This window comes from Apus apus, chromosome Z, assembly GCF_020740795.1.
Source record: "Apus apus isolate bApuApu2 chromosome Z, bApuApu2.pri.cur, whole genome shotgun sequence".
NCBI classification, from domain to species: Eukaryota; Metazoa; Chordata; class Aves; order Apodiformes; family Apodidae; genus Apus; species Apus apus.
This window is the reverse complement of record NC_067312.1, coordinates 60868624-61006289: the sequence shown is the minus strand read 5'-3', so window position 1 is coordinate 61006289 and position 137666 is coordinate 60868624. Positions and strand designations below refer to the sequence as shown.

Below are 137666 nucleotides of genomic sequence, written 5' to 3'. Positions count from 1 at the left end.
ATTAGCCAAAGACTATCTGCAGGACATAGCCCCGGCACCATAACCACCACCCCCACCCCCTCTCCCCATCTCGGAGGAGCACGGAGAAGATAGAAGGATTTTCTCACTTACACAGGGAGAAAAGTGCAGGTGCAGTGGGCAAGAACTGTATAAAAATCTGCGACACTATGGGTGCAGGGAACCACTTCCCCACCGATCACATCGCTGGACCGTGGTGGTAACTATGCTCTCACTTGCTGTCCTCTGTATCTCTGCTTTCTCCTTTCTTTTCTGTCTCTGTTTTCCTCCCTGTCCTATCCACTCTAGAGACTTCGTTGTGTTACTCTAATAAAAGTTTGTTGTGCGCATGACATCTGATCTCGTTTGCGTCTTAATTTCACCATTTGGGATCACCTTTAAACTTCTTCTCAGGTCCTGCAGGGCAACAAAGGGAGCAGCTGCTGTGTGGCTCATCCCAGGGGAGGGGAGGCAGAATCCAGCCGCACCAGCCTCCCCCTGCAGTGAGTAGTGTTGGAAAGCAAGGGGGTTCTCCTCCATCTCTCGTAAGAACGCACCAGCCCCAGTGCCTATTTATTCACCCGATATTGTGTTATCCTTGTTTTGTCCTGGCAAGATCATAAAAAATTGCCACGTATCTGAATACCGGATCGTGAAAGCATTAAACAAACTGGGTAATGTACAGATTGATACAGATTAGAATATTTTACAGTTAGCTGCTCTCCATTAAAAACTACCTACACTTCTCTGCCTCTACATACTGGAGTTTATTCAGTGTAGCGCAAAGACTGAGCAATTGAAGGTGGTGTAAATGCATGTTCCAAATGATTTAATGTACTCATTCATACACCTTTCTACCTTGCAGTGCACACATCACACCAACAGTTTCTGTTGCACTCCAGTAAACAAGCTGTTTTCAGGCCAAAGTAATCTGAAGATAAGCCCCTTTACCAGCTGTCTATGGATTTGTCACCTTTGTTCATATCGGCACAGACTTTTTAACAAAGGCTGTTTTATTCATTTTATACCTGAGAAAGGCACACAAAATATACAAACTACAACTGTTTTCCCTTTTTCTGCTTCGTAACTTTAGGTGGCAGAGCTGTAACAAAGACCTTTGCTGAACATGATCACACAGCTACATGACAGCAAAATCAGTGTCAGATGCAGCTCAAACTACAGAAGACTCTGGAGTATGCAGCTTTCCTTAATATTATGCATCCACAAGCTGCATTCATTGCAATATTTATGTTGGTTGGCTTTTCTTTCAGCATTGCACAGACACAGTGCTGTTGCTTTTCAGATTATTATTATTTTTTCCATGTCACCTTAGCTGGCCTTGAACACGTAGGAGGTGTATTCCTTCCAGCCTATTTCCTGCTCTTCACTGAAGTGTATGCTCATTTTTCTTACTGGTCTCAGTGGAAGAGCACCGAGCCATCTTTTCCTATTATCTCACAGCAGTTCTTCACTCTAGGATGCAGTGTTGTAGCATGGGACTTTCAAATCCTCTGTATGACAGATTATACTTGTCACAGGAAATGATAGGGTGCAATTATTTTAGGTCTGTTCAGTAAGGTGCTTTTGATTCCTCACACACAAGTCTATATATGCACAGAATTAATACTATGAAAAAAAATACAGCTTTCTACATTATTTTTATCCTTTGGATTTTCTTTTTTCCACAAAATTTTCAGTGTTTACAAGGGGAATATGGATGTGTTTCAGCTTCTTAAGGCAGTAGACCCATGGCTGGATTCACAGTTCAAGTGTGACTGAACACACTACAGCAGATGAGACAGTGTCTGTGAATGATCAGTGATAGGACAAGGGGCAATGGATGCAAACTGGAGCATAGGAGGTTCCATGTGAATATCAGGAAGAACTTCTTTACTGTGAGAGTGACAGAGCACTGGAACAGGCTGCCCAGAGAGGTTGTGGAGTCTCCTTCACTGGAGACATTCAAACCCACCTGGATGCCTTCCTGTGTGATGTGCTCTGGGTGATCCTGCTCTGGCAGGGGGTTGGGCTGGGTGATCTTTCGAGCTCCCTTCCAACCTCTAGTATTCTGTGTGATTCTGTGTGATGTAACCTATGCAGGACAAGCTGTTGGGTCCCCAGCCTGCTCCACTGCTGTGCAGAGAAGCTGGAGCACCAGGGCTGGTTCAGCCTGGACAAGGGGGTCTTGAGGGCACCTAACAGCAGCCACAGTGCCTACAAGGGGCTGCCAGGGAGTTGGGCTCTTCCCAGCAGAGAATGGCAGGAAGGCAGGGAACAGGAGGGGCTGGGACCAGCTGTAAGAAAACCTTTCCCCAGGAGGAGAGGCGAGCAGTGGCACAGGCTGCTTGGGGGCTGGGCAAGCTCCCTCCCTTCCTGAGCAGCCTGGTCTGACCCCGTGGCTGATCCTGCTGGGAGCAGCACCTTGCATGAGGCATGTCCTGAGCTCCCTCTTCACCTGGATCATCCTGTGACACTGTTGTCCTTTGAACTTAGTTCCTGCTTTTTCTTACTGATGGTGAGTCTATCGTTTACATTAACATAAAAATATTTAACTTTGCAATTTGATATTACAACTTTTTATATTGGAAGCACTTTCAATATTAACCATCTTGAAAATGCTTAGGAACCCTTTCAAGAGTGTGTTTGATGAAGCAGACCTCTAAGAGGCACTTCTTTCACCCTCCTGCTTGCTGCAGCTGCTGACATGAGAGAGCAGATAGAAATAGATTTCTACTTGTGTTCCACTTTGTCTACTTTGCTGCTACAAGTTCCTCCTTCACGTCTCCCACTAAAGATACAGAAAAGGGGAAATGGCAGCTTTTTCCTGAGTTTCACAGGGATATGAACAGTTTCCACAGTAATGATAGCCCTTTGAACTCACCACATGGTGCTGTGCATGTGTAGATCATCTTGAGGCTTTTGCACAGTAGAACTCAAGCAATTTTTCTTTTATTTGCATTTTTATTTTTTTTTAAGTAATTTGGGTCAATTATGCTTTTTACTGTCTTGGTTAATGAAAGATCTCTGGCTGCTGTTTTCATGTTAATTAACAACAGTCCTGAGGACTGTCTGTATTTTAAGGCACTATTCCGAAGTTCCGCAGAGCCAAATTTGGATCTTTTGTCAAAGGCTAACCTTTGGAAAATCTGTTTGCTCTTTTATCACACCTTCCAGTAAATAGTTCAGAGGATAATATCTGGTAATGTATGTTTCTCACTTAACAGTTTAATTCTCCACTATTCATTTAAAATCCTGACCACTTAAAATAAAGTATTAGTAGACACATCACATTAAAATATATTTTATGTTTGACAGATGCAGATTTATGGTGTTGTGTGATGTGATTTGTTATTAGAGTCTCTGGTAATGTAATTTTGGGTTAATGACACAACACTGTAACATCATATTTGCCAAAATGTACTTACTTCAGAGTCTAGCTTCTGCATGTCCAGAACTGTATTTGTCCACTTTACTATTTTGTTACAAGTTTTGTACTTCTTATATGTTTTCTCTCTCTACAGACTTGTATTTTACACATTGTTATACCATATGACCACCACATATTTTTCTGCAACCTTCTGTAATATTTGCACTGACATAATTTTATTACCATAAGTTGTAAGTTGTCAATAATATGTTTATCACTAAATTGAGCTGGTAATGAGGGACACACTGTGTACTTCCCTGGCTGTCATACTGGGAAAAACTTAAAGAGTTTCTGCGAAGTTTCATCTTTTGGTCTGATTGCTGTGAATTTATTCCTCATTATTTCTGAAATGGGATAATCTAAGAACATTTCTTCAGTTATAACAGAATCGCTAGAGTTGGAAGGGACCTCTAGAGATCATCTAGTCCAACTCTCCCACTGAAGGAGGATCACCTAGAGCACTTTACTCAGGACTGCATCCAGATGGGTTTTGAATATCTCCAGAGATGGAGACTCCACAAGCCTACAAGGTGAAAGCTAATCACTTTCAAAGACAATTGTAAAATACTTTTGAAAACGTTTATCTTATCAGATGCTTCATTAATCTTTATTTTGCTGTTTACATTCTATTATTGAATCATAGAGTAATATTTGGTTGTGAAACCCCCAGACATTGGATTTTGGGAGGCATGACCATTTATTTATCCTTTCCTATGCATATTGTGAGTTTCTAATTTGCTTCTACCACAAAGAGTATCTTAAAAGAAATGAAGCACTACAGTCAGAATCTGTCATCCTCTTTTCTTACATAACTAATAGGATCTTCTGTTCTTAGTAATGACTTCAAGCGTAAAAGGGTGTTTACACTCTGCTGTGAGTGTCTTTGTCATTACTAGAGAAATGCTTCTGGGTTGCGAATTCCTGCAGTTACTTGGTACTCCACAGGACCCACAGACAGTCTTCCTTTGCTACTAAATATATACTGATAAAGATATACTATTTATTTTCTTTCCTTTTTTCTTGACAACAAATTCTTGCAAAATGTTTACATCTTTCTGCAGCTGTTGCAGGATTTTTCAGGTGCTGAGCATTCCAAGTGCCTCTTCTGGAGAACAGTCCACTTACTCTAGTTGTGTCTTTTCTTGCTAACATTCTGTTTCTAGACAATTTCTTTATTTTACCTAACACATCTAGAGAACTTGATAAAGGTTAGTCTCTGTCTTCTACCAGTCTTTTCCACACTCTGTATTCTTGATTTCAATTACTGTATGATGTCAAGTAACTATAATTAAGATAAATATTATGAATATGATGTAGTATGTCTGAATCATCATTTAAAGTTCTGTAAAAAAATTATTTGGTGAATTCTTTAGAGAGACAGAGTACTACTAGAGAAAGTCCAGTGGAGGGCAACAAAAATGATTGGGTGATTGGAGCATCTCTCTTATGGGGAAAGGCTGACAGAGCTAGGACTCCAGCCTGGAGAGGAGAAGCCTGAGGGGAGACCTTATTAATGCCTGTAAGTATCTAAAGGGTGGTTGCAATGAGGATGAAGCCAGTAGTTCCCAGTGACAGGACAAGGGGCAATGGGCGCAAGCTGGAACACAGGAAGTGCCATTTAAATATGAGGAAAAACTTTGTTATGGTGAGGGTCACAGAGCACTGCAACAGGCTGCCCAGGGAGGTTGTGGAGTCTCCTTCTCTGGAGATATTCAAGACCCACCTGCATGCAGCCCTGAGTAATGTACTCTAGGGGCTCCTGCTTTAGTGGGCAGGTTGGACTAGATGATCTCTAGAGGCCCCTTCCAGCTCCGAATTCCGTGATTCTATGATTCTCTTCACTACTGCAGTCTGGTGTGAATTCTGCATATTTTTTTTTTTTCAAAAGTAGCTTTTCCTAGGAATGCAGTTATCCTTCAGCTTACTGTCTATAAAATCTCACTACTTGCCTTCTCATCCTGATTTCTTAAAAACTCCAGCAATATTCAAGAAAGTCAGTAGTTTCTATGAGTCTTCTTTCTCCTTGCATCCAGCTTGTTAAAAGCCTTGTTCCCTTCTCCCAAGTATTTCATATCATGGATAAATTTCAAGTCTTTGTTTTGCTTTGTTTGTTTGTTTGTTTTTAATCCCAGAAGTCCTCAGGTAGGATCCTACTGCTGATGGTGAACAGTGGTTGGGATTCCTCAGAGGAGAAGGGCTGAACCAGGACATAGAATAGGAAAGGCTTAATTGTGTTATATTCAAATATGACGGTGGTGCACATGGGGCACTGCCAGCCTTCCCAAAATCTACACAGGTGACAGAGCCTATGGCAGCTCTGCACCAGCTATTCCTTACACACTTCTCATAGTGGTTTTAAACTAATTCAAGGCAGTGTCATTTCAAACTATGTCAAATGACTAGTTCAGGACAAAGTCAGTTCTTGGTCTTGGAAAGAAAATTATGCCAACAGGCTCTTTGGGATTCACTACTCCCACTGATTACAAAGCTGCCTCTGATTCTCCTGAGAACACTCTCATTACTGGAGCATGTGCCCAACATAATGAGTGACCACTATTCCTCTTACTAGACAATAATATAAAAAGCAAATACAAACCTTAATTTTACAGTCAGATTGTTCCTTAAGCAGAGAGTTACCTTGTATCTACATATCTCCTGTGTCCTATGTCATGCTTTTAAAAATTCTTTTGCTGGCCTGGCATCTAAAGTGCTATATTAAGATAGCCTTTCCCCTCTTCTCTGTCTTCCCCATCCCACTTATGTAGCCCCTCAACTAAAATCATGCCTGAAGGAACACACTTGGTGCCCACATAGAGAAAGTGCCATTTAGGTGTCTAAGCAGACCTCATGACTTGACGTAACCTCCTCACTCCTTGCTGTCCTTGCAGAGACAATGTCAGGGAGAAACAGCCCAAGAACCCTTTTAAGAAAATCTCTGTTGTGACTTGTTGCAAGGCCAGAGGCTGTTGTAGGCTGGCAGAAGTCAGGCTGAAGTTGCAGGTCAAAGATAATACAGATGCCATGTCCTTGTCTGGGGACTGTCCTATGAAGTATATTGTAGGGCCACTATGTCTACATTACATCAAGGTGTCTACTGATATAATTATTTTAGGCTATGATCTTGCCCACTACATTACAAGCCGATGGCAGAGCTGCAGTAGCACAAAATTATCTGCACTACCACAACTATTTACTGTGCAAGGCCACTCCAGGGAACTACATATTTAGGTCATTTAGTATTGTTCAGTCTTCCCTAGAAGTTAAAATTTCTTGGAAAAAGAGATACAGTCCAGCCTAAGGAAAATAATTTGGTTTGGGTCTGGCAAAGCATCCAGATTAGGCTGTTAAAAAGGAAAAGGAAATGGAATGCTCAACAAAATAAATAAGATAAACAATAATTTATAATAACAACAATTATATATAATTATTATAATAATAATTTACAACAAATAAATAATATTTTCTAAAATAAATAAGGCAGTTTATTTTTACACCCTCTGATTTGCTGTCTACTGGAAGAAGAAGCATGTCTTACCTGACAATGCTTTTTATTATTGCACACTTTGCAGTGCAATCAAATCCATGAAGTTCAACTTAACTTCCTTAAATGACTGATAACATTAATGATATTGCTGGGATGATGAAGAATTAGGAACTATATTGCCAGATTAAGCAAAATGATCAGAAGCAAAACAAAAACAGAATTACAAAATCCAAGATGTTTCAGCAGAGGTAACTAAGGGGAACATTATTACATTATGTATCACTGCTAACATTTTGTCTAAAGATTATCTTAGTTGTTCATATGCATCTATGTAACAATTCAGGCTTAACAATAAATATAAACTAAAAATATGGCTGTGATAGATGTGTTGTGTTACAGTGTGGAAGACTGTGACAAGAAACAGTACCTAAACAACAGCAGATTTGAGACATCTACACTGTTAGATACAGGGAGGACTGATTTGCCCTGGGATAGTGAGGAAACACCCAAGAAAGGTCCTGTCCAGGACAAGGTGGCACCCTGAATTATTTCTCTTAATGCACTTGCCAAGGCTTGCTAACACAGATGAGAAAATGATCTGCTGTGCTGTATGCTTTGCTGTCTAAGGCATATTTTTTTTTTTCAAAGTTTCTTCTGCTGAAAATGTGTGTCTCATTAATACACTTTTATTGACATGCCTCATACTATTTTCTCCTTTCTTTCTATACAGGATGAATTTCTGGTTCCATATCTGCCTCTCTCATGATTTATTGTGGTGCGTATTCAAACTACAGCCTAGTCCTACAGTAAAGTGGCAAATAGATATACCGTTTAATACTAGTTTAGGGTTTGGTCTATATATCCAGGACAATTGCTCTGCATGAATACCACTTTGGAACAAGAGAGCTTTTCTGGCTTATTGTACACTTTCACATCTGTCAATAATTTTCCTAAGTGGTGTAGGGATGAAACTGAGAGAGGCTCTCATTTTATAGACCAATAGCATTATTTTCTTGTTCTTTACAGGAAATCTGTGCTAGTTCTGTAACTTGAGACTTTCACTCAATTTGATGTAGACTTGTCTAAGAGACTGTGTATACAGAACCAGAAAAACACCCAAAATAGTGCATTGTGCCTCTGTTCTGTGGAACTGCCCAAACTAAGCAATGGCAAGATGTTGCTATGCATGTGGGCATGAGTAAAGTTAGCCTGACATTTCCCCTCTGCATTGTCATGTTTTCCATATTACCAAAACCTTGGGTTTAAAAAGAGAGATACTTCTCCTTTTTGGACGTGCATTATTCTAGCCAAGAATAAATCACAGGGGTCATCTCTTTTGGTTGCATATACAATTCAAATAGAAGGAACAGTGAACATGCCAAATGTTACACTGCGGGACAGGTACAGTCTGGGCTTCCTACATCCTTAAATCTTTTTGTTTGTTTGTCAGTACTAAAAATAATGCAGCTACGCTTATTTTGGGAGGTGAGCTGAAGAGGAAGCTTTTTCCACATGTGTGGAATCTGCCTCCTTTGACCACCTATGGTAGGGCACAATACTACTGACCCTAGAGCAGAAAAGACTAAAGAAATACTGTAATTATGAAGATTTTTAATTATTTGACCAGATTCCCAAAACAGGTTTGTGAAACATATCAGGTGATATTTTTGTTAAGATTTGAAATTGCTTGCTGAACGCAAAGCTTCTAAAGGGTACAGAAAAAGGGTTTCTGACATCTCAGAGCACCCTGTAAAAGTACAGCTGAATGGAACACTGGAGAGGCCTTTAATAAGAGTTCAGAGTTGAAGATTTCAGTCAGTATTCCTTAACCAGGGTACACAATCTATTCTTGCCCCATGATATGTCACCTCTGTATCAGCAGCATAAGCTCATACAAGTGAATTCTCTGTACATGCTTGTAAGCTTTCCAGAGACATGCAATGTATAGGAGTGTCCTCTGTCCTCAGTGTCCTGAAAACAGAAACTGTTTAGTGTAGCTCTAAAGCTGTGGAGGACACATTGATCCTTACCTACAGTATTTTACCTAAAATATTTTACACTGATCCAGGTCATCAGAGTTGCAATCACAGGCTGCAATTACAGGTTTAGTGATTAGAATTGCCTCTGTTATTAGTCCAGTATCATGACTGAGGCCATGAAACAATCAGAAGGCTTGCTACCAAACTTTTAGATCAGTGCTGAAAAGACTGAGCTGTGTTTACATTCTACAAATGTCCACTTTTTTATTTTATAAAGAAGTGAATAAAAGTGAATGATCTGTCACGTGATCTATTCCATTTACCTCAGATGTTCAGTGTAAGCTGTTTCAAAGAGGGAGATGGCACTTACATGTGACCTCATAAAATACCTTTGTAAAATTCCATGTGTGTTTCTTATAAAAAATGTGAGATTTACTTGCAATAGATAAAACCAAAAGCAACTGAGAAGGCAGTTAATTTTTACAAACATAAAAGCAACCAGTCTCGTGAGCCAAATTTGGCAGCTGAACTTGAACTTAAATGTTTTTTTTTTTCAGATTATGATGTCTTCCACAACTTTTGCAACTAAGCATGAACAGCAAAAGGAAATAATTGAGTACACAGAGATTTGCCAGATCATGGAAACAGCACTATGTGATGTGGCATGCTGGCAGGGAGTGCAGTCCAAGCAGCAGGCTGGCATGTGACTTCACAGCACAACAGGGCATGGACAAGGCTGCAACGAATGTTGCAGCAGAGGAAGAGAAACAGGAAAGGAAAAGTGGCAACTAGCAAAAGGAAGGGTGGCAGAAAAAACAACAAGTCAAACTGTCACAAAATGTTATTTTTAGCTGGCAATACTGGGATATATTTCCATTTACCCTTCCAGCACAGGTCTGGGTCACACTGAGACAGCGAGAGGGGACTGAGGCCAGCACACATAGAATCCTAGAATCCTAGAATGATTTGGTTTGGAAGGAACCTTAAAGATCGTCTAGTTCCAAGCCCACCGCATGAGCAGGGACAGCTCCCAATAGTCCAGGTTGCTCAAAGCCCCATCCAACCTTGCCTTGAACACTTCCAGGGATAGGGCATTCACAACTTCCCTGGGCAACCTGTGCCAGTGTCTCATCACTCTCACAGTAAAGAATTTCTTCCTAATGTCTAACCTAAATCTCCCTTGTTCCAGTTTTGATACATTACCTCTTGTCCTCTCACTACAAGCGCTTGTAAAAAGTCCCTCCCCAGCTTTCCTCCAGGTACCTTCAGGTACTGGAAGGCCTCTATGAGGTTTCCTCAGAGCCTTCTCTTCTCCAGGTTGAGTAAGCTGAATAAGCTCAGCTTTCTCAGCCTGTCTTCATAGGAGAAGACCCTGAAAAAGCAGCATTTTTTCCCTAGCATTTAATTTTTTTCTGGTCTTTTACTTTTTTACTGACACTAAGGATCTGAATGGAAAGATGGTCTTCTTTCTCCTTATCCCTCCTTCCAGCACACTTGTGCCAGCACTAGTCCCTGGATAGCTGCAGGGTAAATTGAGCTGGTCTATCAGAGAATAAACAAGAGAAATAAACACGCAGGGTCATGGTGTGGGCACATGATGACTAGAGTTAGCACCAGGGGAAATGGGGAGGGTGGAAAGAAAGGCAATATAATCACCTTCAGCAGCAGTGACAATTTATGCACACCTTTCAATTATTTGTCACATTTAGAAAAATGCTGCAACTTTTACAAGTTTGCTAAATAGATGTAATCTTGAACAACATGCGTATTTGAGCTTGATGGAAATTGACTGGAGGAAGCCTGAAGAAGCATCATCTAACACCTGCTACACTGCCAGCACTCACCAGTTTCTCAGCTGGAACAAGCAAACATTATTTTAGGAGAACTCAATATGCATATGTTGACAGTTCTTGCTAGAAGGCACCACTTACCCACCATTAAAAGGGGCTACTATATCAGGTGCAGATACCAGCAGCATCACTGGCATCTGTCCACCAAATACAGAATGCTGAACTCCAAGCACAGGTAGACTGCAAACAGTCTTGCAAGCACTGCAGTGTTCATTAAATTCATTCTGAATAGCAATATTTCTGTCTAATCAGTACATTTTGTAGTAACAATGCAACCAAAATGTTTAAAAGCTGCTTCTCAGTAATATCTGCTGCCGAACTGTATCTATGCCAGAGGCTTTGGGCTCTGCTAGCATACCTGTGTTAGGTAAGATGTATTTGCAAGTGATGAATGATGCCTGCAGAAGTATGTAGTTGCAGTCCAATCTTCAGCCTCCTAAGGGATTCTCTCTTCAAAATGGAACTAAACTATCTAAGCCACTTAAACTAACCTGGGTTCAACTTCAAAAACAAAGCTGCCGTCTGTATCAATATTTGTTCTGACCTCATATTCTCCATCTTAGAAGAAAAATACTATGATGAAGGTACCTTCATGTAACTTAGTTGAAATCAGTTCCAATCCAGATTCCCAAAAATGTTTCAGTGTTAGAAGACTGAGTAGCAAAATATGGTTCTATGCTGTTACTTATTCAAAATGGCAGGTAATTATCCCTAAGTGAAAGGGAGAAAGGGGAAGAACATTTCCTGGTATTAATAGAATGTGAAAACATGCACACTGGCAGTTTTGTGGTTGTAGTAGTTACCTTGCAGAGTCACACCCTCATTATTTCACGGTAACTCATTTGTGTAGCTATAACCAAAACTAGAAGTATATATACAGCAGTTATCAGGAGACAGTTGGAATGGTAGAGTTATTTTGAGCTATTTCCTCACATGGAAATACATCTTAACAGCTCTTCCTTCCAGGGTATCTCAAGGCTGTGGAGAAAAAAAGTTTTAATGGATGAACACGATTATCCTGTGATTCTGAGAAACAATTTTATAGAAAATAGCTCTCTTTTGGCAAACAATGAATAAGAGAGATGTTGAAGAACAACAGTTCTGCAGAAGAATTTTCATCAGGCAGAATAAAGGCAGAATCACTGCTGCAAGACATTTAGGACATGATTGCACAAATTTTAGTTCTTATGTCAACAGAAAAAATGCAGATGAAGATTAAGCAACAATGAAGGGTGTTTCTGTGACTACTGCTGTTTTTCTAGTTTATGTAAAGGACATTTCTAACAACCCAGTATCGACTAAAATATCAGAAATTACCTTTGTGTTTTTCACAACCATTTGCTGTCAGTTTTTACAAAGCAGTGAGTTACCATGAATGGCAGACAAGTCCCAGTCCTTCAGATAGAATGGGTAATGTCTGAAGCCCACAGGTTCAACAGAAGGCAACACTATTTTTCACTACTAGATGGCTAAATCCTTTTCACTGGTTTTTGAGTGTTTTGTTATTGTTTTTTTTTAGATGTTTTGTTTTGGTTGTTTTTTTGTTTGTTGAGGTTTTTTTTTTTCCCACCCCTCTTTTTTCTTATCTGCAATCTGCAGCCGCCTGGGCAAACAAGATAGGATGTTTTACTCCCAGCTTTTGTGTTGTAAATCAATTATAGTATGGCACCTTCAGAACAGTCACAGACAACTTTTGCACTTGATCCTCACAGCATCACTGTGCATGTGGAAGTCATGAAGTCCTTGGTGGGAGGTTGGAATGGTACTGTTCTGGCCTTGTCTCACTAAAACATTCTTTTTTGCATCAAACAGGCCTGCCTCTGGAAACAAGTAGGCTGACAAACCAGGTCAGCACATGCCTGCATCAAACAGAAAACAATTTTTTCCCCAGATCCTACTTTTTCCTGGTTTTGAGTTCAGACACTTCCAAACTTGAGCTGTATTGCCATCTATAATGGTATTTACCAACATTGCTCATGAACCTCCTTATCCAATATACTGGCTTCTGTATGTGCACATGGGCTTCTGTTGACACACACCTGCTTAGAAGATGTTTTAATACCATTCTTCTGTACAAATAGCAAGATGTCTGTCTTCTGTTGTGAGGAAGTGAGGCAGAAATACAGAGCAAACAAACCCATCATCTCTACTTTTTCATTGCAGCCTCTGTATGAGCATCTTCCCAGCTTGTCTGTTTCCCCTTGGTTCACAGTCCTCAGTGCTAGTCAGTTCCCCAAGCTCACTTGTGGTGCACTGAGACAGCAGCTTGGCTCATCACTGCTTCCATGCTCCCAGCTTTGACTCCACTTATGCCGCCTACACCTCATGCTGACACCAGTGACTGTGCAGTGAGCCTGTTCAGGCAGTTCATCCAGCCTAACCCCTGGCTTTTGGATCAATTCCCTGAATATATGGCCAAGATTAAACATTTGTGAGCTGCCATGAAAGCACATTCTGTACAAGACTATAGCTTTTGCAAAGAAAAAAAAGGTCATAAACCCAGCAGGATTTCAAATTACTTACATTGATATTTGAAACCATGAGTCAGACCAAGGAGTAGAAACATGGCCCTTTGAATTATATTGACTAAAGCTGATGGGAAACTACAGCTGCCATTTGAATATGTTTGTTTGAGAACTGCCATCCTGACAGCTTCTTCACAACTTTTAAAACAAAGATACATTAAATTTGAATTTCTCAGGGCAGGGGAGGGGACAACTTGAAGCAGCAAGAAATGTAACTTGTTCTTTCATAGTAAGGGCTAATCCTGAAATAAAAACCGGTTATGTAAGGATGCAGGAGAGAGGGAGACATGGTACTTTCCATAAAATTTAATGGACTTCCCATACTATGGTGAGTCTACAACTAGTCACTAAACACATGATCCCCAAAAGGGAACCGTGCAGTACATTATAGAACATTAAATGCAAGTAAGAAGCTCCTGCTCATGCCATCACTTAGGTCAGTAAATTTACAAATTGCAAACACTGGTTCAGAGAGATTTTGGGACTTCCTCAGGTTTCCAATACAATGGTGGAGGTGTTAACTTTAAGTATGCACATCAAATACTCAAGATATTACACATTAAAAAGGTAGTATACATGTATCTACCTATTAGTCTGCAGAAGATTATCAAGATCTGCCATAAAAACTATTTCAATTTTTGCCACCATCTTCATTAGTCAGGCATTTTCCCTCTTAAACTTGTGCTGTTGTTTAAGAGTTTTTGGCCTAGAAAACATGCTTCCCATTTTTTAAAACAAGTATTTAGTGTCAGATTTGTATTTTGCTGGCCTGTAGTGAGGGAAGGTGATGCTCTGTTAAACTCTGGAACAACATGCATATAGCAAACATTAGCTCTGTTCCAAAAAATGCTGGGGTTGAGCTGGCTTTTAATCCCTTCTCCTTTTGTTGGTAGTCCAGAATAGCAATGTTCTGATAATAGCAACCCTCTATCTTGAAGCCTACATTTTAGTCATGGGCAGTTTATGCTAACCTGCACTCATGCCAATTTTGCTTTCAGTTTTCACTGTTCACTTTGCTCTTCAGATGCATATATACAGAGAAAAGCTGTATCACTCTCTATTCAGTCTATAGCTATTCCCTGTTACATTTGCCTATGCCTATTCCCCTTGACAATAAAATTACTTCATGTCGTGTTGTTATTACATTTATCTTAGGCTTCTATCTGCAGATCAATTTTCTTTTTCTCTGTAGCCAGACCAGAACTGTTTATAACAGTTTAAAGCCTATGACTGAAGCTGATTATTCTTACCAGATCAGATAAAACCTCACCCTTCGAGGACTCTTGTAGGACGCTGTGAAGGCACATTCAGGTTCCTGTCAGTAGCACTACACAGGGACTCTTTTTCAATGAGGTGAAGGCATGAAGGTGACCCTTGATTAAGTCACCAGTATTCCCCCTGTCTGCTACAACTGTGTTACTTCTAACAATCAGTCTAAACAAGCTTTGTAGTTTATATCAACTCATCTTGCGTCAAGGCTTTCAGGAAAGTTTCCCCTCCTCTATTGGTGCCCCCATCCTAAATTGGGTGACATAATACTAGCAATAAAACACTTTGTAATTAAAAATTTGCATTGTGGTATTTTTTTTTCCTTAGCTTTTGTTGTTGTTGTTGTTTTTGTTTTGTTACATTTACACTGTGTAATTCTACATCCAGCTTCAGAATCACTCATCTGGCTTTTTTTGCCAGTAAAATGCATTCTAGCAGCTATGCAAGAAAATGAATCAGTTTGTACCTTGAGTTACAAATACAAAATTACAGTACAAAAATGCAAAACCTATCAGCTTCTTTTTGTGTGTATATCTAGTTCCAGCAGGCCTTAATTACATCAAAGTGCTCTGAACAAGTAAACACGATAAATTTTATTTTGGAGCAAAGGAGATCTCTTGCATGGAGAATCACTAGTTACTGTGTTTCAGTAGATTTCTGAAGTTAAGCTGCAACTATCTCGGAGGTGATTTTTCTATCTCTATATAAAACATAGACTCAGATATATTATTATAATATCTGATTTAATCAGCAGAGCTAACTTGCAGAGCTAACTTGCTTCTAAATCCTGGTCTACAGTTTATTTCGTGAGAGCAAGTACTACTGAGGTTAAAAGACAGTCAGAGCTTATCTGTCACTTTGCCACCCTCCTACCAGTGCAGCTTATGCCATCACCTCTCCTAGAGTTCTGTGAACTCAAGAAAGGACGTAAAGGATACCTACAGACATGGGAAGGCCCAAACGTCTACTCTAAAGCACTTCAAATAAAGTATCAATTAAAGCGGTCAGGTCTATTTTTAATGAGCTGGGTTTGTTTTGTTTGTTTGTTTGTGTTTTAACCAGCATCCATCTCCGCCCTAACTGTCGCTAGCACCAGGAGACCGTTCGCTACAGCTATGCGAGCTACGCAGGAGGCCGCCAGCTCCAAGCCCTGGCAGGCAGCCGGGAAGAAGGGCAGGCAGAGGCCGGGAACCAGACCCACGGGCTGAGCCGCAACTCGCGCCGAAGGAGACGCGAGAGAAGGCAGCGCCTGCCGCCGGGGCCGGGCGGTGTGGCAGGAAAGGCTGAGGCCTGCCAAGAGGCGCTAGGCCCGGCTCCCCCGCTGAGGCAGGCGGGCCGCTAGCTCCGACCTCGCCGCCGGCAGGCACCGACACCCTCCCGCGTAAGGGCAGCGCCAGCTTCGCCCTCCCCGGGCCTCAGGCCCGGCCGCGCCGCCGGACCGGCGGGAGAGCCCCGCGCGGGGAGAAGCGGCTCCGGCCGCGCCGCGTCCCACCAGCGCCCCCTGCCGCGCCGCCCCGCCCCGCGCCCCAATTGGCGCCCCCGCCAGGATCCCCGCGCCCCGGTTGGGCAAAGCCCCGGGAAGGGCGGGCCGGCCTCACGTGAGCGGGAGCCGCTGCCTGTCCCGGCCGCCGGCGCCTCCTGGCGGCGCTCGGTGCCTCCCGCCGCGCCGGCATGGAGCAGGGCAGCGAGGGCGCCGGCAGCGCGCCGGCCCCGGCCCCGGCCGCGGGCGAGGAGGGCGAGGGCTGTGCGGGCCTGTGGGAGCTGCCGGTGGAGCGCTGCGAGAGGCGGCCGGAGTGCGGGCGCTGCAGGTGACGCGCAGGGCATGGCCATGCAGCCGCGGCGGGGCTGACGGTTCCGGCCGGACTTCGCCCCGCCCCGGTCTTCGGGAGGCTGCGCTGAGGTCCCGAGGGGGCGCGTCGTGGTAGCGGCGGGGCGGGGGCGGCAGGTGGTGCGGAGCGCGGAGCAAGCGGGGCTTGGTTGCTGAGGCGCACGGCAGACGGGGCGTGGTGGCGGGGGGAGCCCCGTCTGACACGGACACGCGCGGGGTAGCTGGAGGTGAACCGAGGTGGCCCTTGTCTCACTGTGCGACAGGCGGTGTCTGTGCGACAGCTTCTTACGTGCCTCATGGGGCGGGGTGGGGGGATCAGTGTCGGGCCACCCGTCGGCCTTTTCACCCCAGGAAGCCGCCATTCCCGGCGGTGGGGCGGGGCGGCCGCGTCGGCAGCGGCGGGCGGTGAGGGTGGTGGGCAGCCTGGGGCTGGGGGGGTTCAAGGTAGCTGCAGAGGCTGGTGGGGAGCTGCTGTAAAGTTTTGCTTGTTTATTTTCGGTAAGTCTCTGGCTCTCACTAGGCGTGCGCTTTAGTGTGAGGGCTACAGAGCACTGGAACAGGCTCCCCAGAGGGGTTGTGGAGTCGCCTTCTCTGGAGACTTTCAAGACCCGTCTGGATGCCTTTCTGAGTGATCTGCCCTAGTGATTTTTGGTCGTGCTCTGGCAGGGGGGGGGTTGGACTCGATGATCTTCGGAGGTCTCTTCCAACCCCTAGTATTTTGTGATTCTGTCATTCTGTGATTTGGTTGTACTAGATTCGTGCCCAAGCCACTGTCCAAGCAAAGACTGCCTCTGTGGTACTGGGACAGGGTGAAAGATATTCCCTGGAGTTTGTGGGTGGAGTGGGGAAGGTGCGGTGTCTCCATAGTGCTGTGCAGTGTAGTCCATGAGACCTTAGTACGTCTGCTCAGTCTTTGCTGCGTTGTTAACAATAAACTGACAACTTAATAGCTAATTTTGAAACCATTCAAGCCCTAAGGAAAGAGGTGCTGGAGCATGTACCGAGGAGAGCTACGAAGCTGGTGAAGGGTCTAGAGAACATAAGAGGAGCAGCTGAGGGAACTGGGGATGTTTAGTTTGGAGAGGAGGAGGCTGAGGGGAGACCTCATTGCTCTCTACAACTACCTGAAGGGACATTGTAGGGAGGTGGGTGTTGGCCTCTTCTCCCAGGTAAGTAACAGAACTAGAGGAAATGGCCTGAAGTGGTGGCAGGGGAGGTTTAGATTGGGTATTAGGAAAGAGTGGTCAAGCACTAGAACAGGCTGCCCAGGGAGGTGGTTGAGTCACCATTCTTGGAGGCATACAAGAAATGTGTAAATGTGGCACTTCAGGGCATGCTCCAGTGGCCGAGGTTGGAGTGTTTTGGTTTTTGTTTGTTTATTTGTTTTCTTTTTTTTTTTTTTTTTTTTTTTTTTTTGGTGTGTGGGTGTTTTCTGGTGGAGTGTGTGGTTGTTTGTGGGCTTTTTTTGTGTTGATGATCTTCAGAGGTCCCTTCCAACCCCTAATATTCTGTGTGTGTGTGGTGGTTGGACTCAGTCTCCCTTCCAACCATGACGATTCTCTGGTTGTGTGAATGGAGGTGTTAATATAACTTCATGTGAACTCAAGTATCTTTTTAGAGCAGGCAATGATTTTAAATCTTATGGAAATACCTTGTAACCTGGAGAAACCTGTAAGTATATGTGCTTTTACTGAAGAGAGTGTGCAGTATGCCAGTTGTTCCTGGACTGAAAAGTTTGTCCAAAGCAGCTGAAGAAAAAAATCTCCAGTGCCTGTATTGATTTAATCTGTTCCTGTCTATGGCTAAAGCAAGTAGAAAGGCACGTAATTTTACTATATATAGTAGTACAGTGCAGTCAAGAGCTTATTTTTGGTGAGGTGCATTGAAATAAGTAATAATAAAAAATACGTATTGTGTATGTCATAGCATTTGAAAATGCTAATGGTAAAAAAAATAATAGTAATGGGCAATAGCTGTTGCCCAAAGATGAAAACCAGGCAGATGCATGACATTTCCCTGTTAGTTACTTGCTTTTTCTCCAGTGAGTTTTAGCTCAGGAAACTTTTTGAGCCAGATGTGATTTTGCTTTTATTTAATATGTCCTGGTAGATTTTTTTATTTTCTGCTGTGAATTTTCTGCAGTCTCCCATTAATCCATGTAAGTTCTTCAGTCTGCATCATCTGGCTGGCAAGAAGCCACTTCGAGCCTCCAGACCTCGGGTGGGATGAATTACCTTTTTGTTTATTTTGATTGTGGCTTCTACCTTCCTCTTTTACACATAGTATTTGAGGTGCGAGCAAGCCAGAGTTTTATACCTTGGGTAATGTGTTTCAGATGATTCAAATAAGGACCTTTCCTTGTCCTATGGCTGTTTAGTTTCCTAGCAACCTTTTGATAAGAGACTTTGTTAAAAGTCTTTTGGAAAGCCCAGCCTGATTTTTGGCAACTGCAGCACCCTCACTTCCATGTCTGTTGAATTTTTCCGAGGTCTTAAATAGTTCTTAAAAGCAGGATTTATTTTTCAAAATCTTTACCAATTCTTCTCATGCAACTCATATGTATTTGCAAGTGTTCACTAACTGAATTTTTAATTATAGTTTCTGCTTACATTAATGGTTTTATTTGTTGCAGATTTGTTTTTCTTAAGGTTGTTTCATGTTTGCCATTTCTAGTCCTGAGGTGCCAATGAACTCATAAATGAGACTTAACCCAATGTAATTCTTTATCCAGCTTTTTAACCTTGAGTTCTTTTAAAATGCTTGTAGGGTGCTGCTCATTATTGCTGTTTATTTTGTCAGTGTGTTTCGTAACCTCTGCTCTAGTGCCTTCACTTTTTGACAGATTCTCAGATGAGTCATCTAAAAAAATGATTTCCAGAATAGACATCTCCATGTTTATTTTTGTAGTAGAACCTGATGGATAGTATTTCCTCAGCTTCTCATCACCATTTAGTATTAAAACACCAGCTTCCTAAAGAACTCTAAATGAACTGCATTTGCTATGAAGAGCATGGGTACAATGAGGAATGGAGGGACAGAGAAACAAGTAGGATGAAAAGAACACAGAGGTGTTTGCTTTTGAAGACACAAGGGAAGCAGCAATTTTTGAAAAAACTGAAGTTTTGATGAAGATTATGATGCAAGCTACTTTTGAAGTGTATCCTCTCCATCCTCTTCATTAGGAATATAACTAGGGTATGCTTGTCATTGAGCACAGCATTCTGCAGGATGACTTGGCGTAGAAGTAAATGCATCAGTGACTTAGGGTACATACGTAATAGGAAGGAGTATTGTGAAATTTGGTTGTTACCGTGAACATTATCAGGATGGTGATGGTTGGGGGCAGGTGTCTTTAAGTGAATCCCTTGATTTCCTAAACTACAGAGTAGATTTTTTTGCTGTAAAACATCCTAATGAATGTGCTTTAAGAGTATTTGGAATCAACGTTGATAATGGTGGTAGTCTGAATTTAGTACGAAAGCATAGAAAGCATTATCTTCAGCATCACCTGGTGATTCCTCATGGGCACTGAGTCATGGTTTTGGCTGGTTTTTAATATGGAAAAACGTGAAAGAAATTTAACAGCTTTCTGACAAGTACTCAATTGGTTAAGATGTGAAACAGAAACATGGGAGTATGGTAGATAGTTTGCATTTTGGATAATGCAAATTAGGTAAGTGTCCTGAAGGAACACAGTGCTTCTAAATATTATGTGTTTGAGACTTAATGTTGACTATGGTAGTTGTGGAGAAAATGCTAGCATTTGCAGTAGCTTATGGTGGAGAATTTGAATTAAATAATGTAATGGATATTTAAATTTTGAAGGTTTTCGTGTTTAAGTACTATTTAAAAAAAAATTGTGGAAAACTATCCTACTTGTAGTTGGTATTTGAGATGACAAAGAGCTGATGCAAATTAAGTATGTGCAGTTGACTTCATGCTGTTTTATTCTTAAGGGTACCACTTAATTATGTATTCTATTTGTCTGCCAAACCCAAATGGTCAGTGATGATAAACTTTGAATCACTGTTGGTTATTTGATCACTTCTTAAGGTTTTCTCAGCTGACTTAGGTGTTTAAGTTGCTTTCAGAAGCTAAAGCCAAACATTTAAATTGGAGAATAGCTCAGTATAGTTTTTAAGCTGTTAGCATGGAAAACAAAATGGATAGGCCCCACAGCTGATTTCGTATAGGACAAGAATTTGATACTGTGGTGTGACACTCAGAGAACAACATAACATTTTGTAATTGTGTTCTTGTGTGAGTCAGAGTTCACTCTTCTAGCTACTTGGTGTGCTGTTAGGGAAAAAGCCTGTTGGTGACACAAAAGCAATAAATGCTCAATGCCATGTTATCACAGATCTTGAGTGTGCATCTGCAGGAATTTACTGCAGTAGTAGAAATTCTGAGGAATGTTTTCAGGAAAAAACAAGATTTTTAACTGAGTATTATTTATGGTTTTTGGGCATTGCTCAGTCACTTGTGGGTCATCACAAATCCTACTGCAAGCAGTCCTCTGTGTGTGCAGTATTAATTTATGTTGTAAAGTTAGCATAACAACCACTGGTGTTTTCTCAGGTTTTCTTACAATATATGCTGTTACACAGTATTTGTGTTTCATGAGGGGAGAAAAAATGAGAAGAGAAGGAATAACTTTAATCTTTCAATAAAATATTCCCTTTACTTGTATGTAAACTGTTACAGATACTAAATCTGGGTACTGTGTACGTGCGCTTGATAGTGTTGATAGATTGGTAATGACGTGTGATGCCAGAGTGCTGCTTCAACTTTTGAGGAAAAATATAATCTTATATAAGTGCCCGTATATGTTAATAATCCTGTTAAGTCACGTAAAAGCTGAGTCAGAAGAAGCAGTGTGGTCTATTTTCAACACAATAAATATATGCAGTTGCTTTATAGCACATTGGTATGCTATTTAAGTGTAAATGGGAATTTGAAAGTTTAATTAACTATCAGAGAAGGTGAAATAATCATCCACTAATTCCTGTAGCAATGCCTCCTGCAAGAAAATAGCTTCATAGCCTTTAATTTTGTTTATATTCTTAAAAATGAACTCTAGGCATTTAATTTCAGTTAAGTTTATTGCGATTTTTTACTCCGTAAATGTACTGATTCATTCTTATTGCTTAACTAAACTTCCTATGTAACAGAAATTGTGTATCTTCCCATGGTTCATGATTTGTAAGAGGTGATTTACTATTCTGTAGGATATTTTTTAGAAGTGTCATGCATTTCCCATATGTTTGCATTGAAAAAGGAGGAAAAAATACAGATGGCTATATGACAGGCATCACTTGAGTGCATGTTATTATTCCACTTTGTAAATGGTGTTATCAAAGGCATTTTTTAAAAGCATTATTAGCACGTCTAAAGACTCCTAAATCAGAGCAATATTTTTGCTGAATTAACAGTACAGTTGAATGCATAAAGTTAATTTACAAGTGTATCTGAGAACCTACATGTCAAAATTACACAAATAAACATGGTGATTGTGCAGAGTTTAGAAGGAGCTAGATTTGTGCTTTATCAGGAGGAGGCAGAAAGGAAAAGGCTGAGCAGATAAAATAAAAATTGGGTCCATTCATATACATGTTAAATTTGGCAGCAACTAAAAGCAAGGTTGTGCCAGTAATTACTATCCTTCATCAGGAGAGGTGTGTTCACTGTGTGACTGGAAAGACTTTTATAGGATGTCAGGAGGGAATTGCTGCATCTCATAATTTGGTGTTGTGTGTGTCTACGTGATGCTGTGAAGGAAAGTAAGTATCATCTAGCATATGGGGATCTCTGTTATTTGTGATGGTGTAGCAGCGATAACAAGGTACTAGTAATGTACTGCTTTCTCCAAATGGTGATGAAAAGGAGCAGTATTACTGTCTCATAATGTGGGGTAATTTTTTTCCACATTTTATCTTTTGCTGTGTGAAGAAGAATGCCCGCTTCCTATCACGATATAATTGTCAATGGTCACTTTCAGAGTCTGGCAGGGTTAGGGTTCTCAGCTGTGCCACTCTCATGTCACTGTTGATTGCATCTCAAAATCACAGAATGGGTGAGGCTGGCTGGTCATCTTGAGATCATCTAGTCTGGATGCCTGTTCCAGGATGGTCAGCTAGAGCAGGTTGCCTGGGACCGTTGCAGTTGAGTTTTGAGTATCTCGAAGAATGGAGACTATACAACCACTCTGGGAATGTCTTGTGTTTGATGAGTAAAAAAGTGTTTTCCTGTGTTCACGTGGAATTTCATGTTTTCCTTGTGCCCATTGCCTCTCACCCTGATAGTGGGTTGGGCTGAGAAGAGTCTGGCTCCTTCATTTTCATTCCCTCCCATTACATATTTATACACATGGATAAGATCCTCCTGAGCCTTATCTTTTCCAAGCTGAGAAGTCGCAGGTCTCAGGCTCTTGTCAGAAGAAAAATTTTCTAGTCCTTTTGCCACCGTTTGTCTGTCCAGCACTGGGATCCCACAGCTGGACCCAGCACTCCAGCCTTACCAGGGCTGAGTAGAAGGAAGGATCACCCCTCCCTTGATCTCCAGGCAGTGTTGTTAATGCAGCCCAGGATGCCGTTGGTTGCCTTAATGGCAAAGGCAAGGACACTGTTTGTCAGATATTCTACAGAGCTGTTTTCCAGCCATTTGGTCTGAAAATGTGTACTGATGCCAGGGGTTTTTCTTCCCCGTATACAAGACTTTCCATTTTGCTTTGTGGAAACTTGACAGAATCACAGAATTGTCAGAGTTGGAAGGGACCTCTAGAGATCATCTAGTCCAACTCCCCCGCTAAAGCAGGATGACCCAGAGCACATTACTCAGGACTGCATCCAGGGGGTCTTGAATATCTCCAGAGAAGGGAACTCCACAACCTCCCTGGGCAGTGCTCTGTGACCCTCACCATAACAAAGTTTTTCCTCATATTTAAATGGAACTTCCTGTGTTCCAGCTTGTGCCCATTGCCCCTCATCCTGTCACTGGGAACTACTGAAAAAAGTCTGGCTCCATCCTCCCTGCACCCACCCTTTAGATACTTATGGGCATTAATAAGGTCTCCCTTCAACCTTCTTTTCTCCAGGTTAAAGAGTCCCAGCTCTCTCAGCCTTTCCTCATAAGGGAGATTGTTACGCGCCACGACCGGACAGTCAGGATGAAAAACGCGGCTTTTTCCTTATTGGAAGATTTAAATTAAGGGACCAAGGAGTTGTGCATGGTGTTTGCCTCTCGTAGAGTAATGGTCACAGCGGGACCATATTTTGGAGTGAAAACTGAATGCTCGCCCCTCACCACATCCATAAAATTTTTACTGACTCCAATTTCAAGATTCTGGAATGGTTTATTGAGGGATTTTTGACAATTTGGGGAATGAGGATTCAGGAAAGGTAATATAGGGGAAATGGAAACAATTCACAACAAAATAAAAGGTATATTAAATACTATATACACCTGAGATATATTAAACTAAAGGAGGACGGGGGTGGAGGTCGAGGCCAACGAGGTTTCCCTTTAGGTATCATAGTGTGCCTGTAAATCTGCAGGAGTGGGACCACTTGTTAGGGAATGAATAGAATATGCCACCTTACTTTTATCCTAAAGCTAGAGGAAAAATGCAGATGACTTCCCCCGACATGGGCTCAGATTTACGTGCTAGAAGGGAAAGATATGCTGCGATTAGTGGCTGAGGACAGCAGTCCCTCTGCATCAGCAGCTTCTGGTGTCCAGTTGTGGCAGGCAAGACTAGGCAGATAATGAGCAGTACTCCAGAACGGGAATCCACGAAGTCCCCAGCACACCACAGAGACCATCTCAGACATCAGAAGGCCCAGCTGATTAACTAACAAATCCTCCAACGACCAGCCTTCCACTGATGACCAGCAAAATTCTTCAGTGTAGACTTCTGATGAAACCTCACACCAAACTACCAGCAGTAACCAAAAACTCCCAGGATGAGGGGCCAGTAGGTACTGTCTTTTATAGTTGAAGGTCTGGCCCTTCGGTTAGCGTCCTGCTGCTTTTCTTCATTTGCATGAAAGTCCTGGCCACTCAGAGGGCTGTATCCCATGCAGAGGCTCATGGGGGTTGTCCAGCAGGTGTAGCTTGTAACGAGGTTTCTCCTTTCCTGCCCTTAGTGCTGTCAGTCAAATGAGCAGCTTTGCCCTTGTCTTTGTCATTGGAGCAGCAAAAGGCAGGAAGTGACCATATTAGGCCCAGGCGGCCTGCGAGTGTAAAAGGCGTATTTAAAATTCTTTTGTGGAGAGAGGCATTGTTCCTTACAGAGATGCTCCAATTAATTTCCCAGTCTTCTTTGTTGCTCTCCACTGGACTCCCTTTAGTAGTTCTTTGTCTCTCTTGAACCAGGCCCTCAGGACTGGAGTCAGTTGAACTTCATTAGGTTCTTCTCTACCCAGCTCTCCAGCTTGTCCAGGTCACACTTGATGGCAGCACAGCCCACTGGAGTATCAGCCACACCTCCCAGTTTGGCATCAGTAGTGACCTTGCTGAGCATATACTCTGTCCTCTTGTCCATGTCATGGATGAATATGTTGAACAAAGCTGGACCAAGTATTGGCCCCTGGGGGACACCACTGGTTACAGACTGTTGGGGATTCCATTATTGGCTTGCCAATCATGTTGTGGTTTGGGCCTAACATGAAAACAAAGAAACAGCCACATGACTGCTCTCTCATCTCTCCATCTCACACACACTCTGGGATGAGGAGGACAAAGCTTATGGGTCGAGACAAAGGACAAGGAGGGTTCTTCACCAATTTGTCCCAGGCAAAACAGACCTAACTTTGGGAGAAAATAATTTTATTTCACACTAATCAAATGCACAGAGGACACAGACAACAGAAAGAGCAGTGCTTGCATGTGTTACCCCCACCCCTCCCCTCTTCCTGGGCCCAAATTACTTTGTTCCTGATTTCTCTACCTCCTTCCCCCCCAGTGGCACAGAGGGGCAGCCCAAATTGGAGCTGGAATCACGTGACCAGGTGTTCAAAGGTAAGTATAGCCACTATAAATTACATCACCTAAGGCTGAATTAGAATTTACAAATTAAACAGTTAGTTGTAAATAAGGGAAATTAAGCAGGCGAAGCTAAAGTAAACAATTTGGAAGGAAACTGGGAATGGAATTGGATGACTTAACAGGTGAATCAGGTAAATGTTCAAGTTTACACCAATACACTCCATATTATCCTGGAAAGAGAGAACGCTTAGACTGGGAGCATACAGTACCAGATAGGACAGGAGTGGTTTCCCCCCATGGGGTTGATGCTGTGACTGTAGATTTAGGGGCGAATTCCCACGATTTACACAGGAAAATAAAGCGAGGAAAGATCAGATTTGTTATTGGGCTTACAAGTCCTTAGCAACAACAATGACTCAAGAGCGCAGTCCCTGTAGTACTGTCCTGGTGAGCTGTAGTGGCACAGAGGCTGGATGAGAGAGCTCAGCGGCAGTTGGGCAGGGCTTCGTTGCAGGTTGTGGCTATTAGTGACAGCTCTTTGGGGAGTTTTGGACTGGAGCTAGGCACTGATCTAACAACTGCCTTGGCTCTATGGTCCTGTGATTACATCTCGGAATAGTGATCAGCTCAGTTAAGATTCCGTATGAGTATCTACCCATGGCCACGCCTCTTGGTGTTGAGCTCTGGGTGACCCACTTTCTCTTGCTTCTTCACCTGCTGTGGACACCTTCCTTCTCTCTTTCTCCCAGTGAACACCAATCTTCTCAACAGTTGTCTTTCCCGCACCACAATGACAGCAACGCTACACCCCCGCAGTCCTTACTTATGCTCCTTTCAAGGCTGGACTTAAGCCCCTGCTTGGTGTGCAGCTCTTGATCCTTCATTAGCATACTGGACAGAACAATCCATGTAGTAGCAAGGAGCCAATTGGATTTAGGCAGGTTTAGTTTGTAAAAATGTTGTTGTTTCCCACCTTCATATCTGTCCATCAAGTGGCTCCTTTGCCCTGGAGCGGTGTCCTTGAAAGCCTCTGTGCTTCTCTTCATTTAGTCACATGAGTCTATGAGGGGTATATCTTTACTGAGGAGACGTTCTCCACACATTTGCTTTCTTTCAGTCTTCAGCAACCTCTCCCATTATCCAGAGATAATAAAAAATGCCCATACTGTAAACCCAGCCAACTCCTTTAGCATGTGTGGGTGCAGACCATCAGGCGTCATGGACTTCTGAACATCCATTTTGTTTAAATGCTTCCTAACCTTGTCCATCTCCACCAAGAGTAAGTCTTCCTTGCTTTATACTTTCCCCTCTGATTTCAAGAATACCCAAAGGCTGGTTGTGTTGGGTTGGTGTGGTGTGGTTTTTGTAGTAGGGGAAGGACCCCAGGCGTGGCTTCTGAACAAACCCATCTCCAAAAATCTGGCCATGCCTTTGGCTAAGGCCAAGCCCATCAGTAACAATGGACGTATTTCTGCAATTAGCATATTCAAGAAGGGGAAAAGAACTGCTATAAGACCTCAGGGCAGTGGAGAGGGGGAGGTGAGAGCAATGCTGGAGCGGGGATGCCAAGGTCAGTGAGGAAGAAGGGGAAGAAGGTGCTTGAGCAGAGGTTCCCCTGCAGCCTGTGGTGAGACAGCAGCTATTCCCCTGCAACCTCTGGAAGAGCATGGTGATGTGGACCTGCAACCCATGGATGACCCTGTGCCAGGGTAGGTAATTGTTTCCAAAGCAGGCCTGCACTGGAGCATTCTGTTCCTGAAGGACAGCATCTCACAGAAGGGACTCATGTTGGAGGGGTGCATGAAGGACTCTCTCCTGTGTGAGGGACCCTGTCATTGAGCAGGGCAAGTTGTGAGCAATCCTTCTCCCTGAGGAAGGAGCAGCAGAAAACAATGTGATGAGCTGACTCTAAATTCCATTCCCTGTTCCCCTGTGCCGCTGTTGGGGAAGTAGGTAGAGAAACCAGGAACAAAGCGATTTAGGCCCAGGAAGAAGGAAGGGGTGGGGTGAGGTGTTTAAGCTTTGGTCTTTGTTTTGTCTTTGTCCTGTTTACATGTGATTACTGTTAAGTAAAATGAATTTTTTCCCCAAGTGGAGTCTGTTTTGCTCGTGACCATAATTGGTGAGTGAACCCTCCCTGTTCTTGCCTCAAAGTTGGACTTTCTCCTTCCCATCCCACAGTGAGGGGAGGGGTGAATGAGTGGCTGCATGGTTCTTTGTTGTCAGCATGGCCTAAACTATGACACTGGTTTTACTGGTAAAGACAGAGGCAGAGAAGGCACTGAGCACCTCAGCCTTTTCCCAGTCCTCTGTCACCAGTTTCCCTGCCCCAGTTAGCAGTGGGATCATGTTTTCCCTAGCTGCCTTTCTTTGCTGTTCATGTACAACAAGCCTTTCTTGTTGCCCCTCACATCCCTTACCAGATTAAATCCAGGTCAGCCTTGGCCATCCCTACCTGCTTAGAGAGGTTCCCGGCTGTGTTCCTCTTGGTTCACCTGTCCCTCCTTCCACCTCTTGTACATTTCTTTGGTTTTGCTCATCCATGCAGGCTTCCTGCTATCTCTGATGATTTCCTTCTTGTGGGGATGGACCTTTCCTGAGTTTGGAGGATGTGATCCTCAAATATCAGCCACAGATCCTGGACTGCTTTTCTATTAATGGACACATAGGAAGGAATTCTTCCAAGCAGATCCCTAAAGAGGAAATGCAAGGCAATGGCCCTACTTTATGCTCTGCTCTCTTTTACTAGGATGCTGAACTCCACCATATCGTGGTCATGCCAAGGCTGCGTCTTCCTTGTTCACAAGTGTCACATTTAGAAGAACAATTTACTTGTAGATTCCTCAATCACTTGTGCCATGAATTTGTCATCAATGTACTCAGATCTCCTCTATTGCCTCCTCTATTGTCCTTCCAGCAGATAGCAGGATGGTTAAATCTGCCTATGAGGACCAAGGCCTGTGAACAGAATGTTTTTAACAGTTGTTTGAGGAAAGCCTCATCTAATTCTACCTGATCAGGAGGTCTACAGCAGCTACCTGCTACAAAAGACCTGTGTTGGCCTGCCTGCTAATTGTGCTCTGTATGCCCTCAACTGACTCCTGAGCTGTCCCAAGGCTCAGTTCCAGGCATTTCATCTGGTGTCACACACAAATGGTAACTTGTCCTCCTTGCCTTCCTAGGCTGGTCTTCCTGTTTTCACAACATGCGAGTCACGTAAGATGCCGCACCATATCTCCATGATCTCAATCAGACTGTCGTCAATAATTGTGCACAGACTTCTCTCTCCTCCTGCCAGCAGGTCAAAGGTGGTTATCCTTCCTCTCTGCTCAGCACTAGTGATACTGGATCTGGTCCTGAATCTAGAAGCATTACAGAGAGGCAACCCAGAGGTCTGACCCCAACAGTGTCATTGGTGCCTACATGGAAGAGCATCAGAGGGTAGTAGTCTGAGGGCCAGATGAATCTTGTTTACTTTTCCACAATATTCCAAATGTGAGCCCCCAACAAGCAGCAGGCTTCCCTAGGATACAGATCGTGGAGGTCCTCCATCTCCTGCAGCAGAGAGTGTCCTACTGCTATCACTTCGTGCTTCCTTCTAGTGGTCCTGAGTGGGTCATTCCAAGCTATCAGAGATACTCCATTGGACAGCACTCCCAGCTTCTCATCAGCTTTGGAGATGGTGAACCTATTGTGTAATTGCAAGTCACTGGGTGGAGCAAGGAACCTTCCTCCTGGTGTGAGAGGACACCACCTTTCAGCCTTCTTTGCAATAGGAGTTCTGTCATTCCATCTTCAAGGATCTGCTTGGTAGAGTACCAGGGGACAAAGCTCTGGAGGGAAGGGGTGCCCAGGAAAGCTGGTCCATATTCAAGGATCTCTTCCTTCATGCCCAGGATCTATGTGTCCCAGTGAAGAGGAAGGCAGGCAGTAGAGCCATGAAGCCTGTATGGGTAAGCAGAGAGCTTCTTTAGACAGTTAAATGCGAATACAAGGTTTACAGAGAGCAGAAGCAGGGCCGGGTATGCTGGGGCAAGTACAGACAAGCTGTCAGAGAAGCAAGGGATTGGGTAAGGAAGGCCAAGGCACAGATAGAGTTGAGCCTGGCCAGGGATGTTAAGAACAAGAAGAAAAGTTTCTACGGGTATGTCAGCAATAAGAGGAAGATGAGGGAAAATGTGGGCCCACTTCAGAAGGAAACTGGAAACCGGGTCATGTAAGTACCTCAGAATGCTGAGGTACTCAATGCCTACTTTGGTCCCACTACCCAAGTTAGAGAAGGTGAAGGCATGGACTGTGAAAGGAAGATCTCTCCACTCTAGGAGAAGAGCAGGTTTGTGACAGTCTTAAGGACCTGAAGGTGCACAAGTCCATGGGACCTGAAGGCATTCATCCAAGGCTCCTGAAGGAACTGGCTGAGGAAGTTGCAAAGCCTCTGTCCATCATATTTGGAAGGTCTTGGCAGTCCGGAGAAGCCCCCACTGACTTGAAAAAGGGAAACATAACACCCGTTTTCAAGAAGGGAAGAAAGGAAGACACAAGGAACTATAGACCAGTCAGTCTCACCTCTGGCACGGCAAGATCATGCAGCAGATCCTCCTGAAGGCTCCGCTAAGGCACATGGAAAACAAAAGGGTGAATATTGACAACTCACATAGCTTCACCAAGGGCAAATCCTGCCTGACCAATCTGGTGGCCTTCTACAATGGGATCACGGCATCTGTGGGCAAAGGAAGAGCAACTGGTGTTCCTCTACCTAGACCTGTACAAAGCTTTTGACACTGTCCCACATGACATCCTGGTATCAAACTGGAATGGTATGGATTGAAAGGGTGGACTACTTGTTGGGTAAGGAACTGGCTGGATGGGTCACGCTCCAAGAGTGGCAACCAAAGGCTCAATGTCCAGATGGAGACTTGTGATGAGTGGTGTTCCCCAAGGGTTGTTACTTGTACTGGTGCTGTTTAACATCTTTGTCAGTGACACGGACAGTGGCACTGAGTGCACCCTCAGCAAGTTTACCGATAACACCAAAGTGTGTGGTGACGTCAACATGCTGGAGAGAAGCGATGCCAGCTAGAGGGACCCTGACAGGCTTGAGAAGTGGGCTTGTGCAAACTGCATGATGTTCAAGAAGGCCAACTACAAGATTCTGCACCTGGGTTGGGGCAATCCCAAGCACAAATACAGGCTGGGCGAAGTATGGAGTAACAGTCCAGAGGAGAAGGACATGAGGATAATGGTGGATAAGAAGCTCCATGTGAGCTGGCAATGTGTACTTGTGGTCCAGAAAGGCAACTGTGCCCTGGGCTGCATCAAAATAAGTGTGGCCAGCAGGTCAAGGGAGGTGATTCTCCCCTTTTATTAGGCTCTTATGAGACCTCACCGCATATTGTGTCCAGTTCTACAGCCTCCAACATAAGAAGGACATGGAGCTCATGGAGAAAGTCCAGAGAAGGGCCTCAAAGATGATATGAGGGCTGGAACACCTCTCCTATGAGGAAAGGCTGAGAGAGTTGGGACTGTTAAGCCTGGTGAAGAGAAGGCTCTTGGGAGACCTTGGAGTGAAGAACCTTTTCCTTTTCATTTCCTCATGTCTTATCACTGGTCACCAGGGGTCACCAGAATCAGCACCTCCCTGTCCACTGCCCGCTGTGGGGAAGTTTTAGACTGCAATGAGCTCTCTCTTCAGCCTTCTCCAAGCTCAACAAACCTGATTTGCTGAATGAGGTTTCTGCTGAACAGGCTTTTAACAGCTTTCTGCCTGCTTGTGGATGTGTTTATCAGGCTGGAGATGGAACTTTCAAAGCTTCATTTTGGTAAGTTTAAACTGCTGTGAAAGTGCACTGAGATAAAGTAATACTGCCAAAGAAAAATAAATTAAAATTCATTATGTGTATATTTTTTATCAGATACAGGAGTTAATAATGTAACCACTGATTATGAGGTTGTGATAATACTATAATTCCCGGTAATTTTATCAACACTGACAAAAAGAAGTAGTGCCTTCAACAGAGGAGTTGGTCTTGACAAAAGTTAGAGAATAGTAATGAGACAATGGCAGATCAGAGATCTGACAGAAGAGCACAAGTAGTTGGCAATGTAGTTTTGAGATGAAACAGTAATCTTTGGTAAACATGAATCTGGCATTCCAGTTCTTAGTGGTAGTCAAAGGTTGCATTATGAACATGCTACATACTGTAGTTTACATGATAGTATCTCAAGAGTGTCTGCAGAATCAGCATTTGCTGAGAAAGATATTTTGCTAGGTGGTATTCAGGATTTTGCAGATATGTCTATCAGAGTATGTGTGGAGTTATTGAAGAAATTAAATCTTACGTCTGTCCTTGGAATTGTGTGGAAGGACTTTGTCACTGGTACAACTCCAGCTGGAGGCTGGGGAAGAAGGGATTGCCTAGCAGGGAAACACTGGGGAGAGGAATTACGTTGTTTAGAAGAATTTTCTTCAACCGTTGCTGTTAATAGCAAAATGGGTAAATTGTTTTGTGTGTTGCAGTCTAGCTGAAGGAATCAGAAATTATTCATCTCTTCATGGATTTTTGGCCTGTGAAACAAAATTTTATTTTTTGTAACTTTTTTCATTTGTCACTTTTCAAGAACATGGTGCACTTAAAATTCTGTTATATCCTTATGTTGACCTAATAATTGCATGCAGTAGTTTTTCAAAGTGTTGTCCAAACCTGGGGATAAAATTCCCTAAACTGGTGAATTGATTAGAGTTTTGTAATTTTAACACAGTTGAGCCTGCTAACATAGTTACATGCCTTGTCAACTAGAAGTTGTATTTATCAAAAAATAACTAGAATTTTAGGCAAAGAATTCTCGTTTCCTTACTGGGAATGCAAAGTAAGTATTTATTCCTGACATTTAGTGATTTTTATATAAATAATTTTAAATGTTTAAATGTTTATATAAATTAATAAAGAAGGGTAGAGATGGCTGTGTATTTTAGTTTCCACAGGGTAGGCGTACAGGCAGCTGAGAAGATAAGAAAGACCTTGGTGTAAGTCAGGTGTCTGGTCCTGCTTTGGGGGTTTGTCAGTCTTGCAGAAAACATGAGCTCTGTTGCTATGACTGCATTATTTTTGGTACTTTATTTATGTATTCACAGCCAGCTTGAATATGTGTATATTCACATAGTGAGGTCTGAAGTCGTGCTTAGAAAGCTAGAAGGCAAGTTAAATTCTTAAGCAAGCAAGTGCTACTGACCGTCCTGTCCCCAGTCTTGGATTTGAGTGTATTTTACTGGCCAGCAGAGAATCCAGGACAAAACTGTTGCAGTTTTTATGTTTAACCACCGGTGCGTTGCGGGGAAAACATTCCTTAAAGGTTTTGCAGCCTATTGCAGAATTATTTAACAATAAATGCCTATTTTTGCAACTGCAAAAAGTTGTTTTACAAACTATGAAAGTTTGTTTCACCATGAAGTGTATATGCAGATTTTCCTGTCATTGGAGCAGCAGAGATACTATATAGTAATATATCAGATCTTCTGAAGAAGTTAAGAAATGTTAATAGAGCTGGGTGTGTGGAAATCAAGAGTACACAAATTCAACGTCTCTACCATTCAAGGATTACATTTTTATTTTGTAGACACATACAACTTGAGTTCTTAATTTACTTTCAGTACAGTATTCTCAAGGAGTTTTAAAGCATATTAGGAGACACTCTTGAAATAATATAATAATAATACTTAATATTAAAACAGATGTAGAATTTATCAACTACAGGTGAAGCTGTTATCTTGTTTGAAGTTGATAAACAAAGATATATGTAATCTGTATCACATTTTAGGAAGAGAAGCCAAAGGTAAATACCAAATGTTATTTTTGAAGTTCAGTACCCCTTAGAATCTTAACATATTTTTATTAATGTTGCTTTAAATTATGGTAGTTTACACACTAAATTCTATGGCTTCTGTTGATTAGAATTATAAACATTGGTCAGTCGGTTTCAGTATTTTTTTATTCTGCATTTAGCAGTTCTGTATCCAGAGTAGTTTCTCATGATGTTACTTCTTTTGCCTGTATTAGCAGTAATGACTGGTGCAAAACTGTCCATAAATTAAAAATTCTAGTGACTTGAATGTTACTGCTGTCTGCTGAGCTAAATTTCAAAGGCATTTATTAATTTCCAATTAAATAGTAATCAGATTAATGGCCTTTAGGCCACTTTTTTGTATTTGACTGACTTGGTTAGCATCCATTTTGATCTGCTGGCATTACAATTAAAAAAAAATAAAAGGGGGGGAATGTGGAAGGGTATGTCAGGCTGGCCACATCCTTTTGACTATAGGCTAGTAGGAACACAGCCAGACAAGAACTGCAGCATAGAATAATCTTGTTAATTAAAGCAACTCTAGTACCTTTGATCTGCTTTGCTCTAATTACACCAAGAGCCTTGGGGATGGTAGTGTCTTATAAGAGAAGCCAAAGATGTTTCAACATTGATCAACCTTCTCAATTTAATCATAAGCAATACTAAAAATACTAGTGTTTCCTTTACAACATTTGTTTTTTTTCATTTATTACTAATGATTTTTATAAACCTAAAAATAAAAGTATTTTACTTTTTTATGCTGTGTTCATTTCCCTCCTCCCCCCACCCCGGCTTCCCCAGTAGTGAATTCTCAGGATTATCTGACTTTTTCCACCTATAGTTTTTTTGTGCCTTTCATTTATGATTTTTTTTTTAATTATTTTTTTTTTGTCTTCCATTTTTGTTGTGGAAGGTGGCTGTTGGAGTCATGTCCTTTTAAAGACTCTGATCTCCCATCCAGATTTATCCCTTGCAATGCACCTGTATGTAACTTTTAAAAATAACTTAATAATTTTTAAAGTCATATACTGACTTCTTAGTACTGGATTCAGTTTTCTCTTTTATACCTTTACCAGCAGCATACTTTTGTTCCACAAGCTCTGCTGAATTATTTTTTGTCAAAGTCTGTAATACTTTCTTCTTGGAACAGATAATTCAACCTCAGACACCTGGGTGTGTCAGCCTAGTTGTTGCCTGGGTTGTTACTAGAAGCATAGCTCTCCTTTGGCTTTAAAGACGTAGTCCTCAGTTACTTTTTTCTTCCATGATTCTACAAACCATTTCTGAGTTTCATCACACCAGTGATGCCTATAACTTCTGGTAAGAGTTTCTTTAAAAATTCTTAAGTTCCTAAAGCTATTAAACATCTATGCCAGTATTGAAGACCTGTAAACTGTCTATCTGTAGCAGGTGGCTTTTGTTTAGTATGAGGTTTAGCTTTTTATGAATGGCCAGCTGTATCAGCTTGGTCATGTAAAAGAGAACGGGTCCTTGATGTCCTTAATGTTTGTATTGTTTGGCACTGTATAAAAATGAGTTCTAGAGGCCTCATCCTGTGGCTCTTCTGCCACAGCAGTAGTATATGGTAGATGGTATATACTATAAAGTTAACAAGAATTTTGCTTACATAATGAATAATCAAATACTGTGGCTGATCTTTATTTCCTTCTCTATGTTTTTCTTAATGGTTTCTATATTGCTACAATTGTTTCTATATGAATACAATTTTATGAGCTTTTATTTTTATTTTTTATTATTCTTTTTGTTTCTTTTTTAAACAGTTCATCAACTGTTATCCAGAAGGCTAGAGATTTTAAATACATTGAGTGTGCTTGGTCCTTAGATTTTGATAGGAGCATATTAAAAGGCACACTTCTTTTATGAATTGACAGTATCTTAAAGAGCCCTACAGTGTTTGTTATAAAATATTTTAACTTTCTTATGGTAATGGAATATGTAGTGGAATATGGATACTTCCCTATTCTTCTGTTTAGTACCAACACGTACAAATTTCTACATATTTCAGAAGTCCAATTTAATGAAACTGCAAATAGATGAGTTGTGCACTAGGGAGAGAATAAATGGAGAAAACTGAAATGAATGTGAAATGTTCAGAAATTATGTATTTTGGTGTTCACATCAGATAGTGGAAAGAAAATGCTACTTACCTTAAATAAAGCACCTATTGTTTGAGTTTATTAAGGAAGCCAAACAGTTGGAGAAAACCACTGCCAAAAAAGTTAATCAGACACAAGGTCAGAAGGTTACAAGGGGACAGTGACTAAACATGGCAAGTTTTGTTAGCTCTGAAATATATTCTTCACTGGTAGAAAATGGTAGATCAAGAGAGTGGTATTTTACAAAGAATGCTCAAAAAGGGTGCTTTAGGGGTTCTTAAGATTTGTTACTTGTCTGGGTCAACACTAGTGGTGCACTTCAGTTTTATAATATATGGAACTTGTTTTTCCTGATAGTTCTGAATTCAATATTACACTTAAGCAATTTGGGAATAATCCCTTTAGTTTTTTTCCTCATGTCTACTAGGATTTGATACAGAAATGTAATGATTTCTCTCTCTTTATTGGAGTTTTCATCAAATGGAGTTTTGAGCTTGTAAAATCATTAGGGTTTAAATGTGGTTTGCTGTTTTTAATAGAAGGGCTTGTAAATTGTATGCTTGAATAGGAGATTTCTTCATAAAAATAGCAAAGAGATGAACAGTTAAATCCAGATGTGCCATTTCTCTTGGAGCCTTACATCCAATTCTCCACAAACATCTAAATTCTTAAAAAAAACCCTAATATACGTAAAAACAGACAACTAATACAGTGCATTAAATTGATTTTATGTGCCTTTTAAAATGTCATCTCCAAGTAGATTTTAAAAAATCCACATCAAGTGCAACAAACTTTCTTATTTGTATAGCCCCTTCATGCCTTATGAAACTGAAGCAGAGATTCTGACAGATATGTATGAGTTTTAAACTCAAGTAGTTTCAAAAGGCTCCAGACCCCTAAGTATCTCAGAGCTTGTCTGTAAAACTGCTGTCATGTCTTGCAGTGTTCTAACAGTACAGTACAGTGGATATAATCCATCAAACCCTATTAAGTTAGTTATTGTTTAATATGATTATGTTATGAGCCACTTCTTCGGTTTCACGGTGTGTTAATCTTTGGAAATACAGATTATGTAGCAGTTTGGAGAGGGGTCAGGAGAAATGCAATAAGAGCACAATCAGAGAACTAATGAAGTCATGTGCCACAAAAAAAAGTGGAGAAGGAGACAGAAGAAAGAATGGTATGCCCACTTGCTTTGCTGGATTTAATGGTATCTAATTGTGATGACAGGTTTTGAAACGGTGGTTATTTTAATCTAGGTGGATAAGAATATTAGGGAGGCATTTGACAATTTTCTACAATCTTCTGTTAGCCAAGCTGAGAATGGGGCTCCAACATGAACAAAGAGCTGGGTGATGTTGAGCTCAAGCCATCTGCAGTTCGAAGTCTATGAAACAGCTGCATAGGAAAGGTTTCCATGGGAATTTATTCTCTGTGCAGAGCTGGTGAACGTGTTCCTAGTGACCAGGTTGGTGAAGGCAGGCACAACAAGCTTGCAGATGTCACCGGAGTGGAGGGATCGGTTGCTGTACTGCAGGTGGATCGAGCTGCCATTCAGAGGTGTGTTGACAAACTGTCTTAACATTAGGAACACCACGAGATTCGGCAAATTCAAAGCCCTGTGCTGAGGGCTACAGAAGGCTTGGCAGCATTGTAAGCCTGCATTCAGGCTGGTGAGGAAATCACTCAGCAACAAAGAACCAGGGCACTGAGATAGACAACAGGCCGAGCAGGGGCCAGCAGCGTATGCTGGTGGCTGAAGAGGTCCAGTGTTTACTGTCGGTTTCAATGAGTGTAGCTGTGTTTCAACTTAAAAAACAAAACTTGGTTTATAGCTTTGTACTGATGTGGTCTGCCTGAGTTAATACCATTGGCCTCTCAGACAAGGCAATACTAATTTTCTCAGAGCAAAATCTTACTGTTCTGGTCCATCTCATTCCCATCAATCTCTTAATGTGGTGCTTGGCTGCAGTCTAACCTAGTTTTTCTAGACTTCTATGAGCATGTTTGCCAAATATACTACATTAGTTATCAAACTAGTGTTTCCAAGTTACACAAGAGAGGTTCATCTATGTGACAGACTTCTAGCTTTCTTACTCACAATGAAGTTATTGTAAGGTATTTTTCCGAAGAAATGCTGCCTGCAAAGCACCTTGAGTGGTCACTAGATAAAAATCAGTATGGTTCTGGAGTTTGATGTGGTGACTGCTATGTTGACCATTGTAAAGCATTTGTGTATAATTGGTTGTATACTGTAAAAGCAGCACCTTACAGTGTCCTCAAAAAGCTTTAGACTAACTTAGTGAACTTGATGTCTGGTTAAATAAATATGTGTTCAGTAAAAATAAACAGGTTTTAATGAAATACAGTAACTGTTTGTTGCTTAATTACAATTATTCTATTTCGAAATATGTTATTTCAAATATTTATATTAGGAGAGCAGTTCACTGCTTTTCAGTAAGATTGATCCTTCATCAAAATGAGAAGTGACTGTTTGACAGAAGTGCCTGCTATTCAGAAAAAGGACGCTAGAGTGTAGTGTAGCATTTATAGTAGTCACAGCTGAGAGGTATGAGGAAGTCTGAAAAGAACATCTCTTACACACTTTTTCATATTTTTTTAAATTTCTTTTTTTTTCCTTTTTTTTTTTTTTCTTTTGTGTGTGTGTGAAAGAAATAAAGGTTAAATTCATATCTCTAAGTGACAGGATATGGCATTGTTGCATGGATTGAGAGGTACCAGAACTTTGCTCTTTTTCTAACTTCTGAAACGTGGGCACTGAGCTTGCTTTCATTAAAAATCAGTGGCAGAATTCTCTTACTTCATTTGAACTGAGCTTTTAATTTAACTCAGCTTTCTGTTTTTGTTTCAAACTAGGATTCAGACTTGTTTTGCCATTAGCAAGTAAAGTATAAATGCCAACAGGCTCTGTCTTTAAAATACTGTATTAAATAAGGTAAAGTTGCATAGGTAGACATCAGTGTCAAATATTAAAAGACCTATTGTTTATGTGAAGATAGAAAAGTTTGTTGATAATTTTTGTTTTTGCAACAAGAAAGTGGTGTGGATGTAACTTGAAGCTAGTTGTAAACAAAACTGAAAACTTTATAAACTGTGACATGGAAAGTTAGTGTCAGAAGTTTTTATTCTTGCAGAGATTTTTGCAAGGTTACCCTTAAGTTACCCTTAATGACAAGTTGTTATCCTTTTTAAATCAAGGAACTGAGAATAATAAAACAACAGTGCATGAAGCTTTTAGGTAAATAACTTCAGATATGTAGACCACATTTACAAACAGCTAAATGCAGATAAAATGACTGTTAGTAGCTCTAGCTGGCAGTGTCTTAATCCCTCAGCTTTTCAGGCTGCCTTGTTGCTGGTTCGCTGCAATGTTCACTATGACCCTTTATTCCACATAGTGCACAAAAGAGCCTGTGTTCTCTCACACCGGTGTTCCAGACTGAGAAGGAGAGGATCACAAAATCACAGAATTGTCAGAGTTCAAAGGGACATCTAGAGATCATCTAGTCCAACTCCAAGAACTGCATCCATGTGGGTCTTGAATATCTCCAGAGAAGGGGACCCCACAGCTTTCTGGGTAACCTGTTCCAGAAGGGCTGGTTAGCCACAATTTCTAAGAGTCTTCTGTGAGGAGTCTCTTCGGGCAGGCAGGCATGCAGAGGCTAGCACACCTACCAGACCCCGAGGCTAGAGATGATCCTGTCTGCTGGTCCTGGCAGGTCAGAAGAGGACATCTGCTGTATAGAAGTCCAAGTTCCACATGTAATATATTTTTTTGTCTTCTTTTAGATTAGAATGAAAGCTTGGTGCCAGCAAAGAATCAGTACTGAGTTCTGTGTCTGGTGGCTTTGACTGCTTTGGAAGAACCCTCTTGTTCTGGTGAAAACAGTCTGAGTGGGTGGCAGAAGCAAACTTCCCTCAGGCTGTGCTAATGCTTCTTAATTGATGAGTTATGCATGTTCTTGGGTGTGGAGATACAGATGTTAGCAATGCACTGGACTGATTTGTCTTGCAAATCTGTATAAAAATGTAACAAAATTTGTGAGTAATTGTGTGTATGTACAATTAAGAGTTACATAACTATTTGTTGCTAACCTAAGAAGAAGTGAAAATAATGCTAAAATGATGGATTGCTGGTAAGAGTATTAATGCTTGCTAAAATGCCATTCCACAATACTAAATACAATTTAATTTTGAATGGAATTTTTTATTTTTGAGATTTCTGAGATTGGAATGGCTGAGGAGAGGGTGCAGCAGTGAGGGCCATAGGCACAGTGGTGGTGGACAGCTGGTTACTGCCTGGTGAGGGCACACATGGCCTGTCGAGAGCAGCCTGTGTCACGTTTCAGCTTAGTGGCCCTTGCTGTGGAAGCCACACAACAAGTACTTTCTATGTATGACCATTTTTGCTTTTCTGGAGTGTTTTATAGCTTAGTGGTCTCTGTCCTGTTCCAGTCCATGTCTTTAAGATAGTTTTCAGCTTTTTGTTTTCAATTCTAGTCAAGAAAATAGATAATGGAAGTATTTTGGGCCAGGTTAGGACAGACCTTCCTAGGACATGATGTTGTTAGAGGTAAATAGGATGTCTCTAATTCTAGTCGAGTAACTGCTCATGCCTTTTCTTCTTTTTCATGTAATAGCCTTCAGAAAGGGGAATAGGTTAGATTTTATGAGAACAGTTTGTAAAATCCTGCCTACACAAAGCTCAGATTCTGCATCTCTTCTATTAAAATAAATGGAGAGACATAAATTAAGGACGGGTTCAGAATGAATAAGGGAGTCTCTTTGAGTATTTTCATAAGTAATTTGTGTTCTTGTGTTGGAAATGGTTTGATGCAGCATTTTCAGAATAGTCACTTCTTAATCATCTTTTAAACAAGTGGCATGTAAGGTACATAAAACATAGTTGAACTGGACTTTATCACATAAAGCCAGCAGCGGGGTCTCTCATTTTGTAATTATTATTTCAAAGGCTAAAATAGTAACAAGCATTTGGAAAAATGCAGCTCTTCAGTTGAAACAAACATTGAAACAAATTTGCTTCTTTAGCTTTGCAAAAAAATTGTCTTCAGCCAATGGTATCCACAGACCTCATTTAAGTTGAGAAGCATTCATTTGAAAACTTCATTCGCTCTTTAAAAATATGCTTCTTTTTTTACATTGTGCCATTAACTGGAGTGTTATCTATGTATATACAAATGGATGGAAGAATAAAAATGCTGATTCTGTATTGTTGGAATTTTTGTTTTCTTTTTCATTCTTGTTCCTCATTTCCCCAGGAAATTTTGAGCTGTTCCACAAGACTTTTTGGTTGCAGAATTTTTCTGGTTTGTTCTTGTGACACCATCTAAACTTCTGAGGCAGACTGGGAATTATAAAGCTGGCAGTGTAAAACTTGAGTTTTTCTTAATGTGTCACGGGCCTATTTTAAATGCCATTATCACTTCACCTTCTTGAAGAAATTTGAAGCTCTGCTAACTGTCTGGCATCAATCTTGTCAGAGAGCCAGTTATTTTGCCAGCCTGCAGAGCCAAGATGCATGAAAATCTCAACAATCTCAGGCTCATTAGATTTTGGCTTTCCTGGTTTTTCTGTAATTACTGCAATACTGTGTAAGCTAAATTATATTTTTTCTATTTAGTCCTATTAGTTACAGTGGAAACCACAGCCAGTTTTAATGTAAACAGTTGAAACAGTTGGAAGAGTGTTATCCTATTGATTTGTTAATTTCAGTTGTTTGCAAAGAAAGCTACCTGCCAAGGTCTGCTTCTCTATAGTAAGTCAGGAAAATACACGGGGTAGATATTTTGTTCTTATCTGTTTTGTAGCACAGAATCATGGAATGGTTTTGGTTGGAAAGGACCTTAAAGATAATCTAGTTCCAACCCCACCTTCCATGGGCAGGAACACCTTCCATTAAACCAAGTTGCTCAGAGCCCCATCCACCTGGCCTTGCACACTTCTAGAGATAAGGCATCCACAACTTCTTTGGGCAACCTGTGTCCATGTTTCACCACTCTCACGGTCAAGAATTTCTTCCCAATAGCTAACCTAATTTTCCTCTCTTCCTGTTTTAATCCACTACCCCTTTTTGAATCACTACATGCCCTTCTAAAAAATCCTGCCCCTGCTTTACGTAGGCCCTTCAGGTACCTCCTTGAGGTCAGCTTACACATAACATGGAGCTTTCATACAGATGCTGTATTAATGAATCTAATAATTTTGTCGGGTAACCTGCTACCTTCTATTGTAATGTTAAAGTCTAAAAGAAATACCTAAGTTAATTTGAAATAAAATAATCGGCTGTGACTGTGTTCCTAATTTCTCCATAAAAGCCACTTCCCCCTTAAGTAGTAGTTCTCGTTATACAAATGTCTCTTCAAATAATAATAATAACAATAATAATAATAATAATAATAGTCATCATCATCATCATCATCATCACCATTTGTTGTACTGCTTACTTACTGTTCAAAACCACTGTGAAAAATATTATAGTGCAAAATAGAAGGGAAGTTTGCAATGATACATAAAGTACCAAATACTTGACAGGCTTTTTAATTCCTAATTTTAGATAATTTTACCAATAAACAATTTTACCATATGAACATTCTCTGGAGAGAAATGTATACATATGTATGTTTAATTTTTTGCCTGATTTTTCCCAACTTTTTTTTACACTAGCTGATGGAATTTTCCGTTAAGACAAGAATGTTGTCCTTAATGAGAACTCTGAGCTTGTCATGAAATAAATTATTGCTTCCATCTGCCCTTTGTTGCCTTTTTTGTCTGCTTTTAGTCTTAAATCTAGAAGAATGACATTTTGTAATCTTCGTGAGACTTTTCAAATGTTTTGCTGCAGCTGTTCAAATCCAAACCATTTGAGCTTTGACTGCAAAGCATTACAGACTGATCGCTGTTTGGTGCTGAAAAAGGAAAAAGCTAATGATGTAAATCTCATTTCCACTGACTGGGTGTAAACAACAGAAAACTGCAAGCTCAGAATTAGCACTAGCACAACAGCTTCTTTAAGGCATGCATTGAGGATAATTTTCATGGTTTTGCTTTTTTAGATAAATTGTTGTCACTTTTTTTCAGTGAGAGGTCAATAAGAATTCCTGAAATATATCGGGTTACTGTGAAAGTAAATGTTAAGATGGGACCACATATAGTCTGTGCTCTTGCTGTGAACAGTTATTTTACGAAACTTTGTTTTCTTCTGTCAATTGTGGGAGCTGGATATAGTTCATTGTTTTTGTGTTTTTGTTTTGGTTTTGTTTTTGTTTTTTTTTGAACCCCAGCTCAACAACTTGTTTGTATTGTTTCTCGGTAATAGTAAAACCTGCACTCATGCTTAGTGTGCCAATGAAGACTGAAAGACCTGAGATCTGCTTGTGCATGCCTTTGCAGCTGTATTCTTTCAAACAGTGATTTGTGCCAATAAACCATACTCAGAACAAATCGATGAGACCTGAGGTTTCTGTGGTGGAGAGTTGGACAGTGGTGAACAACAGGTGTCTGACGGTCAGCAGAAACACAGGGCAACTGTAAAGTTCTGTTTTGTGATTGGTAGGAATAGTAGTTCTGGGGTTTTGTGAACCTAAAAGCGTATCTTCATACTTTAATAGCTCTTGATGATGGTTACCTTTTTTTATGCTGTGAAGGTTTTGGTCCCATGATCATGTGATAAGATGTACAATGTAGCTATTCATGAAACATACAGTAGGTGTTTCCTTTTGAACTTGCTCTCTGCTAGTGTTGCTTGATGCCTCTGTCCATTCATTGCCTTTTCCTTCTTGAGGTTTTCTGAAGTCTGTTGCCCTGGGCAGAAGAACAGGATTGTTTCAAATTTGCAAGAGCGCAGTAGTTTTCAAATTGCTGTAGAAATCTTGATTGAATATAATGGAAAACATAATCTGGATTTTGGTCAGGCAAGTCATAACCCACATTGCTGAGAGCAGAATAGAAGAGCAGCAGACTGCTGTTATCTAAACCTTTCGAAAGGACTGTTCTGTTTGATATTGCTCTTTTTTTTTTTTTTTTTTTTTTTTTAAGAGCATCAAAGAAAAACGTAAAGAAAGGCAAGGAATGCGTCTTCTCACCATAGCACACAGGAGCAGGAGAACTGCTGAGAGTTCGTGCCAAGGGAATCTGAGTGCTAGGAAATAGAGCTGTGATCTTTTAACTTCTCAGTGGTAGTACATGCCTTGTTGAAAAGCAGGGAGATGTCTCACTGTCCTCCTTTCAGAACCTCTTTCTGTATCTTTTTTCTGATGTATTTCTGACGCCACCTCATTGCCTTCTGCCATTGCTGAATCCCCTGTCTCCAGTAGTTCCAGAGGTAGAATACTGGGCTCATCAAAACACATTTATTGTCTAAAAATACTGCATTGCTTTTTGGGTCCCTCTGTTGTGTATCATGCCTCTTTATACTGTAACCAAGCTTGCTGTGCTGGTAGTGTCTTGTGGCAAGAAGACTAGATGCTATGTTGTCTCAACTGTTCAAGTACCGGAAAAGTCCTCTGGAAACTAACTTGTCATTAACTAACTTGGAAATACATGGTGCTACCTTGAATCTCTTTTGCTACAAAATGCTAAATTTAGTCTTGTAATGAATCTAAAATGTGCTGCAGAGATATATCCTGCAATTAGGTGGAAAAGTTCTGAAACTTAGAGTACACTGTAGGTTCGAATTGATCCCATCTGATAATGCCCTAAATGTGTTTCTAGGAGAATGCTTCTCTGTTTTTGCCTGGAACTCCAGAGCGATGAGAGGAGGAAGCTGATATTTGTAGACATTAAACAGAGTCCTGACATTCAAACTCAGTGCCTCTAACTCATTAGCACAGTTCACATCACCTATGCACTGGAAGATGATTTTCCACAAAAATTAAAGACACCACATGGCTTCATGGCTCTCTCATGGTATAATTGTAGAGCTTTTGAATTAATTAGAAGTATTTCAGATTTCTGATTAGTTGAGTAAATTTATTCCTGTGTCAAATTGCTTGAAGTTGCTGTCCCTCATTGTGCTGAAAAGGGTGCTAAAGCCTTTGTGCAGGATAACTATTTAAAGAAATCTTACAGTTACCTCTTTGCCCCTGGAGGCAGTTTGTTTGCAAAGTAATTGATGCCTGCTCCTGGGTAATATGGAAATATTTTTTTTTCCCTGTTGTGTATGGTCTTTTCTTTGGATATAATGTTTTCTGGGCATGTATTAAAAGAGGGGGTTAGCAGAATGATTAGTCTTGTGCTCTTTAAATGCTTCTAGAGCTGGTGAAAATGTTGAGGAGCAAGGGATGAGAAAGAGTATTTCTGTGATTTGTCCAGGAATACAGGTTAACAGTAGTTACCAGTTTTGAAGGTTGTGTTGTACTTATTAATATACATATGTAATAATCCTTAAAGTTACTCCGTTGAAATTCAAAAAGCGCAAATAATTTTCACTGTAATTTATATTAGGTGCTTCTCCATTTAAATGTGTTGTTTTACTCAGGAAACTGGGATATGTTCCGTTAAATTCACTGTCTGCACCATTAAAAAAGTAAAAAAAGAAAACAAAACCATACACCTGTTTTATTAATTTTTAGCTTCTTGTGGGAAGCAACACCTTTTTTTTTTTTTTTTTTTTTCCTTTTTTCTTGCTGGGAATCTGGTCCTATACAGGTTACAGTGCAAAAAGAAGTGCTTTGTTGATTATTCTTGATACCCTGGTCCACCTGTGTTTTTTTCATTCTGTCCTTTTAATTTATGTGGCTGTTGACTCCTAATGAAGTCTGTAAGAATTTAATTTTAATTTTTATGCCTTGTGACCAGTGAGTTCCAAAGTCTTTTGAAAGAGATTGAAGGAAAGGATAGAAGCTGGAATATGATGAAGTGAGTCAGAATAATCTTCTGTGCATTATTTTCTCAGGAAACTCCATGAAACTAAGGCTTAGAAATTGAGTAATTGTTTGAGTAAAGATAGTTCAAGATAAGTGTAGAAGAAACCTTAACAGTTGTGATAGCTCCTTGAGTTTCTATGTATTTCATGAGAGCTGTAGCGCTTCTCAGAAAGGTGTCTTTCCAAAATAGTTAAAAAGAAATTGAAGAGTTGGTAGGAGTGTAATGAGAAAACTAAGGCTAAAAAAGGATGAGCTTCTATCATATTTTACTTTTGATAAAATTGTATATCTTGATATTGTCTGTAGGAGTCAGCCTTCTGTAGGCTAGTTGGTTTGGATGGTTGTGAGGGTAGTAGTAGACATCTGAAAAATACAGTAATGCAAGCAAGACAGTTTAATGAGCAAAATATGATGACCATGAATTCCGTTATTAAACTTGGATTATGGCAGAGATGATATTTTGTTATTTCAGTGCTTCAGAGTAACTGTGCATGAGACTGAAGGACTACTAGGAAATATTTGAGAAATATTTACATGATAAAGTTACACAGCCATCTTATAGTCACCCAGCCACATTATCTACAGACTACCAGCTACTAAAAAAATCAGGGTGGCTCATAGTAATTGGAACAGTGATAATGATTGAATTGGCTCATCCTGTTCAATTTGAAAATGAAAGGAGAGAGAGAACTCCATGTAATTCCTTAATTTGTTATTTCAGTATTATAGTTCACAGTTTCCCTCATACTCAGTAGTTTAAAACCATGTGTGAACTTCACTTAACAAAGAGTTTGTGTATTTGGGACATGAGCTGTGGAGTGTCTAGTTTAAACCTGTCTCTCATTTGTTAAAATAGGAGGATGGGTGAATTTTCAGAAATCTAAAGTCTGCTGTGTAGACTTAGCTAGAGTGAACTTTAGACCTGTCTTTAATGTACAGTTTATCTGGTGACCGTGACAGTTTGGCTTTTCTTGCAGGATCTATGCTTATTATCATCAGAGCTACAGAGAATACCAAATCTTCCTCCTGGCTGCACTGGCCCTGGGTTTGCCAGATGGGCCTCGGCCATGTAGAGGACAAGGTAATCCAGTATTTCACTTCTGTTGAGTGCAAGACAGAAGTTTTTGTTTAATAGGAATGGCTTTTTACCTTCCACAGAAGTTGTGTTGATTGCATCAGGTCACAAACTGTATAGTCATAGGGCCAGGGAAAGCAGGAGCATACTCAGCAAATTCTTTTTAAGATGGCAGTTAAATCCTGTCAATTACAGAAGGCTACCACAAAGGAGCTGTAAGCCCTTGCCCAGACAAATGCAAAAGTAACTATAGACAAATTTTTAGGCAAATGTATAAAAAGTAAAAACATACAGCTAGGTAATCTCAAGCCACTGCAATTGGCATTGTATACATTCATTTTAAATTATGCAGAATGACAGAGAATAGAAGAATGGCCGTACTAGAGCATATCAAAGGTCTGCTTGCACAGCATGTTGTCTCCTGCCTTGAACAGATGTAGTAATGAATGTACACATATATCTAAAGAAGAAAAAATAAACATATACTGATACTTCTTTCTCTAGCTGCCTTTAGCTCAGGGGACTTTGAGTTGGCTGTGGCTTTGTGCCTTCAGTGGTAGTGCTTCCACATCTGATGGATTTTTATTTCACAGATTTTTCCAGTTTCCCTTTAACCCATGTCAAGTTCTTGTATCCACAGCATGGGTCAGCAGAGTGATCTGTGGCCCTTGGCATAAGGAATTAATTACTCCTTGTGTTCGTTTTTGATGTCGCTTTGCCAGCCTTTTTTTTTTTTTTTTCACTCAGAGTGCAAGATAGGGCTAAACCAGAAGTTTATATAGCAGAGTAATAATGGTCCTTGGTTAGCTCCTTCATCCTTTCCTAGTAACAACATCTGATCTGCATTTTTGAGAACTGCCAGGCATTAAACTGCCAATTTCACAGAACTGTTTAGCGTAAGGTCTTACTCCTCAATGTCATGGCCTTAGTTTTTTTCTGTATGTTGGGTTAGGCTTTTTTCTTCCCAAGTGCATAATTTTATTTTTATCTTTGTTTAATTTAATCCAGTTATTCTTTTAAGGTCCTTCTATTACTATAGTGGTTATGGTGGAGGATTCAAAATGTGGTCTTAGAACTGTGTTTAGTTGGTGTTTGTCCTCTAACATAAAGCTAGCAAAAACAACATTTGTTATCAAATTGTAGAAAATATATGGGCTTGTGCCTTTAAACTTCCAACACAGCTTTGAAAAACTCCTGAATGTTGTTTTTAATGCATGTGTGTAATGGACTTGTGTAAGTATAAATCATGTATTAAAACATTAGTATAAAACAAGCATAAGGTAACTGTGGCTTTTCTGTAGACTTCTCAGGTGTGTTTTGACCTTGAAGTCTTTGGTGTTTTGACCTGAACAGCAGAGAAATTTAATTTACTTGAAGCAGCTGTTTTTGTTTGGGCAGGCTCAATTGTTTGAAAATACAGGGTGGCCCTGACCTTGGTGATGTGTGTTGGAACATGAAAATGTTGCCACAAGTGATAGTAGTTTAAAAATGTAAGCTTCCTCTTTATTTTCATACTGTGAGCAGTGCTTCTGAAACGTGTTTGGCACAGTTAACCTCTTTTATGTCTTTCCCTAGAAACATGTACAAATACTGAACATAAAATTTTAACATTGTTACTCTTTGCTTACTCTGAGTTTAAGTCCTCAGATTACCTCCCTTCAGTTTTCTGATTATGAATGTAAGAATATACTTTCTTGTGTTCCTAGAGTGGTGACATTTTTCAGGAACTGTTTGGATGTGTAGTAACATTGTAAAAGTTAGTCCTGAGTCAAGTAAGGACATTTACATTTGTTGGAAAATCATAGACACTTGGAAAGAGTATCAGAACTAGCTCACTATTTGCAGCCGGCTGTATATTCACTTTTAGAGTATCTGTGCCCAGAAACTAGTAATCACAATAAACCTGATACCACAATACAGCACGGTCCCCTGTCCAGGTTTAGTTCTGCTAAGTAGGCTAAATAGAAAATAGACTAAATGTTACTCTGAATATGAACATTATTAATTTAAATGTGAATAACAGAAGGAAAGCTATGATAGGTCTATGTATGCGCATGGAGCACTTTTGCAAGACACAGATTTTATTTTAAGTTTGACCAATGTGTTGGGTTACTTTGTCATAAGCTTTTAAACTAGAAATGCTGCATTGAAAAACAGTTAAAAACCTACTGGATAGCTGTAAGCTGTAGTGGAACTACAAATATACGAATAATACTGCAAGAAAATACCCTCTTTCAAATTCTAATCCCCACTTCTTCTTTAATATTCGGAATACGGTTGTTCCTGCCCGGAGAAGATTGTTACTTTCATTTCCAGAAATGGGAGAAAAATTATGGTGTAGCCCCTACTCTTCTGTAACATCAGCTGCTCATGTAGGGCAAGATTGCAGCAGGATCTTTAAACAAAAGAAAAAGGTAAACAGCTTTTTCTGCCTAGGTGGTCTTTCTTAGAGCAAAGGAGGCTTTTGTGGTCATGGAACAGAACTTCCCCTCTTTTGCAGTACTTCCCACCCAATAGTTAGTGTGTGGTGTTTTTTTTTTTTTTGTTTGTTTGTTTTTTAAACGTGGCCCAATAACTGTTAGGTACCAAAGTGAAGGTACAGAATAATTCTTGTGCCTCAGGATGAGGTTGTAAAAGTAGGTATTCAACATAATCCAGTAGCTAATTGGGTGCTTAAGGTTAAATAATGTATATACATATGTAAGTAATTAAGCTATATTGTGAAGTGTTTTTATTTGTCATGATTTGTGCTCTGGTCCCTACAAATTAAGTTATAAATAGGGTTTATTCAGGTGTTTTTTTTGTTTGCTTGGTTTTTTTTGTTTTGTTTGTTTGTTTTTGTGGCGAGGTTAACAGAGCTTTAAAAACTACCTGTGAAAAATCCAAGCCAGACTGGAAAGCACAAAAACCATATGCAGTAGGGAGGCTTGGAAACAAGTGAGTTACATCTAGCCAACTTTGTTATAGTTAAACACCCTGAGGTCAGAAATCAGCAGAAACAGTTTCTGCCTGCTTATAAAAGCTAGTGAACAATGCAGCTCTTTAGATTGAATTCACCAGCTAACTGTTTTGGAACGGCTTTATGTAGTACATTTTCATGGGTTAATTTCTCCTCAGTAGAAAAATGCCGAAATGGGGAGAACTTTAACAGCTTATTTTGTTAGTGAAAACTGCATTTAATAATGGGAAGAAACTAAGGAGTTGCACTTAGTAGAGAATTGAGTTTACACTAAATCTGATCATCAAGGACTGGATAAACTTCTACTTAACGACTGGGGCACAGCCTCTGGGGGTATTTTCTGCTTCCAGGTTGTTAACAAAGCAGAAATTTCAGTTTAAATCAGTTACATGTGAGAAAATTTTGGAAAAAGGCAGCAGTACAGCACTAGAGAACTTCTGAAATTAGACCCACCATACCTGGAAGTCAGGCTGTTTCCATTAATTCACAATGAAGGTCCCTGGAATAGACCACTGAATAGTGAAATTAATGAGTACTAAATTTTAGCTTCAAAGCCTACCCATTAATGCAACAGAATATGCCAAATGTATGCAGGATTAGCAACAGGAAAATATGAGCACTAGAAATATGAAGATAGACAGCAGGTCACTGGAACAGTTTATCACACAAGTAAGAATAATTTCAATTTTCTTATTAGACTGATTTCTTGGCTATGGGATCTATTGTTACTCCCTTTTTGTAATGCCAGCAGTTACTGGTAAGTACTAACATTTAATGAAGGAACAGTTATACTGGCTTGGGTTACTGTAACATTATTTTGTATGCTCGGCTGGGTGCACGCTCTTGTGGACAAGCAAGTCAGTCTGGCTCACTACAAACCTGATCAGGACCCATCTTCAGAATTCACTTCTGTAAGTTGCATCTATTCCCGTGATTTCTTATTGTCTCTCATGTGTGACCAACATGTAAAATTGCCAATAAAGATTACAAGGAGGGTGCAGGTGAAGTTGTGCTCTGAGTTTCCAACATTCTGAAAATTCTGACTTTGTATCAGATTGTTTAACTGTACCACTAACATGGTATGAAGAGCAGTAGCAGACTTCTCTGATTGGGCCATGGATATTAGTAAGTTGCTTCTCTTGAAGATGATTAAAGGATTTTTATACTGCTTTGATCCTAACCAGATGACAGTAGAGGTATGAACACTGTTCTCAAAACTTTGTTTCAATGAAAACATTGTGTCTTTAGTTTTAGAAAAAGAGTTACAAGCAGAAATGACATCAAGTTTAATCCACTGTGTCATAAGGGGAAGTTCTTGGTGTGCCTCTTGGGTTGCAGTATGTATTTGTTAAACATATTTATGTCACCTTTCATAAATTACTGATTACTTTTATTATTCTTTCACTCCTTTCTGTCATGTAGCCGTCCTCAGAAGGTGTGTTTATGTCCATTCCTGCCAACACATCCACTAAAGGTCTCCACCTACTTGTATATAATTCAGCATCCAGCAGAGGTAAGTAAGGTTGTGGTAACTGTTGGACTATAGATAGAATCTTAATGCAGCAAGTGGTAGGTGAGAGGAAACAGCTATGCTGTTAACATCATATAATGATTTTTTCTTTTAATTTAATGATTGAATTGCCATTATTGAAATACACCTGAGTTACTGTATCTTTTATTCAGTTCTGTTATTCAGCTCTTTTTATTCAGTTTCTTTTTAGATTTCAAATACCATTCCTGTGTCCTTCTGAAAGGCTAGCTACACTTGTAAGAAATTAGCAATCACAACAGCTGCCTGTTAGAATGGGATGCATCTTTTCCATTATTATATGTTACATAATGATAATTCAAGTGATAAATTAGTGTTGGAAGACCAATGTATTTGAAGACAATCCATCTGAAAGGAAAAATTTAACTGTCTGACTACAGTAGGGCATTTGGCTTATCAGAGATAAATCCAAACAAATGGTGGAAAGCTTGAGAACATCTTCAAATGATTTTTGAGTGTTAGTCTTAGATGATCACAGGTGATGCTTTTGTCTTCAGAACAGCAGAGGCATATCTGACAAAAGGTAGATTTCCTTTGCTGTAGGTGCTCATAGTCAAAATGCAATCAATTTTGAATGCAGATAAGCCTTCTGGACTCCATCTGATCCTTCAGTCTGTGATTTCATTACACATACTTCTGAAACAGATTCTTAGAGTGTATCTCATTCAACTAACCATGTAGTAAGACACCATGGTCAAATGACATATGGTCAAATGATATTATTGAGACTTATTTTCTGGTGAGATAGCAATGTAGAAAGTCAGGAGCAATGTTTCCTGTGCTTTGATTAGTGTCACCATCTGTGTCTCCACATTCTTAATATCCAGAGGCCATGTTGCCAGATAGATCTGTGTAGGTATCAGTACTGTGAAAAAGAGAGGAAATCACTTACTGCAGAGTGGTGAATCATACATGAGGAATCCTTCCATCCAGGCTTCATTTTGCATAATAGATCCATGAATTAAATATATTTTTATTTGTGAAGGAATTTGAAGAGAATCCAGCTTTCTTTGTCAAAGGGCCATTATTCATAAAGAAGAGTAATTTACAAGTTAAGTATATAGAAACCCAGTATCCCAAACCCAGCATCAGGACTAGTGGGAAGGTGAAGGACTTACTTGCATAGCCTAATTTATTTTTCTTCTTTGCATATATATGTGTGTGTGTGTATATATGTATTTTAAAAAATAATTTTGTCATTTTACCATTCTCATGTGTACCGTTAGGAACTTCATGTCAGGCCAGCGGCATAGCTAGGTCTGCAAACCATTATATACGTTTGTCTTTGCTTTGCCCATCATCATTCTTGGAGTGATCTCCAGCAGTGTGTAGGCTATTATGTACTTTCAAAACCTGAGTGACAGATGTAACTCAGGACAGAGCCCTTAAAGCATAGCATCTATTTATGCTGTTCTTTTTCTTTGCCTTCTTTCTTTCTATAAATGTGAGAATTTTCAGTGTTAAGCATCTAAGGAGAAAATTAGATTCTGTACATTTAATTGATTTATATATTGACCTAATGCCAGTAGTTACCTTTGACTTGCTCATTATAGTAGTCTTGAATAGAATTCCTTATTAAACAGTAAGTATCAAATATAAGGAGAATTTTTTTGCTAATTGTCCTAACAATTCATAAACAAAAATGGAGTAAATATGTATCTTCTGGCTTTAACAAGTATTTTTATTGCTTGGAACTGTGCTGTTCATTGTAGGTGGATAATACTATGCTAACCAAAAGTACCACTAATTCCCAGAAAAAAAAAACAAAAAACAACAAATGTGAAAGTAAGTTGTATTGGTTCTGGCTGGGATGGAGTTAACTTTTTCCATAGTAGCCCTCATGGTGCTGTGCTTCAGCAGTGTTAATAATACACCAGTGTTTGGCTACTGCTGAGCAGTGCTGGCACAGCAGTCAGGGATGTCCCTCCAAACCCCCCCTCCAAAGGCCAGTAGCCTGGGGATATGCAAGAGATTGGAGAACAGCTGACCCAAACTGACCAAAGGGTATTTGTACCATATGTCACAATAAAAACTAGGGAATAGGGGGGTCAGCACAGCATTAGTTATTAAAGCAGTTGTCTTCCAGAGCAATCGTTACATGTGCTGAGGCCCTACTTCGCAGGAAGTGGCTAGACATCACTGATGGGAAGTAGAGAAGAAAATCTTTTTGTTTTCCTTTGCTTCTGCACATGATCTTTGCCTTTCTCTTTTAATCTACCTTCATCTTGACCCATGAGTTAATTTTAATCTTATTTTCTCCTCCCTGTGCTTCTGAGGAGAGGGTGTGATAAGAGCAGCTTGGTGGGCACCTAGAAGCCAGCTAAGGCCAACTCAGTACATAAGTCCTTCAGTTCTCTGTTTATGTACTTCAGTGGTCAAATAATGAATAAAGAAAGAGTTGCAATTCACTGTTATAACACTGAGAAAAAAAAAGGATAGAGTACTTGCTGCCTTTCAAACCAGTAAATGGAAGATAGCTGATATGATAACAAACAGGTTATCTATTTAACTAGACTTAGTTAAATACAAATGGTTTTTAATGAAAAAAAACATAAGTAAATGAAACGTTTTTTAATGTTACCTTGACTTAGTTGTTCTTAAGCTCTGTTCTCAACTAATTTCAGCTTTGAATTTTATTTTTTATTTTTCTGTAAATAAGGATTGTTTTTTTAGATTGGAAATTTTTTTATGTTGGTAAGAGTATGTATTCCTTTGATATGAAAGGTTATTTTGAAGTAATATTATGACAGTGGAGGGAACAGCTGAGTGCCTTTCCCTTGGCTGATGATAGCTCTTCTGCTTTTGCTTATCAGAGACAAATAATTGATTTTCTTCCAATTCCTTTATTTCCACTTCTTACATTCTTATGAAGAAGGCAGTCTTCTGACTAGTGAATTGGAGTGTTTAATTATGCTGAAATAAAGACAAATACTATTGTACTACCATTTATGGCTTATTCCACTTTGTTGAGATAGAAGAAATCAATAGTAGTTTGAAGGATATTTCTCCTTTCCCTTGCTAGGTCTTCACTCCCCAGGTACTTCATCGGTCTGTAGGAGACATCATGCTGCTGCTGCTGTGCAAAGTGGCCGTGAATGTAGCAGGACAATTTTCTTCTTCAATACCATGATGTTTTATTTATAGAGGATCAGTAGATACGGATCTGAAAAGGCAAAATTAGTAAAGATTTTATGCAATAGTGATAAAAATCTTTATATAACTAATTTAACAGCAGTTTGGTAGCAAGATAATGAGAGAGCTGCAGGCGGCTACACATTAATACTTGTGGAAGGTAACAAATGCCCAGATAGAACTGAGAGAGCTAATCAAGGCCTTACGTGTTCACAAATACTGGATTGTTGATATACAGCTCATAAATCAAAAGACAGAGCAAACACCCCCTGAGTTTTCATTAATTAATCCTGTGATTTAGGAACAGATCTTTGGGTTTTCATTGTCTGCATCATGAGACATTCAAGTTGAGAATATTGTAAGAACTTATTTTTTTTACTCATTTTAGGGCTTTTGCAATCCTCACTGAACCTCTTGTGTCTTGTGTCCTTCCAGATTCAGCTAATAGACTTCCTTTGTTCCTCTTGTGATAAATAAATAAACCAAAACGTTCATTCATTTTTTTGGTGTTGGCTTGCTGTCTTCATTAAATGCAAGACAAACCATGCTCCCTATTTCTTGATGGCAAAACAAAAATTGACATGCTAAATATTCAAGCTCAGTTTACAATGCTTCTTGGCTAGACAGAAACAAGTTAATTCCCAGCTGTGTTAAATTAATGACAAATTGCCCTGTTCGATGAATAGGTAGCTTGCTACTGCTGGCATTTACTTCCCTCTTCCTCCACTTTCTGAGGCCCTGCTCTGACACAGCTCTCTTTAATGCTTTTTGAGATCTGAAGCCCTCCTGCTCCCCACCCAGGCGTGGCAGTCACCTTCCTCATCTGTGCCACAAAGATGTAAGGAGATGCTTGGTCCACATAGCCTGAGTGGCACAGAGCAGAGTACTCATGGCACTGTTAGTGGCATTGTCCTGATTATTGTGAGGTGACAGCAGACTGGAGATCTCTGTTCTGATCCAAGTAGCACTTTTATTTTTGACACCTGTTTGTGGAAATCAGCCCTCCTCACATTTTCCGATATAGACATGTTAGCTCCCCAACCTATTATGCTAATACTAATGCTGTTTTTTGTCTACCTTTTTTTAGTATGTGAAATTTCCTTCTTGTTTTTGACACTGATAGCCTAGTTCAAATTTATGCTGATGATCAGAGGTTACTTAAGACTAATTTTAATACTGTCAATCAAAACAATACTCTTTGAAAGCATAAATAGGTATTCTTGTAGAGTTGTTGTTTTTTTTCTTCTGTTACCTGTTACTCTGTGTCTTGTCATCAAAAGAACTTGAAGGTAAATTGAAACGTTAGCAATTCATAGAAGCCCTCCTTGATTTTATTTAAAAGTAACTTCTCTTTCTTACAGGAAAGTCGAGTATTAAGGACAGTACCTTTGCTAGCTGCTTGTCTCCCTCCAGACAAATGTAAAATTTTGGTTGGTCGACGTTTTAGTGAAGACAGGTGAGTGGAATTGCCTGTGTTTTTTTCTGGGCCTCTGTAAATTATGAAGATTTTTTTTTTTTGTGACTTCATTAATGGTCAACATGGTTCTTAATTTTTATTTCAAATATGCACATTCCTTTTTGAGATAAGCATCTGATTTCCAGCAAAGATAAATTATGTATAGTAGTCAGAAACACCTGATATGTCTTCCTCTCGGTTTTACTGTCTCAGTTTTGTGCTCTTGGAAAGTTCAAGTGGTTACTCTGCAACTCTTTGCTTTTTGCAGTCCTCAACTTATCTGGTACTAGGTTTGTCTTGCTGTTCTCTAGGGTACTTTTTTGTAGTACCTTGTCTGACAAATAATTTTGTGTTACTGAAATGTAAGTAATAATTTTTACTTGAGTATGGGAGTTTAGTGGTGAAAAACACTTAGAGAATATATTTTTTTCAAATCCTTTTTTCTCTTTCTCTTTAAATTAATTAAAAGAAAGCATAAAGTTCAGATTTTTTTTTTTTTTAATTCTGAAACCTTGGTCAATATTGGTCTCCCACTTAATGTCTTAATCAGATGAAGCTAAGAAACCAGTTCTTGGTACAAATGCCAATGAAATTTTACTACATACATTTTCAATAAAAGCAAATAAAGATCAAGAATACTAATGAAGGAATTTATTTCTCAAATTGAGTCTAATCTTTGGAGAAAACTTTTTAAAGAGATCAATGAACAAAAATGTCAGGAGGCAATTCAGAACGCTGCTCCCACACCTTTATGCTGGTCTGTATAGTAACTGGATCACATTAAATAAACATTGCTTTTCTGATAGTCTATTATAAGAATAAGTATAATAATTATCTAGGAAGGACCAGGCTACAGGGAAATTGTAGTGTCTTCCTGTTAAACCTGAAAATAAAACGACTTTTCATACTGAAGTGTGTAGAATGGAACACTATCAATACAGTCTGCTTCTAGTAAATTTCCTTAGAAATTTTTTTCAAGGTGATTACAGTATTGAAGCTTTTTCAAGTTTGAAACCAGAGATACTTCTCTGAGGTAAGAGATTTCCTTTAGGTCAAAACAAGTTGTAAAACTCAGCTTCAATATAGTTTAAACAGATCCATAATCACCTAGTTCCTGTGTTCTTTGTTTCCTCTATGTCCAGATACTAGACATGGGGAAAGAAATGAAAGTTTTTCTTAGGTTAATATGAATTTTGGTAATCTGATTTACCTGGATGCAGCACTAGAAGTAATTAGGTAGTACTTATGGCTTTGTTCTAAGAATCTGCAGTATGCCTGCATTGTGGTGTGGGTGTTAGTGAGACTGAAGAAATGAGTAGTGCTCAGTCTCGGGGTTCATTCCCGCTGTCTTGGGTAGCAGAAGGATGAGAAAGGGAGAAAAGTTATTTTCAGCTTTGCAAGATACTGCTTCTGCATAGTTTGTTTTTCTTAGCTATGTATGCATTCTGCTGATGAATTAATCCATATTACTTATTTGTAGGTAACACTCAGTACTTTAATAGCTGTGTATAGGGTCATATTAGTGTTACTTTGGACTTACAGCATCCTTCCAGGCCATAAACTGTATAGATGTGTTCAGAGAGCTTACATTAATCACTTGGAATTAGTTTAGTTCCCTCACTGTTGTGATGTTCTAGGAATAGGCACCAGCAGACATGGGCAGAAACATCTCAGTGATTACTGTGAATGGGGAGGGCTGTACTAGTCCCTGCCTTCCTCTTAAGATGAAAATCTCTGCTAATGAAAGTTTGAAAGCCTCATCAGTTGTGCTGGTTCGGCTTATGCTTTATGGCATATTATACTAAACAGGGCTTGGGTTTTATTTCTGTTTTTCTTAAAAACCATACTGTCTGTAAGCACTTTGGTAGCTGACTTACAAACAACTTAATCAACCCTGCCCCATGTCAGGGGAAGACATCTGTCTTTGTTTTGAAGCACATTAAGGGCATACGTTTGCTTTTTTTTGAAGTTCTGTGATTTTATTTACATCCTTTGCAGCTTCCACCAGCAAAGCATAGGTTGGAAAGGAATAGAAACAGTGTAACTCTAAATCTATGCTCACACTGACTGATCTTACATGTCAACAGTACCTGCAGGTGTCATGGTGAATGATGGTATTGTAAAAATAGCTCTTTTGTGAGTTGCTAGTATTTTCTGTTCAATTATTTTTATAGATTTGCCATGAATCCTGTATAATAGCAGTATGCCAGGCAGGGATGTGGGAAAGTGGTGTTTCCGCAGCATTGCCAGACTGGAGATTGAATTTTATGTAAAAGTGTGAAATACTCATTTGGGTGCCTGACATACCTTAGAATAGATGTTGAACCACTTGAATATAAGAACCTTTCAGACACTGGCTAGAAGGACAACATAAACTTAAGATTTCCAGGTCTTAGTTCATGCTATCTCAAATTCTCTAGCATTAGTTAGGATAACTTCTGTTTCATAGTTCTTTGTCAAAATCTGTTTTTATTCAGTCACTATCTCTGGTTCCAAGCTTCTGCTAATCAAAGGCATATATAATTGTTTAAACATAATGTTCTCTTAGATTTCTCGATACTCCCAGCTCCCTATGAGTAATTTCCAGCATATTCCTCATTTCTGTTCTTACTCAGTTGTCAGATAGTTTCCAGTCTGTTAGTGTTTGTTGCTGAGATTCAGCCTCAAAGCTTGTTCATGTTCTCCATTGTTATGACTCACCTTTTCTTTCAGGACAGATCTTACTTTCTGTGCTTACCTTATTCTTTCCTTCAGTTCTGCTTTCTTTGCAGCTAAGCGATTCTAAGTTTTCATTTACATTAGCCCAGTGTATTTTGGAATCTCCACTTGCACCATCATGACTTAATTTCTTGAAACATGCATATCTTCCTCCAATTATTTTGCTTTTGATGATTTTTCTAGGATAATATTGACAGAATGTAGTAGTGTGATTTTTGTTATTGCCTTACTGACTTCTCGTCATTCTGGTCTGCACTGGCAAAAGAAGATACTTTTCTCATCTATTCCTTCTTCTAGCTTAAATATTTCATCTAGTGACACTGTCTTCTGATTTCTCTTGGCCTAGTCTCATCTCCTCTGTGGACCATTTTTCAAAACTTTGTTTGAATCTTGGGTTATCTTCTAAGTTTTGAGATTGCCATACTGTTTATTTTCTGTCCTTCTGTCATAATTTTGACTTCAGAGTGCTGTTCTACTCTGGTTCGGGTTTGTCTTGGTTTCACAGAGGCCTACTTCTTTGCATTTGATTTTTACTGATTTTCTACAGACTTTTGGTCATGTCTAGCCCTAATGGTGAAAACTTGGCAAGCTATGCTCTCTCGGATTAGAAGGAGAGGTCTTATTTCTCTGTGTTGTGGTGACTGTTAAGCCTGAGCTCACAATTCTTGTCTTGACTTTTGTTTGTTTCAAATATTGTAGCATGCTTTTATTTGCTTTTCATAAACACAGCAGTCTTTTCCCATGAAGGCCCATCTGAGATCTTGCTAAACAACTGTCTTCTCAGAGTATTGATCTTCTTTGTCTTGACTGTTTGACTAGTCAGGATGCTATCTCTTACTGTCAGACTGAAAATAAGTATGTAATTTCCAGAGCTTTCCTTTGCTGGTGTACTGTCATCTCACTCTCTTGTGAAATGTTTACTTTTACCTAGCCAAAGATGCCTGTTTCTTTTTGATTGAACTTGTTCAGTGTGTCTGCTACGGCTCAGCTGATTGTACTGGAAGCAGGTACAGGTAATTAGTCTCTGTTTTATCTGTCTGAAAACCTCAATTTGCCATAAAGTTTAATATGTGTATGCAGAGTCATAAGTCAGGCTCCCAGTATACTGAAAATAATTGAGGTTTGTGCTCCCCATTATACTTATTACAATTTTCTTCTTCCTTTCCTTAATCTATTTACATGTATTTGGTAATTACTTGATAGAGACTGCAGAGTTTTGTTTTGATAATTCTACAGTGGACTGACATGTCTCAAAAAGTAAGGGTCTTCAATGCTTGAGTAGTGCAAATCAATGCATTAGAATTTGTACTTGCAATTTGAATATGGAGTTGTAGAATTATGTATGTGTTATGCTAATGTAGTGGGTAGTATTTTTAGTATATCACACATTTGAGGCTTTTTTATGATTGCATATGCAGGCATAGCCAGAATCAGATTTTTTCATGATCATGTTGGCATGGAAACACTGAAAGTGTATCCTTTTCTTCCGCCTTCAAATTCACCAGATAAATTTGTGCATAGGACTATTTAATAATGAGACATATTCTGATGATGACACTTAAAAAATACTTAATTGAACATTTTGTTAGATACTCTGTAAGAGAGGGCTGAATTAGGTCAGCTGACTTAGTTGTTTCATCTAGATCCCAAAGTTCTGACTTTGAACATTGCTAGCAGTAAGTTTAAGTGTATGCAACCCCTTCTGGCACAGCATGTTTCTAGAGTGTTATGTTTGCACTGAGAATACTCCAGGAAAGAAAGTTTACTGGTCTCCCAGTGAGTTACGAAGCTTGTATGGTAGCAATGATTAAGGCAATAAAGGGGAACCAAGATGCCTATTTGTTCAATATACTGGCACACTTTAAAGGAGCATAAAACCCAAAAATCTGCCCAGTGAAATATATTCAACATTAAGTTTGCTTTACATGATCTGAATTTCAAACCCTGCACTGAAAACAGAATTACATTGTTTGTACCCATGATATGGTGAGCAAAGGCAATTAAAAAATGCAGGGGAGGACCAGGGGGGTAGCTAGGGCATCTGTTGTTTCAATTTATCAATTATTCTTTCCTGAATACAGAATGGAAGGTGTAGTTTATACCTGGACATACAGTGTACAGTATGGTGTTCTGAAACTGTGGTTACAGAAGCCTTTACTTTTGAAGGATGTATATTATGATACTATTAATAAAAATATGATACTTCAAAATGAAGGAATGGTTGGGGGTTGTCAGTGGTTTAAATCGGGATGAGCAATTAAACCAATGATGACAATGCTCTCAATTCCCTCCCCCTCCTGCCCGGATAAGGAAAGAAGAGAGAGAAGGAGAGAGGCTTCCGGATTGGAACCTAAACTAGACAGATTTAATTGAATACTAGTGATAAAAGAAAATATGAGCCTGGGATGCACGGTGATGGATAAATGGAGTCCTCCCCAGATGCCAGCCATGGATGGAAGAGAAGGGAAGAAGAAACAGGAAGTGGTTTAACTTCCATGGTCCCTGAATTTATACTGAAGAGTACATACATATTATGGGATGAAATACTCTGTTTGGCCATGTTTGCCATCTGCCTAGTCCACTCCTCTCTGTGGGAGGGCTGTAGGTATGACTCTTGCTCCTTTAGTGTCCAAAGCAGCAGATTCAACAAGTGGAGCAAAGTGTCCTTGGTGTGTCAGCAGTAACTATAAACATTGAGTGTTATCATTCTACTGGCTAGAAAACTTGTTGATTTCACCAAGTGTGCTGCTTGAAAGAGAGTTCACCGAATTAAAAAAAAAAGAGTTTAAAAAAAAAAAAAGCTTAATCCTGGCTCAAACCAGGGCAGCGGGAAGTGTGCTAATGTATTTTCCTAGCATTGTTCATAGGTCTGTACCTGACAATTATAATACAGTCCTTGATAGCCTCATATTCATTAATAAATAATCACTTAGAGGATTAATGTTCTTTTTAGGCTACTAATACAAATTTTGCAGGCAATTTTTTTCAAATAATAATGCTGTTATGCTCAACAGGCATTTGTGCTGTATATTGAACAGAGATAGCTACTGTACCTAAAGTCTAACATGTCAAAAAGTATTTTATTTTGATACAGTATAAACAGCCTTGTCACTATTATTTTAAGTTCCATTTTATACTTTATGACAGTTTGAGAGGGGTGGCTTTGCATTTTATTATTTTTTTCTATGTAAGGGTTATTGTATTCGCAAACCTTCCCTCTTAGCAAATATTCACATTTCTGTAGTTAGCTAATTCTGTGTACTACAGTAAAATTATATACTCTAATGAATAGTGACTAACAGGAAAACAGATGTAAATATCTCTGCATTCACCACCATGTTATTTAGGACAGTGAGGAGGCAATTGCAAATTTATTTGCATTGCTCTCTGAAATCAAGTTACACATATCTCCAGTACATTCTATACTTCAGTTCAGTACTTTAGATCAGAAATTAATTGGGGCACTTGGGAAAACTAGTAACTTCAAGCAGTTTTGATGTAATAAAATGAGGCTTGGTTCTGTTGATTTTATAAAGCTGTTTATGGTAATAACATACTGTAGGTAGAGCACTTTTCTAGTTCTTGTTCACAAATAAAAATATTCTTACTGTATCAAATATGAACTAATAAAGTCTTACCACTTACCAAATACTTTAAAACTATTTAGAAGATGTGATTCTTGATTCAGGTTAACTTTCTTGTAAGTTTTTTTTTCCATGTGCGTCAGGGTCATTATGTTTATTAAACTAAATTTGCATCTTTTTACTGCTTGTCTCAACCAACAATAAGTAGGTGCAGCCAGAGATCAGCCCATTACAGATTTTGTTGATTCTGTGTATGAAAGTAATTAATGCTGACTAAATGTGTGCTCATTTACATTGAAACTGTACTGTGTCAAATTTCAGATTCCTCAATGTAATTTGAATAACATTTTCTAGCTGTCATTTATTCTCGTAATGCAGTCTTCACCTTTGCGGTCAGTCCATGGTAGCTCCTCTTTGCCATTCCTTCCTACTCACTCTTTTCCCCTGCTTCAGCAAGGATCCTCTCCACCAGCTGCAGCTTCCTTCAGGGCATACCCACAGGGAACAGGCCTGCTGTTCCCTCCCTGGCAAAACCTTTCCACAGGAACCCAGCATGGCATATGATCCCTCTGCTAAAGTTTCAGTTCTGAAAGATATGCTTGAAAGTAGTAGAAGAGAAAGATTTGATATTAAGGGCTTTTTATTTTCAAATGTATCTCTTCACGTAGGGAAGGAACTGTGCAAATGAATCTAGGGACCAGCAGCTGTTGTTCACCGGCTGTGTAAGAATGACACAGTGGTCTGGATTTGCCTTAGCATGGTGGTGCCTCTGGGCCTATCTCAGCAACAGCTTTGTGAATTAGTGCTGAAATTTGCACTTTCTTTTTTTTTTTTTTTTGTAAAAAGTAGAAGGTGTCTCATGTTAGTAATGTTTCTATCTTACTTGGAAATAATTTGTTGTGAACTATTAATGTTAATAGAGTAATTATGTGCATTAGCCCAAGTTACAGATGAGAAACAGATGCATTACTTTATTGAATCAAAACTTGCAGCTTTTTTTTGAGAAACAGTGATGCTTGTAATTTATTTTAAAGCCATGTGACATTTCTAGACACACTAATTGCTGTTGTGCTTTCAAATATGTGCTTTCTTTCCTGGGCCTCAGTTTCTAATGTTCTTGGACATTTTTGCTGTATTTAGAAGTTTTGTTCCAAAGTCTTTTCTTGGTACAATTTTCTGCTTTGTGATCTTGATATTCCTTGAGATAGAGTTAGGGTGTGGTGTGACCTTTTCCTACTCTTCTGGGACTTCAACCGTAGAAATTCCTTCCTCTCCACTTCTCCTGCCTTGGCTTAGAGTATGTTTGGAGAATTTTTCCTCTATTGAAAGGATTGGAAAATCATTTTTGTCTCAGGTTATGATGTTTCAAGAATTCTTCATCAGTTTCCTGGCTTATATTGCAGTTTTGTCCCCCTCTTCTTTCAAAACAAGACTTTGAAGAAGGCTTTTAGAATGTATGTGGTTAACACTCTAAACTATAGGAAACAAGTTAAAAATATTACAATAGAGATATTATAGAAAACAAATGTTTAATTGAAGCTTTACGGACTTAGCAGGGGGAAACAAGCAATTTTGTTGTTTAAATCTGTGTTTTAAGATGTTTAGATATGTTAATGAATGGCTAGCAATTCATTCCTGTAAGAACCTGGATATGATTTAACCAAGTGTGGCTGCTGTCCTTGTGTTGATTTTTTTTTTTTTTTTCCATAAGAAGAAAACCCAATATTTTCGTTTTCTTACTCTTTTCTTTTTCCCATTACACTAGATAAGCCAAAAATGTCTCCTTCTCTGGAGACATTCAAAACCCGCCTGGACGCCTTCCTGTGTGATGTACTCTTGGTGACCCTGCTCTGGCGGGGGGGTTGGACTGGATGATCTTTCGAGGTCCCTTCCAACCCCTATGATTCTATGATTCTATGATTCTATGTTTGGTAGGTTTTAAGTTGTATGCATTGTAGATTGGAACAGGCTACTTAAAACAGTGTAAAGGAAAAAATTGTCTTCCAGTAGAATGTGGAGACCTGTGTTTTAGTGCACAGGGATCTATTGTTGTTGCATTGTTTTTTGAGTTAAGAAAGATTTTAAATAAAGTCTTTTCATGGAGGAAGTAATGAAATACTTTAAGGAACTGGTATATTGAGATCCACTAACAAAGCAAATTGCCAAGATCATGGATCTACTTTTCATTTTTTACAGAACTTGACATTTGGCTGTCTTTTCTTTCACTGTCAGAGCTAATCTGCCCATGTTACAAAATATAACCGTTGGCTTATTAGTTAGAAGAGTAAGTTTTTTAAATGCTGACATCAGTTGAAAACCATTTTTCTAGATAAAACTATTCTAATAGTACAGACAGGGAGGAGTTTTTCTTTTATTAGTAGCATATATTCTGTTTTTTTTAACTTAAGCACATTTGATGAGAAAGAAGTAAATTGAAAATGAAATAATAGAAGACAGTGAAAAAAACTCATTATGGCCCATTATTCCTTTTTATTCTAGTTTATTAAATGTTGCAGGCAAACTCCACTTGTGACAGCAATAAGATACCACGTATCAGGGTACAGATACAGACAAACTCACCTCTGTTTTGTTTATATGTTTATGTGGTAAAAGTTCATGTTCTTTGGAGGTGTTAGGATGTTTTTTCCCTGGGAAACTTACTGGAGTTTTTTCCAACAAAGTATGTTATATACAGGTTTTCACAGGTTAAAAAGTATTATTCAAGAAGCTTTATTTATGTCCCTTTTCCCTAATAAATGGTAAAATATTCAGTTGTAAAATTACTGGTTTCCAAACCTTAATAATATTCTTCATTATTTTATCTTTCAACCAAAGATAATGCATTTATACAATTGATCTGCTTAAAAGGGAAGAAAAAAAATCCCTGTATTATATTGTATTGGAGACTAAATGTCATACATCTACAAAAAAGTAAAGTGTCTAAAATGAAAACATTGTTTTTTCTCTGTCTGGGTATCTCTTAGGCTTCAGTCTTTATCCTAAGGGACTATTTCTGAGTGTGGAGATGATAAAATGTTCTTGCCTTTGCTAATTTTGTTACCTTAAGGGAATTATTAGGACCAGTATTCCTACAGTCTTCCAAGTCTAGGAGTATTGAGTGAAGCAAAGGCACCTTATGACCAAGGTGAAATAGTAAAAACAATGAAAAAACCTGAGAAGTTCCCATTAACGTGATGTTTTTTCACAAATAATGCTAGCATCTGTTCTATAATATTAGTACTGCTTGCTACTAAGTGGCAATGTTGGATTTTTAAAATTTGAATACTTGTCTTTCGCACTGACAAAGTTTTAAGGGATCCCTGGTGAATTAAAACCACTTAGAGAGTTTGAGAGAAAGCGAGTATAGATGTGTAATAAAAATTTTTATGATACAAAAATTGGATTACAATGAGATTACATAGTGTTTAAATTGCACATCCCAAGAGTGTGCATCCCAGAAGTAATGAAATGCTGCTTAAGTACAATCATGAGAACATACAAATCTGCTATGACCACGTGGTTGGATGCAATTCAGACACAAATGAAAGATCTGAATAGTTCTACTTGGTGGAGATTGTTGTCAGACTGAATGGATTATGTAGACCTGCAATGCCTGCTGCATACCAAAACTCAGGTTGAACTGTGGTTTGTATGAGAAGCACATGTCACTAATATTTCTCTTACACAGTTCAAGACCACAGTGGCACCTTAAAACATGTATTTTAAATCACATGATCTTTTTGAGTTTTACATAAGCTTTTAGTCATGGTAAGATGGGCAAAATAAGAAATTTTATATTGATGTATTTATAGAAAGTTACTATCTTCAGATTCCTCTTATTTTTAATTATTGCAAGAAAATGTTATCTGGATTGAAGTGGAATACTACAACTATCAATGATATAAATTGATCTTTCTTGGGAATTCCAGCATTTTTGATAGTCCACAAACTGCTAATGAAAAATAAAAACTAGTAATATATGCAAATGCAGCAGTTGTAGTGCCAGGAATGACTGCTCATAGAAAAATTATGTTACTACGTACACATGTGGGAACACGTGTACTTAATAATCATCATGTCTATATAGAAGATATTCCTTTAGCATAGTTCCATTACTTGAAATCATTATGCTTAAGAATAAGATCAACTGAAGAACAGCACTGGCATTTTCTGTTCATTCTAGGTGTATGTATGTGTGTCTGTGTATATCTATATATAAGCATAGTTGGAGAAATAGGGTTAGAAATATCCTCAAGTTGCCACTGTTACTCCCCTGTGAAAGTGAGATAAGCTGCATGTAGGTATGGTATTAATACCATGTACAGGGGAGTGTACAGGATTCTCAGTTGCTGTCTTTTAACATGTGAACTTAACTGTCTACCATTAAAAAGCTTGTGAGGTTTTGTCCCTGTTCAGGATTTGGCAAAAGCTCTCATTAACTTTCATTTTCATCCTTTGCCTTTTGTCTCCTTAATTTTTACTCCTTTTTTTCTGTGGAAAAAGTAACTTTTTTCCTTTTCTCCTTTCATACTTATAATTGTCCAGCAATTCGTGAACAAATTTTGTTTTTAAAATTTTGTTGTCTTTGCTTGTTGGAAAGTCTCTGGTAGTTTTTAGCAACCTAGGAATTGTTATAACAGAAAATTAGAAGCCCTCTGATATGCCTCCCCTTCATTCTTTTCCTCCTTAGTTATTACTTGGAAACTCACAGAAGAGATAATAGATCTTGCACTGCCTTGCAGGCTTCAGAGAAAGTAATGTCTTTTTACCTGAGTGTGTTTTTAAAGCAAGCTCTTTTTCTACTACTGTCCAGTGTATATGAATGTAAAGCCCCTTTACTTTCCACCAAGTGTCTCTTCTATCAGTTAAATAATGTTTTTTATAATTATATTGCTTAATATTCTTTTTACTGTAGTTCACACACCTAAATCATGCCTTGCAGGAAACCAAGCAATGTTCATTAATCAGTCCCTTTCAGGTAACATCAACTAAAAACTGTTATAAACTGTAACTGTTGGAGTATTTCTGAAAGGAGGAACTAAGCTGTATTCTTTCTCCCCCTCTCCAGTGACGATTAAGAACTCAGTTAAACAACTGCCTTGGCTAGGGTGGAGTGTTACAAAGCTGCACATCTTTTTTCTATGTTATATATGTATAAATAAATTGTGTATGTTCATAACTTTATCAGAGATTCACTATAACACATTCATTCCTTGGAGATTTTTACTTAAGTATTGAGGTTCATGACTTGAAGCCCTAATCATAATGAATCTACGGGAAGCTTTTGATAACTGCTGTTAATAGTGCATGAACATGGCTGACATAAAATAAAAGAAGGTTTTGCTTAATTGACTGTCTTCATGACTATTAAGCTAGCATAAAACAGTTTTGTATTTCATATGCTTTACCAGGTCCACTTCTATAATAAGAAAAGTTAAGAAGTAAATTCTCATTGTCACTCAACTAGGAGTTTATACCATTCTTTTGCAGCACCTTTCAGAAAGGACAAGGAGGAACAGACGACTTTTTTTTTTCCAATATGTAGCAGCATGGTCTTTCTTTATTGTCCTAACACAGAGTTATGCATTCTTTAAAAGCCAGTCTCTGATCTGTAGGAAGTAAAGTGCTTGTCTAGAAGTTCAGTCTCCCAGTTTCCTCCTGAAATCCTCAGACATGCCATCAACTTGCCTGTTTTGATTGAAATGGAGGATAAATTCCCTGTGAATTTTTTGGAGTTAATCATGCTTCACTCTAAGGCTTATATGAGAGTGCTATGTACAGATCTAGGACTATGATGTAGAATAAGATACTAAAAGTAATATCCAACGGTGTCCAGCAACCACACTGCTCTTCACCCTTTTCTTCCCTTCCCAGTTTAGCCTCTTGATCTTACTGCTGTGCTGCTTTACCATGCCCAGCCTTGACATTGTCTGTGAGCCATAGCCACATTCAAGCATTTGCAAATGAGGCTGAGCTTTCAAAGATGACATTTAGAATACTGGTTAGAAGAGATGTAATTAAAGAAGGGAATTATTTCACTGAATTGTTCCTGAATCCAAGTTGTAGTAAACTAGCAGGCAAACTCACTTGTGGAGATGTTTCATGAGGAAAACTTAGTTGTGAGGCATGTGGTCCAGCTGTCTTGGCTATAGCAACTGCTGCCCCCAGCACAAATATCCTCCCTCATTCTGCACCTGCATTGCCAAAGCCACGTCTTGATGACAGACATGTTGTATTTTTGTGTTTTAAATCACAAATGCTATGAAACTGTGTACCACTGTATGTTGCAAGATGGCAAGAAAAGCAAGAAGACCATGTGTCTTCAGGCAGCTGCTGTGTGGATTTCTTCCATCATCATCATCGGCTGTTCCTTTCATAGCTTGGTCTAGCTTATTCTGGTGTGACTGCTCATGCTTTTGCTCCTAGCATGTGCTTCTGCTTGTCCTAACATGGCTTTCTTCTCCTAACTTACCCTTGTGTTTCTACTGGGTTCAGTTTCTCCACCTGTACTAGTCTAGCTGGACTACAGAATCATGTTCCTGAATTTAAATAAACACAGCTTAAATTTAAAAGAAAGAAACAAACAAAAACCATGCCAAAGAATAAAGAGCTTGCATAAGAGTGGCTATAAGTCTCTTGAGACTTAACCAGTTCCTCTCTCAGCTTTTAGCAGTTTGGGGGACTTCAGATCAGAGATGTGTCTAGCTAAGAAGTTGCTTATCTACCTGCCAGTGGAGTAATCTAGTGTGTGGCCCGAAATTTCGGTCTAGTGATTCTGAACAAGGTAGTCTGGACTGCCAACTGATCTGGTACTGAGTTTTTGACTCCACCCTTATTTTGCAGGACAAATTTAGTAAGAGATAAAAAACAGAAACACATTTTACAGCATAACACAGGACTGAGTAGGAACTTCTGCTGTGATCTAAGGAGAGTTTCAATTCAATCCTTTAATATTTCATGAGTCGTCATGAATACAAGCATCAACCTTAATGAAATTGTCTCCTGCTTTTTAATAAGCCATGCTACTTACCTCAAATCACTCATGTCCTTAAAAAATGGAATAAATTATTGGTATTTTAAAAAAAGGCAACCAAAAAACCATTGTTTGAATGTGTTCTTGTAATATAATTATTATACTTTCAGAAGTAAAGCTCTATGAAATCTAATTCCTAGTCCTTTTGCTTACATGCTGTGGCAAGCTTAAGCATACAAGTGAAAGCTTATATGGAAAACAAAAGGTTGTGTGGATCAGGTCTTCAGAAGAGCTCATCAGGCAAGAGCTCTATCTATTTCAGCATGATAGTGAAATGACTAATTTTCCACAACTGTTTCCTATATGTTTACTTTTAAAAACACTTGACACTTGTAGAGAAAATTCTGCGCTGCAGCAGAATTTCAGAAGTCATGTGTGATTATATGCACTGTATTACAGCAAGCATGTCAGAGGCATATTCTTGTTAAGTGGCTGTGAAAAGCGATATTATTGATATGTACTTGCCTTTTGAATGCTGTATCAATTTGTTCAGTTAACAGAATAATTTTTATTTACCAGGTACAAATCTAGTCCTTTACTGCAACTTTTCATTTCTTTCACAGATCTAATTAAATGCAGCTGAAAGATGTGCATAAAAACAGGTTCAGGGGACGAATTCATAATGTACGAGAGTAAAGAAGTCTAATTGCATTATGTATCAGCAAGAAACTAACAGGAAGCAAAGCCTTAAAACACCACAGATATACACCCTGCAGTGGAATTAAGAAGTGGCTGTATAGAAATATGCAGACACTTTTTTTGAACTTGGGTTGTAGAAACTATCCTTTTCTAAGCAAATTGTTAGGTGTTTATATTTAGCTCATTCTTCCTGTACAGTTCCAAGGAAGGAAGAGCAAGTATGCTTTATGAATGGAAGATGTGTTTTAATAAAGCTGGGAACGTGAATGTGACTGTGAATATGAACCATAACCTAGGAGGAGTTGCACAGGATGTATTTCTGAGAACTTGTTCCTATGAAAGGGGAGAGTACTAAATAGCTCTCTGCATATTCTCAGTGTCACTCTAGAAAGAACCCTAAAGTCTGTGGATAGTAAACTCTTTGAAGGTATCAGCAACTCCTACTATTTTTCTAAATTATTAGGAGTTCTTGTGGAAGTGTATGCATAATCAGCCCTCAAATCCTAGGTGAAACTTGTGGGACAAATTTACAAAATTGTTTGAACCAACCCCTGCCTTTACTTCTGCATATAAGCTGTTGGGAGCTGAAATGACTGTAATTCTTGCATGAGTATGCATTGAAAACCATTATTTTCAACTGAATCATATTGCCAAATGTAGAAGCCAACAGGAAGGAAAAAGAGACTGTATAAGTTTAGGGACTGTAACTGTAGAAATAGTAGTTTAAAAACAAATAATTAAAAAAAAAATACTGAGATGGCAAAATTGTCAAAGCTGTCCTGTAGGTGGGAGCTAAAAATTGCTGGTGTTTTTTATATACTAAAAGTTCAAAATGGGAGTAGTATTGTATGCTAAATGTTTGAGCACATTTTTTGAACACAGTTTTTCCTCATATTTAAATGGAACTTCCTATGTTTCAACTTGTACCCATTGCCCCTCGTTCCGACACTGGGATCTACTAAGAAGAGCCTGTTTCCATCTTCCTTGCACCCACCCTTTAGATACTTGTATACATTGATAAGGTTTCCTCTCAGCCTTCTCATCTCTGTTTCAGCCTTTCCTCATATGACAGATGCTCCAAGCCTCCCTAGCACCTTAGTTGCCCTCCTCTGGACTCTCTTCAGTAGCTCCCTGTTTGTCTTGAACTGTGGAGCCCAGAACTGAATGCCGTATTCCAGCTGTGGCTTCACCAGGGCAGAGTAGAGGGGGAGAATGACCTCCCTCAACCTACTGGCCACACTATTCTTTATGCAACCCAGGATTACATTAGACTTCTTTGCAGCAAGGGCACACTGCTGGTTCATGGATAATTTACTGTCTATTGATGATGAGTGGGAGTTAGTAACTTGGAATAACTGAAAGTATGTATATGTCATGAAAACTTTTAATAATTATTGTCATTTTGTGTGTCTGTGCATTGAAGGTATCCTGAATTAGCAACTGTGTGCAGAAATCCCAATACTCTAATTTTGTATCCTGGAGCTGAAGCAACCAATTTGGAAGAAGTTGCAGTGGTGTCTTCTAGTCCATCTGTTATGATCATCATTGATGGAACATGGAGTCAGGCTAAAGATATATTTTACAAAAATTCTCTCTTCCGGCTTCCCAAGCAGGTGAGTTATAATATGTAAAATAAAATTTCTCAGTGTATCTGATAGATGCTTTCTGACCAGTCAGAAGGGAGTGTTTTCATGAGAACAAAAATCATGGAAGTATTTTTTTCCTTCTCAGCTGTAACTAGCTGACAAGGAAAACCTGAACACTTAAATTAAACAACTGTTACAATTGTCAGAAATGTGACTGTAAACATTGGAGGTTTTCACTTTGTTACTTGAACTTCTATTTTGTTCTGAGTTAGTGCATCTGATGTCATAGTGAGTTGTTGTTGTGCAAAATTAAAAACTGATTTGTGTAAAACATTTTTCCTAGTAGTCTAAGATCTTAGATTGTACACAATGAAATAAGCCGTTTTCCCCCCTTGAAGAAGTATTTTGCATTGCAGTAATAGGAAAGCTGAAAGTAGAATTTTGTAACCTCTTATGATAGTGACACATTCTTCCTACATCCTTGGTCTCCACCACAGTAAAAACTTTCTCACTTTTGGCAAATGTTTCTTAGAATTTGGGGATTTGGGGGCTTTGTCGGTATTTTGGGGTTGTTGGTTTTGTTGAGGGATTTTTGTTGTTGTTGTTATTGTTGGTTTTTTTTCCCTCTGGAACATCAACACCCATCCACCTGTACTGCTAATAAGGCTTAAGTTGTGGTTATACAATTATTAAATGTATAAAAATATTGTCCTCTGGGTAATATAAACTGCAATTCTTATTCAGGGCCATTATTGAGAGAATATTGGAGAAAATATTAATACCAACAGTTTTGCTAACGGACAATATTCTGTTCATCGTTGGACCATCTGTTGATCAGTGAAAAGAGGACTATCCCTTCAGGATGAGAGAGGAGGTGGCAATTTGCAGTCTTAGAAACCAAGCTTTATGACTTTGATGTAATAGTAGCTTATGTGAACTATTGTTAGGTAACATGCTGCTAATTCAAAAAAGACCTACTGTAAGTCTTACAAGTAATTTGTTTTAGGGATGAAGTCAGTTTTCCATAAAATCTGAGAGCTGCTTTTAGGCTGTAAGTATAACAATGAGGTTATATTGATGTAAGTTAAATGCAAGAGTAGATTCTAGGTTTTATTAAAATTATTTTGGCCTTCAGAGGAAGATGGTGAAACAAATTTATATCTGCATAATTATCTGAATTTATATCTAGGAATTTGCAGGATTGATTTCAGTGTATTTCAACTTTCTTAATAGATTTCATCAAAATTATTTAATCACAAGTAATTTCAAGAAGGCCAACAGCATCCTGGCCTGCATCAAGAATAAGGACTAGGGTAGTGATCGTGCCCCTGTACATGGTACTGGTGAGGCCACACTCTGAGTACTGTGTTAATTGCTGGGCCCCTCACTACAATAAGGACATTGAGGCGCTGGAGCATGTTCAGAGAAGAGCAACCAGGCTGGCGAAACATCTAGAGAACAATTTCTGTGAGGAGAGGCTAAGGGAACTGGGATTGTTTAGTGTGGAGAAGAGGCTGACGGGAGACCTCATTGCCTTCTACACCTACATGAAAGGAGGTTGTAGCGAGGCGAGCATTGGCCTGTTTTCCCAATGAGTAATGACAGGACTAGAGGAAACATAACTTTTGAGAGTAATCAAGGGAATTAGGTAAGGTGAAGCCCTATTTTCGTAGGGAAAATATACTGGAAATAAATATTTTCCAGATATCTTCTTTAAATAACTTCATGCTGGAATTTTGCTCCCTGTTTTATAGTTCCATTTTGCCCATAAATCATACTTTTATTTAAATGTGTGTAAAGAAGATAGTCATCCATAACCAGCAGGTTTCATTGAGTAGTAGGAAACGAAAAGAGACGGATGATCCAGTTTTGTCAAACAGTTGAAAAGCTCCTTAAGCTCAAAACTGCACTGTTCCAAAGAACAAAATATTTTATATTCATATTGTAAATACAGGGGCATAACAGAAATTTGCATTGTGTGTAGAACTAAAATACTTGTTTTAGCCTGCCAGGCATAGCATTGAGTAAGTAAGGTGCAGAAAATGAACAGTAGTTTAGGATAAGTTCGCCTCTTACTTATCCTTCTGTACTATAAACAAACTAATTTTGTCATATGGGTATAACTAGAACACCACCTGACAAGTAACACATCTGCAAAAAAAATACATCCTACTGACTTGATACTGACTTGATACTCATCCAAATTCTGCCTCACCTAGTTCTTTTTGCAGCACGTGTCTGAGAGGACATAAATGAAATAATTAATCTGGTCTGTACATTATCATTGTGGAAGAGCTCAATGTTAAAAGTAGATTCCTGGAAATTATTTTATTTTGAAAATCCAAATGCTTTCAACTTTCTGTGTTGTTTTTTCGTTTGTTTGTTTTAGTTTTTTTGTTTTTTTTACTCAGAAGTGCATAATATTCTGTTAGGCCTTTTGGGCTATCTGAGTGATTTGATCTTACAGCAAGAATGAAAGAATCCATGGGTGACATTCTGAAGACCACTTGGTGTGTGATACCCAAGCCTTGCCGTACATTTGAAAATTTACTGTGTTCCTTCCATACTTTTTCTTACATTTTATAATTGACTTCTGTAGTTCGCAATGTGGTACCACTTCGTCATGCTAAGTTTTTTTTGTCTTTCACACCAGACCCCCTGTAAAATCTGCTGGACCAGAATCATAGAATCGATGAACAGCCCGGGTTGGAAGGGGCCTCAACAGATAATTTGGTCTAGTCTTTCACAGGAAAGGAAGCCTGGATGAGATTATCTAGTACCTTATCCAGTCACATCTTGAAAGCCTCCAAAGACTGGAACTCCATCATGTCCCTGGGGAGGTTGTTCTAGTGATTGATTGCTTTCACTTTGAAATATTTTCTTATAAGGAGATGAAACCTTTCTCAAATGCAACTTGTACCTCTTGCCCCTTGTCCTTTCCGTGTATCTCAGTGTGAAGGGAGAGCCTCTGTTCTGTTTGTAGCTGTCCTTTAAGTACTGGAATACTGTGATGAAGTCCCCCTGAGCCTTCTATTCTTCAGGGAGAAATGACAAGAAGTCTTGCAGTGCTACATAGTAGTGAGATATTGAAGATGGTGCACCCTTCAAGTCTGAAGATAGTCTGGTGTTTAATTCCATTTTCAAATGTTGACACTTCGAATATTAAAATTATGTGAATTACACTTGAGAGGGTTGTTTTCCTGACTGTACATGTGTCCTTAAGCTAGTTTTGAAGCAACTAGTTTGAAATAGTCTGTCTTATATGAGACTTGGTAACAATCTTAAAACAGCAGTGTGTGGTCTCAGCATGTCCTATGTCCTGGTAAACAGTGGCTTAAGTCAATGCTCTTAAGTACTAACTGAATTCAGCACAGCTATATAAATGTTTATATGATCTGAACATTTCCTGAAAGTCAAAGGAATGTGAACTAAATACATCTGTATTTTGGCATTTTACTTGCCTGAATGTTTTTAGGCCTTTTAAGTGTAGTGTCAAATGTAATTAGTATCCCTGAGGCTATTAAAATTTTTTGCTTTATTAAAATAATATACATAAAAATATGGATTATTTAACATACAAATGATTCTTTTAAAACTTTGAAATCCTGCCTGATGCAAAATGGAACTGAAAAACACTTTGAAGTGATAGGACAAGTAAAAATAATGTAATTAAAGTAAGGTAAGATACTACGTGAAGAAACTCATGGAAAAATGAGCAATAATATTGACTCTACTGCACAAAAGAGTTTAATTTTTTGAGACAGTAGCACTAAATGCTGCTAGAGATGAGTTTCAATATGCAAAACTGAAATAACAAACATTTGCTGGATATTCTCATTGTTCCCACTGTGGTTAATTGTACTTGTCTCTAGAAATCTGTCTGGATACATGTTTTTCTAAAATAACGACAACATAAGTATTTCTTCACTAGAGACGAGGAATTGCTTTTTAAGGCTGCAATTTTTTTAATGATAAAAAGGCAGGGAGAGATAGACTGTTAGTGTTTTACATTCTTATAATATGTGTTCTGAAAAATTCCCATTAGAATTAATATTTTTAAACTTTCTTCTTTGGTTCTGTGATTTTCAATGAAATGTGTCTTTCCAAACCAGTCATAATTTCATGAGAACCATTCATACTTAAGTATTTTAAAAATCCAGTTTAAAAAAATGTATTGCTTCACTGTATGTTTACTTCACTACTACTCTAGATTTCACTAAGACATTAAAACGTATTTTTGGCCTACAGGAAATTAAAAAACATTTGCTGTGTACAAACTAATGTGCTCATATTGTAGGAGTTTATTACACCAGAAACACTAGGCATAAATCACGTCTACATGGATGTAGACACTTAATTTTCCCATAATAGTTTTGGGTTTTTTTGGACATAATTTTATAGACATAGGAGCAATGATAAGTGTGGCAAGGTTAGCTTGGAGCCGTCTGTACATGACCATGGATGAAAACAGGTAACTACATGATCATAGAATCATAGAATCATAGAATCATAGGGGTTGGAAGGGACCTCGAAAGATCATCTAGTCCAACCCCCCTGCCAGAGCACATCACCTAGAGCACATCACACAGGAAGGTGTCCAGGTGGGTTTTGAATGTCTCCAGAGAAGGAGACTCCACAACCTCTCTGGGCAGCCTGTTCCAGTGCTCTGTCACTCTCACAGTAAAAAATTTTTTTCTGATATTCACCTTAAACCTCCTATGCTCCAATTTGTATCCATTACTCCTTGTCCTATCACTGGTCATCACTGAATAAAGCTTAACTCCATCTTCTTGAGACTCACCCTTTACGTATTTGTAAACATTGATGAGGTCACCCCTCAGTCTCCTTTTCTCCAAACTAAAAGAGACCCAGCTCCCTCAGCCTTTCCTCATAAGGGAGATGTTCCACTCCCTTAATCATCTTTGTGGCTCTGCACTGGACTCTTTTGAGCAGTTCCCTGTCCTTCTTGAACTGAGGGGCCCAGAACTGGACACAATACTCCAGATGTGGCCTCACCAATGCAGAATAGAGGGGGAGGAGAACCTCTCTTGACCTACTAACCACACCCTTTCTAATACACCCCAGGATTCCATTGGCCTTCTTAGCCACAAGGGCACATTGCTGGCTCATGGTCATCCTCCTGTCTACCAGGACCCCCAGGTCCCTTTCACCTACACTGCTCTCCAGCAGGTCAGCCCCCAACCTGTACTGGTACATGGCGTTTTTCTTCCCCAAATGCAAAACTCTACACTTGCCCTTGTTGAACTTCATCAGATTTCTCCCCGCCCAAGTCTCCAGCCTGTCTAAGTCTCTCTGAATGGCAGCACAGCCTTCTGGTGTGTCAGCCACTCCTCCCAGCTTGGTGTCATCAGCAAACTTGCTGAGGGTACATTCTGTACCCTCATCCAGGTCGTTGATGAAGATGTTGAACAACACCGGTCCCAGTACTGACCCCTGAAGGACTCCACTAGTCACAGGCCTCCAACTAGATTTTGTCCCATTGACTACAACTCTCTGACTTCTTGCTTTCAACCAGTTCTTGATCCACCTCACTGCCTGATCATCAAACCCATGCTTGATCAACTTATCTACAAGGATGCTGTGGGAGACAGTGTCAAATGCTTTACTGAAATCAAGACAGACCACATCCACCGCTCTAGCATCATCTATCCACCTAGTAATTTCCTCATAGAAGGCTATGAGGTTAGTCAAACATGACTTACCGTTGGTAAAACCATGTTGACTGCTCTTGATGACCCCCATCTCCTTGATATCTCCTTGATATGTCTAGAGATAGTGCCAAGGACAAGTTGTTCCATCACCTTTCCAGGGATGGAGGTGAGGCTGACCGGTCTATAGTTACCCGGGTCCTCCTTCTTGCCCTTCTTGTAGACTGGAGTGACATTTGCTATCCTCCAGTCCTCAGGCACCTCTCCTGTTACCCATGACTTACCGAAGATGATGGAGAGTGGCCTAGCAATGACCTCCGCCAGCTCCCTCAGCACCCTTGGATGCATTTCATCCGGACCCATCAATTTATGGATGTCCAGATTACGCAACTGATCCCTAACCCAATCCTCATCTACCATGGCAAACTCCTCCTTTATCTTGACTTCTACTGGGGCTATATGAAACTGGGGCTCATGGGGAAAGCCTGCAGGAGTAAAGACAGAGGCAAAGAAGGCATTCAGCACCTCTGCCTTCTTTAAATCCTCTGTCACCAGGGCACCCGCCTCATTCAGCAGTGGGCCTATGTTGCCTCTGGTATTAGTTTTGTTGGCTATGTATTTGAAAAAGCCCTTTCTATTGTCCTTAACCCGACTTGCAAGGTTAAGTTCCAAGGAGGCCTTAGCTTTCCTAGTTGCCTCCCTACATCCTCTGACAACAGACCTATATTCCTCCCAAGTAACCAGCCCCTCCTTCCATGATCTATAGATTTTCCTTTTCCATTTGAGTTTGCCCAGCAGTTCCTTTTTTAACCACGCTGGTCTCCTAGCTCCCTTACTAGATTTTCTACCCATTGGGACACACTGATCCTGTGCTTGCAAGAAGTGGTCCTTGAATGTTGTCCAGCTATCTTGAGCCCCTTTACCTTCTAGCACCCTGTCCCATGGGACTTCCCTTAACAATTGATTGAGGAGGCCAAAGTTTGCTCTGTGGAAGTCCAGGGTTCTGGTCCTGCTGAGTATTCTGTTCCTCCCACACAGGATCCTGAACTCCACCATCTCGTGGTCACTGCAGCCAGGGCTGCCATTGACCACCACTGCTTCAACAAGGCCCTCCTTGTTGGTGAGCACAAGATCCAGCAGCGCTCCTCTTCTAGTCGGCTTATCCACCATTTGCATTAAGAAGTTGTCATCAATGCACTGGAGGAACCTCCTAGACTGTGAAAGGCTGGCTGTGTAAGTCTTCCAGCAGATATCGGGGTAGTTAAAATCTCCCATGAGGACCAAGGACTGTAATTGTGAGGCTGCTTTCAGCTGCCTGTAGAAAGCCTCATCAACTTCCTCATCTTGATCAGGAGGTCTGTAGTAGACCCCCACAACTGTATCACCCATACCAGCCTGCCCTTTAATTCTTACCCACAGACTTTCAACTTGCCCCTCATCAGCCCCTGCACAAAACTCGATACATTCTAGCTGCTCTCTCACATAAAGAGCAACTCCACCACCTCGCTTCACTGACCGATCTTTCCTAAAAAGCACACAGCCATCCATGGCCACATTCCAGTCGTGTGAGCTGTCCCACCATGTCTCTGTTATTGCTACCAGATCATAACCCTTAGCCCGCACACAGACCTCTAACTCTTCCTGTTTATTGCCCATGCTGCGTGCATTGGTGTACAGGCAATTCAGGAAGCAAGTAGAGCACACTGGTGGGACCAAATCCTCCTTAGACCATCCCTCTTCAGGCCCTGGTATGTTTCTCTTGGGCTTGTCCCTAACAGACCCAGTTTTCTCCCCTTCCCCTTTCACATCTAGTTTAAAGCTCTCTCAATGAGCCCTGCTAAGTCCTGCCCCAAAAGCCTTTTCCCCCTCTGGGACAGGTGCATCCCACCTGCCACCATCAGGCCAGGTGTCTCGTAGAGCAGCCCATGATCAAAAAAACCAAAGCCCTGCCTTTGGCACCAGTCTCGTAGCCATGATAACCCTGAAATTTCAAGAATTCGTCTTCTAGATGCTAAATGTTAAAAGAATACTGTGTACCTTCACTCCCTTGCAAAGTGCACCTAAATAGAACGTTTAAGACTTTGCAAAAGTAAACTATGGGATGTGTTTTATTTTTGGGGTGAGTCAAAGACTTTCTGAGAAAATTCTTAGTTATATAGCAATGACGCAAATTAGCATACCCTCAGCTCTTGGGGAAAAATATGAACAGGTAGCAGGAATATAAAAAAAAATGCCTAGCTGAAGCGCTGCTTTATGTATACTTGGATTTTGCAATGCATAGATCACAGCTTTTAAATGTTGCAGTTACAGCCCATCTGAATTAACACTCTGTACTTTTTATCTGCTCTATTTTAAAAGGAAAATAATATTCTGCTATCCCTACCCTTCTTTTTATTGGAATTGCATTGCAACTCCGGTTTTAAAGGGTTTAATTTCTTCATGAAAATTTTAAGTATAGTGACTCTTGAAGTATTAAGTTAGTAAGTGTATTGATATTTTTCAAACTGTGATGGATAGTTTTTTTTTTTTACTAAATATGCCACAGTTAAAATGAGTATTTTGTTTGATTTTAATTTGATTTTAATTTGATTTTTAATTTTATATGCAGTTGATACTTGGTGTTATTCAAATCATAGAATTGTAGAATGGTTTTGGTTGCAAGGGATCTTGAAGATCATCTAGTTCCAAGCCATTGTTCATGGACAGGGACACCTCCCACTAGACCAGATTGCTCAAAGCCTCATCCAACCTGTCCTTGTAGTAGAGCGCTAAGTCGGAACTTTTGCTGTGACTGCAAGCACTTGTCTAGGAGACAGTTAAGTCACCAGTCAAGCATGGAGCAGTGAAAAGACTAAGCACTGTATACACAACTGTGTATTAAACTAAGTTTGGATATTTTGTGCTGAAGTGAACTAGACGAACTTGTGCAATCCACCATAGCTTCTAAATAGTTAAAATTAGCAGTCAGGTGGTAAAAGATTATACTAAAATTATAATAAAATTGTGTGTAAGCAAACACCAGCACTCTCGTGGATTAAAATTTGTTTGCCCTGTGACTTTTCTCTTTCATCTTTCTCGTTGAGCTAGACACCATGGCCAGCATTGCAGGATTTTTATTACTTTTTCCTATTTCTACATTATTTCCTGTTTTCCTGCATTACAGTTTGTAAGATTAAAATGCATAGAATGTTGCATTTGGAATTTAATAAGTCAGGGTTTTGTCCCATAAATAGAATGTGGTAGATATGATTATATCTGAAAAAAAAGGGGTGCCAAAGTCAAAAAGAGGATGATGCCTACCTGGATCTTCAAATGAAAAAGAAACTGTTGTAACTAAAATTCTTCAATGAATTGCCATTTGAGCTTTCAATCAGTGTTCTTGTCACTGTTTGACTCAGGTTCGACAACAATGCTCTCGATCCCCTCCCTCTCACACCCAGGTAGGGAAGGAGTGAGAGAAAAAGAGAGAGACTTGGCTGGATTGAAAACTAAACTACACAGCTTTAATTAAACACTAATGAGAAAAGAAAATACATAGAATTATACACAAATGTGTTCAGGAATGTGCAAAAGCCTCTCGCCTCCCCCCACTCCCAGCAACTCCCACAGCATCTCCTGAGCTGGGAACAGTCCCGAGAAATCCCGGAGCTGCTGCTGGAGAAAGCGCAGAGTGATGAGGGTCAGGAGAGCTCGAGCCTAAGGGTCGACGGTGCTGGATGGATGGAGTCCTCCCCGAGCACCAGCTGTGGATGGAAGAGAAGGAAAGAAGAAGCAGGAAGGAAGTTGTCTTCTGTGATCTCTGACCTTCCTCTGAGCTTAGCTAGATAAATGGAATGGAACATCTCTGGCCAATTTTGCTGTCTGTCTAACTCAGCCTTCTACGGGGGGGGGGAGTCATAGATCTCCCTGTAGTGTCTGAGCTGGCAGAGTGAAGGTGCGACCTTAAAGACCCAGCAGTTAGAAAAACATTCCACTGTCTTATCAGCTTTAGAAGAACACACTGTTGCTAGTTAAAACTCACTGAAGAAAAAAAATCAGTAAAAAGGAAAATTGGCTTCATCCTGGCTCAAACCAGGACACTGTACAGCTACTTCTGACTTTTCTTAATCAGACATTCGTTTTGTTTAATCTTCTCAGTGGTCTTTTGTCTTGCTTGGTTTCCTGTTTGTTTTTTTGTTTTGTTTTGTGTTTTGTGGGGTTCTTTTTTTTTTGGGGGGGGCTTTTTTTTTTTTTTTTTTTTTTTAAATGCTAGACTATGAATTGAATTCAAAATTCACTTCTGTGGTTTCCCAGATTCTGTGCTTGATCACTTTCCTCTTTTAATTTTAGATTTCCACTCCAGTGCAACCTGTGTTTCACCAGCTCTCCCTGTATTACTTTTTTTTAAGAATAGCTATTATTAAAGTCTTCTGTCTTCAGCTTATGTTCTCATAAGACGTTCCCTTTCTCATAAAATGTTCTCTTATGTTCTCTTTCCAGCTGAAGCAAAATTTTTTTAACGTTACCACCTGAAAGTTCATAAGGGCAAAATCTTTTATAGAAACCATTTTGTTTCACATTTTTTCATTAAAGTTCCTGCAACTGATAGACTTCACAGCTCTTCTGGAAGAGTGGTAGTTCTGCAGGTTTAATTATGAATCAGGGGGACAGCTGGATGTGCTTTATTTTTAAAACAGAATTTTAAAAGTAGCTCTCAGAATTTAAGAAAAAGAATTAGCACCAGCATTTGCTTCTTTTATTCATGTGGCAAACCAGTTACATTTATTTGAGTTTATGTAGTCTTTTGCTGTGCAAATAAAATATGGCAGAATTTTGTCCTTAGTTTTGAAATTTAATTCTACAGTTTTTTTCACACCACTGAGCAATTGCAAATTTTGGTGTAAGAAACTGCTCAATAGTGTTACTAGGGGCTTTCTTGCAGTCCTTGATTCTGTGAACTTGGGTGTATGATAGTTACTTCTTGCATTCACTGAAAAAGATGCTCTCATTTAAGGGCAAAACCCAAGTATAAAACTACATTATCTGTGTATGTTTTGGACTTCACATACATTTAAGACAATATTTCAAAATCAGGACCAGACTTGGAATTGTTAAATTGTTAAATTGTCTCTAGACAAGGCTGTTGTCGATGAGGTACTTTCTGCTTTGAAATCTCTTCATCACAGACACCTAGAACACTTGAAGTTAATTAGAATAATAGAATCATAGAGTGGTTTGAGTTGGAAGGGACCTTAACGATCATCTAGTTCCAACTCCCCTGCATGGCCAGAAACACCTCCCACTAGATCAGATTGCTCAAAGCTCTGTCCAGTCTGGCCTCGAACACTTCAAGGAAGGGGCTTCCACAGCTTCCCTGGGCAACCTGTTCTAGTGCCTCACCACCCACCTAGAGAAGAATTTCCCCTAATGTCTAATCTAAATCTCCCCTCTTCCGCTTATAATACACTACCCCTTGTCTTGTCACTACATGCTCTTGTAAAAAGTCCCTACCCAGCTTTCTTGTAGGCCCTTTAAGTGTGGGAAGGTCGCTCTAAGGTCTCCCCTGAGCCTTTCTCCTCTCCAGGCTGAACAAACCCAGTGCTCACAGCCTGTCTTCATAGGAGAGGTGCTCCAGCCCTCTGATCTCCTTCATGGCCCTCCTCTGGACTTCCTCAAGAGCTCATTGTGCTTTTCATGTTGGGGACTCCACAACTGGACACAGTAGTCCAAGTGGGGTCTTAGGAGATCTGAGTAAAGAGGGAGAATCACTTCCCTTGACCTGCTGGTCACACTTCTTTTGATGCAGCCCAGGACACAGTTGGCTTTCTGGACTGCAAGTGCGTATTGCCAGCCCAAGTTGTGCTTTTTCATCCACCATCAACCCCAAGTTCTTCTCATCCAGGCTGTTACCAATCCATTCTTTGTTCAGCCTGTATTTGTGCTTGGGGTTGCCCTGACCTAGGTGCAGGACCTTCCACTTGGTCTGGTTGAACTTGATGCAGTTTGCACAAGCCCACTTCTCAAGCCAGTCAAGTTCCCTGTAGATGGCATCCCTTCCCTCTAGCATGTCAGCCTCACTACACACTTCGATATTGTCAGCAAACATGCTGAGGTTGCATTAATTCCCACTGTCCATGTTGCTGACAAAGATGACAAACAGAACCACTCACAGTACCAACCCTTGGGGAACACCACTCATCACATGTCTCCAGTCTCCATCTGGACATTGAGCTGTCAGTCATCACTCTTAGAGTGTGACCATCCAGCCAGTTCCTTACCCAATGAGTGGTCCATCCTTTGAATCCATGCTGTTCCAGTTTTGATACCAGAGTGTTGTGCACGACAGTGTTGAAAGCTTTGCACAGGTCCAGATACACAAGTGGGATTTCAATTAGTTGATGTTCTTCTGAGTAGCAGCAATCAAATGTGATGGTAGATGAACTTCCTACATGACTACCTACATGCAGTCTTTGTAGACTTCATTCTGTAGCATGTAATGTATTAACCTGTCCAGCATTTTCATGTACTTGATTCTGTTCCAGCTGAGTGGTCGCTTTAGCCTGCTCAGCTATAAATCTTACCTGTTTTTATTTCATAGGTTTGGTGACTAGTTCAAGGTCTTCTAAAATGTATACAAACATTTCTCTCGTAATTTTATTTTTTTTTTTTTATGAGGCATGAATTGAGAGGCAGCAACAGCTCCTATTTTTTTGTGTCAAAGGCAGTGGAAGCAAACATTATTAACTTCTGTACCCCAAATGAAAATTATTGTTTCCTAAATATACGGGATAAGTTCTTACATTGCCAGTGAACTTCCAGAGATTGCTTTTTGTCCAAACAGTTCATTGTTACAAAGTGAGGAGACAGTGTCACTTCATAGACTTGGAAAAAGAATTGTACAGAAGGTAAGTGACTTCAGAAGGTCTGAAGTAAACAGGGAAGTTGATAAAATGTATTGAAGAACTTTGTAAATCCCATGCTTTATACATCTGTGAATTTATAAGTTTGTCAGTTTCATTGTTTGCAATTAGTTAAGCATTTGTAGTTTTTTAGTAGCAATTATGACGATTAGAAACATGCATAACTGAGTGAAGCAGATACATTTGGCTTGAAATGCTGAAATCCCATGGACAGGAAGTACTTCTAGCTCTGAAAAGGGGAGTATGTGAGTCTCACTTGTATCGTCTTTCTTTAGTTAATATACAAAAATATGCATTGAGAATTTAATTTTTTATTACAGCAGATTTTTCATAAACCCTAATAGATGCATATGGGAGTAAAAGCAAAACACTTCTTGTTTCATGATCTGTGGTTGTATAGAAGGTTTTATTATTTCCAGAAAGTAATTTCAACTTTCTTAATACAGATTTCTTCATTAAATTAAAGAACCATCCTATTAATAGAAGGAATTTCTGATCTCAGAGAAAAAAAAAAAGTGATACTAAAATAGTTTCTAGCTACAATGAATCTGCTACGAACTGCAGGTGAATTGCCATTATTTTTAGGTAACTTCTACATCTATGTAGAAGTTTTTTCATATTTATTTTTACTTAGAACATCTAAATAACTGGAGTAATCCAGTTAATTGGATTTTCTTACAAGACTTGAAGGGGAATAAGGTCTCCCCCCATCGCAGGTTTCAGTAACAAAAAGCTTCAACTTTTGCAAAAAAACTGAGGATTAGGTAGGAGAGAATGGTTCTTAGAAGTATGATGGGTAATACTGTGTAGCCATACCTTCTAATGCAAGTCTGGCCTTTTGTACAATGCTTGATGATCTACAGATGGCAGAATCACTGTCATTCTTTTGCTGCTGTGCTCTGTGGGTAAATTAAGGAGCAGAACCAAATTATCTTTAAAATAGCCATTAAGAGTGAGCAGGAGCCACTCTGTTAGCTACTGCCATTAAACAAGTTATGAGAAAAACAGCTGCAAGAAGCAGAACCCTGGTACTGCTTTGTTGCTACTGGAAATAAATGGGTGAGTTTACCTTATTTGTAGCATCTGTTAGTTTTTCAGGTTTGAATACTACCTGACTACACCAGAGATGTGCCTCTTGTCCAGTGTATGATTTCCCTCTTTCTCTGTAGTCTCAGCATTTCGAACCATTTGTATTCCTAGAATGACAGGAAGGTTCAGGTTGGAAGGGACCTAGAACATTATCTAGTTCCAGCTTCCCTGCCATGGACAGTTGCTCCCCACTCTCTGGCACTGCTGGCTGCAGATTCCCTTCTGAGCTTAGCACTCACTAGTGCCTTGCTACTACAACAGAGACTGTTGATTGGATGCCCCAGCTCCGCTAAGTGGTCCTAGTCTTGCTGTACTGATTGTCCAGGCAGCAGGCCACCACCTGGACATGGGACTTACCTGTCGATTGTGGAGTTGTCTAGAATCGGCTGTGTCTGGCGTAGGGCATTTCCGTCCACCAGGGTCTGCGCTGCTGTCCTCTTCTGTACCCAAAGGCTAGCAGTTAATGCACAAGTTCTAGATCTTCTCTGTGCTGGGACCTCACCTTGCAAGGACTCCCAGACAAACTTTGAAAGGCACAGAAAGCAGTGCAAGGGTGTGCCTCTGTCCTGTGGGTAAAGTGGGAAGGTGCCTTCCCAAATTTATTGGCCTATTCCAGGCAACCAAGGAGGAAATGACTGAGGATACATATTTAGTGGATGGGAAGCTGTGGGGCATAAGGTTTTTCCCTTTGAGATGGGTTGTTCCAAATGGCTGGTGCTGAGTGAACAAAACAGCCAGCAAGTTTCTCTCAAATAATACCAGTTTTTTAGTTCCATGCACTTATTCTTACATCTGTACCAGGGAAGATGAGTTTACGGAGCCCTTGTGCTGAAAGTATTTGCTGAAGTGTTTTCAACTCATATAAACAAAGGAAACAACAAAACAACCCAGGTTTTTATGATGTCTTACCATGACTAATGGGCTGTTAGCTAAGGCATCCTAGCCAAATTTAAGAGTAATTAAACATTGTTTCCCCATTTTTCCAACTGAATTAAGTGTTCCTTGTTACACAGCTTTATGGGTTTGAAATGAACTGTTACATAAACTAGAAAAAATGTGATCTTCTAGTAGATGAGGTAAATCTACCATAATATTTCTTTTTTAAACCTTTTTCATAATAGCCAGTTACTCACATATGTGAGATCTTAGGAATCCTGTAGTAAAATGCATCATCATAAAGCTACTAACACAGTTTGCAGATTTTCAGGTAAACATAATAGTTTTGAGCTAAGACCTTCACAGTGATTTGTTTATGAGCTTGCTTGGGGCCATAAGCTGCAAATTTTCAAGGTACCACACAAATACTCTTAGTCAGCACTTACAAAATGATCATTCCTGATGAGTTTATTTACTCCCTTCTGTCTGACCTTTGTGTAACAATCCGAGGCCATACATAAGATGGGCACAGTCTGCTAAATATGCTTCAGTTTGCAAAAGTTATAATCGAGTTTTTAAGAACCCTTGTTGGTGGTTTTAAATACCATAGTACTCAAAAAACCTTCAAGGTACTTCATTTCTTCAATAGAAAGTGCAGGTTTATAAAATGTGTTACTGATGACAGCAAGCTGTAATCTTTGTCCTCATAAACTGGTTGATTAAAAGTGTTATTACCAGTTCATAGTTGATGTGCTGTCTTCTAAAAAGACGCTAGAAATTTGCAGTGTCAAGATTTTATACTATCTTGGAACTCCAGTGAACAAAAGATAATTTTTCAATATATCTGGCAGAGGGAACATTTTCTCATTCTCAGCTTCTAAGAAACGTGGGATAAAGCCATATGTTACAATTTGGAAGGTAGTGTGATGAAATATTTATTAAATACTTTTGGATTTTCCTGTCTTTCCCATTGTTCACTGACCATCTTGTAATATGCCTGGGCAGTTGTCAACAGAAACTGCTGCCTGAGTTTCCAGAGTTTTAATCTTTCACCAACTCAGTCACATCACCATCAGTCACATCAAAACCTCATGCAGTTTAAAGTGAGTAGCACTTAGTGGATCGACTTAATAATTTCTGTGCTTTCTCTGGTGGGTGAGCATGTGTTCAGAAATGCTTAGGGGGTCCTGAGAGAAAATCTTAACAAACAACTTGCTTGAAATGCACTTATCCTAGGAACTCTTCAGAAGAGCATTCTCATCCTTCTTCTGTAGGACACACTGAAGGGATGATCAAACTGTTGGCAGGACCTCACTGACTACTGCATCAGCCAGAAGAAATGAAAGCACTTGGAGCATGGAACCTTTGTTCAAACAGGATGGCTCAAAACATTCTTGCCACTGTGTTTGTTTAAAGGAACAGAAGAAATAATTTTAGATTTTTTTTTTTTTTTAATAATTAAGTTAAAAAGCTATTCCTGTAGAGATTCACCTGCTTTTCAACCCTGTTGTTGCTGCTGGAGTTACTAGGTAGGAGAAGCTGATCAGGAAAAATGAGACTTTAAATGCTAAACAGGAAATTGTAAACTCTCATTTGGTTTAAGGCAAAGTGTGTATCAGATGGGATAAAATGCAGAAGTGTCAATAGGTGTAGGATGTTGAATTATAGTTTGCAGTAGGGTCTTCTGCCACCAATTCAACTTGCAACAGTGCTGTAATTACCAATACAAAACTATTATCATGCATACTTGAGCAGAAGCTGAAAGTAATTAACTTATTTTTCCAGTTATGATGCGTAAAGTCATGAACAGATTGATAGACAAACTGTAATGATTAAAAGTGTGTGAATAGTTTTAATGACGTGCTTTTTAATAGAAAATGGGTTTTGTGGTCTAGTTCTCTGGTACGTTCAGATAATAAAACTTTATTGGGGCATTTTTGGTTTTCAAGCCTAGTGGGTTTCTAAAAGTACATAAAAAAATCAGAATTTCTTTGCTAGGGCAAGCAACTATTCTAAAATGTAATCTGCCATTTAGATAAATTCCTTCTAGAGGAGGTTTAAGACTTTCTTCTACACAGTCATGAAAGTATGCATTGGTTTAAGATGTACAGGCAACTGTCTGAACACATTGAGAGAGGATTATATTTTATTTAAACACAGAAATATAAAAGCATCCATTCATCTGCACATAGAAAACACCCAGAACAAATGAGCAAGAAGGATACCAAGAATCACTGTTGTAATCTGGCTGTATCTAAGTTTATTCCTTTTCTGATGTTTAGTCTCTGAATAATTTGTATAAGATTTCCTATTCAATGAGCTGAGGAGTTGCAGAGAACAATATCGTCTTTCATCCTCTGCCGTGGTTGGACTTCGGCACGTGAATATAAGAGGACCAAATAATAATAGGTAATAAATGCATTTTTTAACAGACTGCTTTTATCCTCCCTTTTATCCTTCTATCTCTGTTTTCATTTGTCACAATCTCCAATTTGCACAAATTTTGCCATAGCACCTAAGTAAATGGAAAATGGCCAGTTTAATTGTGCAGGGGAAAGATGTACAGTGAGGAATCAGCAGTGCAGGTGGGCAGGAGGCAAATCAGAACCCAAGGCAACAAAGGCCGGCCAATAACATTTGCAGTGGAGAAAAGTGTAGTAATGTAGGTCCAGGAAGTGGTATGCACTCAACCATGTATCCTTATGGTAATTGAAGACAAACACCATGTTTTCATTGACTTTTTATATATATGTTTTTTATCTATATGTGTGTGACATTGGTGATTTTGCTAATAACCACAGGGGAGCCCAGTTATCTGTAGGTGACAGAAGTCTCTCCTAGCTTTGATAGTAAATTTTTGTTTCTATGTTGAGTTTTTAAATTGAGTAATTTTTGATGTAGCAAGAAAATATGTTTTTATTAAGTAAGTTGCTCAAATCTTTTGCTGTATAATGCCTTGAAAGGTAAAGATAATTGTTCAAATCTATTACATATTCTGAAATGTTTGATGTGTTCACATTTTAGCTGCTGGCTAGCTACTACTGAAACACTCAAGGAAATATCTTGGACCATAAAGAACAATGTGGTTTATGTTAGGACTGGCAGAAATTGCTATTTAAGAAGACTGAAATTAGAGGGAGAGAACTGGGAATTGCCTTAGATAAAAAAGCCATGCACAGTTGAGATATGATTCTGAGCAATCAGCAGGAGTCTGTCCTTCTGACATTTAGGTTAATTCGAATGACATTAGTTAATTTGACATTTTTCTGGTCATAAGTGTATTTATTACCTCTCAATACAGTGACATTTTCTTTGTGACTGAAAAGTGTCAGGTAATTTTCCAGGTGCCAGAAGTGTATGCTGTTTTCACTCTTGGGTAGCAACTTTGCTTTTGATTTATTTCTTTGCCATTTCTTTCAAATTTTTTGTTGAACTCTTCACTGAATATCTGAATACCCTGCTGCTAAAACATGCTAGAGATAATTGCAGGTTTTGCACCATTGTTCCCGTGCTGAAGTTCTTACGGGATATGAACATCTTCTAAAAAGGAAACTAGAAATATTCTTCATTTTGATTGGGCTTCCTTTCTAACTGAAGGCTTTTTCCTTGCTTCAGTCTTTCTTTACATGTTCTGATCTGCATTTGCTAAAGTTCTTCTCAGGAGCTTCTTCCACTGCCTTTTCCATTTCCAAGGAAGTGCTAATTATATTCACATACAATAAGAAAAAAATAAACCAGAGAAAGCAAAAGTAATTAGTAGACTCCAACAAACAATGTCATGGCGTTGATGCTACTTTTTGATGCTGAGGTATTTAATTGTCCTTTTCAGTTTTCCAGTGTTTGCAGGTAATTAAAGTTAAATCGCTGTGACAATGCATGTAATTAGATTTTCTTCCTTCATTTCATGACCCCATTCTCTAGATCTGTACTCTGCTCACTGAACGAATTTACTTTCAGCACTTTCCTGTTGTATTAATTATTGAAAGAATAGTGCGGCATAAAGTATTGACCTTTTGACTGACATTCATTTTTTAAATGTAAGCAGAAGAAGTAAAATATTACCAGAAATAATTTCTCGATCTTTCTTTGAATACAAAAAAGTGCATTGTGTGGAAATTAACTAAAAATGCGTAGTCATTTTATGAAGTGCTCTTTTTGAATTGCACTTAAATGTAATTATTTCTACATAACATAATGGCAGTATTGTGTCATTCCTTAGTTATAGGTGAAAATCTGGAGTTTCAGAATTTCGGACCACAACTGGATTCTATTTCAATTGTCTGTGCAAAATATATAGTCCAAATATTACTAGGTCAGTCCTAGCTTCTGTTTTGCCTTAGCACTTAAGGACTCTCATTTAGCTCTTAATTTTATGTAAGCCATTTGGGTCAGCCTTAAACTACCTTCTTTTACAGGAATTTGAACAATTACTTTTAAATTAGAGCTACAGCTTTTCTGCACTTGGACTTTATTTCAGCTATCTGTTTTAACTGTCAACCATACTATTTTACTTTCTTTAAGGATGGTAAGGCTGTCATTTTTTTGTGTTTGTTTTGTTTTGTTGTTTTTTAATTATTATTACTTTATTGCCTCTTTTGCTTGTAAGTATTCATACAAGAAGCACAGGTGGATACTGAAGGAAATCTTGATTTTATTTTATCCCTATATATAAGAAAGGTTGGTGTAATTCTTTTTTGCTTTTTCTCCTTGCAATTCGCATTGCTTTTTTAGAAAAATATTGCACAAAAATATCAGAATGAAAATGCTCTTGATCTTATCTCCAGTAACAGCAGTCACTGTTACTGATTTGTCTCCTGCTTCTTCATCATCTGTTCTCTAAGCCGTCAAAGTGCTATAAAGCACTGGGTGAATACCATCTTACTGATAGAGACCTTGAAGCTCAGAGAAGGCAGGCAGCTTGGCTAAAGTGGCTCCGTGATTTACTGAGCTTAGGTTATTTCCTGACATAAAGTTGCAATATGTTGTCTTTCAGGAAGACAGGATGTGTGCATACAAACTTTCTTCAATCTACTTGCAGCACTGAGGGCTGACTCTTTCACTGTTAGCAGCCTGGTTTTGGCACCTTAGAAAGTGTCGTTTTAGATAACTTCTACAGATAACGATTTTCATTAATGTAAAAGTTGGTGTTACTTTTCTAATAAGTTAAATACGAACTTTCTGCAGTGTAGCCATACCAAAGAAATTAGTTATTTTTTTAAAAAATCTATTTTCTAAACATACTGTTTATGTCTTTTTTATTAAATATATGCTTGATTATCCTGTTTGTTTTCTTTGAGAAAAGTGGTTCTCAGTTAGGCATAGATTTATTTTCCAAACTTCTTTTGGGGTGGACACTTATTTCATACTTAATGTTTTCCATTCATGGTGTAACTGATGCAAAACATCATGGGAAATGGTTTGAAATATTGTGATAACTGTAATTTTACTCCTTCCTTATTGTATGTAACATTAAAAATTCAAAATATGTAGATGGGCCTAAGCATCTTGAAATAAGTTTCAAAGCATTGTTTACTTTGGTGATACTTCAAAAGGTTGCAAGTGTTTCTACTACTTTTATTTGACATTCTAAAGAGGAGACAATTTTATTTGACTTTGGAGGATGTGACGAGTGCCAAATTGTTGAATTCTCTGAGCAAAGTATTATATAATAGAATCATAGAATGGTTTGAGCTAGAAGGAACCTTAAAGATCATCTAGTCCCAACCCACCTGCATGGGCAGGGACACCTCCCACTAGATCAGGTTGCTCCAAGCCCCATCCAACCTGGCCTTGAACACTTCCAGGGATGGGCTTCCACAAGTTCCCTGGGCAACCTGTTCCAGTGTCTCACCACCATCACACTAAAGAATTTCCTCCTTAGGTCTAGCCCAAGTCTCCCCTTTTCCAGTTTTGATCCATTACCCCTTGTCCTCTCACTACAAGCCCTTGCAAAAAGTGCCTCCCCAGCTTTCCTGTAGCCCCTTCAGGTACTCCAAGGCCACTGTAAGGTCTCCCTGGAGTCTTCTCTTCTCCCAGCTGAACAGCCCGAACTAGCCCGAACTCTCTCAGCCTGTCCTCATGGGAGAGCTGCTCCAGCCCTCACATTGTCTTTGTGACCCTTCTCTGGACTTTCTCCATGAACTCTGTGTCCTTCTTCTGTCAGGGGCTGCAGAACTGGACACAGTAGTCCAGTTGTGGCCTCATTAGAGCTGAGTAAAGGGGCAGAATCACCTCTCTTGACCTGCTGGCCATGCTTTTTTGATGCAGCCCAGGACACAGCTGGTTTTCTGGGCAGCAAGTGCACATTGCCAGTTCATGCTGAGCTTCTCGTCCACCAACACCCCCAAGTCCTTCTCCAGACTGTTTTCGATCCATTCTCTACCCAGTCTGTGTTTGTGCTTGAGATTGCTCTGACCCAGGTGCAGTACCTTGTACTTGGCCTTCTTGAACATGATGCAGTTTGCATGAACCCATTTCTCAAGCCTGTCAAGGTCCCTCTAGATAACATCCCTTCCCTGCAGGGCGTTGACCTCACCACACTTTGGTGTGGTCAGCAAACTTGCTGAGGTGCACTCAGTGCCACTGTCCATGTTGCTGACAAAGATGTTAAACAGCACCAGTGCAAATAACAATCCTTGGGGAACACCACTCATCACAGATCTCCATCTGGACATCGAGCTGTTGATCACCACTCTTTGAATGTGACCCATCCAGGCAGTTCCTTACCCAATGAGTGGTCCATGCATTGAATCCATACCATTCCAGCTTTGATACCAGGATGTTATGCAGGACAGTGTTGAAGGCTTTTGTACACATCCAGGTAGAGGAACGTTGCTTACTTTTCCTTTGCCCACCGATGCTGTGACCCCATTGTAGAAGGCCACCAAATTAGTGAGGCAGGATTTGTCCTTGGTGAAGCTCTGCTGGCTGTCACCAATTACTCATTTGTTTTCTGCGTGGCTTAGCAGAGCCTTCAGGATGATCTGCTCCATGATCTTGCTGGGCCAGAGGTGAGACTGACTGGTCTATAGTTCCTTGGATCTTCCTTTTTTCCCTTCTTGAAAATGGGAGTTATGTTTCCCCTTTTCCAGCATCTTTGAGAAGACATTAAAATTTTGAGTTCTTACAAAGACTGTAATGAGATTCCTGGTAAAAACACTTCAGAAATGGTTGCAGAGGTAGAAGAAGGGCCTGTTGTAAATAGTTGTATAAAAAAATTGAAGTGCTAAGGAGGCCACTGCAAACTATTCCATGCTTTTGGTTTCATAGAGAAGTATGTAGCCCAAGGAATTATTAGGTAGTTTTTGGACTTCCTCAAAACAATCTGCATACATGGTACTAAGTATTTTGAATTACCATGTTCTCTTGCAATAAAAGTTGTGCTTTGGAACTGGCCTGATTTAAGGTAAGACAGAACCAATCTTCCTTTAGTTATTTTACTTTTCAGTTACATCTCTTCTAAGTGACTGTAGTTTCTAAAGTTAACAGCATGTTTTTCAGAACCTGTCTACTCCTAGAACTGGTAGTGCTCAATGTTTACAGTTATTACTAAGGTAATGATACAAATGGTATGCAGAAAGGCTTTTTGCTTGTTACTTATTCCTATAGAAACCAAGGTCACTCCTTGGTTCTGCTAAACTTCTTATCTGACATGTTGGAGTGCTGTAAACAGAAGGATGTAAGAGGGTCATACCTGTGGGGAGGAGCAGATGAGACAGGTGACCCAAAACTGACCAAATTCATTATTTCATCCCATACACATGCTTAGTATAAAGCTGAGAGATTATAAGGGTCAAGCTCTTGTCTTCTGTGACCAGCATCTGAGGAGGACTGTCCGTTCTTCTACCTTCACTCCTAATCTGCATATCCCTTAATCCAGTTCCTGTCTGCCTCTGAGTCCTGTCTGGGACTTTCCCAGTGTCTGCCCCACAGCAGTGGTGGTAATGTAATTGTCACTGAGAAAGCTCAAGATTGGTTTTCTATATATTCTTATATAATTCATTATTTTCTTACTAACATTATTATACCTTTTTTATTTTTCTTCATTGTTATTGTTTCATTAAAAATGTTTTTATTTCTTTCTGAACCATAAGTCTTTCTTCTTTTGTCTTTTTCACTTCCCTTTCTGGGAAGGGAAAAGACCTAATAGAGAGCATCTGTCTTCCATTTAATAGTCAGCCCAGCCCTAAAATGTGACAGGAACCTGAATTTTACTATAACTTCATACAGTATCATGTGTGAAGATTATCAATATAGACATGCAGGTTAGTTTACAGATATATTTTGAAAAGTGAGGTATCTATTTTCATTGCTATTTTTTAACTTCTGTAGGTACTTATTTAGCTTGCAATTCTTTCAACTATTTAATAAATGGGAATTTCATGTGTTAGTATCAAGTTCTCCAGTATTTAGGCAAGCTAAATTACAAAGTGTGGAGCTTGGTATGTGAAAAACATGTCATCTGCAGATAGATGATGCTGTCAGTAATGTTTTTTCTCTGCCCTGGTTAATTCACCACATTTTTTTTAGAAGTGGAAAAACTAACATTATCTTGTATGATCATAACAGCTTTGCCTTTTTTCTCATTTATTTTTTTAAGGGCAATATTTCTTTTTTATGTTCATTGCTTCCTTGCCCAGCTTTTGGGGAAGAATCTCTGTTGAACAAATTTGGCTGAAACACTGCAGGAGTGCTCAACCGACAAACTTTTAAGTTTGGCGATGCTGTGATGGAGAAAGTGCATATACTTGTGGAGGCTGTTTTTCTTTTTTTTGCCCAAATTATTTTTTTCTGGTTTTGTTTGTTTGGTTTTTTGTGTTGTTGGTTTTGGGTGGTTTGTTTGTGGTTTTTTTGGTTGTTTTTGTTTTGTTGGTTGGTTGGGGTTTTTTTGTTTGCTTGTTTGGGTTTTTTACCCAAAATTTTTGGTAGGACTGTGGTGTAACATCTGTGAATGGCAACATTCCTTTTGCAATTTAAATCATCTTCCTGTGAATCAGCTATGTCTGAAAATGAAAACAAAGGAACACAGTATAGAAATAATCTGTAGAATCTGAGTTATCCTCATGAAAGAGGTATTTTTAAAAGGTCAGAATATGAAACAGTACAAAATTTATATTTCCCAGAATGTAGTTGTGGCATTCTCAATTATTTTGCTGCAAATCAAATTACAGAATATTTACATTCTTACAAATTTGTTTACACAATAGCAGGAAAGACATATAATGAAATACAGAGGTGGTGTTTTTAAAAGAGGTGTAATTTGAAAGAGTCAAATAACAAAGAGACATCCTGTAGGATTATAGTCAGATTATGAACATTAAACTTTTCAGTGAGTAGCTCTGCTGAGTTCCTTTGGACCATTTATGTTTAGCATGTCATACACCAAAGCACTGAAGTCTGGATGTTGTTTTGGTTCCAGAAGCAAAGGGCATTTTTAAAAGTGCATAGAAGATTAATCTATTTTAATTTAATTTCACTGGAAATTGACCAAGACAATGTGCAAAATATCTTGTAATTTCCTAGAAACTGCACAAGTATCTTCAAGTTTACCTTACAGTCACAATATAATCTGTGACTTGTTTCACCATTTTATGTGGACAATACAGAGAAATATCATTAATATGCCTAAATATTAAATGTGAAGACATGCAAAGTGAGCAGAGGTTTTTGTGACATCTCTGAACTCTTTCAGGCTATCCATTTGTGACAGTTGCATGGCAGTTATTCCCTCTAGTATTTAGAAACGGAGTGCTCTTAAGATGTCACTTTAAATTAAAGCCAAGATTTTGAACAAAATAACTTATTTATATTCCTGATTTAAATTTCAGTAGCGTGCTGAAACTAAATCAACCCAGACTACCTTCTCTGTCAAAAAGGTAATTTCATTTCTACAAAATAGCAAAAATAGTTTTGACTTACAGGCAAAAGTTGCATGTGCCAACTGGATCAGCGATCTTTTCATTGTCTCACTGCCTTTTCTGTCTAAGATTGGTTGTGCAGTAACACACAGAGAATGCTCTTCTTCAGCGTCTTACAAGCAATTTTTTCTTAGCTTCAGGAATGATGGGTGAGATGGCAGAATGTGTTTGTATTTATTCTCTATTTTTGGTGTCTTTTGTGTTCCTTTAAAAAAAAATAAAAATCACTTATGGTATATTTTCTGGAAGAAATCTATTATACATGTAAACAACTACTGCCTATGATAAGCAGGATGACAGTACTTGCTTATTTCATTGTCTGAGAGCTGAGAAAATTAATTCCCAAACAGAAATTTGGGGGAAGGGTTCTTAAAATAAGTTCTAGGTTTTTCATAAAAGCCATAGAAGGATATGTTGTTTCTCTGATTATTTTGAGGTGCCTGTAGTCTAATTGCAGAATGCAGAACAAACCAAGAATTGTTGAGTGTGCCTTGTGAGATAGGTGTGTTAACTTTGTAGCCTTTCTGTGCTACTAGGAATGCATTATTTTCCAAATATAATTTTGTATTATGCTGTGTTCTGTTTGGAGTAGTAAAAGTGATGATGAATAAATCATCATAGAAAAAGTAAAAAGGATATTGTCATTAAGGGAGGACTGAAGATAGCACTTAGAGCATTCTGGAAGACCTGTAGTCATAATATTTAAAGTAAGATCAGAAATCAGATGCCTGTCTTTCCTGACTTATTTTGTAAAATTTCAAACAGCAAGTCTTTGACCCCACTAATGCAACACTTTTGCTTCCATCAGTTCTGAACAGCTGAACAGGATCAACTGAGTTGTCACTAGCCTGTGGCATCTCCAAAGCAGACCATGAAAGAAGAACTTAGCCCTGAGATATACTGAAGGGTTACTTTTTTTACTGGGGTTCAAACCCTGTGTAAATGCTTAAGGTATTTGCTAAGAGGGTGATGTGTTGGCAGAGAAGCCAATGTTTATTAATTTAATGCAACAGTTTGTAAGAATTGCTGACATTCAGGCTTTTGGAAATGCTGACCTTGAATTACACATAGAAATGAAACTCAATTTCTTTATGCTTCTGATGGCTTGGAAACAGCCCCCAAGCTCCCTTGCACTTATAAAGAGAATAGGTACACTAATTTCAGTGTCTTGGCTAAATTCCAGTGAGTAATTGCATTCAGCTTATCTAAATTCCTCTTTCTAGTTTGAATGGGTTGAGATGGTTTACATCTTCAGTCTTACACTACTGTTTATTTTAGTAAGTGTTGTTAAATAGGCTTTGCAGTATCTTGTTAGTAGCTGAAATTATTCCAAAGTGTTCATAGGGTTTGCAAATTACTTTGACAGCTAAAAAATAAATGGTTGTATCATAGTATCTTTATCCTTTTATGGAGAAGGGGTTATGAAATATAGTGGTTGTTTTGAAAGGTACTTAAATGTGTTCTTTATGTATACTTATTCTGAGTTTTTGAAGTGTTATTTAAGGGGTAAAGGATCTGATTTTTTTTTTATATTAACTGTGGAGGAACATTTCCTTAACTTCGAATTAAAATTGTTCAGGTTGATTTAAGATACACAGGTGACAGACAAAGAATTAAGATACCTAGGTAATGCAGAATCTTTGATGAGACTGTTGCTGAAACAGCTCCACAAAAGGCAAGGCAAGTTTTAGACCTGTTGGCTGAAAATGAGGGAAATTGTCCTTTTACCCAATCGCATATGTGAACAGTAAATATTTCATATATGTAGGCAATTTTTTCAATAAAATATTCTTCCCATATCTGAAATATGTGTTAACTGTATTAATTTGGTTTGTTTTCTATATTATTTTGTCTCTGTCTTACCAACCAATTTATTTGCTAAGTTGATACAGCTCCTCATTGTGTGTTTTATTCATTCAGTGATTGTGCCTAGTTTCTGATAGACAGTCATTTGATGAGTGTCCAGTTTGTGATAGACAAAGGCTGCCCTTACTGTGTTTCAGGTGACTAAGGATGCCTTATTTAGATACTGTGCCTTTCTGTAGTAAAGAGTAGGGTAAAAAGTGTGATTGTTGAAAGAAGCTGAGGAGACAAACAGTAGCAGGGAGGTGTCATGATCAAGTATTCTTCCTCTGATCTCCATCACTGTGCTGTCTGTCTGTGGTATTTTCATCTCATCCCAATGGATATGCAAGTTTTCAGAAGAATGGTTGGGGACCTCTTGTTTCCATCCTCTCTCACTCTTCCTAGGAAAGAAGAAATTTGGTTACTGCTGCCATTACTGTTAGAAATAGAAGGCTGCCCTTTCATATGGTGTCAGCTGTTTTGAGAGCTGCACACTTACAGACTTTTTGTCTCCACAGTGTGAGGCAGAGTGTAGGCAGCTTTTCTTCCACAAAAGTTGTCTTGCAATCATGAATGATCTTCTTTTCTCTGGAATGCTGATGGTCTTAAAAATTCTCAGCATGACCCCAAGAAATGAAGTGTAGAAACCAGAAGACAGAAGTATTCTCAGCTCCTACAAAAAAAACAAACAACAAAAACACATGCCTGTAGGTAGTCCATGGCGTGTTTTCTCTCAACCTCTGTAGACTCTGTGAAGAATGTGACTGTCAGCTTGAGACAAAGTGTGGATATGTTTCTGCTCTGCTGATCAGGATACATGCTGGAGAAACAATGGACTGAGTTTACCCGGGTTTGTAATTCCTATCTAGGAATTTCTAAGTAGGGACTGAAAGCTCCCTCCAGTGTAGATCTCTCTATACTTGAAATAACTAGGCTTCCTACTCCATCATGATGGACATCCATACATGGTTCTTGTAAGGGTAGCATAAAACCAAGCAAATGTTGAGGCACAACAAATTAAAATATTAATTTAATTTTCATTTTCTTTTGCATTTCATCACATTACATATATTGATGTCAAAAATATACATTTTCTGTCCTAAATCAATCTATTCTCTTTATGACTTTTCAATACCAAAATGAAGAAGGTAGTTTATGAAGGCTAGTAGGTGTCCACTAGCTTCATTCTCAAATCTGGCCTAGATCTGTTGCCCAGCATGTGGACTGAACTTGCTCTTTAATATCCAGGTGACTATTAACATCTTTCATACAGTAAATAAGAATTCTACAGTGTGACTACAAATTAAAAATTGGATTATAGGCTTCCAGTATAGTGTAATAGCAAGCATACTCTGCTAATGAGGTGCTAGGTATCAGTTATTTTGTTTTGACAGTCAGATTACAGAGGTAGAAACTACAGACCTGGATTTTGCAGACATGGAATAATCAACTACTTCAGCAATCTTACCTTTAAATATAAAATATCAGGTGTGACTTTATAGTAAGTAATAGGCATTCATTGAGTAATTTGTCATACATTATGCCAATTAATTTGCAGAAATAAGCTAAATAACTGCATTAAATTAAAATGAGTTTTAAGTGCAGATGACCATTGAATTTCTATTGAATAACTGTATGTCATCACCTATTGCAAACACTACTTTCAAGTATCTATGAATAATAGGTATGTTCAGGGCACATACATTTCTATGTGCTTTGAGACCACTGGTGCATTTTCAGTTTAATTAACAGTTGGTAATTTTGTAACCTGATTAAAACTATAGTGTATTTCAGGTAATGATTGTGGTAAGCAGCTTTAAAATTGCAAAAGCATTGACCTTCACTCAAGTGGGTGAAATGGATTTTAGAAGATGTGATTTTAAAATTATTTAATTAAATTTACACCTCTGCTATTAAGGTTTTGAAAAGAATACAAATAAATTTTTATATAGTGGAAAAATCATAATGTTAGTATGCTGTATTCTTTACATATCTAACATGCATTAATCTTCTCAATTTCTTAAGTGAAACATGGAATTTAATACTATTCATTCATGTTTATTCAGCAGCTTGGATTTTCCCTTTTGTAAATGACATATCTTGAATATTTAAGAATGAGAGATTGCATGTAAAAGAGATGAAGGAAAATGAAGCCTTACAAATAAAAGGAAAAATGGGAAAAGTGAAGAAGGAAAGTACTAAATGAAGTGAGGAATGGTGAAAAACCTCTGGCAAGGAGAATGGAAGAAATATTATGGTGGCCAAGGGGAACGAGCACTCATTTTTTTGAGAAAAAGGCAAAATAAAAGACAGTTTCTGGGATGAGACTAGAAAACAGAGAACTGACTTGCTCTTTTATAATGATTTCTTAGGGATTATTGTACTGTACCACTTTTTTTAAGAAGGAACTGGTAATTTTTGATTAAGAATAGTGACAATGTTGGTAAAACATTAACTTGTTTGGCAAATTATATATTAAACTTATCTGGAGATGGAAATTTTAGGAATAAAGGAATAATATTTGAGTTTTCATACAAAATCTAATAATGTAAACTCTATTATGTTTCAGCCGCTGTATCTAAACTCAGTCAAAGCTTTTGGAGATTATAAAACAGACAATGTAGTTGTTGAATTAAATGTATTTTTCTTAAAAACCTTTACCTTGTGAGACAGTATAGAATGGTTATCACTTGAGGCAGAGTGATAAATAATCTTCCATCATGGTTTAAGTAAGCAAATAGTTCTAATTGGTGACCTAGCACATTATATGGATGAATGTAGTTTCTAAACATCTTTCACTTAGAACTTGACAAATAATATTTAACCAAGGTAAATAGTGTCAGTGACTGTACAGTATTTGTACATTGTACAGGATTGTGTGTGTGGTTAGAATGTGCAATAAAACAAACAGGTAAATATTTTAATTTTTGTTATATCTTTGGCAACAACGATTGTATTTTCTTTCTTGTGTTTCTACAGTAACAAATGTGCAGTTCTTGTCTCTGATGGTAACTCGTGGGTGTTGTAAGTTTTATACTTAACAGTTGCATAAGGTCATTGGCTACTGAGCAAAAAGGAAAGTAGGCAACCCACCTCAGAGGGGAAGGAGCTGTGTTTTGCTTAGTGTAGGGAAGAATTATCTTGTTTACTATACTGATCTATGTATTTTAGTATTGTTTTCTATCTTTCAGGTGCAGTTAAAACCCAGCATTTCAAGTCAATATGTAATTCGTACACAGCCAACAAACACTTGTCTGTCTACACTTGAATGTGCAGCTGTTGCTCTTACTATCATGGAAAAAAATTTGAGTATACAAGAGGTATGTAATTATAAACACCTGAGTTTTTCTTTTGTGAACAGTAGAGGGACAGTGAAGGTACTTATCTATTAATGTCACATTTGACAGTAAAAATCTTAGCATTGTAATGGTTTAGTTGCATAGCGAACGAAAACAAGAATGTACCAAAAGAAACTATTTCTCTTCAGATTTTTCTTCTGATATTAGCTCTAGTATGTTCAGATTACTGTGACTTTCTAGTCATGTTCCAAAAGTTTCTACAGTTTTCTTTTTCTTTATTCAACATTGGTGTCAGATTGCTGAGGAAACTTGTTAGATATGAAGGTCTTGAAGAATTGTTTTGCTACTCCTCTTTTCAGTATGTAAAATTGTAGTATGGTGTTTTTTGTTCTGTCCCATAATGGAATTAGATTGGCTCCTTTGCCACTAAGTGTTGTGTGAAGATAACACTGTGCAAGATGACTTTTAAAGTGCCAGTTAGGGACAGATTGTGTCCTGTACCAGATTGTATTTTGTGCTGCAAAGTCCACCAAGGCTGAATGTTGACTACTTACCTTACAGACCAGTTTTACCCTGGTAACCTATTTTGTGTATGGAGTAATAGAACATTTTTTGAAAACAACTGTGACCTTCTCCTTAATTAATCTTTTTTACATCTTTTTTTGTTTTTGTTTTTGTTGGTTTTTCTTCCTCTTCTTTAGTTGTGTGGTGCTTTCCCCAAACACTTCCACTTCTACAAGTTCTCACTGTGCAGTCTACAGGTTTATTTGTCTCAGGATTTAGGTTCACCTGTTCTTGTATTTTTTCTCCCTTTCATCTTGTTTCCTTTTTTTTTTTTTGCTGTTCAGCATTTTTCTCTTGTACCTTTTATGAATTTTTAAACTCAGCACTCCACTTCCTTCTTCTACTTAATTTTTCTTTTCAATCACATCTTCAGCTAAGATCTGAGTTTAAAATTACTGGGTTGACAAATGTCATTGTGAATAACTGGTGCTACATTCTAAACAGTTTTATTTAGTTAAAGAGTCAGGTAGGATTCATTCCTTTTTAACATGTATTGGTCTTGGAATGTTTACTGGAGTCGGATAACCATGATCTTTTTTAATAGATCTATATTTTAAAATGATCCTCTGAAGTCAAAGCACAGCAAGGTGATCTTTGACTCTCAAAAACACCAAAGCTGATCCAGTTGGAGACAGGGAATTCAGTATGTTACTGAATGGAAAGTAGTAAGTTGTTTTCTGCAAAAACTAGATGACAGAGATGATCTGAATACCCCTCACAGCTAACTTGGAAGATTAAATGTTTTTTTAAGCCAGTCACACTGACCTCCTACACTCTTGCAACCATGGAATGTGACCCTGTGGGGTATGTCTTCCTACCAGCCAGCTCACAACTCTTTCATGTCATTGGAGGAATTTGGGACTTCACAGTTCTTGAGTTTGAGTTTATCCCAGGTCAGAGAATACTAATTGGACATTAGCCTTTTCCTTGCAGTTTATGATCTCTCTAGTCTGTGATGGAAGAGGTTATTAAGATAATGTTCTTCTTAATCTTTTGTTGCTGACATTCATAGTACCAATTTAATAAGCCTTTTGTAAAAGGCCTTTGAGTAGTGTTACAATATAGACCTAGGTCTGCAATCTCATTGTGTGCCCAGAATGTAGTGCAAAAGGGTCTGTGAAAGGGATTTAATGGTCATTCACCACGTTCTGGTGTCCACCCTGGGATGCTCATATTCTTCTCCATCAGACAATTAATTTTTTGGTACTTGACCTCTGCCTACTAAGAAAGGTTCCCAGGTCAAAAATTGCTTCTGCAACTGGCATAGTGTAGATTATGCCACCCCTGTATCTGCCTCTGTGATACTAGAGTCACCTCAACATGAAACTGATTGCATTTAGAACCATACTGGAACAAAGTGTATGGCAACATAAGAAAATATGGCTCAGAAATTGGAACACTGCATTAAGATACTTTTCTAATTTTTTATGACAGTGCAGCTTTTATGTTACAATAAGGTAATTACTTAGTGTAGAAGTTAAACCTATGACAAATTGTAAATACTGAAATTAAAGTGGGGTTTGCATACTTGCTTTTTCCTTTGATGTGCTAGAACAGCATTGGCATGTTTTTCCTTCATTAGGACATCTGTGTTATTCAGGTCTATTGTGAATGTTTTGTTAGTGTCTACCGTTCCCAGTCCTATATTCTGTTTTATCCCGACCACTCACAGTTGGACTGGCCTACTTTTCAAAGACAAAATTACCAGGTTCTCAAAGGTGCTTCAGTAAATGCTGTAATAGCCAAGAGATTCATAAGCATTCTTGCACTTTTTAATACCCTCTCTGAATTGAGTGCTATTGCTGGTATTTCAGATGGTGAATTGAAGTTGAGAACTGTGGAACTTAAGAATGGGCACTTGGTTTAATGCCCAATATGTCACTTGATTTTCCTGTGTATACGGAAGAGTTGTAGTTTACTTGGTTGAAACGCAGCTCCTGCTAACTGTAATTACATTTGTGATTGCATGAGGTCCTGTGATACTGGGTTGGGCAACCAGGAAATGAAGAATCTTCAATTAGGAACTGCTTGAGATAGATTTGGTTTGTGTGGCTTCATTAGTCTTATATAATAACATCACTGGGCAGAAGCAGGGGTACAGTCCATTCTCCAGGATAGCAGTCCAGCTGCCTTGATCATGAGTCCCTCCTACCTTTCTACAACCCTGCCTCAAGGTATTTTCATGCAAGCACAAACAACTTAGTTATTGTTAGTTATTTTATTACAGCTTGTTGGCGGAGCCACATTAATTAATTATAGTCCATTGTGAAGGTCAAGTTTAAGCCATAACTTCCAGTAATGTGGCTGGAGCTGAAGTCAGGATTGAGTGGGTCTAAGGAAGGAGTAAGGGATAACAGCAGGTAGTTGGATGTATTTTTACTATGTGTCTTCTTTTTAGTACATCTCTTACTTAGCTGTGTCCTCTTTGTCTCCAAAGGTTATATTTTATTGGCATTTATCCAAATGATATTGATCGCATTTTAGAGTAGTCCTTGAATACAAAACCTGGAATGACTGATGTCTTTAAAACAGCTTACTAAAATAGTGGGGTTCTTGTCTCCCTCACACCCCTTTATCTTTCTACAGACTATACTCCGTCCACTTCAAGCTTTATGTGCTTTCCAGCTTCAGCATGGTGCCCAGGTCCATCACAGCAAGGAGCATCTCCTTAAAAATGGCTTATATGACAAGCCAATGCCAAAGAATAAGCGGAAACTGAGAAGAATGGAGCTTTTGGTGAATAATGTTAAAATATAAGAAAACTTTACTGGCAGTACAGTGGGATTTATTTGCAGCTAGCAAATGAATATGAATATGAATTTAATCCAAATGATTGACTGTACTGTAAAAAAACAACTTTCAGACCCTTCACAGGCAAACGTGACAAACAGTAATGGACAAGTTTTTTTTTATTTTTGCAGTAGGCCAGGTGCCTTTGTTGATATGATAAAAGATCATTCTTATTTCCTATAGAAAAAAAGAAGACTTTGAGTATAATTTAGAGTTATTTCTTGGGTGACAAGTGTGATCCTCAGAATTAATGGATAAATTTCCTTTGGAGAAGCTTTTATCAATATGAAAACACAAGCAATATGAATGTAATGGAATGGTAAGACTTCAGCATTTAGATGTATATTGAATTTCTGCTGAGCATTTTAACTTCAGAATCTAATTACAGTAAATTTTCAAACTGTAATTCCTTGTATTACGTAGTTCAAATGAACATCAGGCATGCTATTTGTATAATCCTTTTTAACTTTGAAATTTTAATATCTTACATTGTTATAATTCCCCTTTTTTATTTTTTTTGGAAATTTATATGCATTTTCAAATGCAGTTTGGTTTAGTTTCTCTATCAGACTTAGTTTTTAAATTAAGCCTGTATATTTTTTTACCAGAACCTGAACACTTCTGTCGTTTTTTTAAAAACGTGACTGTAGATAAATGCATTTTGGAATTATAACTCAGGTACTTCACTTTTATTTGAGAAAAAACTACTCTTCCACAGAAGGCGACGTTTTATGGCTATGGATATGTCATACTCATACCCTGACAAACTATGGTTGTAATACTAATGGAATTAAGCCCAGTGTAAAGAGCCTGTAAGAGGGTATGATGCAATGACAAATTACTGCATCTGGATGCAACCTACTAACTTGGTTGCAGGTTGGTTAGATTTGTATGTGTGCTTTAATTAATTCTTCTAATAGTGATACAACTGTACCTATTTCTAATGGGAATTGCTAGAATTGGAATAATTGGGTATTTTTACATGCTTTGTGAAGTAATATTTTATGATTTGGAACAACAAAAAAAGGTAAATAAAGGTTTTGATGTTCCTTTCTTCGCATTCATAAATGCCTCCTTCATGACAGAAATTCAAATGCTCAATGAGTGTCTTTACTATTGGTTACACTTTAGGTAACAATATGAAGCTAACTGGGTACTAATTAGCCTTAGAAAAAGATACTTTGTCTTTGATTTATGAGCTGCAAGGCAAGAAACTACAGAAGTGGGGGGTGTAAACACAGCTACACAATATATTAACTGAAAGCATTTCTGCAATTAACAAGAGAGGTCAAAATTAGGTCAGAGATTAGCTGAGAAGTTTTATTTAACCCTGAGCTAATCGTGACCTTTTGTTTAGGCATTGATTAGCAATTTAATTTGTCTGGCTGTGCTAGCAAAGTTTATATAACCTTTTCCAGTTCCCCCCCCCCCCGTCTAGATAAATCCTTTATCTGTCACTAAATTCAGCAAACCTGAATTAGTTTTGACAAATCTGAAGCAAAACAGTCTTATGTGATTAATGATAGTGCAGATGCACTTTTGTTCACATTGGAACAAAGAAAGGGCATGTTTATTCCTGTAGTGAAGCACAGCGCAGCAATCTCCAGGCTGGCTTGGAGTCTGAAGTTGCAGTCTTGTGCAACTTGCCTGTGCAGCCCTTTGTGTGGCTCTGCCTCCAGTTCTGAGGTTGGCATCGCTTGTGCTGAGCTAGGAATTTCTTTTTCCTGTGCTCTGGGACATGGCCCAAGAATTCCTTACGGAATACAAGGATGCAGGGGTATCAGTCAGGCTTTACTGTTAATGCCATATTTACATATATGAATGATCACAGTTATAGTTGGATATGTTAATTTAGCTTACCTTATTTTAGATTAATCTAGAATTATATATCATTCTACCTCCATTGTTAAGATTATTTTCCTAGACAGAAGAATAAATATATATTTTTATAAAATGTGAGTTTATATTATGGAGAACAAAAAGAAAATTGTATTAGAGACTGGGAATCACAGACATCTGCAAAATGCCTTAGAATTACAGGATCAGAGAAACAGTTGTCTTAATTGAGTTATAATCCTACATTAAATACTCTCGTGCCTGCAATCTGTTCAGAGTTTTCATCTTTTTTCAGCAAAGGACAAATTTCATAAAGCTTCTTAGTTTTGTTGATTCCTCTTCTTCTAATTTTGCTCCTGTGGTTAACAGGATTTGTAGGATCTAATGCTGGATGAATGGAAGCCCTTAGTTGCCAGTTTCCTGTGTTGTGCAGTACTAGATCAATCACTGTGCAGAAGTTGCTGAAGATAAAAAAACCAGTTCATTGCAAACCTGTAGATATTTTCTTTTTTGAGGATTTTGTACGTCCCATCTCATGTGTGCTATAGCAATCATTTAGCTACAATACAGCAGTCATATGAAGTTCAGAGTTGTTCAAAGCTGTTAAACACAAAATACAATACTTTTTAAAATGTTTACCTTTTTTTTGGTGACACCTTCTTAGTTTTAAAACACACACAATGTAAGAGGAAGAGTTTAGAAATTTTGTTTTCAGGTCTTCCGGATTCAGAATTTGCCTCTAAATACATTACCTCAAAGAAATGGGTAATCTGAGATCCAGACTTGACAAAAGTTGTATGTGATAAAGTAGTACTCTTTGCAAACGGTTTCATTAGAATGAGTTTACAATTTTATTTTTTGCTGTAATTTTCAATCTGCTTCATTTTTCACTTACCATAAGATTGATGAGGCAAATCCACCAGTCTAACAGAATATTGATTAAAGCAAAAGGAATGTGTTTGTTTCTAATGTTTGCTCCTTTGTTCTTGTCCACTTTGTCCTTCCAAACATTACTACTAAAAAGAAATCTGATTTCTGTGTGCAAGTAGGTCATGCTTTGGGGAACTGGTAATACAGAGAGTAGGCTTTGAACACATGAACACAAGTGAAAAATTTGCAAATGTGGGTATTGTTAGGCCTTCATATTTTCATAATCTATAAGACAAAGTTTTTTTTAAAACGGCAAAGCTAGAAATCTTTCCAAATAAGAATGCAACCCTCCACATATCTTTTCTTCAAAAGGCTTTCAAATTAAAAGTGAAGAGATGCTCAGGACAAACATAAATTTATTTTTCTTGAAGATTTTACTTTAATTGCTTCATAACCACATGGGAATTCCATCTGGATGATGGTGTTACCAGACTAGTGAGAAATTGCTCTTTTATTGTTTTTTATTTAAATAAAAAGTAAACTTTTCAACTGACTTCAAAAGGGGCAGAAATTATTTTGAGACCAAGGATTTTCTTCTCAACTGTTATATTAGCAAAAGAAAAAAAATTGCTTATGCTGCATTGTTTTCTACAACTTTTGAAACTTAATTGAAAACTGAACTTTTAAAAAGGGATAGTACTTCATTCAAGCTTTTCTCTTGAGGTTTATTATACCTACACAAAAGAATGCCTATAAATTATATATTTGTTTCTGCTTGAAAGCAATAAAAGATCTAATTTACTGTGATCATGTGCCACTGTGTCTCTACAGAACTGAATTTGTTTCAGTGTGCTGGTATCACAAAGAGGTAAGCCTAGTCCTTTCTTGTGTCTTTTTAACACCATTCAGTCATTTAATTAAGAGATGTGGCTTCTCTTATGCCATTTGAAGTGCCTTTGTTATTCGTTTAAACTTGCATGAAGACTGAATCGCTGTAGCAGTTTCTCAAGGATTTCAGTTTCAGAGCTCTGTTCTTGCTTTCTGCAGTAGTGCTGCTGCAGCCTGTTTGCTGCCACATTCACATCTTCCCATACTCCAACATCCCCCAGGCTTTGCATCGCCCTCCACCTCAGTGCCGTACTGGGAGTAATGAATTGAACACCCTGTATCTCATCCACATCTTTTCCTTCTCCAAATGGTTGTACTCAAGTTAAAAAAAATCATCATGTTCTCTTCTCATGCAGCCATTCCTCATCTCCCTGCTACAAACCCTACACTTTATGGACTTCCATGCACCTGTAGTTACCAGGCTTGTTCCTGTTTCCCTTGCCACAGTCCCTTCAAAGCCCCAATGCTTCCTGTTCTGAAAGACACTGCTTTTGTAGTGAGGGACACATGATGGGAGAAATAAAGACTGAAGGAGAAGAGAACAGTCTTGTGAGGAACCAGCCCTCAGGATGTATTAAGCTGCATAAGAGACTTAGAAGTTGATTCTGTTGCTAGAGTATGGCTGCTACAGAGCTTGATGCTCATCACTACGCCTTTGTTTTCCCTTAATACCAGGATTGTCCTAACAGTTTGACTTTTTTGTGGAGTATGTCCTAGGGTAGCTGCTTTGTTTTGCTTGTTTAAGATTCACTAAATATTTATTTGAATCCCTTTGTGTTTCATAAAAGATGCTTGCTAGTCTTTTGTGTGAGAAGGTACTTTTATCAGTAAGCAACAGAAAAATTGCTTTATCTATAGGGCAGCAATGCTTGCAGCAAATTTATGGCTTAAGTTGATGTATATACACCACTTGATCTGGCTCCACTATGCATACTGCACTTCTTCTGTCAGGGATGTAAGAGGCAGCAGACGCTCAGTTGGAAGTAGCTTTGAACTGTTCTCCTTGCCCATGTAAGTAATAATTAAAAACTTCAGTAGCTGTAACAGACCATATGCTATGTGTGGCCTCCTGTGTCTGTAATGGATAGGTAACATTTTAGCTTTTTTACTTGAACTGAAACTTGGTTTTATATGGTGTATGAAAGATTCTTGTGGGCTTGAATACTAGACATACTCTCAGTAAAAAGGTGTATCAAAGAGTATATAAAAAAGATTGAAAGCACATTGAGATATCTACTCCTTTACCTGTTAGCGGAACAGAACAAGTTAGAATGAATATTTGGCAAATTAATAATACATTAATCATTTGCATATATGCATGAATGTAAATAAAGATCATGTGTTTACAAAACAGAGAAATAATTGTTACAAGTTATCACCATACTATAAATAGGTTTTAAATGTAAAATTAAATTTCTATTAAAAAAGTCAGTGGTTTTAGGTCCTTATTTTCCTTTTTTTTTTTTTTGCCAAAAGGGTCACATATCTTTATATTTTTATCTGTCTGTCTGTCTATCTATCTATCTATCTATCTATCTATCTATCTATCTATCTATCTATCTATCTAATGTGTGTATATATATATCAATATATATATATATCAATATCAGAAGTGGATTTAAATGCAATGGTAAATTTCTAGGGTTTTTTTTTTAAATATACTTAAAATACAATTTTAAATGGATGTGTTGAGGAATGGGCCATGTACTGGTTGTGATTAAGCATTTGCAGAATTGAGGTAATTTATATTTAATTTGAATCTTATAATTACTAGCAGAAGGTAATGAGGAAAAAGAGTTGCTGTAGTATATTAATTTATGAATATATGGTACTTTATTATACTTAAAGTAGTACTTTAAGGCATTTTAACTTTGCACAAGAACAATTTCCCTATTGTTTTCAGGGATTAGTTAGGATATCTTGAGTCAGTGGTAGATGTGCAGGTGTATGCCAAATTTGGAATAATTACTGTGATGAATACCAAGATTAGATGAAAAGATAATTTGTATAATTTTTCCTAGAAAGGTGATGTCAGTTTTCTTTTTAACTGAGGATGACTATGGAGTAGTATCTATGTTTTTTTTTCATTTGAGTGTACTAGAATTATGTAGAGCTGGAATCTTCCTGGTCATTCTGGATTACATCAATGATTGATTTGTTAATGGAAAGTGCTACTCGTCAGGTATCAGCCAAAAATACTGACCACATGTTGTGACCCTTGTTTTACTCAAAGACATTTTCTCTCTTATTTTTTAAGCAAACATTTGTTGCAGACAAAATATGTACTTAAGTTGATTTTGAAAAAGCTGGGAGATTCCTAATCTGCTTGACTTTGTTCACCTGTATCCCCCCCCCGACAGATAGCAGTTCTCCCAACTGGGATTTGGGCTGCTGATCTCCCTGGGATCAGTGAGAATTTCACATTCCTTTGCCATGCTGGCTGATCTTACACCCCTGACTGCAATATTAAATCATCCCTGCCTCCCTCTTCAGGCAGCAGGCACATTTCCTTTTTGAACTTCCATCATTGTGGATTCACAGATGATAATTTGACGAGCTGTTCTAGTACTATTGGGCATTACTTGTTTGTTGTTGTGGTTTTTTTTTTTACTTTTAAGGACTAGATTTTCCACCTTTTCTAGGAGCAGATAATGGGAGGTTCTCACTTATGTGCCTTTCACAGGATGCAAGGGAAATCACAGTACTTCTGGTAAAGCGAATACAAGAACAGTTCCTTCATTCTTATCTCTAGAGGCATGTATCACTTCAAGGATGGAGGAAAAGAGGCAAGACTATTGTATAGCTCAACATTTTTGTAACACTGTGTATTACCACTGTAATAGTGAATCTATGAATGGATGCAGCCTTTTCTTTAGAGTGTGTAATCTTTTTAAGTTTTTAAGGGCTTTACAGCAAGAAGTAGTTAAGTGTAATTTAAAATCAAATGAGAAGCATTGACTTACCTGGCAACTTTGTGTACCTCAGACATAAACTGATCTGAGTTACTAATGTTTTCACAGGGTATATGAGAAAATGGTACTTCAAAGTGATAACAAAGTTTGCAGTTAGGTATTTGGGTATTTCTGGTTTTATGTGGGTTTTTTTGAGGTAACTCTAATGTTCAGGAGCGGGGGAGAAATTACTGGAAAAATTGGATTGGGTGTGAGAGAGGTATGAGTTGTAGAATCAGAGAGTTTTGACCCTGTAACTTGCATCTTCTCTAACTTAGCACTTTCACATCAGAAAAATTGTTACGTGACTGCTGTAAGCTTTCAGAGAACTAGCTTCATCTTTATATTCTGTAGAATTTCTAAAAGAAAGTCCTATGCTGACCTTTGCAGAGGTATGAACTTTGCCATTGTGGATGCTTTGGATGAGATTTTGGTGATTTGAGTTGAATTGACTGGAAGTTTTGCAGTTAGCTTTGATGTTTTTCCTGTATAATACTGAGTATATTCTGCCTCCAAAATTGCTGAAGAAACCATAGAAGATGGAAACCTAGTTGTAGTAATATAGTACTTCATACATCTCTGGCTTTCAAAATGAAACTTCAGCCTTCTGAAATAATTGTATCAGTTGTGTCTATTCAATGGCAACAGCTGCTTTTCATTCCCCTTTATAAGTTCACCAAAATTTGCAATCATACTAGTTCCTTTATTTTGAGAAAATGACTAGTTCCTAGAAATAGATGCTTGGCAGGCAGTTATTTCCATCAATTTGTGTTTATATCAAAATGTTATTCATATCAACCTATTTGTTTTTATTTGCTGATTTTTAGTATTTTGTCATCTGCTCAACAGATTTCCCATCTTTTAGCATGAGTTGCTGTTCCTAATGTGTGGCAGGTAACGGATGTTCATGAATAAGTGCTTCATACACTATTTCTTTTATAGGGAAAAAAAATGCAGTACTTTAGATTAACATTGGAACTTAATAAAGGGGAAAAAATAAAATATGACAGGAGTGTTCTGTTGAATGATTCTTCCAGCTAAGTTGATGATTTCTACAGGGGAATGCCACATGAATAATTTAGGTGAGATGGAAGCGATTGCTTTACTGGCCAATGACTCAATGAAGAAATCATGTTGGAACCAAAGCATCCTATGTAAAATGCATGATAGTGTTAATGCTCATGTTTAAGTATTAATAAGTTTTGTCCTGTAGGATAGCCAAAGATGCAGTTGGGTTGAACCCTAAACAGCATTTGTGTGTATCACTTCTGAAGCTGTCACAAGTGCTCTATTTTAAAATGGAACCAAGTGGATGGTCACTGCTCCCCCAAGTAGCACCAGTCTCCTGTTTTCAGGCAAGCTGAACTGGCTTTTAAAGGAGAGCATGGTAACAAATTGTACAAATCGGTATGGAAAAGCTATAGGAAAGAAACAGGTACTTTATGTTGCCCTTCCTGAAGAGCTGAGCTTCTTTTTGTAAATAATCTAAGCAGGAACAGAAGCAAGCTTTAATAGAAACCCAGCAGCTTAAAAAAATTAACTACGGTAGCTTATGTAAGAGATGCATAGAAAATACCAAGTGGTGTGTTTTAATTTTATATTTATTAAACAAATATGTTTGTGCAAATATGCCCCATGCTAACATGCTTGCTTTATGCTTGAAAAGAGTTTCTGAAAAGTTAATGGGTCGGTTCTGCCATTCCTGTTCATCTGTTTGGTTAGTGCTGTTTGGTAAGGCTAGAATTGGTCCTTTGCAGCAACTGGTGTTATTGAAGGCCTCTCTTAGGTGCTCCTGGAGACTGCTCCTTTTGCCTCTGCCTTACCTTCATCATGGTTTTGTACACTAGCATAAAGACGCTGCTCCAGTATGTAAAATTTATTTCAACATCTCAGTGCTTAAAACATGTTCTAATGTGCAGTGGCATTCAAAAGGTCAATGCAATACCAGGATACTTGCTGTAGCAGTTTTTACTGCTTCTTAAATATCCCAGAGACACTACCAACATCACTGACATGCTCAGCTTTGGCCAGTGATGGGTCCATCTTGGAGCAGGATGGCATTGTCTCTATTAGACATAAGGGAAGCTTCTAGTAGCTTCTTACATAGGCTACCCCTGCAGCTCCCCCATCTCCCCAAACTTGCCATGTCAACCAAATACAGTGTACATGGACAGCTGCAGGATAAGGTTCCTAGGCCAGGACCAGAACATACATGAAATCATAAAATCATAAAATCATTTTGGTTGCAAAAAACTTGTAAGACACACTTCCAAGCCCACCACTAAACCATGTCCCTAAGCATCACATCTACATGTCTCTGAAATACCTCCAGGGATGGTGAGTTGACCACTTCCCTAGGCAGCCTGTCCCAGTGCCTGACAAGCCCTTCAGGAAAGTAATTTTTCTTCATATCCAATCAAAACCTCCCCTGACACAACTTGATGCTATTTCCTCATGTTCTATCACTTGCTACTAGGGAGAAAAGACTGACATCCACCTTGCAACAACTTCTTGTCAGGCAGTTGTAGAGAGTGGTAAGATCTCCCCTGAATGCAGATCAAAGAAAAAACTGCACTTCTATTGAATGCAAGGACAGCTGGAAAGTGGCAGCTCTGGGCCATCCAGGGCACCTGTGGCATCTTTGTGCTGCAAGAACAGTTTGGACTTTAGGAAAAGGTTCTTCACTGGGAGGGTGATAAGTCACTGGAACAGGATCCCTAGGGAAGTGGTCACAGCAGCAAGCCTGTTGAGAGTTCAAGAATTGTGTAAGTGATGATCTAGTCATAAGGTTTAGTTTTCGGTAGTCCTGTAAGGATCAAGGAGCTGGAGTCTGTGATCCCTATGGGTCCCTTCCATCTTGAGATGTTCTAATATTCTAATATTCAATTGCATATCTCATGTAACTAGTTTAAATGCCACTGTACACTATTTCCACATTACTTGGAGTCTTAACAGCTTGCTATTTTTAAACAAGCTGATAATTTCTGCTTGGCAACTTTTGTTAGAAATAGAAATGACTGTATAAAGCTCTTGCATTCTGTCCTTGTCTTTTGTTAAGTGCCTTCCCGGATAGAATAGGTTTAATTAAACCTACTCAATTTGACAAAAAATATTTTAATGATGCTCTGCAATGCCAGATATTATACATTTAATGGCAATTAGAACACATTGACACATGGAACTATTGTGACATGTTTATATTTGAGTGTTTCTTGGATCAAAAGTCTGTTTAAATTAAAAAATTACACAGTATTTACGATGTTGTTATACATAGCTCATTAATTCCTAAGGCTGCAGGGAATAGTATGAATCACAGAATCACCAAAGCTGGAAAAGATCTTTAAGATCATCAAGTCCAGCCCATAACCTAACACCACCAAATCAGCCAGACCATGGCACTAAGTGCCACATCCAGTCTTTCCTTGAATACATCCAGGGACAATGCCTCTACCACTTCCCTGGGCAGTCCATTCCAATGTCTAATCACCCTCTCCGTGAAGAAGTGCTTCCTAATATCCAACCTAAATTTCACCTGGCACAGCTTCAATCCGTGCCCTCTTGTCTTGTCCCTAGTTGCCTGGAAGAAGAGCCTGACCCCCACCTGACTACAACCTCCCTTCAGGTAGTTACAGAGAGTAACAAGGTCCCCTTGAGTCTCCTCCAGGATAAACAACCCCAGCTCCCTGACCCCATCCCTGTAAGACCTTCCCTCTAGTCCCCTTCCCAGCCTTGTTGCTCTCCTCTGGACCTGCTCCAGCACCTCAATATGCTTCTTGAAGTGAGGGGCCCAAAACTGCTCACAGTACTCGAGGTGCAGCCTCAACAGTGCTGAGTACAGGGGCAGAATCACATCCCTACTCCTGCTGGCCACACTATTCCTGATACAAGCCAGGATGCTGTTGGCCTCCCAGGCCACCTGGGCACTCTGCTGGCTCATGTTCAACCAGCTGTCAACCAGTGCTCCCAGGTCCCTCTGTGCTGGGCTGCTCTCCAGCCAATCTTCCCCCAGTCTGTAGCGCTGCCTGGGGTCATTGTGGCCAAAGTGCAGGACCCTGCACTTGGTCTTGTTGAATTTCATGCCATTGGCCTTGGCCCATCAACCCAGCCTGTCCAGGTCCTCCTGCACCTTCTTCCTACCCTCTGGCCGATCAAAACTCTCCTCCAATTTGATGTCACCTGCAAACTCACTGAGGGTGGACTCAATCCCCACATCTGGGTCATCAATAAAGATGTTGAACAGGACTGGGCCCAGTACTGATCCCTGGGGGACACCGCTGGTCACCGGACACCAGCTGGATGCAGCTCCATTCACCATCACTCTCTGGGCCTGGGCATCCAACCAGGATTTAACCCAGCAAAAGGTGCACCTGTCCAAGCTGTGGATTGCTGGCTGCTCCAGGAGGATGCTGTGGGAGACTGTGTCAAAGGCCTTGCTGAGGCTGAGGTGGACCATATCCACAGCCTTCCCCTCATCCAATAGGATGGTCACCCAGTCATAGGAGATGAGATTGGTCAGGGAGGATCTTCCTTTCCATGTTGGCTGGAAATGATTCCCTGATTGTCTTCTACATGCTGCTTGATGGCACTCAGGGTGATCTGTTCCATAACTTTGCAGGCCCTGAGGTCAGGCTGACAGGCCTGTAGTTCCCTGGATCCTCCTTCCAGCCCTTCTTGTGAATGGGCTTCACACTGGCCAACCTCCAGTCATCTGGGACCTCCCCAGTCAGCCAGGACTGGTGATAAATGATGGAGAGCAGCTTAGCCAGTTCTTTCACCAGCTCCCTCAGCACCCTAGGATGAATCCTATCTGGACCCATGGACTTTTTGGGATTTAAGTGGCACAGCAGGCCCCTAACTACTTCCTCCTGGACTACAGGAGGGGGAGCCCAGTTGTCCTGAGGGTAGTGATTCTTTTTGTTAAAGACTGAGGCAAAGAAGGTGTTAAGCACCTCAGCCTTTTCCTAAGTTCCCTCCTCATCCAATAAGGAATGGAGATTTTCCCTGACCCTTCTTTCACTATTAATGTATTTATAAAAGCATTTTTTATTATCCTTTACAGAGGTGTGCAGATTAAGTTCTAGTTGAGCTGTTGCATTTCTACATGCCCTTATATCATTAAATGCTTCCTCATTCACCTGCCCCTTTTTCCAAAGTTGATACACTCTTTTTTTATTTCTGAGCTCTTGTAATATTTCCCTGCTCAACCAGGCTGGTCTTCTTCCCCACTGGCTCCTTTTTCAGCACACAAGGACAGCCTGCCTCTGTGCTTTCATCATTTTATACCTGAAAGTAAGCCCAGCCTTACTGGCCTGCTTTGTTTTGCAGGCTGCTTCCCAAGGGACTTCCTGAACCAGCATCCTGAATAGACTGAAGTCAGCCCTCTGGAAATCCAAGGTAGCACTTTTTCTGACAACACTCCTAACTTCACCGCGTGTTGAAAATCTTACCATATCATGGTCGCTGTGCCGAAGACAGCTTCCAAACATTACAGTTCCCACCAGCCCTTTCCTGTTTGTGAACAGTAGGTCCAGCATGGCACCACCGCTGGTAGGCTCACTTACCAGCTGCAGCAGGACGTTATCTTCCATACATTCCAGAAACTTCCTGGATTGCCTCCTTTCTGCTGTGTTGTACTTCCAGCAGACATCTGGTAAGTTGAAGGCCCCCATGAGAACAAGGACTAGTGAATGCGAGACGTCTCTGAGCTGTTGAATGAATGTCTTGTCAGTGTCTTCACCCTGGTCGGGTGGTCTGTAGCAGACTCCCACCAAGATATCAGCCTCATTGGCCTTCCTCTTTATCCTTACCCATACACATTCTGCCTGGCATGATTTCAAGAATGTAGAAGTGCTCAGCCTGAAATTTAATGACATTTTAGCAAGGATATCCGTAATTCAAGCTCCCTATAGCTTTTGATTTCCTTTAAGAAAATTAACCTTAAAAAATATTAATTCCAGATAACAAGTCAGATCCAGCTTCACCAAATAAAACTTAGAAAATATGGGCTAAATCAAAATATGCCAATATTTTGTCATCCTTAAATCTCAAACTTTACATGGTTGAGCATGATTTTTAGTGAACAAATGAGTAAAATTATTTCAAGTAGTGTTGTGACCTAGTACTGCTTCCTGATGGGTGAGATGTGGTGACTGGCTATGTGTGCCCTTCAGACACCTTGCAATGAAGAGCTGTTAAGTTAAAACATTATTACAATGTTAGTGTCTCGTGATCACGTTTTTCAAGTGAATGAGCTATCCAGCTAAGCCATAAGTGCTTAGTGGAGCAGTGTAGATCACACCAGTCTTTAAGCTTGTTGCAGCAAAAGTGTTCAAGGAAGGAAAAAACCTTCCTAAAAAAACTGATTCCAGCATTATTAAACCATAACCTTTACAGATGTGTTTTTCCTGTGTTCTCTCTCTAAAACAGAAATCAGGCCTTTAGTCTTGCTAGAGGCTTCTCACTTAAGCAGCAATTTATTAATATAAAAATTTAAATTATTATAAATTGCAAAGATTGTTTACCCTTTACAAAAGCATGATAGTGCAGATACCCCTTTAGGACTGTTTGGGTCTCCTGAGCCTTTCAGATTCCTCTGTGGTTCTTTTCTTGATTTTCCACATTTCCTTTATGCTTAGAATTACATTCTAACCTCTTTGATGTCTTTCTTGACATGCCCTCTTCCCAAATTAGGGCATATATTGACCCAGCTCTCTAAAGGGCTGTGTTTAAATACCATTTCTTTGACTTTTGTTTGACAAAGTGCTAAAAACAGAGCACCAGTTTCCCGACTAATAAATTACCAGATCCTTTTTCTTATTTTTATATGCCTAACTTTTTATTGGACATGCTTGAGAATTACTTCTCCAAGTGTCTGGAGATCAATTGCTTATAAATTAGATCTTTCATTTGCCTTACTGTGCTAACCACTTTCTATTAACATTGCTTTCAAAGATCCATTTTCTTTGTTTCAAAGACTTTATATCTCAGTATGAGATTACAACGTTTTATGGTTCATAAGGCTGTATCTTAAACTAAAACCACAACATACAATTGTGTGCTGTATGGCATCTGTTTTCTATAAGCTGCTCTGTTTTAAATTTACTGTTCAGGAAGATCTCACTAATTTTCGCATTTGGGACCTCTGGCCTTCATGTACATTAAGTGAGATTTTATCAGATTATAACTTTCTATAGAACACTTACTGTGCTATAAAATACAAGAGCCAGGTCAAGCTTTATTAAATGCATAGTAGTAGATGTGTGTGAGTGAGCTTGTAAGGTCATGTCAGTGCTCTTTTGTCTTCTTTCTCAAGCCCTGCCCCTCAGTCATCTGTATATTGGTGCACATAAGACCTTGATTTTGGTGTATGTCTCCTTCCATTTGTGAGAAAGCTCTAGCCCTGGACACAAACTCTTGCAAACTTGACAAAAGCTTTCTTTTTTCCAGTATGGCACAATTGGTGTGCTCTAAAGGGACCCAAGTGTACTGTTGTGGAGTTTCAACTGATATGCACAGTGAATTTAGACATAGAGATGTAGATAGTTACCAAAGACTCTGACGGGGAGTTTTTATGTCTGTTTGGTGAGGCCAGTGAAAGCCTCAGGCCTCCTGGTTTGACTGCTGGTCCTGTCTGGACTCGGCTAGCTCCACTTCACTGGGTATCCAGTATAGTAGGAAATACTTGAGTCTGCTGATGAGTTCAACAGGATACAGCTACCTCAAGGCATGGATGATGTATGAGAATGTACCTTTTTCTCTTACCCTAACTTTTCCCCTGTATCCTTGTCATGCCTCCTTGGACAAAAAGACAGGGACTGTGATAGCCAAAGGAAAGATACGTTCATACATTCTCTTCAACATAATTGTATTTGGCATAAGATTTTACTGCACTGGAAGTGAGTGTAGTATCACAAAACCTCTAACATGTTTAAGCTCATTGGGAAGGAACTTAAACACAGTTAATATTTATTAATGAATGGACCTGGATTGTTTTTAACTTTCTGAATTTTGTCTTGGTGTTTGTTAACTTTCCATCTTGTACAAAAGTCCCAGCTTCCATGAAAAGGAAACTCTGGACTCTGGTTTCTCAAAGATGCCAACGGAATCCCATACTTTTCAGCACTAATCCTTCTGAAAGTAATGTATACTAGTTATTTGTCTTAATTTGTGGTTGTGGATAATATGTGCATGAGCTTCTGATGCTTACTCAGTTTTTTGTTAATGTTATAATACAAGAAATTTTTCAGTGGTATGTATGTAAAAGCTGACTAGGCATGACAATGCTAGTGTTAGACCAGTGTCTATTGTCAGCTTCCTTAAACTACATGGGAATTAGTTCAAGTGAAGCTTTAAAGTTTGTTAAAGGTTTCTAAGATGTGTCAGTGAAACTGGCTGGAACTGGCTGGACCTGTGCAATGTACTAGATTTGATCAATTGAAGACATCAAGTCTACTTACTTTCCCTTTTTCTCTATCTGCTGCTGAAATGTTTCTGTCTCTGACAATTCTTGAATGTAACAGCATCATATCAGTGACTAAAGGGATCCATTTTCCCTGGCCTTTTATTGTCTAATAATAGAATCATAGAATCATTTCAGTTGGAAAAGACCTTTAAGGTCAAGTCCAACCTTTAACCATGTTTTACCATGTTCACCTCTAAACCATATCCCTGAGCACCACATATATATGACTTCTAAACACATCCAGGGATGATGGCTCAAACACTTCTCTTGGCAGCCTGTTCCAATGCCTGACAAACCTTTCAGAGAAAAAAAATTACCTAATGTCCAGCCTAAACCTCTCCTGGTGTAGCTTTAAGCTGTTCCCTCTTGTTCTATCACCACTTACTTGTGAGAAGAGACCAGCACCTATCTCTTTACAACATCCTTTCTGGTAGCTGTAGAGAATGATAAGGTCTCCTCTCAGCCTCCTTTTCTTTAGACTAAATAGCCCCAGTTCCCTCAGCCACTCTTCATAAGACTTGTTCTCTAGGCTTTTCACCATCTTGGTTGCTCTTCTCTGCAACCATTCCAGCACCTCAATGTTTTTCTTGCATCAAGTTGCCTAAAAAACTGAACACAGATCAAGATAGCCTTATGTGTCAATATTTAGTGTTGTTTTAACACTTTCTGGAAGCATTTGATACTCACTTCTGAATGTGAGCACTGAAGCTGTTATTTAAAAAACTTCTAATTTCATGGTGTGCATTATAAGTGTGCTGTTTTTAAGGATATTGAAAAAAAAATTTGAGTTTTCAGCTAAGGAGCCCCTTGGTAAAAGAAGTGAGTAATAGTAAATAAATTTGCCTCTTAGGGGATGACTCTTACATAGTAATAGAATGCATTGTTTAGTCCAGAAATAGCAGTATAATTTAGTCCAGAAATAGCAGTATAATAAGCAGTATATAAAACAACTAGGAAACTTCCCAGTCTAAAGAGAGGGACTGTTGAAAAATGTGGTAAGAGGGTTAGTGGAGCAGATAAACTACTAATAAAACAATGGGAACTGAATAGATTTGGGAGGAGAATTTCCAAGTTGTGTATTTTATATGTATGTATGTAAACATATAAACACACATAAAAAATATTGTGTGTGATAGAGAGGGAAAGTTTGTATACTTTGTCACCAAACTGTGCTTGAACAAAGGCTATAGTTTTGCTCTGAGTTTTTGAGAATGTGCTTTTCAACCTCTTGGTCTATAGTTCTGGTGTCAGAAGAATCCCTTTGCTGGACTGTGCTCTGCAGTGTGCTGTTAGAGGCAATTTATTTATACTGATGCATTTTCAACCAGAATTAATTAGCAGTAATATGAGGCAATCGATTTTTCCAAGGTAGATACTACATGATACTGTTGTGAATCACTGGGGAACTGTACACAGAAAGTAAATTTTTGAGTTAGTCTTAATTTTAATTCTTTCTTAAAAATTATTATTTTAAATTATCTCTGTCTTCTCATACTGCAAATGATATAGTAGTGGAATGTTACAGCTGCTTTCCAGTTTTTAATATCCCTGAGTATAGTTTGAGGAAAAGAGGATCTTAGAGCCTTGATTAAAAATAAGCTTAGTGGATATTCCATGTCCAACTCCTTTTTTCTCAGAGATACAGCCAAGGAAGAGTAAAGTATCTTCTGGTTTGGGTTGGGATTTTGTTGACCCTCAAGTCTTGTAGTGAGGTTTTTATGTCCTTGGATTCCTTTGAAAATCCAAATGTCAAATATTTCTTGAGATGAGTGTCTAACATTATTTCATTTAAAACTCAGCAGTGGTGTCTAAGCTCAAGTACATGCACAAATACCTTGGCTGAAGGAGGAGCCATGAAGCAGCAGCTCATGTAAACCACAACAGCAGTTTTGGCTGCTTATCACTAAGGAGCAATATTTAAGATATTTAATCTGAAGGCTATTTTATGTTAAGCTCAATATATATAGGAAAAGTGTAGAAAAACAACCCCTTGAAAATAATGAACATACATATAGCTTTTTAAAGGTCTTGAATAGTTATGTAGATGACCCACAAAGCTAAGGGGAAAAAACAGATCTGTAAGGCTATTTAGGAATTCAAATTACTTATTCTGAGGAATTAATTGGGAAAATCATTACACCTTGCTATTTCAAGAAAACTAACTTCTTGTTTTTCTTCGTCTTTCTGTGAGAAAGAACACATCTCATTTGAGGAAAGTGGGGGTTTTGTGTTTAATTTTGGTTTTTTCCTTCATTTTTAATTCAATCCTTGTTCTTCACACAAGAAATATTTTGCTATAGCAACTTTACTGGCACCCAGTAGAGTTCATGAATAGCTTGTAAACAATTTTTTTAATCTTTGTAAACACTTTCAAAGCAAAGATTTTGTCATGGTTCGATGGAATTGCACATTGCAGAAGCAGCCATTAGACCTGAAGACAGACTAATTAGATGTCTGCCTTTTGCTACATGATATTAAGACTTAAATTCTAGCACACCTAAAGTTCATGTAATTTGAGGCATCAGTCAATTAGACAAAGGAAAAACAGGTCCATTTTATTAGACTCAATGACTCAGGCAGTTGATTATACTGAGAAAACACAGGACTTGGTGCTTAAGCAGAGGGTTTGCCTTTGTAATTGACTAACTGCTGCCTCCTGCTCTATTGACCTTGACTAATTTGTAGTATTGTCTGTCATTCCTTATCTGCAGCTGAGCGGGGAGGTTCATATGTAAACATCAACATCGTTAAGGTCAGGGGGGATTGCATCTGTCTCTGTAGCCTGTTCATTTTAATTGTGTGTACAGCCAAGCTGCAGACATTCTGCCATTTTGTTATGCAGATCTATCTGAAAATCTGCAATTTTCGTCATGCTGTCACTGTTTTAGTAATAATGACATGAATAGTGAATATAGCTATGAATCATTTAAACATTTCAAGAGTTTCTTCTGGTACAGTTCCCTTGCTGCCACAGTGCTGCAGTGGGGCAACATCCCTGGGAAGGGGCTTGATTTCAACATGTAGGGTACACTGGTTAGCTCTGCATGGCAGGGTGGTGCATTATAAAAGGTAAATCCTGTTCTGCTTGCAGTGGGACTCTCTCGGCATATCAGTTGGAAAGCTTAAACTGAGAGAAAACTGCCTGAAAGTTTTACTTGAAAAGGTTGCGTAAATACCCTTGCATTATATTTGTCAATTTGGATGTGTCCACATGAAGTGGAAAGATGTGTCTACATGAAGTGGAAAAATGTGTCAGTGTTTGCCAGGGCCTGTCAAGATTCCAGCTTTTTAAGAAAATGGTTATTTAGCATTATTATCAATGCAGCATTTAAATGTTTGCAGTTTTTTAACACATTGGCAGTCATGTTAATTGAAACATCGTGACAGAAGTGCTGTAGGATCACTGGTGTTGGGTAGTTTCTGTACCATCCTATTTCCTTTTTATACAAAAATGTTGCTTTTTTTCTTCCTCTAAATACTTAATGACATTATGGTTCTGTTTGTGATATTTCCCATAGCCAGATGTATTTTAGCTTAAACTATTTTTGGTAATAATAATATTAAATGTCCTTATTTTAAATTCATCTCAGTTCAACATAGGAAGCTTTTTACTTCAGCAAATGGTTCTTCTTACTTTAGTGTTTCATACCTTCAGTTATTTGTATCCATTTATTTTATTTTCCTCTTACTTTACCTGGGCTAAGCTGACATATGTGATAGTCTTCTAAGAGTTTACCCAAAATTCTTCCTCTAGCCTCTTATGTTGATACTGCCTCATCTGAAGCTTTTCAGTAAGTTGCCTAAATACACAGCAAACGTGGTGCCATCTCTTTGCTAGCAAGTAACTGCTTGCTAGTTAATTTTTTACTTCCCTGCTGTATATCCTAGTGAGCTGTGTCAGTTAATAGTTAGCTTCATTTAAGTATCAGAGGTTCTAGTTTTACTTTTTTTCACAATGATTTGCAATGCGTTTTGTTGATATCCCAAAGCTTCCTTGTTTTTGAAACAATACATCTATGCATTCATAAGCCATATTCACCAAGATATCAAACGGGAATAAATTTGACACACAATTTCTTCCTACTAAAGATTGTGAATGAGAATACTAAATAAATGTGTTTTCTTTTACTGTAGTTTGACCAAGAAGTACAAAACCAAAGAGAATAGATGCTTCAAGGTCTGGTTTTGAAGCAGTCTCATATACAGAAGGATGGTGAGTGCATTAATTGACATCAGCAGTTTCAGTTTCACGAAAATCAGTAAAAATGTTTTTAAAGGCATTGACCTGCCTGATCCTCCAGCCTTGTTACTTCAAAATGATCTTGAGAAACCAGTGCTAACCCATGTAGAATGCTGACAAGTGCTAAAACTCATTCTATACAACATGATGACTAATTGAAAAAAAACAGCTTGGTGAATTTTCTAGTCCAGTATCCTGGATTTTTCAGAGGAACTGCATTTCTGAAACACTGAAACACAGCAAGCTGAGACCAAAAAGTTACTAGATCCCTAGCAGCGGATCTTTGATCTGGCTCTGACTGGTGTTGCATAGCTATAAATTCCTCAAGGTGATGCAGCATCAGCTCTGGGCTTTATTATTTGCAGATCTAGATGATAAAGCCAAAAAATAACTTGTGTACATGTTTAGCCCTGCATCTCTGTTACACTGCATTTCCTTGAACTCAAGTTCAATGCTGTTTATGCATATGAGAGTCCTAATTGTGATATTTCTTCTTCAGTGTGACTAAGCATCATTTCTGCCTTCCAGGAAAGTTTAGGTGAAAGAAAGGAAGCTAATTGATCCACTTGGGAAACTGGAGTGAAATACTGTTCTCCTGTGTTAAATTTGCAGGTTTAAAGAGTGCTAAAAGAAAGCAAGTGTCTCACAGTGCTCTGTGAGCTGAGGAGATGGGCATAAGAGAAGCCATAAGGGTGTTGTAATTTCTTTATATAGTTAGTGGGAAGAAGGATAATCCTCAAAATGTATGTGTCCTTACAGTTGCTTATACATTGCATGCACATTCTTGGATGTTATTTTGCTACAATACCCAGATGACATCCATCTCCCTGCCTTAGTAACATTTCTCCAATGACATGCAGATGAAGAGTGAAAAGAAATGAAGGCAAGGTCAACCCCAAAATGAAAAAAACATTCTGTTCAACAAGCCCTTTATTCCTTGGCAGAAGGGTTTTTTTTTTTTTCTTTAAATTATGCTTCATCTTAGTGACAAGTGACTGAATCACAGAGTGAAGCTGAGAGAGGGAAGTAATTGGGTTAATTCACTTTGGCCTGTGTTTTCAAGATTTGATCAAAGACTGACTAAATAATTTGAAGGGAGTTGGTTTGTTGTTTTGCTTTCTTATATTTTGTTTTTAAAAAAATACTAATTACAGCTTTTAAAAACATGTCACAGGCCCTGGAACTTAGGAAATACTGTGTGAGACCTGGGTAAAATATTGATACAGATTGTAAATAAATAATCAATTATTTGCACAGTGCGTTTAATCAGGACTGATTTCAAAGTGCTGTGCAAATGACTGTCGCTGATATACAAACCTATACAGTGGATGGCAAAGGCCAAAATAGTATAATGCCCATCTTAGAAAATTACTTTGAAATTGGTGATAAGCAAATTTTCCTTTATTAGCTTATGGGAAAAAGGTGGCACTGGGTGAGGGAAGAGCTCAGCTGCAAGTGGAGAGTCAGGAAGTTCTTGTGGTACTGGTATTAAGACTGGGAGGAAGGAGTCTCTTAGTGTGGGCTGATACAAGACAGGAATTAATGGCTGATACTTTGTGTTAGAAACCTCAAAGGATGTGATGTCAGTGTGCATAAGTGACTGCTCTCCTCTCATGTGAAGAGGGAATGTGAATATTAGGAGAGAATTTATTATCTTGCATTATGGCACAAAAAAGGAGTGCGGAATTCTGTTACTAGGTTCATAGAGAACCACTTGGAGATACAGGGGTAAAAGGGCAAAAACTGGCTTGTTCTAATAACCTGGTAATTAGGCAGCTAGATCCCATCAGAAAGAAATCACAATACAGATACACCTCCTATGTCTGCTTTTCTGACTGTCATTATGTTGATTTGTTGAGCATGCTGTTTTCCCTGTAATTGTCTAAATTATTTAAGAATTTCTGGAGAGAATGTTAGTATTTTAATAATCTGTGTGTTTCTAGGCCTGAGATCCCCAACCTCTTCTATGAGGAGACACTCACTGATGCAGAGCACTGGATAAGTCAATGTCATACTTCAGAAAGGAAGAAAACAACTGAAAATGTGCAGTGAGATTATGAGAGCAAAAAGCAAATTTCAAATGTACAAGCAATTTTTGTCATAGTGTGCTTTTGATATGTAAGTGTTGTCTTGTTTGGCTGCAAGTAAATGTGATGTTATGGTACACTGAAATAGTGCTGCTTCTTTGTAAAACTGGGGATTAAGTCTATTGCTCTGCTTCTCTAGCCTTCTCATCCATGAACAGAGGTTTTGACTACAGCATCCAGCTATGGCCTTGCTGGGATATATTTCCTGATAATATGATACTGGTTTCACAGTGTTGAAATATCCCAAGCTGCTGAACACTCATACTAAGAAGATAAAACCAACAGGACTGAGTAACACCACAGGAAGCATGTTACTCTCTAATGAGAGATTCTGGATGCTGCCGGTGGCTGTGGTTACAGGGTATAGTGTTACCTGTGTCTTTCCACTCTCTATGGACCTGATTTTAAGTAAGTGTTATTATTTGTTTAGGTCAAATATCCAGTCATGACCCTGTGCCTTGTCCAACAAAGTCAGGACTTTGTGTATGGAGATGTGTTGCCATGTTCTCACAGTTTTTGTTGACTTGTAGTACAGGGGTGCCCTGAGACAGAAACATAATGTCTAGGAGGGCCAGAATGTTCACTTTTCTGAGCAGAATTCTACAACTCTTATTTTTACCCTGAGTCACTAGTGTGAAATACCTGTGTTTATCATAAGCATTTTCTCTGTAGTTCCATTTGGGCATTGCAGCAGATAGACAGGTAGATGCAGCAACCTTAAAAATTCCTGTTCATGGAGGCCCAGAATCTGCTTTTTTAAAAAATCTGCTTTAGGGGATTAGCCCGACTTAAAACAAGATACAGAATTTCAAAGGCTGCAGCTCCTGTGCTGTAATGCACAGGTCACCCAGAGATACTAACTTCATTTTTGCCAAAGGAAGGTGATAGATATCACGCATGACCAAGACAAATTGGCTTACGTAGTTGTTGATGTCATGATAGTGTAAATGTGTAAATATCTATTTCTTCCTCACCACAAACCTGTGTTTGGCCTGCGTTATTTAATGACTAGTTTTACCACATCATGTTGGTAGAAACTCCAAAGCACTGCTACTGATCATCAAGGATTTCTCCTTTTAGTTTCTTGTTCTTCCCTGTCAAGGGTAGACTTGACATGACTTGGCAGAGCAGAGATCCCCATAGTTCAGTACTGCCATGTTGTTGGCTAGGTTGATCTGTGGTATCTGTTCCGTCGTCCCCTGGACCAGTCATGTTCCCTCTGTGTTGCATCAAACTTCTCAGTCTTTTCAGGTGTCCTACATGCAGGCTTCAGTTCAAGACTGAAAATAAAGTGTTTTGTTTTGTTTTCATAGAATCATAGAATTGTTAAGGTTGGAAGGGACCTTAAAGATCATTAAGTTCCAACTCCCCTGCCATGAACAGGGAACCCTACCACTAGACCAGGTTGCACAAAACCTCATCCAACCTGGCCTTAAAAACCTGCAGGGATGGGGCATTAGCAACTTCCCTGGGCAACCCATTCCAGTTCCTCACCACCCATATAGTGAAGAATTTCTTGTTAATATCTAACATAAGTCTCCTCTGTCTCAGTTTAAAACCATTACTCCTTGTCCTGTCACTATCTTCTCTGATGAAAAGCCCCTCCCCAGCTTTCCTGTAGATCCTCTTCAGATACTGAAAGGCTCCTACAAGGTCTCCATGGAGCCTTCTCCAGGCTGAACAACCCCAAATTTCTCAGCCTGTCTTCCTAGCAAAGGTGCTCCAGCACTTTGATCATCTTTGTGGCCCTTTTCTGAACCCCCTCCAACAGGCTGGATCTTTTTGTTTTTGTTTTTTTTCTTCACTCTTTACTACTGGTGAAACCAGTTAGTAAAGCATCTGTTTGGATTAGGATAAGAGTACACTTAAAGGAAAATCTTTTTTGTGTATACTTGAAGGAATTAAGGAAATGAGGAGCAAGGCTAGTGCAGTGCAGTAATGCTGCCAGGAGATGGCAGCTGAAGTGTTCAGTTACAGAGAGCAAACACCAGCCTCTTGATACAGCTTCTGTTTCTCTGCAAGGGAAAAGGCTGTATGTATGTCATTAACACTGTGCTAAAAATGAGACATCATAATGGATGTGTACTTTTATCCTACCATCTCAAGCATCCATCTCCGTATTTGAATTAATCCTATGTATTATTGTGCAGTGGTACTAAGAATTAATTCAAAGCTTGTAAAAATATGCTAGTTTGCCATCTCATTCCTTTGCTTTTTCTTTTTTGACAAGCTTGAAAATTGCTAGATAAATTCTGGGCTTTTGTGGTAGGGCATGTTCTTTGTTTCTTGGCTACATTTAATTTTGTGTTCTTTACAGAGACCGATGTCTGAATTTGTTGCACTTGGAGAACTATGAGCAGTCAGAATTTCTTTTTCATCGTGGCGATTATTTTAATCTTACTAGTTGGGTTTAAGTGGTGTCGACACAGCTTCCACCTGAATATATAGTCTATATATAAATAAATAGATCCAAAGTGCCTATTAAGTCTGTAAGGTAACATGAGTAAGGAGAACTCAAGGTAGAGCTCCATGGGTAGTCCCTGTGTTATCCCTTCCTGAGCAGAAGTTCCTAGACACCATGTGAACTAAGCTTTTACAGGGGAAACCAAGGGATTATAGCTTCTACCCAAGATCCCTGTTAGCACTGCCCAAGATTGGATATGCTTGGCTGTAAGTGGTGGAGCCAGAAGATCCATGTAGACTTTTAGTCTTTCCTCCAGGAAGTGCAAGAGCTCAAAGGCTGACAATTACCTGATCCATCATTGAACATTTATTTAACCTAATGGCCTGGCTTGTCTTGCACACTTAGAAATACCCGATTGCTTTCCTGCATACTTTTTAACAGTATTATTCTATTTGGCAAGTAGTGGTAGCCGAGTAAATCTATGTGATATGTCTGTTGAAGATGTAGAGAACAGAACAGCACCTGTGTAATATTGCAGCAAATTCGTGACACTTACTTTCAACAGATCTTTCTTTGAAGTCTTCTCTCCACTAAACTCATCCCTTGTTTCATCCAATCTCGTGGCTTCTGTTAAAAGAAATAAGTAAATACTAATGAAAAGTCCTCCTCCAAAAACCCACTCCTTGCCCTTTAGCATAGCTGCTGAGACTGTCCTAATGTCTCAGAAGGATGAGGCTTCAGTGCAGCATCCATCAACTTTGCTTAGCCGTTTTGTTTCCCATCAAGGCTCTTGGAGAGTCAAGAGACAAACTGGGGATGATCTTGGAATCATAGAATCATAGAACAGTTAAGGTTGGAAGGGACCTTAAAGATCATCAGGTTCCACCCACCACACTCTGGGCTGCACAAAGTCTCATCCAACCTGGTCTTAAACACCTCCAGGAAGGAGGCATCATCAAACTTCTTGGGCAACCTATTCCAGCACCTTCCTACCCTCACAGTGAAGAATTTCTTCCTGATGTCTAACATAAATCTACCCTTTTTCAGCTTAAAACCATTACCGCTTGTCCTCTTCCTACAAGCCCTTGTAAAAAGTCACTCCCCAGCTTTCCTGTAGCCACTTCAGATACTAGAAGGCTGCTATGAGGTCTCCCTGGAGCCTTCTGCAGGCTGAACAGCCCCAACTCTCTTAGCCTGTCTTCATAGGAGAGGTCCTCCAGCCCTTTGATCATCTTTGTGGCCCTTCTCTGGACTTGCTCCAAGACTTCTATGTCATTCCTGTGTTGAAGGCTCCAGAACTGGACACAGTGCTATCAGTGGGATCTCATGAGACAGGAGTAGAGCGGGAGAATCACCTCCCTCAACCTACTGACCATGTTTATTTTGATGCAGCAGATGTTTGGCTTTCTGGGCTCTTCTCTGATGGTGGATTGAAACTTGTATATGCATCACAGACTTTCCAGGCGATCAGCTGTAGGTCCAAAGCACTGAAAATGCAGGTCCTACGAGTCCCTTTCAGTACTGTTACAGCATGAATACACAGGAATAACTGATGGAAACAGGGACATCACCTGGTGGGTGCTACTGTAGCCAGATACTCAGGTTTCATATCATTTGTGTTTGAAAGTTCACAGCAGCAGAATATATTCCTGCCAGTTTCCTGCCTTCTGAAAGCTGCTCTTTATCAGGAGCTGTCTTTTGGCTCAACTGCTGGTTACAATTTTACATTATCTGTACCACTGAGTGGAAAAACAACAGAAAAGAAAATATAAAAAAAACCCCATAGTTTCCTGGGTTGTTTGCTGATTTTTTTTTTTTTTTACTTTATTGATGACCCAAGCCCTATTTTATCTTAAAAAATTTCCTACAAAGCAGTAACCATTTCCCTGTGAATTCTGCCAAAAACAAATATTCCCATCATTTTATCTTGTGAGGTAAGCTGAAGTTCCATATACTTTGTTTCTAAATACACTTTCTACCGTAAAAAGACAGTCTGCATCCAAGATGAGTTTTCAGTATCCAAGCATTGCTGCAAGAGACAACAAATGCTTTGAGAGTTTTTTGCACTTATTTCTAGTATTAACCCTTACACAGAAGAGGTATATCTCTGGCTGCCTTTATTTTGTAGGTAATGTGAAATACACAGAAGAGAAGCTGTTTCAGTTGTGTTTCTGACATCACATGTGCTGTGAGAGGGTTACAATGAATTAGTTAATGGATGAATTAAAACTTTTGGCAAAACAGACCTATGTTATTTGTGACATTCTGAGAAGATTGTCAGTCACTGGAAAGCGTATCACTGATACATTATGCACATCTTATGTTTGAAAACATCAGGTAATTATCAGGCTGAAATGGATCTGTGTAACACATAGTTTAAATTCTCATCCTCTTATTTTTATGCAGTTGTAAACCCCCCAACTTCACAATGAAAATGTGCTGAATGTTTTCTTCTTAGTAGAAGACTTTAAAAAGGAAGGTACTGAAAGTGTTAGCTAGACAGTAGCATCCTCTGTTCTAGCACACAATTTTGCCTTTTGCAAGAAAAAACTGTAAGAGTGTTACAATTATTGAATAAATTTTTCCTGCTTGACTTATTACTTGTGGCCTTTAGTAGCATCCCTTTAGCAACTGCTACATGACATGACCTTTTCAGCATATTTATCAGTCTCAGTATTATGGATGATGCAGAGTTATAAATGTGGTTACTGGCAGGAATGACCAAATCTAGGAGACTGCCCCAAAATCACGTTTTGATAGGGGGACTATGAAACTCCTGTGTGCTGATGCATGTGCTGGGCTTCAACTCTGAAGCTCTGACATCCAAGTGTAAGGCACAACTCTAATTCCACAGCAAAAAAATGGGATAAAGAGCTTAAAATTAGACTAAATAGCAAGTAGGCTGCGTCTGATGAAGCATGAGTGTTAGTTTGAATGCAAGATGCAGATTTACAACACCCTACTTTGTGTTTTTCTTTGTATATACATATATATGTATGTATGTATGTATGTATGTATGTATGTATGTATGTATGTATGTATGTATGTGTCTGTGTGCTTTTATGTGTCTTGTTCCCAGGGTAAAAGTAGTGCAAAATTAGTAAAGAAAAGGATATGGCTTCTGAGTAACAACAGGAATTTACATTTTTAGAGGATAAATTAAACATTCATGATGCAAAACATTGTCCTCCAATGGAAAAGCTTTTGATTTCGTGGAAAGTTCTTTCTTTTTGCCTTCTTAATACAGAGGCATGATCGTTCTGTGGTTCCTCTTGTAGAGAGTCTTTGAAAGTATCTTTGATGGATATGTTGACGTATTAAATTGGTTTCCTGATACTCCACTGTGGCGTTTTTGGATGTGTATAGAACTTCAGATACTACCAGAGTATGCCTTCGTACTCCAAACTTCTGTTGTTTGCAAAGGAACAGTGTCAAGACTTGGGCGAACTACTGTACTGATTCATTAGTTCTGTTTATTCTTGAAAGATAAAAAACTGGGAATTCCTTTCTGCAAGCTAGGAGTCACTGTGTGCACTGTGTTCCACTTGCAGAAATTTTTTTTTCTAATTTCCTGCATTAATCCTTCTACACAAAAATCGATAATGTATCTATGTGATTTCATGTATTACATTCTTGGCACTCTTGAAAAATTTTACACTCCCAAAAATTTGTATCTTATACTGGCAAATATGAATGAACAAAGAAAGTAAAATTTTAGCCTGAGGGCAGATGGGGATAAGACCGGAGAATGCCACAATCCACTGTCTGTGAAACTGAAGAAGGAAGAATGTGGTGGTTAATCAGTCACCTCGTTATAACATGTAATTTCTAATAGAATAAGATTTGTGTATGGTGTCAGTGACTGAGGTATTGCTGTTTGAACCTATTTTACGCATTTATTCCTGATAAATTTGTGAGAAATTATGCAGTTTCTTAGTAATCTAGCATTAATTTTTCTCTCATCTTCTGTTTTATGGTTACCCTGCAGGACGTGGGTTTTCCACTGTGACTCACTTACTGATATTAGCACTTCTTTCAGAGCCTGGAGCCTTTCTAGGGCAGGAACTTACAATGTAGTGGGTGCTGCATCACATGGTTGCAAAATCTGGAATGTAAACAGTGACTAAATTCACACTCTGTACCTTCCTAAAAGTTTAGTTTTGCCTTTTGTGTAGATAAATAATACTTATCTGCCTACTGGCTTCATAAGACTGAATTTGTCTAAGAGGTCAGTTTGTTAAGGTTCCTGATGAAAACCAAGATGATACCTTTGCTGAGGCCTGTCTCTGCTTTCTGCTGGGACTCACTTTTGGGAAATAAGACATTCTAAATATGAAGTGGGGTGCATTTGAGACACACAGATTATGAAATTCACTTTTTCAGTTCTATCCTAGCTCCACCATCTGTTCATGTTGATCATCGCTGACTATGATGTCATCTGTAAGTGACTCCTTGCTTGCAAAAGGACTTCCCAGCTATTTTTAGTCCCATCTACATTGTGCTATGGAGATGAATTTTAAAATGAGCAAGCGTACTTACTGTTGGTTTATTTTCTAATGTACTCTGCCAGTGATGTGAAAAGGAGCAGACCTCCAATGAGTTCATGTTCTGCTGTCCAAAATACCTGAGACACCCCAGGACTCCCCAGTGCTAGTTTACAAGATGAGATCAAGTGGAAAAAAAGCATGAAGACCTGACAAATTTCTGGCTTCATGAGGTGAGGCCCAGAGAGAGGGAGTCATGCATTAGTGAAAATGTACAAAATGATCAAGTACAGCATAGGATATGGCTGAAGAATGACCTCTTGTAAATTTTTATAGACAATTCCTCTACTTGTCCAGAACTGCTCCCTGAGGTATCATTCAAAAGTCATGCCAGAAGTAACAGATTTGAACAGCAGACATCTGATTCAAAACATTTTGCAGCTCAAAAACAGAGTTACCTCCATAAGAAGCAAAAGAGACCTGCCATAGCTTGTGATGTTATTTGAATTGTGGCACCACTGACATCTTGATAGCCCATGGTTGCCTCATGTTTAAACCATGTATACAGAGCAATTTATCCTCTATGGCCATCATAAACACTTTCAGCATCACACGAGGAGGCAATGATAGACACATACCAAAAGTCTAGGAGGCTACATGAGTTAGAATCTCCAAATTATGAACTTCCCGATGACCTGCACTCTAGTTTATCTAATGGTATCTCATGGTTGTTTCCTGCCCCTTTTCCCCACTTTTCATTATGCTGAAATGAGTTCTTGTCATTCTGATAGATGCTGGTCTGGATTGGAGGTAGATATTGCTGGAGTCCAGCAAAAAGAGGTGAGGATGCTGGGGAGGACTAGAGTGGAAGGAGGTTGTATGGTACTGTACTACAGTATGGAGATTAATTTAAGGAGAAAGACTGAGTAGTGAGGGCCAAGCCAGAAAACCACATAAAGCAAGTTTATTGTTGAAATTCCAAGACAGTGGTAAGACCAAATTCAAAATGGCCTATAAAAAACCCCCAAATAACAAACAGACAGGAAGCATCTCTGCTATTTTAGTTTAATTTTTTCCTTACAGGCATACTTGCAATTTTTCTTCTTTTTTTTTTCAGTTCTATTCAGAACTATGTGAATGTATCCTCAAGATTCGGATTTTGAAACTCTAATCCTGCAGATCTTTAGTGTGCAGGACTGTGAAAAAAATCCTCTGAACAAAAAGATTGCAATAGGATAAATGTACTCTTTAGACCATGTTATATATAAAAGAAAAAACTTAATCACTTTGAAAACTTCAGAATTTCTATTGGATGTATGTATTTGCAAACAGCATTACTTGTTTGTTAGTTTGTTATGAGTTTACATTTTCATTCTTTTCTTATATGTCAGACATTTTAAATTAATTTAAAATAAATAACAGATTTGTTTTAAGGAATGTCAAAAGTAACATTATACTTGTTCACTAATCAGAAAAAATTGTAGTCCACATTAGACGGGGAAACCTTTTTGAGAGCAGCTGTTCAGAATGGTCAGATGTAGATTTTCAACTAGCTTTTTTCCTGTACTGTCAAACTGAGAAAAGGGAACGAAAATGCAAAAAAGTGTAACATGTTCAGTTGAAAACAAATGGCCCAACTGTGGAAAGAGTTTCAGTCAAGAGTCATTTCTCCATTCCCTGAATGTCCACCTTGGACCTCTGTAGATGTGGATGAAACTGAAAATGTGATAAACAGAAGTAAACAAGTCAATCTATCAGTCTATCATAACCTAATATGTCTACTACCTATATGGCCACAGGAAGCAGTACTTTTTATTAAAATGTTGTTGTCTTTTTCTGTTCTTAGTCCACCCAATGTTAACAATTTATGGTCTATCCTTTTAAAACCAGTAGGAAGGGTAGAAAAGAGGCATATCAGCTGAGCTTGACATAGTTGTTGGTATTGCTGCTGAATGCTTCTGATAGGCAGAGAAGATTACACACCCGTCTTTTCATTAAAAAACTTGCCACAGTGATTTGATGCAGGTATTTTAAGGAGTGTAAGAAAATTAATAGCTTTTTCAGTGCTGATTTATCAGTCTGTTCCAGTGGAGCTTGAGTCTGAGGAATGGAGCAATACAGCTTGATTTAACTGAGCACTTGAGTGACAATTTTCTGTTTGAAAAAAAGTTTTTCCAGCGTCAGTGCCTATGATATAAGAGGACATCCAATCCAAATAGTTTCCAAATACCTAAGAAACACTTTTATGTAATAAGAGTACTGATACCTGCACTATTAGATGCTGCTGTCTGTTTACTAGTGATATGTTAAAATACAGGAGCTCTGGGCAGCTCAGTGTACTTCAAAAACACTAAATGAGCAAGGTCTGCATTTTTCTGGTGACACATTCTGTGGAAATGAGTTCCCTGTGCTACAATATAAAGCAGCTGTCCTTTTTCCACAGGGAAAATATAATCAGACAGATATGAAGCATCTTGGCCAAAGTCTGTGGTACCAAATAGGCAGCACAAAATTCTAATTTTCATGTCTCCATGTTCTTACTCATTAATTGCATTGTGGTATTGCTGGGAATGTCACCTTGTTAGCTCTGAAAGACTAATGTTCAGTGTTAATTAGACCTAAAGCCAGCATGTGCTGCAGAATGCCTGCATACTTCAACATGTACATTGTGACTGAGCACAGGCAGCAAAGCTTTGCACAAGCCAGTGAATATTGCTTTCTCATGCAGAGACATGGGAGAGTCTGGGCAATAGAAGACTGATGATTTCCTCATCTTGAAACAAGCTCTGTCTTGTGGGTAGTGTTGCTTTTTATTAGTACCTGAAAATAGTTTGAAAATTTAGGGTGATAATGTTTAAAATTGTTTATCAGAAGAATGCGTCAGAGCAAAGTTTTGTTGCATTTCCTGAAATCTGTCTGGAGGAGTTACTGTGAATGGAGTTTATTATACTAAAGTGTTTATTCCTGTCAGTTTGATGAAGTTCTTCCATAGGCTGTTTCAAATTTACATTGTGAATACTGCTTACACCCACATCTCTTTTCAAGTTTCCTCTTTACACCACATTTTTCCTTTATTATCTTGTTAAGCTTGCTAACCTTTTTCATTCTTAAAGCAACATGGATAGAAAGAATGATTTTTGTCTCTGAGTCACCTAGAAAACAGTTTCTGATCTCTTCAGCTTGAATGTAAGGAAGTTGAACAGCAGTATATGAAACCCTTTATGGGATAGATCTTGACAGATAGTATTATCTTTCAGAAAGGAATGAGTATGCTTTCTGCCAGAATTTACAGCTCTGCCCCAAATTCTATTTTTATTTCTGTTCTCCTTAGCAGAACAGAACAATAACAAAACATTCATTTTAGTTATTATTATTAGTTTAATTATTTTCTAGCCTAACTCCAAAGAGCAGCCTGCAAGCAGAGCTGTGGTCTTTATAGAATGGCACCCACCAATCCTCCATGCAACAGCCTCATCTGGCCTGAGGCTTATATATCTCATTATCCCTGCCAGGTAAGAAGTGGGCTGTTTCCAATCACACTTGACTTGTTGGCTGTCCTAGTTTTTATTTTGTAAAATCTTTGGTTTTCTTGGTTAAGCTAGAGTCAGAGAGTAGTTTTATTGAAATTAAATCAGGATTGAATTCTACTGCCTAAAGCTTTGAAGGGGTTGCACTTGGCCAGGTTATGGCCACAGAGACGCAGTAGTAGAGCACCTGGGGACACTTTTTTTCATCCAGACTGGGTGGCAAACAGGAGCAGCGGTAGATCACAGAATCACAGAATATTGGGAGTTGGAAAGGACCTCCAAAGATCATCAAGTCCAACTCCCCTGCTAGAGCAGGACCAAAAAAACCCCAAAAATCCAACTAGGGCAGATCACTCAGAAAGGCATACACACAGGTTTTCAAAGTCTCCAGAGAAGGAGACTCCACAACCTCTCTGGGGAGACTGTTCCAGTGCTCTGTAACCCTCACAGTAAAGTTTTTCACAGGCTCAAGTTTGAATCCATTGCCCCTTGTCCTATCACAGGGCACAAATGAAAAGAGATTGTCCCTGCCTTCTTGATGCCCAGCCCTCATGTATTAATAGACATTAATTAAATCCCCCCTCAGCCTTGTCCTCTCTAGACTGAAAAGCCCCAGGTCTCTTACAGCAGGTGTTCCAGTCCCCAGATCATCCTCATAGCCCTCCGTTGGACTCTCAAGCAGCTAGATTCCTGTCCCTCTTGAACTGGGGAGCCCAGAACTGGACACAGTACTCCAACTGAGGTCTCACCAGGGTTGAGTAGAGGGAGAGGAGGAACTCCCTCGAGCTGCTGGAGACACTCCTCTTAATGCACCCCAAGATATCATTGGCTTTCTTGGTCATAAGGGCACATTGTTGTCCCATGGATAACTTGTTCCTTACCAGAACTCCAAGATCCTTCTCCATGGAGCTGCTCTCTAGCACATCACCTCCTAGCCTGTGCTGGTGCATTTTGTTGTTTCTTCCCAGGTACGGGACTCTGCAGTTGTTTTTACTGAATCTCATTAGGTTCCTCTTTGCCCAGCTCTCCAGCCTGTCCAAATCTTGCCACTGTACACATAGCAAGTACTCATTGTCCTTGTGTCCTGAACTCAGTCTACCACAGCTGTCCCCTGTCCACTTTGCTTGTGCAAAATAGCTGCCTCTGTCCTGAATATTCCAAAAAGTAATTTCCATTAACTCTTCTTTTCACAGGAATAAAATTGTTCAGAGTGATTAAAGATATCTTTCTGTAGGTGTGAACATGCACACATCTACACTCACACCCTTAAAATACTTCATAATGTTCTGATCCAAATTCCGCAAAGCTTTTGCTCAGTCAAGTGAAGTCCACATCCTTACACAAACAGTTTAAGCTTCTTGGCTTACCTATGTTACAGAAACCGTAATAATGTCAAAAAAACCTACTATACAAGTGGAAAACTTTTAGGACAATAAGTGAGGGAAAGAGAAGTGCTTTATATACAGAAATACTCACGTAGAGATAATTTTGGTTTAGAAGCTGTTTCCCCTGTTATCTGCAAAGGGATGGGCAGGATAAATTGCTTCAAAAATATTTCTCATAAGAGTAGCCATAGGATTTTAGGATCACATAAAACCATATTATAGGCACTAAGAAAGACTACTCTTCTGGTATCAAAGGAATTATTTCATTAGAATTGTATTAAGAATGCATTAGGTTATTTTCAGATACTTTCACAGAATCACAGTATCTTAGGGGTTAGAAGGGACCTTGAAAGATCATCCAGTCCAACCCCTCTGCCAGAAGTGGGTCACCTAGAGCACATCACACAGGAATGTGTCCAAATGGGTTTTGAATGTATCCAGAGAAAGACACTCCACAACTTCTCTGGACAGCCTGTTCCAGTGCTCTGTCACCCTCACAGTAAATACTTTCATTCCTGGTTTGTGTATCCTGAATGCAGTTTTGCTCTAGACAGTTTATGTCCAGATTCAGTCATGCTTTTCAGGTAGTTTTGTGCTGAAGATGCCCTTTTGAACTACTTTAATCTGTCCCTGGTTTTGTCATCTAGTT

The 137666-nt window shown here is 38.9% G+C and overlaps 1 protein-coding gene across 1 annotated transcript; it reads left to right on the top strand.

Moving 5' to 3' along the window:
- The first annotated feature begins 16166 nt into the window (after positions 1 to 16166).
- Positions 16167 to 104937, top strand: DTWD2 (DTW domain containing 2). Its single transcript, XM_051643347.1, has 6 exons — positions 16167 to 16339; positions 50662 to 50752; positions 55282 to 55376; positions 70774 to 70963; positions 100423 to 100551; positions 103681 to 104937. The coding sequence occupies exons 1-6, from the start codon at positions 16203 to 16205 to the stop codon at positions 103849 to 103851; spliced, it is 813 nt and encodes a 270-aa protein (XP_051499307.1). The 5' UTR covers positions 16167 to 16202; the 3' UTR covers positions 103852 to 104937.
- Positions 104938 to 137666: the final 32729 nt, after the last annotated feature.

Excerpts from the sequence above, each read along its gene's own strand:
- DTWD2 (XM_051643347.1), top strand. The coding sequence starts at position 16,203 with ATGGAGCAGGGCAGCGAGGGCGCCGGCAGCGCGCCGGCCCCGGCCCCG. Across the intron at positions 16,340-50,661 it reads CCGGAGTGCGGGCGCTGCAG|CCGTCCTCAGAAGGTGTGTT; the intron begins GTGACGCGCAGG and ends TCTGTCATGTAG. Across the intron at positions 50,753-55,281 it reads TAATTCAGCATCCAGCAGAG|GAAAGTCGAGTATTAAGGAC; the intron begins GTAAGTAAGGTT and ends TCTTTCTTACAG.